This window comes from Grampus griseus (assembly GCF_964374135.1).
Source record: "Grampus griseus genome assembly, chromosome: 1".
Lineage (NCBI taxonomy): Eukaryota > Metazoa > Chordata > Mammalia > Artiodactyla > Delphinidae > Grampus > Grampus griseus.
The window spans coordinates 153,046,027-153,186,506 of NC_139017.1; the positions used below are offsets into that span (position 1 = coordinate 153,046,027).

Below are 140,480 nucleotides of genomic sequence, written 5' to 3' on the forward strand. Positions count from 1 at the left end.
GATCATCTACCTGGGAGCCAGAGGCCCTGCCTTTAACAGGATGTTCAGGGACAGATTTGGAGAAGAGGGCAGTGGTGGTAAATGTTACTGCCATGAGGAGAAATGGGCTTACCTACAAGCAGCTGGTGGTTTCTCATTGCAGGAGTCTAGTCACGAGAATCGGGTTTTTTTTTGACCCTCTGCACTCTCCTGTCCAAAAGGCTGGTGGGTTCTGGCGGCCACTGGCCTCAGCAGAAGTTGATAAGGCAGGAGGAACCTTCTATTATCGCAGTGGTTCATCTTCCTGGAAAACCAGCTGCTGAGCATGGGTTGTTCTTGACCGTCTCCGGGCCTTGCACCCATAGGAAGGTTTGCGGTAGGACCCTGGCTGTTTTCTCCACACCTTCCGAGATAGAGAGCAGCATGTGGGTCCCAAATGACCTCCCCACATGCCCGTCCTAGGCTCACTTGAGATTCGGTTCCCTGGGAGCTGAGGTGGAAAGCAGGAGCCTAGGGAAGGCCGTCGGAAGTGCCATGGTTGAAATATTGCTTCCCTCCGGCCAGCCCGGGCTGTGCTTGTGTTGGGGGTCCACCCAGGTCAGTGGCTTTTCTGCTCCAAAGATCAGGGGTGATGAAGAAACTGGGTTTGGGCTGACAGATTTTCCTAGTTGAAGTATCTGCCTTTTGAGGGTACTAGAGATTACAAGGGGGACCATCAGATCCAATCAGCTTTTGAAAACATCAAGAATGTGCTTAAAATGCTAGTGAGTGGTTGTGAAGAGTACGTTTACTCCACAGGATAGGCGGTCTCTCCTTTCCTTCTTCTTCCAGCACTCTTCCCCGCCCCTGTCCTTTCCATCAGCCTGGCCCCTAGTGTCAAGGATCTTGAAGAAGAGAGGGCGCTGGCTAAAGTGGAGCCACAAAGAGCCTTCATGGAGAGTGGTTTGCAAACCCACGAATGAACCTAGGGTGAGGCTAGGGAAGGTGTGCAGACTTCAGGTGAAATCACGCCTTTTTTCTTCCCATGGTAACCTTAATCATTTTCACCCTGTAGACTGAGACTTCCAGCTCCCACTAGCATCTCCAGTTATACTGCCCCTTTACAGAATGCTAGTCAGCCTAGGGAATCGTGGAGTTCACGGGCCTGGCAGGTGGCAGGAAACTTTGGCTGGCACCGCCAAACTGCCTTAGTGAATTTGGTCCTTCCCAGGCAGGTGGGTGAGGCATTGAGGGAAAGTGGCCCTGCCTTTCCTGGCAGTTTGGCCAACCTCGTGGGGGTATCACTAGTTTGATGACAGGAATTGGTGTCATTCATTGAATTCCACCCCTACCCCTCCGCCCTTGCAGAAGGAGATCATGGTACAAAGTCCAGGAGGGGCCTTAAGGTGTGAAGGCTTCTCTGGGCAGAAGCAAGGGACTTCTCTTCACCACCTCTGGGAGAGTCAGTAGATTGGAGAGTTTACTTTCAGGGTCAAGGCAGCGGGCTGATAGGGATAATGGGTGGGTGGGTTTTCCTGAGAGACTTTGTATAATGTGCTGAATGTGTCCAAAGGGACAAGTTTGCAGAACCTCATATTGGTATATTAAAGAAATAATAAAAAAGCACTTTACGTTATTTTATCTTTAACCCAATTGCTGCAATTTCTTTCGTGTGTGTGTGTATACACACACACACACACACACATATATACTTTCCACCAAGTTTTATTTTTTGCTCAGAAAAAAAGTTAAATTGAGGTGTGAAAAGAAAAGCACTTACCTTGGTGCAATATGTGTAGCTTGATGGTTGTTGTCCCATGTGGCCCTGGCCTGGCTGCGTTTTTCCACTCCATCAGCCCTGTGCCATGAGGCTGTCCATAGGGAAACACTATTATGCATTCTCAGCAACTGCTCAATCTATGCAAGCCTTCCCTGTGTGCCCAAGGGCGCCCCCTCAGGCTCTCTGAAGAACTGCTGCGGGTCCTGTTTTCTGCTGTTGAGGCCCTTTTTCATCACTTCTTCTTGGTCCCTTGCCATCTTTTCCCCCTTCTTCACCATTACAAAGTGATGCCTGAAAGGAAGAAACTGGTTGTTCCTAGGTAGACACCTGGCACCTTCTAGACTTTTATATTTGTAATCACGTTCATTGTCCTTAATCCTAAAGACTTCTCCAGAGTCACCGAAACCATTGATTTGTGGAACTGCAACAGTATTGCTAATGAGTTTACAATTTTCCTATACCACCAATCAGAAATATGTTTGGGGAAGGCTGTGGCAGTCGTGGGTGGGGCGGTGGGGGGCGGACAACATGAGCCATTTCCATACTGCTCCCCCTACCGCCCCTGTTGGCTCTTTAAGCAAAAGCCTCCAGCCCTCATTGAATCCAGTAAACAAAGCTGTTAATAATCTGCTTTATCAACTTTCTTCCTTTCCCCTCACTCCCCTCTCCCCCGCCCATTTTATCTTCAATTCTCAGGCTACTAAAGAACTGAGTTTTAAAATATACTTCAGCCAAAGCAGAAAGATTTCCATAGATCCAATATGCAAATGGAGCTGAGACATAGATCTGCTGTGTTCTGCTGTGACACAGATCTGTTCTGCTGTGACATAGATCTGAAATTGACCATTCCTAAATATTGGGGAGGGGAGAGGCAACAAAACTGAATCATGCATATTTCTGATTGGTAGTCAGTTTAGCCCGTTTCCTCTGGCATACGTTGGGGGCGAGGCTAGAGAAAGGGTCCCCTGTCTCTTCTCACACCCTTTGGGGAAGCTGATGATCACTGTTTGGGCATTTCTCATTGTTACTCCTGTTCAAGAGAGGGCTTCTCAGTCTGCACTGAGAAATGCAAATTAAACTGGATCTTTATGTCTATGTGTACATAGTACAAGCTTTTTTACTGGAAGCAAAGTTTAAAACCACACACTGCCCTTTTGGTGGTGTGCCTGCTGGGCCCCAAATCGGGTGATGATGTCGTGTCACTTTCTCAGCTCAACGCAGGTTCTACTTTTTCTTACTGGGAAATTTTTCATAAAACCTTTTCTTTTCACCAAAACCCAGGGGTGTTTTCTGCAATATTCTTATTATCCTTATACTGGTGCCAAGTCAGAGAGGCCTCTCTTGCCCTTTTCCCCCGTGTCCTCAGGCCTCCCCAGGGCGCTCTTTGACTCAACAGTCTACATCCTTTGTTGTGTTTTGGAGAATGTGTGGGTGGGGGGGGGGTCAGAGTTCAAGGTAGCTGTTCTCTTTCCCCGTAAACTCCTAGTCCGTTTGGGGAAGGTGGCTGGAAACAGGTTTTTGCTGACTCTCTGGCTCAGATCTTCTGGCCAGGAGAAGCAAGACCCACGAGAGCCTTCTTTTTTTTGACACACACTAGTCATTGGCCAGAGGTCTTGGTTAAATCCCAAATAGTTTTATTTGGATTATGTAAAAGCCTATCAAATTTATTTAAGTGTGAAACATGGGAACAACAGACTTCCACTGAGCGATATGAAAACGTTACAGGTTCAGTACTTCCAAAGGAAGAAACCTCCAAACCCAAAAAAGAATAAATATGAATTTGTATTTTTGAAGAATGTGAAACAATGGTGTTTGCTTAATTGCTCATTTTGTATAAACTTAATATTGTACTTTAAAATATCTGCTAAGAAGTGAAAATTTAACTTTTTGGAATTGAAAAAGCAATATTAAATACTAATGAAATCCTAATTAAATGCTTATTTAAATCTGGTAGTATCTGTGGCATTTCTTCCCAACCCTACCCATGGTTGACAATTTTCAACCACTTCACCCCCTCCCCAGCCGTCAGAGTTTTAGAGAGGGGACAGAAAGGAAAGGTCGGTCACCAGGAGAGTCTGCAGGTTTCCTTTTAATCAAGGCTCTGCTAAAAGTGTTTTGTGGGGCTAGGAGCCCCCAAAGCATGAAATGGACATGTAACACGACCTGGATCCCCCAAAGCAGGCCAAACCACTCTGGCGAGCACTGCTGGTCTGCCCAAATCTGGGTAATCAGACTGGGTATTCGTTGGCTACATTTCAGAGCTCAGCACTGCCTTCAGCCAGGATGAAGTGGGAGTGAACCCAGCTGCTAGCAGAGCTGCCACCCCGGCTGAGAGCCAAGTACCAGCCACTGCCAGTGAAGACTGGCCCCTTTATTGAAAGGGAGTTGTTCACAGTCCAGCTACCAGCCCTGGGGAGGGAGAGAAGTCAGGGCGCCCGGCTCGGGGATGGTCAGGGCTCCGTAGCTCCATCGCCGGCATCCTTTGGAAAGCCACCTCTGGCGGAGACAGCTGTCTGGGAGGGTGCTCCAGGTTTGGCTGAGACGTTCTGATTGGAACAGAAGAAAGAAAAAAAAAGTGAGGCTGGGAGGAAAGGCCTTGGATTAGGCCCGGCAAGAGATGGCCACTTGGCATCTGGATAGCACTTAACTTTTTCAAAGCCTCTCGCCCAACTGAAAGGCAGTGGGGGATAAAGCGGTGGGGACACTCTTCCACCCTCCAGGGGAAGCCAGAACTTAGCAAGTGCGGCCAGTGGGCAGTCCCCACCTCCCAGGCCCAGCCCGGGGTGGGCACTGACCCCGCCACCAGCCGGCTCCGGGCGCCGGCGGCCCAGCTGCCGCAGCATCTCCTCGCAGGCGGCGATGGTGTCCAGGAGCTGCCGCTGCCGCTGCTCCACCGCATCCAGCAGCTGCTGGGCGCGCTCATCCCGGGGCGGCTGCGGGGGTGGCCTCCCGCCGAGCCCCAGCCCCGCCTTCCCACGGTCCACGCCGGCAGCCTCCCTGCCCGGGAGAGAGCGAGACAGACGGTCAGGGCCGGCGCTTGCGCGGGGTCAGAGCCCCTTTCCCCCCGCCCCAACGGGCCCCCTCTCACCCCCGTGACCAGTCTGAGCCCGGGCCCCATTCCATCTCCGCCTGCGCGGCCCGACCACCGCCCCCCTTTCGGCCGCCCCCCCTCCCCAGCCCTGCGCTAAGGCTCCGCAAAGCTGCGCCCCGCCCCGTCCCCACCGGTCTCCTTCAATCCTCCTGGGGGTCGCGGTCCCTTTAAGTTGCCCAGCACGGTGGTGGGGTGGAGCCTCCCAGACCGGAAGATGACTGGGTGCGTCACTTCCTCCCGGAAGCAGGCCTGGGCGGATGTCTCCGGCGCGTCCGTGCACGGGGCTGAGGGCCGCGGTGGCTGCCAGCATAGGGTTGAGCGAGGGGCCGGGGGGCTCCGCCCGGAGCGGGCGCCTTCTCCGTCCGCCGAGCCCCGCTCCGGCGGCGCCGGGGGCCCGGCTGTTCCGGCTCCCGGGGAGCGGGGCCGTGCGGGCCGCAAACCCGGAGCGCGCCGGCTGGACCGAGGCGCTGCGGGCCGCCGTGGCCGAGCTGCGCGCCGGCGCCGTGGTGGCCGTCCCCACCGATACGCTGTACGGCCTGGCCTGCTCGGCGAGCTGCTCGGAGGCACTGGGCGTCGTGTACCGCGTCAAGGGCCGCAGCGAGACCAAGCCGCTGGCCGTGTGCCTGGGCCGCGTGGCCGACGTCTACAGGTGAGGACGCCCCGACCCGGCCCTGTTGGGGGCGGCACCGCGGGAGGGGTTTCCGGTGACAGGCTTGGGAGACTGAGGCGCGGAGAGCGGGAGGGGCTTGTCCAGGCTCACCCGGGAATCCGGAACTGGAAACGTGTATGGAGCGCTTAGCGTCTGCCAGGCCTTGAACGAGATCGGGGGCGCAGCGATGAACGAGGCAGGCGGGGTCCCTATTCTTCTGGCGTTTTTGTGATAATGGGCGGGGGGGGGGACGCCCACGGTTTAAGAAAAAAGAGGGGGAGCACGGTAGCTTAAGTTAGTAGAGAGTGCTTTGAAGAAAGTAAAACGTGGAGCGTGAAAGCGGTGCAGCTGTTGTAGCCTGCTGGTCCAAGCCTGGGGCGGTCCTCTGGAGCCCTGCTTTCTGCTCAAGCTCTTGGGGGTGAACAGGGAAGACAGGCGGATCCCATTGTAGACCCTCGGGTCACCTTTCCTAGATCTGCCTAGAGTCTGGAATAGGACCAGCAGTGCTTTTCATTTGGTTGGATTTGTGTCCCCTCTGTTTCCCAGGTACTGCCGTGTGAGAGTACCTGAGGGGCTCCTGAACGACCTGCTGCCAGGACCAGTGACCCTGGTGATGGAACGCTCGGAGGAGCTCAACAAGGACCTGAACCCCTTCACTCCTGTGAGTCAGATTTTCTCTTGTGTCCCCAGACTTCCGCCGTTTGGCTTTCGCTAGGATCCAGGCCAGAGCCATCTCCCACCCCTTCAACCTTTCTGAGGATCCCCTTTCTCTTCGCCTCATAGCTTGTAGGCATCCGGATTCCTGACCACGCCTTCATGCAGGACTTGGCCCAGGTGTTTGGGGGACCGCTTGCTCTCACCAGCGCCAACCTCAGCTCCCAGACCAGCTCTCTGAATGTTGAGGTGAGTTACCCAGTCCTCCCCCTGGAAATGTCACCAGGCCACAGTTTCCTCTGAACCAGAGGGGCTGATGGTTCACTGGAATTGCCTGGCAGGGGAGCTGCCCTTTTGGTCTGATGGTGGGAAGTCTGCCTAGGTGGCCGGGGTGGGGGAATACAGAATGATCTCGGAAAAGGTTTATTTTAAAGTTTGAAACGCGAGGGGGAGAATTGGTGTTGTTTTCCTATTGTCTTTTTAACAGTAAGAGACATCATAAGTACATATTTTTCTCATTCTGTCGGGATAGCAGTCGTTGGAGAATACAGTTGGGTGATAAGTCTTCACAACTTGCTGTAAAGAAAGTTAAGACTCTGAAAAGTTAAATCACTTATCCCAGGGACTCCTGGTCCTGTTCTCTTACCTCTGTCACAAGCCAGGTCAAAGAAGGGATCACCCACGGGAATTCCCTGGCCATCCAGTGGTTAGGATTCCGCGCTTTCATTGCCGAGGGCCCAGGTTCAATCCCTAGTCGGGGAACTAAGATCCTGGAAGCCGCGCAGTGTGGCCAAAAAAAAAAAAGACAGCAAGGATCGTCCTAATCCTGTCTTGGCGGAGTGGCTTAGAATGAATGAGGACGCAAAGAAGTTTGACTGAGCGTATTTCTTTTCTCCTACTGGTCTTAAATGCAGAACATAGCAAAGTGACTTTACTTTCATAGTAAAGTGTTTCCATGCCCAGACATAGAGAGTGGGTTCAGGGGCTTTGGAGAGTGAGAGCCCAGCACCCCTTCTTATTCTCAGGCTTTACTTGATCCTGGTGGCTATATCCTAGGCATTGGTGATGGGGATTCTTACCTTTTCGGCAAGCAGCTTACCTATCCAGCACAGTAACTGGTATTTATGATCCCCCATCCCAAATTCCCAGGCCTAACTGCCACTGCAGTGCCTTCATGCGGGGTGAGGGTGGAGAGTGGTGCTCTGGCTCAGTTAGCAATTCAGTCCACAGTTCTGAAGGGGAACTCCTTTCCATAGCCCAAGGATTGAGTGCCAATGGCGTGCAGTTGCAGAGTCCCCCCCATTTCTCCTGCCCTGATCCAGAGTTTAAATGAGGTTCCTTACCCTGCTTAGAGGAAGATGCCTGCTGTTTTAGTGCTGTGTGATCTCTGTCTTAGGTGCCCTGTGTGCGGTATGACATCATTGCAGATGCCAGAGGTGGTGTCCATGCTCTTCCTCTCCCTCTTCTCAGGAATTTCAGGACCTCTGGCCTCGCTTGTCCTTGGTCATTGATGGGGGACCAATTGGGGACGACCAGAGCCCTGAGTGTCGACTAGGCTCAACTGTGGTTGACTTGTCTGTGCCTGGAGAGTTTGGCATCATTCGTCCGGGTTGGTGAGTCTCTGCTGTGGCACAGGGATAGGATTTGAGGGAGGTTGGGAGATGCAAACAAAAAAAGGTTGTCACTCCTGTCTTGCCCTGAGGGGAGCGGGCAGGTTTGGAGATGTGGTGGGTGGAGTGGAACTCAGTTTGCTAGTGTTTGCTGGCTTTTTCAGGATTCAAAAGGATTCATCAAGGGTTTGATGAACAGAGCATAGTATGATCGAAGAGTTTAGAGGTCCCTGATCTCCAGAATCTGGTGGGCTCGGGGCTTTGAGAAGTCAAACCCTAACTGTCCTCCATTTCCTCCCCAGTGCCCTAGAAAGTACTTCGGCCATCCTCCAGAAGTATGGGCTGCTCCCCTTACGTGGATCCTGCTTGTGAAACTCCGGAGGAGGGAGGGCGCAAGGACTGGTGCTGGACACTATGTGTCCGACTGCTGGTGGCTGGCAAGGCCTCACTGGCAGAGGCCGCTGGGGCTACAGTGTTACTAGTCTGACCTTTTAAGGCAAAGTTTCTTTCTGAACACTACGGACCAGGCCTCAGAAGCTGCTGGTTAAGCCTCACACCTGGTTGGGGAGGTTATATTTATTTATAATTTCATATATGAGCCAAAAGCTGAATACAGGTTTTAAGAGTATTCCGAGGATGGCCTTGTTCTGATAAGTTTTTTCGATCTTTGAAAAATAAAGAACAGATTTGGAATCTAGTGAGAGCTTCTCTGGTGGGTAGTGGCACTTAAGGTCCAAATCAACTAACACATTGGTTGGTGCTTTTCAAAAGTCTCAAGTGACCAAGTGCATGAGTTTTATGCTTCTGAAGCTGGAACCAGTTTAGGACAAAAATAAAAACTGTAGAGCCATCGACCAAACACTGCTTCCTCTGAACCAGGGGGCTGGTTCTTTGCTGTAATTGCCTGGCGGAGAGTCACCATTTTGGTCTAATGGTGGGAAGTAAGCTCAGCTGGCACAGGGGTTGGGGGTGGGGTCCAAATTAAGGAATATTGGAAAATAAATCTCTACTGTCCTGTCCAGCCACTTTTTTCTTATTTATTCGTAATATAAATTATAATGAATTATACCTACAACACCTTTATTTAAATGCAGTGTCTACTCAGCAGCCTTTATCTTTATTCATGTGTATACAAGTGTTAAAAACATACTTACTACTGGGCATTTGAACTTTGTTTTTTCTTTAATAGAAAAAATGCTGTTAAACATCTTTGTGAATGTTTTATTTTCCTTCTTTTGAATTATTTCCTTGGGGTAGGATTACTGGGTCCAAGTGTGTGGCCATTATCTTGGCTCTTGATAGAGGTTAGCCTTCAAAAGAACTGAATCAAGTTGCACTGCCATCAGCAGTGTGTGAGAATTACTGCCCCTGCCCCCCCCCCCCCCCCGCTTCTGGCCATACTTTTACTATTTTTAAAAATATGCATATGTGAACTGAAGCCTCAGTGTCACTCCCTTGTAATTTATTCCAGGTCATCATCTAGCCCTTTTCACCTGTGCCTGCCTGCCTTGGTTTCCCCAACCGAGTCACAGCAAGGGGACCAGGCCTGCCACATCCGTTGGTGGGATTTAGTACCTGTTAACCTAACTGGAGCTGGGAGTCCTTGTGACCAGTAGGGCTCACTTCCTCCCCTCTCCCCTCACACCCCAGTTCTCAGAACTAGGATTCAGTCTGAGCCCATAAACTTCTCAATACGGTCGTTTCCAATGCACATATTTTCAAGTAGATCCTAAGAATTTTTCCAAGAGGGTGTCCCAGGGCTTGCTTTGAGGGTCCCTGCAATTAGCATATTCGTTTATTTGTAAATAAGCACTGGATTGTTAAATATTCCCTCTAGAAATCTTGTTGAAACTAATTTCTTAAGCAAACTCGACTCTTCGTTGTGCTAACACTGTAGCCAGCCCATCCCATGTCAATTTGTCACAGAATCTGAGGAGTTAAGAGTTCGTGGTCCTGAAGGGATCAAAAGGAAAGCTGATTTGAGAATAGGAACAACACGTCATTTTTAATACAAATCACAGTCGCACTGAAAATGGCTCTGGTGAGTGGGCCTCATTCAGTTCAGGCAGCTAAAGGGAGGGGGGTGTCCTAGTCCTCCCCCTGGAGCTAAATGTTTACCTAGGAAAACGGAGGCTCTGGAGCGCAGAGGTATTTTCTTCGAGGAAAAAGAAGAACTGAACTCCCAGCACTGGGCAAAACAGCAAAAAGGAAAAACTTGTAGCTGTGCTTAGGCACTAGCTACAAGGCCACACCAAATGAGGAAAGCTGGCTCCTGTAAGCTTCGGAAGACAGGAGCCATCCCTGGTCGAGTTTTCCCCCAGCACCTGGCACGCGGTAAGGTGCTCGCGGAGTATGTGTTGAATGAATGTGTGAGTGCTCAGGATTATTTCCTGATAATTGGGTTCGGGAATCTACTGGGAAGAGCTTAAACTGAGAATGTTCCCTTTTAGAAAGTCTTAAATGTGGTTCCCTAACTTGGGGAAGACAGATGACGTGGGAAGGAGGCCTGGAGAGGACGCAGGTTGGCAGAGAGCAGGGTGCATGCTAGCCCAGAGCCCTGACACCCTTCTAAGACCAGTGACTTGGCGACTCCAGAACACCAACCAGCTGAGCTCCAAGTTAGACGGGATTGTCTTAAAGTGTTCTCACTGAGGATGTGGAGCTGCCTTGGGCTAAGCCCAGCCACCGGCCAGCCCCTGGGGTTCCCTCTCTGGAACACCACTTAGTTTCCTGTCCCTGCAGGGCACTCTGGCACCCACCTGCCTCAGAAGCACTCAGCCGCTGACTTGGGAGCGAGTGCCGAGCCCCACGTGGTGACATCTTCCAGTGAGGCTGGGACGTCAGCACCTCCCGCCCCTGCCTGCAGGCCCCTCACATCAGCCACTGCTCCTTCTCTTTGATGAAGTGCTCTGCCCAGCGGCGCGTCAGCTCTAGGTACAGGCTGGGCTGATGAGGCAGGTAGTCCAAATACAGCCGAGTCGGTGTCTTCTTGGGAATGGCCTTCTCAATCTGGGTGCCCTCGTGCCACTCGTTGAAGGAGGTGATGGAGACGATCTCGGGCCTCACGGTCAGGGCTGCCTGCAGGGCCGTCTCATAGTACTTGCCGTTGACCCTGTTCCGCGTACTGTGGTTGTTCCAGGGCCGGATGCTGGTGTCAATGTAGCCAGGCCCCACGCTGGGAATGAACATGAGGTTGTTGGCATCGCAGAAGTTCTTCACAGCTTTCCAGTTCTGATGGGAGGAGCCGAAGGAGAAACCATTGGAGGCAAAGTAGGTGTACATGCCATCAAATCCGGCGGCCAGGATGTCATGGGTGTGGCCCTCCTCCACCAGCAGCGCTATGAAGACCCCATCGTAGGGGGTGTTGCGGATTGAGTGGGGCCCGTTCGGTGTCAGGAGGTGGGCCCAGGCCTCAGGGGATGTCAGGTAGGAGTCATAGATATAAAAGAGTGGGAGGCTCTTACCCATGCTGTTCTTATAGCGGTAAAATGCACCATGGGAGCCATACCTGAGGAGCAGGAGGAAGAAAAGGCTGAGCCAGCAGCCTAAGAGAAAAGAAGCCAGCACAGCCGGAGGGCTGGCCATGAGTGAGATCCTTCCTGATGTCCAAGCACGATTTTGAATCCACTTGGACTCCACAGTTGGACTCATCATGCCTCTAAGCAAGAACCCAGTTCCCTCCCACCCTCCCCCGAGCCTTGTCATTCCTCTATTTAAGCCTCACTTCCCTGCCCCAGGCCGAGCCACCACCATCTTCTATCTGGACTGTACCGACAGCCACCTAACTGGTCTCCAGGCTCCCACTTCCACCTCCCTATAACCCAGTCTCTTTTTAAAGCGTACATCAGATCTGACTGCTCCTTACCGGAGACCAGCAAGGCCCCACCTACTTGATCTGACCCTGCCCACCGCCATTCCTGCTATTACCCCATCTATCGCTTCACTCCGGCTACACTGGCTGCCGTCAAGCTTGTCCCATCAGACGGCCTTTGGATCTGACAGCCCCCTGCCTGGAGTTTTCTGCCTGCCCCAGATCTCTGCAGAGCTGACTCTTCCTTTAGGTGCTGGCTTACATGTCACCTCAGAGAAGCTCACTGGACCACCCATTCTAAAGTTGTTTCTTGGGCACACTGCTTTATTCTGTTATTACTTCTTCATAGTATAGATCGCCATTTGATTTGTCATCTATAACCACTGTCTGCTCACTGCACACCCGCCCGAGGATGTAAACTTTGGTAGCCCTACCCACTGCTGTACAACTGGGACTTAGGACAGTGCCTCGACACCTGAAGGCACTCAATAAATAGTTTTTGAATGAATGATATATGCAAGCCATTTGCAAGCCACTTTGCACATATATTAGCTCATGTTAACTCTCACAAGACTCAAAGGTTAAGAGGACTGCCTCTGATCACAGAATGGAGGCCGCAGAACCAGAATTCAAACCCAGGTTGCTGTCTCCAAGCCCAGTACTCTTTTACTCTTTTTAGATGCTGGGGACATGGGCATTCTGCCCTTTTGTCTCTTGACCTGCGCCTCCAAGCCTTCTAGCCCTACCCCATTTAGATCCCCACCAAAATCCAGGTCCCAGAGCAGGCTTACGTGTCAATGATATACTTGATGTTGTCATGCAGAGTGATGTCATCTCGGCCCTTGTAGGGTTGGATGTGGAAGGCCACCTGCCACAAACAGGAGATATTGGTCAGGTGAGTATCTGTCCAGAGGCCACAACCTATAAGGCTCGTGCTTCAAGTATGGGTTGGAGAAGAGGCTGAGTTCAGGAGAGACCTGGCAGTCATGGGCACAGTGTAAATAAAAGCAACCACTGCCCTCAGGGCCCGAAAAACAGGGGTGAGTTTTCCCACCTCCCACAGCAGGGCCTCTGGGAATCATTCTGATGGGCTGTTGCAGGCTGGCCAATAGGTTTCAACTTATGTGCCAGCTCCCAGTGGTTGGCACTAGCTGCCTGAAACTATGGGAAGACGTGTCCATAGGAAAACGTGCCATGATCTGTTTAATGTGCCAGTGATGGGCTCAGGAACAGGAGTGGGGCTTGTTTTCATCGTTTTTCTTCTTTTGCCACACACAGGTAAGGGCAGTGACTTACTTGATTGGTACACGTGGGGAAAGTAACTGGCCAGCTCCATCCTTCCTCTTGAAAGAGAGCCTGCCTGGTGAGAGCACGTGTTGTGCTTTACTCCTTGAGGCCCAGTACTGCCTCCCACTAGGGAGTTGAGGCTGGAGTTCAGTCTGTGGGCCTATTTGGCCCTTGCCTGCCCTCTCTCCAGGATCAGGGTCTCCAACCTAACCTCTATCACCATGATATTAATTTAGTCTCCCATTTATCCTATATTTTTCCCAAAAATTTTTTTCAGAACTCAAAAAATAAGAGTGACATAGTCACCTAGAGAAATGGTACAGATGAACCGGTTTGCAGGGCAGAAATAGAGACACAGATGTAGAGAACAAACGTATGGACACCAAGGGGGGGAAGTGGTGGGGTGGTGGTGGTGGGATGAATTGGGAGATTGGAATTGACATATATACACTAATATGTATCAAATAGATAACTGGGCTTCCCTGGTGGCGCAGTGGTTGAGAGTCCGCCTGCCGATGCAGGGGACACGGGTTCGTGCCCCGGTCTGGGAAGATGCCCACATGCCGTGGAGCGGCTGGACCCGTGAGCCATGGCCGCTGAGCCTGCATGTCTGGAGCCTGTGCTCCGCGACGGGAGAGGCCACAACAGTGAGAGGCCCGCGTACCACAAAAAAAAAAAAAAAAAAAAAGATAACTAAGAAGAACCTGCTCTATAAAAAATAAATAAAATTCAAAAAAAAATTGACATAGGCATTATTTGTTAGACCCCTACCCACAACACCACACTTACTACGTATTTGCATACCTGGGCTAACGCCAAGAACTTTGGTAGAGGCACTATCCCTGTGGGTGGAGGAGGGGACATCTCCAGAATCGGCCAGAGAGCATTTGACATCTTCTTGGAGACTCACCTGGATGTTGTACTGATGGGCAGCGTCCAGAATGGCGGGCACCAGGTCATCTGAGGGTTCCCCATTATCATCAGCCATGCCAGGTGGGTACCAGGACAGGACCAGGACGCCTGAGACACAACACAGAGGCTACTTCAGAGACACACAGTACCCCACAACAGAGAATTCCTTCCTCACAAACCATCTCCAACTGCGGAATGGTTTCTGAATGAAACCTTGAGGGAGACTCCTGCCAGGTTCTCTTCTTGCAGATCAGATCCCTGAGCTGTGAGTCCTGGAGCTGTCCACGCCTGCGGTGCTGAAGCTCAGTGACTGCAGGAACCCTAACGTGTCAGGCCTGGAAGGAGCTGGGAGCCTCGGCAGCCTCTGGCCTGCATTAGCAAGTAGTTAAACAAAGGGAAACGGGTGGACAATGACACACCCACCTGGAAGGCACAGTCCTGTCTCTGGGGGAGAGGAGCACCTCTGAGGTCCCTCAGGGAGAGGAGCCCTGAGCAGAGGTCATTTTACCCTTCCCGTGGGAAATAACATTTGTCTCAACTGTCTGCCCCTCTAGATGGTAGAATCTTGAGGGATGGCCTCTGTGCTATTTATCTGTGAATACTCCCCACCACTGTCTCTGGCATTCGATTTTCCCACCACACAGTAACCATTTCCAGAGAAATTGAAATGTACTGTAAAATCCAGCAGAATTCAGTGACAAAATCTGAAATAAGTCAGCCTCCCCACCCCAGCCTGCCTACAGGGGGGCTTCTTTTCAAGCAGAGTACTTGAAAAGCTCCCAGGCCCCTTACAGCAAATAGAGCAGGGTCCATCATACAACGTGGGCAAACTTTCCTTTCTGCAACCAGCAAACTCAGGAAAGGATGCTGCCCTACCCTGTGCCTAGTGTGAAAGCAGAGGCCATCCCAGGCACTACTGCTCTGAACCCCAGACTCCTGCGGGGCCAGGGCACCCAGGCCTCACTTAACCCAAACCGAGAAGCCCAATAGACTGCCCTCCTCTCCTCGCTCTCCCTACCTGGGACAGCCCTGGTGCAAACGCCTTCCACTGGCCCTCCCAGCAGCTCTGCTCTAGGAAAGGGCCCTGGAATGGTAGGGGGTCAGAAGGCAGAGGTGGAGTAGTCTGAAAACTAGGAGATGGGGGCGGGGTCTCCTGGTGAGCATGGGATGAGAGTTCTAGAAGAGAAGAGGTAGAAGCCAGGCTGACTGGGACCAAAGGCCCTGTGATAGGAGCAGTGGAAGTTGGGGTGTGGGAACGAAGAAAGGCGAGGCTGGGGGCCCAGCGACGGGGGAGGGGGAGCTCACCAATGGCGGCTTCCTTCAGCTGGGTCATGTGCTCCCGCAGCACGTCGGGGTCCCGGGAGCTGTAGGGCCCCAGCTCCGGGTAGAAGCTGGAGCCCAAGTCTTCGGGGGGGCTGTGGCGGCCGCGGGGGTAGCTGGCCGAGATCTTGGGGTCCCAGTGCGGCACCATGACGTGGTCCCAGTGAATGTAGTGGCCCTCGCGCCGCGGGCTCCCGTACCACGAGTAGTAGAAGGCGTGCAGGTCCGAGTAGACGCGCAGACTCTGCCCGGGGGCGGGCTCGGCCTCCGCTGGGGCCGGCCCCGGGGAGCTGCCCGGACCCGCGGTGCGGGGCGGCGGCGGCGGCGGCGGCGGCGCGGCGGGGACGGCCGGGGCCCGGGCGGCCGGCGCGGGGCCCCCCTCGGGGCGTCGCTCAAAGGGCGCCAGCTCCAGGCCGGGGCCCAGCGCCGGGAGTCCGTCCGGAGCCTTGAGCGTGCGCAGGCCCATGAGAGTGCCGAAAGCGAAGAGCAGCACCAAGAACAGCGCGATGCAGGCGCGGCGCCGCCGCCGGGCCATGGCGGCCCCCGCGCTCTCCGCGTCCCGCCCGGCTACCTCCCGGCGCGCCGCGCCATGGCTGCCCGCCCGGCTCCCGCGCGTCGCGCAGCCCGCGCGCGTCCCAGGGAGACGGCGACTCCGAGCGCCGAGCGCGGCGTGGGCGGCTCCCTGCCTCTCCCCCGCAGTGCGGGCGGGCCCGGCACACAGAGAGTGCAGGCGGCGCAGACCAACTGGTCGCGAGCCGCGGGGGGAGTGGACGGGGAGAGCTACGAGATCCCGGGCCAAAGAAGCAGGGGCCAAAGTCAAGGCGCGTGGCTCGCGGAGGGTCTGTCGCCTTTCAGCCTGGGGCAGCGGCGAAGGAGCCCGCTGGGGGAAAGGGAATGCCCTCCTCCCGCAACCCAGGAGAAGGTCCGGGCGGTGGCGCTGGAGGGCGTGGGAGCATAGGGCAGGGTGGGGAAGAAAGCAGTGTCTGTGGCTGTCCCTGTCTCCAACGACCTCCTTCCCCGCTAGGAGTCAGACACTACAGACACTGGCTAGAGTGGGAGGATGAGGGAGACCGTGACTTGCGCAAGGTCACATGGACTGGGCCTAAGTCCAAGGATCAGGACTGTCTCCTCGCCAGAGCTCTTGTCACTGTCCAGCCTGCCTGCTCTCCGGGCCAGTTGTCCCAAGCTCTCTGTCCTTGGACAACCTCCTATAGTCAGTGAGGACTAAATAAGATGGCTACCATGAAGCAGTTTTTACAGGGCCTAACAAAATTAGCACTCAACACTTGCTCGAAGTTCCTTCTGGACTCTGAGCTCCAGAGAGCCGGCGCTGGGTCACCTTTGCCTTTTTAGATTCCAAGCGCTTGGAAAACAGGATGTGACACTCAGTGCCCAGGGTTGCTTGTGGAGTGAATAACAGACTCTGATGTGATATTCTAGAGACAATGTTAAGTTTTTCACTCAACACTGATTAAGTTCCTACTCTGCGTTACTCATTATTTGACTCATTAAGAAAAAGTTTTGTTTATCGTCTGCCTCCTTCTCTGGTCCATGAAGACAACAATTCTGTTTCATCAGCCACTATATCTGCAGTGTCTAAAACAGGGCTTGGCACACTGGTAGGCGCCAGATTCTCATTTCTTAAGTAAATGAATTGTCGGAAACTCAGGAAGAGGAGGAGCAATGTGGGAAATGTGGGTAGGTTTGGAGCCCAGGAAAGTACATTCAGGAGAATTCATGGGAGTGTCGACGAAAAATTAACCAGTCGATCTAAGACAGAAATGGAAAATATTATTCGAGCCATATTTGAGGGTTATAACCTGGGAAGAGCATCTCAGAAAGCTCTGAGAGCTGTTCCGCCCATTAAAAGTCAAGGCAGAGTTATATAGGTTTTTTTGAGACAGAGGGCTGTACATTAAATGACGTATTATTGACAGTTTACATAATCCAGATCAAAGCCCCATGTGATCCCTTAGCAAGAAGGAATGTTATCCAAATGCTGGAGAAAGTGAGGAGAACCCTACTAGCACTGTTGGTGGGAATGTAAATTGGTGCAGCCACTATGGAAAACAGTATGCAGGTTCCTTAAAAAAACTGAAAATAGAACTACCATATTATCCTGCAATCCCATTCCTGGGCATATATCTGGAGAAAACTCTAATTCGAAAAGACACGTGCACCCCAATGTTCACAGCAGCACTATTTACAATAGTCAAGACATGGAAGCAACCTAAATGTCCATTGACAGATGAATGGATAAAGAAGATGTGGTGTATATAGACAACAGAATACTACCCAGCCATAAAAAAGATTGAAAAATGCCATTTGCAGCCACATGGTTGGACCTAGAGATTATCCTACTAAGTGAAGTAAGTCAGACAGAGAAAGACAAATACCATATGATATCACTTATATGTGGAATCTAAAATATGATACAAATGAACTTATTTACAAAACAGAAACAGACTCACAGACATAGAAAACAAACTTATGGTTACCAAAGGGAGTAGCAGGGGGAGGGAGAGATAAATTAGGAGTTTGGGATTAGCAGGTACAAACTACTATATATAAAATAGATAAACAACAGGTCTTAGTGTATAGCACAGGGAACTATATTCAATATCCTGAAATAAACCATAGTGGAAAAGAATTTTAAAAAATAACAATGTTATCTTTAAGGAGTTGTCTTATTGATGCTAGGAGAATGTTGCTCTTTATAGTTGAGCAGGTATTTCTGCTGATGGGGAAGATTTGGTCGATGCATGAAGCAGTTATACAATGCACAGTGTGGGGAGAGAGGAGGCCAAAGGGCACATAATTTTTTTTTTTTTTTTTTGGTACGCGAGCCTCTCACTGTTGTTGCCTCTCCCGTTGTGGAGCACAGGCTCCGGACGCGCAGGCTCAGCGGCCATGGCTCACGGGCCCAGCCGCTCTGTGGCATGTGGGATCTTCCTGGACCGGGGCACGAACCCTTGTCCCCTGCATCGGCAGGCGGACTCTCAACCACTGCGCTACCAGGGAAACCCGTGAAATTTTTTATGTTTAAATTTTTCTGGTCTTGCCATAAAATATGAATTTTATTTCACAGCATTAAGTGTGAATTAATGTTAGAGAAATGCAAATCAAAACTACAATGAGAGGGGCTTCCCTGGCGGCGTAGTGGTTGAGAGTCCGCCTGCCGATGCAGGGGGCAAGGGTTCGTGCCCCGGTCCAGGAAGATCCCACATGCTGTGGAGCAACTAAGCCCATGCGCCAAAACTACTGAGCTTGTGCGCTAGAGCCCGAGAGCCACAACTACTGAAGCCCGCGTGCCACAACTACTGAGCTCGTGCACCTAGAGCCTGTGCTCTGCAACAAGAGAAGCCACCGCAATGAGAAGCCTACGCACCACAACAAAGAGTAGCCCCCACTCGCAGCAACTAGAGAAAGCCCACGTGCAGCAACAAAGACCCAATGCAGCCAAAAATAAATAAATAAATAAATTTAGATAAATAAAATAAAATAACCTAATAAAAAAAAAAACTACAATGAGGTATCATCTCACACCAGTCAGAATGGCTGTCATTAAAAAGTCTACAAATACCAGATTCTGAAGAGAGTGCGGAGAAAAGGGAACCCTCCTACACTGTTAGTGGGAATTTAAGTTGGTGCAGCCACTGTGGAAAACAGTATGGCGTTTCCTCAGAAAACTAAAAATAGAATTACCATATGATCCAGCAATCCCATTCCTGGGCATATATCCAGACAAAACTGTAATTCAAGAAGATACATGTACCCTCTGGGACTTCCCTGGTGGCACAGTGGTTATGACTCTGTGCTCCCAATGTAGGGGGCCCGGGTTCCATCCCTGCCTAGGGAACTAGATCCCACAGGCATGCCGCAACTAAGAGTTTGAGGGCCACAACTAAGGAGCCTGTGTGCCGCAACTAAGGAGCCTTCCTGCTGCAACTAAGACCCAGCGCAAACCAAATAAATATTTTTTTAAAAAAAAGAAGATACATGTACCCCTATGTTCATAGCAGCACTATTTACAATAGCCAAGACATAGAAACCACCTAAATGTACATCAACAGATGAATGCATGAAGAAGATGTGCTACAGGGGCTTCCCTGGTGGTGCAGTGGTTGAGAATCTGCCTGCCAATGCAGGGGACATGAGTTCGAGCCCTGGTCTGGGAAGATCCCACATGCCGTGGAGCAACTAGGCCCATGTGCCACAACTACTGAGCCTGCGCATCTGGAGCTTGTGCTCTGCAACAAGAGAGGCCGCGACAGTGAGAGGCCTGCACACGGTGATGAAGAGTGGCCCCTGCTCGCCACAACTAGAGAAAGCCCACGCACAGAAACGAAGACCCAACACAGCCAAAATTAAATAAATAATTAAAAAAAAAAAGATGTGCTACATATATACAATGGAATACTACTCAGCTATAAATAAGAACAAGATAATGCCATTTTCAGCAACATGGATACAACTAGAGATTATTATACTAAGTGAAGTAAGTCAGAAAGAGAAAGACAAATACCATATGATATCACTTATATGTGGAATCTAAAATATGTTACAAAGGAACCTGTCTATGAAACAGAAACATAATCAGGGACACAGAGAATAAACTGGTGGATGTCAAGGGGGAGGGGGGTGGGAGAGGGTTGGATTGGGAGTTTGGGATTAGAAGAAACAAACTGATATATATAGAATGAATAAACAAGGCCCTACTGTATAGTACAGGGAACTATATTCAATATCCTGTGATAAACCATAATGGAAAAGAATATGAAAAAGAATGTATATATATGTATAACTGAATCACTTTGCCATACAGCAGTAATTAACACATTGTAATTCAACCATACTTCAATAAAAAATAAATTTAAATAAAAAAGAAAAAAAAAGTGTGAATTAAGTAGAATGTGTTCAGCTCCAATAGCAAACACCTGATTCAAACTGGCTTACACAATGCGGAAACATATCTCACAGCGCAGGAAATCCAATGGGAGGGCAGAGTGGGTAGATGCCCTGGTTCAACAATGTCATTAGGGACCTGGGATGCTTCCATCTCACTGCTCTGCTGTCCCCATCATTGACTTCACACCAAAACTGGCTCCACTCAAAGCACAAAATGACTGCCACAGGCAGCATGCTTCCTTTTGCCAACAAATAGACAACAGTAAAACCGATTTCTCTTTCCCAGAAGCCCTAAGAGGCATTGGTGGTACAGTGGTGAGCATAGCTGCCTTACGGAAGTCCTAAGCAAGCATGTCCTTGAATCACATTGGTCTAATATGATTTAGGCCTGTTCAACACAAACAGATTTTTGCCAAGCGGGAACGGAATGACCATGACTGGATTAGATTAAATTTTTGCATTGAGCTAAATGTTGGGGAGAAGACCATAACGTCTACCATAGAACCAGATGACTCTGGGAATGAATAAGAGAAAAAGAATAAGGATGGAACTTTCAGGAACACCAGGATTTATGGGTTGAGCAGAGGAAGAACATGTGAAGTAAACTTGAGAAAGAATCATTAAAGAGGAAGTAAGAGAATTGGGAGTGGGTAGTGTGGTCTTAGATAACTAGTGGGAAGGTTCCCCAGCTCTCAATTATTCCACTATTTCTGGGACTGCTCTGCAACACAGCGGTGGTCCCCACTGGCCATGCCTGGAGTCCTTAACACTACCACCCATCCCTAATGGTTTGACCCAGGGCTAGAACTCTGACCCAAGGTGAACTGACAATAGCGCTCTGTTTCCCATTGTACCAATCATGGACACCGACCCAAGAGTCCTCGATTACAATCATTCTTTGGGATTTTTCTCTCTGGTGCTGAGGATAGATTCAATCTTTCTATCAAAAGGCAATGCCATTAAAAGAGAAGGAAAAAGAGAAGAACTTATTGGTATGGAATTCCTGATTTGGTTTCCTCGAGGTCTGGTTTCAGTGTGAAACCCTGAAATAATCTAGTAAGTTACAATTTTATTCTAAGTGAGATGAGCTCATGGAGGAGACTTTATTGGTTGCACATGTTAACCTAAAACACTGAAACAGCCAGTTGTTTTACCAGCAAAACAGGTTTATTCAGGAGCAGCAAAGAATTGGAATTTGGGACAAACAACTATTTGGGGAACCACATGCAAGTCCTGGTTAAACAAAGGAGAGGAAACTTTATAGAGAGGGGAAAGTTGGGAGGGGCAAAAAAATCTATTGGAGGATACTGTGAGTTTGAAGTATAGTGGCTTTTCATTGGCTGAGTTGTGCCAGTCTCTTATTGGCTGAGTTGTTGCCGGGCAAGGAGAAAAATCTGTATTCTTCCAGCTGGCAATATAATTAAGTAGTGTCTATTCCTATTGGAGAAGCAAGGTACCTTCTCTTCCTGTTGGGATCTGTACTGATGCAAAGTGGTACATGCAGGAGAGCTCCACCTTCTGGTCTTCTGATTCCATTTTACTTAGGTTTCCCTTTATTAACTTGTACACCTGTCAATGTCAAGCAGAGATTGAGAAAACGACTTGGGAGCAGGGAGGTCATTTAAGAGGTAATTCTAGGAAGCAAGAGTGAGGATCTGAAAAGAATGAGACAAGAAAGAAAGAAAAGCCAAACTAATGCTGCACGGGGCTTCCCTGGCGGCGCAGTGGTTGAGAGTCCGCCTGCCGATGCAGGGGACGCGGGTTCGTGCCCCGGTCCGGGAAGATCCCACGTGCCGCGGAGCGGCTGGGCCCGTGAGCCATGGCCGCTGAGCCTGCGCGTCCGGAGCCTGTGCTCCACAACGGGAGAGGCCACAACAGTGAGAGGCCCGCGTACTGCAAAAAAACAAAAAACAAAAAAAACTAATGGTGCATGATGGGGGTTACTGCTGAAACCGAGCAGGACCCTGTGGAGCTCCTGGGCACAAAAGCCTTTCTGCGTCTCCTATTTCTTGTTTGCAGGAAATAGGCTTCATTCAGCCCCCACAACCTTCCCTGAGTTCCAAAGGGCAGGTTCAAACAGGTCCTAATCAGGGAAAGGAGGAGATGCGGAGACAAGGAAGGAACAGTCAGGAAACAATAGTGCAGGACTTCCCCGTGGCCCAGTAGCTAAGACTCCGCACTCCCAGTTCAGGGGACCGGGGTTCGATCCCTGGTCAGGGAACTAGATCCCACAGGCCCCAGTGAAGATCCCACATGCCCCAGTGAAGACCCGGTGCAGCCAAATAAATAAATAAATATTTTTAAAAAACAGGAGTGCAGCCTTGGGGCAGGGTCTTGGTTCCCCCTCAAGGGATACACATAACACTATCTTTGAGCTGTTTTGCAGAAACTGAACACCCCCATCAGGTGGGAGAAGTTAACTGTATGCTGCCCACAAACGCATAGACCCCAGATCTGTTGGAACCAGAAGGCTGATGATACTGACTCCCAATTACCTCACCACCAAGCAATCAGAAAAATGTCCATGAGCTGATCGTGCCCTCCTCTTTGAACCATTTACAATAAAACTCCTCACTACTCTCTCCAGGTCGGGATGCACAATTTTGAGGGCATTAGCCCGCTGTGGCCCCCTTTGCCTGGCAAAGCAATAAAGCTTTGCCAATAAAGCTATTTTCTTTTTCTGCTTCACCCAAAACTCTGCCTCCCAGATTCAATTCAGTGCTGGCGCACAGAGACCAGGTTTCGGCATCACTGCTGTAGATAACGGGGCATTTGTTTCACCAGGACTTCTGAGAAGTGTACGAATGCCTCCCAGAATTAAGAGGTTCAAGGAACTTCCCTGGCGGTTCAGTGGTTAAGACTCTGTGCTTCCACTGCAGGGGGTGTGGGTTCGTTCCCTGGTTGGGGAACTAAGATCCCATATGTGCTGTGCAGTGCAGCCAAAAGAAAACAATAAAACAAAATAAAATACCATTTAGAATTAAGAGGTTCAAGACTAAAGCAATTATCTGCTGGTCCCCGATCTTCTGGGTGAGTGTTTTCTCTAGGGCTGTTAACTTCCTCATACTTCTGGTCTCCTTTGTGCCAAGTAGGCTCCCTGATATCAGAGGAGGTCCTGAGGCAGGCATTAAGACAGAAAGACACATTGTATGATTGAAGTGGGATGCTGCCAGTGAGAAGTAAGTTTAGGCTTGCACAGAACTGTCTACCCTGACTGTGCTGTTATAAAAAATTGCCACAAATTTAGCAGCTTAAAACAGCACAGAAATATATTATCACACAGTTGCTGGAAGTCAAAACTCTGGGCACAAGTGTGACTCAGCTGGTTCTCTGCTTAGAGTCACACAAGACCAAAACAAAAGTGTTGGCAGGACTATGCTCCTTTGTGGAAGCGTTGGGAATGAATCCATGTCCCAGATCATTGGAAGAATCCAAGTTCTATGCAACAGTAGGACTGAAGTTCCTGTTTTCTTGTTGACCAGCAGTTGGGGATCTTTCTCACCTACAGGCTGCCTGCATGTCTTGGCTTGTGGCCCCCTTCCTCCAACTTCAAAGCCAGCAATATCAGGTCCAGCCCTTCTCACACTTAGAATCTCTCAGACCTCCTCTTCTGGCTCATCTCCCACCTCCCTCTTCCACCTTTTTTTCTTTCTTTTTGTTTTTTTTTGCGGTATGCGGGCCTCTCACTGTTGTAGACTCTCCCGTTGAGGAGCACAGGCTCCGGACGCACAGGCTCAGCGGTCATGGCTCACGGGACCAGCTGCTCTGCGGCATGTGGGATCCTCCCGGACCGGGGCACAAACCCGCGTTCCTTGCATCGGCAGGCGGACTCTAAACCACTGCGCCACCAGGGAAGCCCTCCCTCTTCTACTTTTAAGATCTCAAGGGACTTCCCTGGTGGCGCAGTGGTTAAGAATCTGCCTGCCAATGCAGGGGACATGGGTTCGATCCCTGGTCCAGGAAGATCCCACATGCTGCGGAACAACTAAGCCCATGTGCAACAACTACTGAAGCCCATGCGCCTAGAGCCCATGCTCTGCAACAAGAGAAGCCACTGCAAGGAGAAGCCCACGCACTGCAACGAAGAGTAGCCCCCGCTCGCCACAACTGGAGAAAGCCCACGCACAGCAATGAAGACCCAACACAGCCAAAATAAATAAATAAAATTAAAAAAAAATTAAGATCTCAAGTGACACATTAGGCCCAGTTGGATATTCCAGGATAATTTCCCTATTTTAAGGTTAGCTGATTAGTAACCTTAATCTCATCTTCAAAATCCCTTCACAGCACTAACTAGATTGGTGTTAGAACAGCCAGAGGACAGGGTTCGTGGGGATGGGGACATGTTTAGAATTCTGCCTGCCACAGAAGCTCCTGCTGAAATCAAAATGGGCCAAGGAGGTGTGACACATGGCTTGAAAGATGTCTGCTTCATCCACTCTATCAGTTAGAAGTGTGTTTGGCTGCAAATAAGAAGGGAAGTAGCTAAAGATGGCTTAAAGCAGTGCTTCACAAACTTTAACGAACATATCAATCTGGATTCTGGGTTCTGGATTCAGTAGGCTTAAAATACAAATGCTGATTCAGTGGGTCAAGGGTGAGGCCCGAGATTCTGCGTTTCTAACAAGATCTCAGGTGGTGCTGATTCTGATGGTCTCAGACCACATTTTGGGATTTAAAATACAGTGGGCTTGGGCTTCCCTGGTGGCGCAGTGGTTGAGAGTCTGCCTGCCGATGCAGGGGACACGGGTTCGTGCTCCGGTCTGGGAAGATCCCACGTGTCGCGGAGCGGCTAGGCCCGTGAACCATGGCCGCAGAGCCTGCGCGTCCGGAGCCTGTGCTCTGCAACGGGAGAGGCCACAACAGTGAGAGGCCCGTGTACCACAAAAAAATAAATAAATAAGTAAATAAATAAATAAAATAAAATATAGTGGGCTTATTACTCCACTTTTTTTTTTTTTTTGGCCACACAGCATGCAGGATCCTTGGTTCCCTGACCAGGGACGGAACCCGTGCGCCCTGCAGTGGAAGCCCCCTGCAGTTAACCACTGGGCTTCCAGGAAATCCCTTGAGGAGTCTTTAGGTAGGCAAGATTTAGGGATGGTTAATCTAGTGGTTCAAAGACATTGGGGCATCAGATCATCTGTCTGTGTTTTCTTTGGCTTTCTCCTCATGGTTGAAAAAGGATGGAAGCAGTTCCAGGCATCACATGACCACGTAACAATATTCAGATGCAGAGGAGGAAATGGCTGTCTTATAACCCTTTTAAAGGGTAAGAGAAACTCTTTGAGAAGCTCCCAGTCAATGTCCCATCATTTCTCATTGACCAGAATCGTGTCATAGGCTCGTGCCTAAGCCAATCCCTTGCCAGGGCCATTCAGAGAAGGAAGAACAAAATCAGGAAGAAGAGAGGAAGCCACCAACGGCTATAATGAGGGGGTAACTAAGAAAAGTGAGGGGAAACTTGGGATCTGGTAAAAAGGAAATCCAACAGAAGGAAAGCTGCGGGGAGCCCCAGAATGACAGCTGTGGAAGTCCAACAGACAGTCTGCCCCCGCGAGGAGCAGGAAGACACCCAGGACAGGTGTCTCTAGGAATGACTGAAATTGATAGATATCCTGATTTACAGCCCTCTCACAAGTTTCCACTTTCAATGCTCCCATGTGGCACTATTATTATTTTAGGTTAAATCCCTAGTGGATACGATATTTTCTATAATATTTTTCACTATTGGGCCAAGTGTGAACCATAATCACACTTCCTTTTTTGTTCAATTTTCGTTCCTCCAGGAGTTAACAATTCCTCCTTTTTTTCACCATTTTATTTGTTTTCTGTATCTTTATTGTTTGTTTTCCCTAAACTCTCCAACACAATGATATCCTTTGAATACTTCTACAGAGTTTCCATATTAGGATGTCTATCCGTCAATGAATAAAATGGAGTGGCCAGGTGATGATCAATGCTATAGAGAAAAGCAAAGCAGGGCTAGGGGAGAGGGAGTGCCAGGGTGGGGAAGGTTTGTAATTTTTAGTTCGTTGGTCAGGGAAGACCTCACTGCGAGGGTGACCTGAAGGGAGACATAAAGGAAACCATGCAGACATTTGGAGGAAGAGAGTTCCAGGCAGAGGTAATATCAAGTTCAAAGTCCTAGAGACAGGAACATGCCTGGTCTATTCTTCCTACATCTACTAGAATTTTCCTTTGCATGTTTTACAGTCACTTCCACTACCCGCTTCCCCATGAAGGGCACTCCAACCTCTCAGGCACCCCCATTCAAAGTTTAGTCACTCTTGGTACACGTTTTTATTCTCAGTGTCCAAATGGTGACGAAGTCATATTGATACTATTTGCAAAACACTTCAATTCTTTCTCTTTTTCTATATTTCCACTGTCACTCTATAAATACTATAAGATAGAAATTATAGAACATTAGGACTGAAAGAGCTCTTAAAGACCATCTAGTATAACTCTATCTTATGAGGCTCAAATTAAGCTACTTCTCTGAGAACTCTCAATCGGGTCTCTGGAGTGCCAGGCAAAGCTTGGTTACATCATACCTGAGTCTGCCCCTTGCCTGAATCCACTCCATTTTGCCTGCTGCTCACCAACAAGTGCTCCTTGCATGCTGACTTATTCCTGCCTACCCACCCTACAGTAATACTCTCTGGGTCTACCCCGGCTGGGCTTTCCTCAGCTGCCTCTCTGACGTGACCTCTTACACCTAAAAAGAACCCAACATTCAAGTTACATCAGTCGACGTTCACTATTCCTCAAACACACTATCTTCATCTCTGCCTTTAATCTGCACTTCAATTCTTCTCTTTTCTGTAATAGCCTTTCTTTTTTCTTCTTGTTCAAATTCACTTATCTTTCAAGACCTTTTCCAGACATGGTTTCTCTGTCTGATGGAATGGATCAGAAGCCATGTTTTAGGGTACTTGATTTTCCACACCCACACCCTTATCTTTGTATCAATCTTGTGTCATGAGTATTGTCTTTCCCCATTTTACAGGTGAAGAAACAAAGGCTTAGAGAGGTAGAAAGAGAGTGGGCTAGAATTTGAGCCCATGTCTGCCTGTGCCCTTAATCGTTGTGCAATACTGTCTCCTGAGCTAGTAAATGTTAGCTGAGTTGTTTATGAACTGCTTTGTATATATTAGTGACCTCATCACGCCCCAACTGACCATACCCCTAGGCTTGTAGAGCAGAGTGAGAGCAAGAAAGAACCCCGCTTACGAAGGGCCCACCTTGTGCCAGACTCAGTACCATCTTCAGTGAATGTGAGGTAATACCAGGAGATACAACCAAAAGTGTTGAAAGCAGTTGGCTCTGGGGGATGGAACTCAGAGATGGGGCGAGGGGAAAGGCAAGGACTTTCTATTTTTCTGATAAGCCTTATAGTACTATTTGACATTTAGTACTACATACAATACCACTTTGGTTAAAAATGAATTTAAACAAATTAAATGGATAAGTAGATGTAAATAACCTTTTTATAATCTTGGATGGGAAGGGAACAAGGAAATATAAGGCAAGAGCCATCTAATACATTTGTAGTAAGGATTAAACAGAGCAAGGCATTTAATACATGCTTGGCAAAGAACCAGCAGCAAGTATTATTATTATAACATGAAGCAGGACTTGGGCTCAAGGTTCAGGATGGGTTCATTTTACCAGAGAGACGTCATAAGAACAACCTATGATAATTAGAGATCACTCTGGTTTCCACCAAGACAGAAAAATGGTACATTCTCCCCCGGCCTTTCTGTTCCTACTTCTCACCCCTTCCTCCAGATTTTTATTTCAACCCAATCCACCCAATAATTATCCTCACCAACCTCTCCACACACACACTCGTACATACCTCCTCCCTTCATGCTTTCACTTCAGCCCAACCCTTAACCCTGAGAAAAGGGAGCAGTGAACTCTACAATCAGATTTTGTAGTTCAGAGGGAAAGTAATTGACTTCCCTGCGATAGTTAATTTCTAGGAAAGGGAGTTTGGAGGCAATACTGAATCATGTTATTAAAGTCCCATTCATTCATTCAATACATATTTGTTGAGTGCATGCTATGTGCCAGGCGTAGCTCTAGCTACTGAAGATACAACAACGACCAAGGCAAATGCTGCGTGCCTTCATGGGGTTTCTGTATAATGCCGCCATGACCGGAGCAGCTACCAGGGCAAGTGGAGGCTTCTGGCAAGGATAGTCACCTCCACCTGCTGCTGTCCAGTTTGATGCAATGGAATGAACTAAAAGACATGAACTGGGGTGCCTTCTCACTCACACCCTCCTGCTTAAGTGGCCACCTTTATACCATATGACCCTGTTCCCCTGACTACGGCTTTTTGGACCACAGTAACAGACATTTGACCTAAGCTAGGTAATTAGATTCTTTTTTAAAAAATTTTATTTATTTTATTTATTATTATTATTTGGCTATGTTGGGTCTTCGTTGCTGCGTGCAGGCTTTCTCTAGCTGGTGGTGAGTGGGGGCTACTCTTTGTTGTGGTGCGCGGGCTTCTCACTGCTGTGGCTTCTCTTGTTGCGGAGCACGGGCACTAGGCGCACGAGCTTCATTAATTGTGGCGCATGGGCTCAGTAGTTGTGGCTCGTGGGCTCTAGAGCTCAGGCTCAGTAGTTGTGGCGCACGGGCTTAGTTGCTCCGCGGCATGTGTGATCTTCCCGGACCAGGGCTCCAACCCTTGTCCCCTGCATTGGCAGGCGGATTCTCAACCACTGTGCCACCAGGTCAGCCCGGCAATTAGATTCTTCCCCCAAGAATTTGCCAAAATTAGCTCTGGGAAGGTAAGTTGAAAGGTCAATGCGGAGCCAGGGCCACAGCAGAAGCCAGTAGACACTATGGCAAGCCAATGTCATGGGCAGACCAGAATTGTAAGGGGCAGATACTATGAGTAGGCTGAGGTGAGCCTTCTGTCTAAAAAGAGGAAAATGCAGCAACTATGCTATAATAAGAAGGAACAAAGACCATTTGACCCCAGGAGGAAAGAGGAAAAGAGAGCAAGCAAAAGTTGTTTTGTGTTTTTTTTAAGGAGAGAGCAGTGGGAGGAGAGAAATAGGTGAGGGAGATTAAGAGGTACAAACTTCCAGTTACAAAGTAAATGAGTCATGGGTGTGAAAGGCACAGTGTGGGGAAGAGTCAATAATTATGTAATAGCTTTGGATGGTGACATGTCATAACTAGACTTATCACTGTGGTGATCATTTTGAAATGTACAGAAATATCATATCACCATGTTGTATAATGGGAACTAATGGAATGTTATAGGTCAATTATACTTCAAAAACAAACAGACAAACTCATAGAAAAAGAGATCAGATTCGTGGTTACCAGAGGCAGAGGTCAGGGGAGGGGGAATTGGATGAAGGCAGTCAAAAGTACAAACTTTTAAATATAAGATAAATGAGTACTACAACTTAATCACTAAAAGGGATGTTGTCTATAAGCTTAAATTATACCTAATGGCCCAGCTCGGGGAGCCCTGCCTCCCACGTAATGAGTGTTAAGCTAAAATACCTTTGTTTAGCTCACAGGAAACATCCTGACCAGGCCCACCTGTGAATGGCTGCAGGAAGGACGAAATGACCACATCCGCTCTGGAGTCTGGCCGGAACCAGAACTTTACACCCTACCCTTTTAGTAGAAAAGAAGCCTGAATTCTAACTCGGGGAAGATGGTTCTTTGGGGACACTAGTCCCCCATCTTCTCAATCTGCTGGCTTTCTGAATAAAGTTGCTTTGTGAATAAAGTGTGGTGAGCAGTACAAGCTTGGACTGGGTAACACTTGCAGGTAGAATGGGGCTATGTGACTGGATCTAGCCAATGATCTGTGAGCAGACATGACTTGCGTTACTTCAGAGCTGAGGTAGTTAAGAGTTTGTGTGTCTCATCCATCCCCCTCTTTCTCTGTCACATGTTCACGATGGTCAAGGTGTCAAAGCCTCTGTCAGCCTCTTTCCTTGAGGACTGTGAATAAGTAGGGTCCCTACCTTACCAGGCATGTAATGAAAGCTGGAAATAAATTTGTGGAATTAAATCACTGACATTTGGAGGTTTGTTTGTTGCAGCAGCCGGCAGCTAATTACATGGATACTCTTCGGCTGCGTTCATATCCCTGGATGTACTCTGTCTTGCACATTCATTCCTCTGTACAAATGCTCTTTTCCCTGATTCCCAGGACTCTTGGTTCGCGCCCTTTTTACTGCAGACCTGGAGGTGTGGTGTGTATGATGGGCGTTTACATGCTTAGAGGCTATTTTATCAGTTACATACAAATTTAGTATTTGTTTCTTCCTAGTTTATTGGCATTTTATTCATTATGTGGTATGTAGTGATGCTTCTTGCCTTAAAGTCTAATTTGTATTATATTAATTTAGCTTTACTGATTTTCTTTTAGTTTGTAGAGTATGTCTTTTACAACCTTTAACATACCTGTATCCTTATATTTCAGATTTTTTAAAGCAGTAATGAGTTGCTTTTTAAAAACTAATCTGGGGGGCTTCCCTGGTGGTACAGTGGTTAAGAATCTGCCTGCCAATACAGGGGACACGGGTTCGAGCCCTGGTCTGGGAAGATCCCACATGCTGTGGAGCAACTAAGCCTGTGAGCCACAACTACTGAAACCTGTGCACCTAGAGCCCGTGCTCTGCAACAAGAGCAGCCACCGCAATGAGAAGCCTGTGCACTGTAACAAAGAGTGGCCCCTGCTTGCCACAACTAGAGAGCCCGTGTGCAGCAATGAAGACCCAACACAGCCAGAAATAAATAAATTAAAACAAACAAACAAACAAACCAATCTGGGACTTCCCTTGTGGCGCAGTGGTTAAGAATCCGCCTGCCAATGCAGGGGACATGGGTTTGAGCCCAGGTCTGGGAAGATCCCACATGCCGCAGAGCAACTAAGCCAGTGCACCACAACTATTGAGCCTGTGCTCTAGAGCCCGCGAGCCTAGAGCCCGTGCTCTGCAACAAAGAGAAGCCACTGCAGTGAGAAGCCTGCACTGCAACAAAGACTAGCCCCCACTCGCCACAACTAGAGAAAGCCCGCATGCAGCAACGAAGACCCAATGCAGTGAAAAATAAATTTATTTTAAAAATAAATAAAAATAAACAATCTAACAATCTTTGTTTTTTAATAGAGGTATTTAGTCCACTTATATTTAAAAGAGGCGCTTATACTTTTGAGTTTCAAAATATCATGCTATATTTGTCTTTTATTTCTCCCACAGGTTCTATGTTCCTTTTTTCTCCTTTTAAACCTTTTTTGGATTGTTTTTATTATTCCATATTTCTCTGCATTCACTTATTTTACATATATATATAAACAAAAATAGTTTTAAATTATATATATATAATTATGTATATTTTTAAAACTGTTTTTCCATGACTGCCATGGTGATTACAGCATGCATCCTTGACTTGTTAAATTTTAATATAAATTAATTCTTTTACAACTTTCTGAACAATACAAGAATCTTAAAATATTTTAATTCCATTTATCTGCTCCCACACCATTTTTGCCATTTTTGTGGTGTGTTTTAATTCTCTATATGTCTAAAGCTCCACTAGACATTGTTGCTTTATATAGTTATTGTTCACTTATTTTTACCTATATAGTTACTCTTTCCATTGTTATTCATTCCTTCCTCATATTCATACTTCCTTTTGAGCTTATTTTCATTCTGCTTGAAAAATTCCCTCTAATATTTCTTTTAGTGTGGGTCTGTGGATGAATAACTTTTTTCAGATTTTGATTGTCTGAAAACTTATGTATTTTTCTTTCATTTTTGAATGATATTTTCACTGGGTATAGAATTTTAGATTAAATGTTATTTTCTTTCCACACTTTAAAGATAACATTCCATCATCTTCTGGATTTTAGCATTTATATTGTTGAGTCTGTTGTTAGTCTTAATGTTGCTCTTATGGAGGTAATATATCTTTCTTTCCTAATTGCCTTTAACACTTTTTCTTTGTTTTTCGTTTTCAGCAGTTTTACCATGAAGTGCTTAGGTGTGATTTTCTTTGCATTTATCCTGCTTGGGATTGAGTATATGTCTTTCATCAATCTTAGAAAATTTTTAACTACTCTATTGTCAAATATTACTTCTTTCCCATTTTCTCTCTCCTATCTTTCTAGGACTCTAATTTTTTGTATTTAGGCATTTTCATCATGTCCCATATGTCTATCCCTCTCTTCTTTATATTTTTCATTCTTTTCTTTCTCTGAATACTTCAGTATGGATATTATATACTGATCTATCTTCCAACTCCTTAATCCTAAAATGAGCTGTGTCTAATCTGATGTTAGGTCCATTTATTGTGTTAAATACATTATTGTATTTTTCAGTCCTAGGATTGCAACTGCATTCCTTTGTAGAATATCCAGGTTTGGAGATTACCTAGCACTCTACCACAATCCCAATGCAAAATCTTGTCTACACAGATCTACCTCATTCAGTTAAATGAATGAAAAAAAATCTCAGTTTTGTTCAAGCCAGTTTTAGTTGAGTTTCCAGTTACATACAACTGAAAATTCTTAGCTGAAAGTGTTGAGATATCTCTCTTCATGATGCCAAAATTGTTGCAGCAGCTCCAGATGTCAAATGCAGACATGATTTAGAGAAGAAGTGGGATGTTGCCTCATGCATCTCTTTTTATTGGGAGGGAAAACACTTTCTAGAATCCCCAATCAGAAGACCTGGGTTGTATCACATGTCCATGCCTAAGGTGACCCTGACACATTGGAATGGGATGAAAATGATTAGCCAGTAACAATCTTTGCTTATCCTTGAATTTGGTGAGAGGGCCATCTTCTCTGAGCAAAGGACTACAGTACATGAACATCCAGACAAAACTGGGGCTCCCTCAGCAATTAAAAATATGAGAGGATGGGCTTCCCTGGTGGCGCAGTGGTTGGGAGTCCGCCTGCCAATGCAGGGGACACGAGTTCGTGCCCCGGTCCGGGAAGATCCCACGTGCTGCGGAGCGGCTGGGCCTGTGAGCCATGGCCACTGGGCCTGCGCATCCGGAGCCTGTGCTCTGCAACGGGAGAGGCCACAACAGTGAGAGGCCCGCGTACTGCAAATATATATATAATATATATATATATATATATGAGAGGAGCAAGGTCTTAGGTAGATAATCAATGCTGCTTACCTCACTAACAGATACACATTTATTTTCTGTAAAAAGATGTGTGTGTGCACGTGTGTATGTGTGCGTGTGTATAGAAAATATCAGGGAGGGTACGTATCAGTGTGTTAACATGGTTTAAATTTTGAAGTGGGACTATATGGGATGGAATGAATGGATATTTTCACTTTTTACTTAAAATATTTTTATTAGTGTATGTTACTTTGGTCACTTAAATTTAAAAGGATGAAAATTCCCTGGCAGTCCAGTGGTTAGGACCTGGTGCTTTCACTGCCAGAGGCCCTGGTTTAGTCCCTGGTCAGGAAACTAAGATCCCACAAGCCATGCGGTGCAGCTAAAAATAAAGAAATAAATAAATAAATTTAAAAGGACTGCTTCAGTCTTAAAATGGGCTGCTCAGAAATGGAACTAGGATTTCAACAAAAACACAGTCAGAAGCGTATGTTGGTGGATCCCATTCCCGGGTCTGGCCCCTAGTATGGTCACTCAGGTGCCAGTAACAGGTTTATCCTCACTGGGGATTTGGAGGCACAAGGCTCTCGGAACCTGATGTCATCAAATATTTAAACCATCCAACTTCCCTTCTCTCACACTCTCAAAGCAGCCTTCACATCATAAATTGGCTTCCTGTGCACATTTTCCTACAGGGGAAGAATTTGCTGGACGTGGCAATGTGAGCATTCTGGTCCCTTTGGTAGTTGCATTTCTCATCGTATATTAATCCGCTGGTTCTTTGGCTCAGATAGCAAGCTAAGAGCTGAGTTACTATGATCTGCTTCCCAACCCCCCCACCCCACCCCCAGCATATAGGCTCTCTCTTAATGCTGTTAAGGTGAGGTTTATGAGCTTGGACCAGGATGAATTCACAAAGGTAAGTGTCACCTCTGAGGCCACTTGGCAGCCGGCTAGCCAGCTTGCCCTGATGACACTCCTGTCTCTTCAAGCACATCTCCTTCAGCCTCCTGTGCTTTCTAGCCACATTCATGTCAGCCAGCTGTCTCTTTCTTTATCCTTCATTCTGTCTTTTCCTCTATGACTGTCTCTCTAATTCTATTGCTCTCTCTTCCTACCTCACCACCCAACCTTCTTTTATCCTTTCCTTTTTTCTTTCTGTTTTTCACCTTAATTAACCATGGACTTGAATAATAAAATATACCAGAAATATGCGACAGGAACTGCACTGGGCCATACATATAAATATATTTTGACCTCACAGTAACTTTGAAAATGTTTTTATCTCTATTTTACAGAGGGGAAAGTAGAGGCTCATAAAAGCTAAGCAGATGTGTTTGATAATTTAAAGTTTTACTGCTTAATTTTCAAAGTCAATAAATTTAAATGTTTTTTGTTTTTGTTTTTTTTGTTTTTGTTTTTGTTTTTTGCGGTGTGCAGGCCTCTCACTGTTGTGGCCTCTCCCGTTGCGGAGCACAGGCTCCGGACGCGCAGGCTCAGCGGCCATGGCTCACGGGCCCAGCCGCTCCGCGGCATGTGGGATCCTCCCGGACCGGGTCAAGAACCCATGTCCCCTGCATCGGCAGGCAGACTCTCAACCACTGCGCCACCAGGGAAGCCCCAATTTAAAGTTTTATATTTGCTTTATCTTAGGCAATAAAATTTGAACATTATTTTTGCCTGTGAGTCTATTGTCCTAGAAAAAAATCACCTTAGCTCTGTTTATTTCTTTCTTAGGCTGGAGAGTGGGAGATGGAATGGAAGAGGAAAGAGACAAACTGGAGATGTTTCTTTGAGCAGCAGGGCTCCCCACTGCTTTTGGCACCCTTCCTCTCCTCTTTCTTGAGAGCAGGGCTTGGCCTTGATTCCTCTGGAGCCATCTTAGTCTTCTTCACGAAGGAGATGACCTTCTCTGTTCAGCCAGGACAAATGTACTTCCTGTATCTGTGCAAAAGGAATAGATCAAATTTTCAGCCACCAGCTATGTAACTTTCAATAACTTGGAGATGGAGGTTGCAGTGAAGTTGGATCTGCTCCCTGGAAGACCACTTCTCTATATTTGGATGTTGAACTAAACTTCTCAGCTCCAGCAGGTGTTTCCTCAGCAGGCTGGAGGTAGTGAGGTAAAAGTAGAGAGAAGCATCCCTGCCATCATTACCTCATATGGGGTTTGAGAGGAGTAGAAGAGAAAACTGGCATTTTGGGGTTTTTTTTAATGCTCAGAATTGAATTCAGTTTATTTTCTTTCATTATCAGCTTTAGAACTATTTCAAGAAATTGTGTATTATCCAAAAACATCATTTCAACATTATATCCTAATAAAGCACACCACTGCTCTCTGTGATTAACCAAAATTACCTATGACAACTTACATGGCCTAATTTTAGAGGATTCCCCAATCTCTTCTCTTCCACCTTAGTCTCATTCTGGTCAGGTACTCGTAATATAGTTTTATTATCACATTTCAATTGTGAAACAATGAAATTTCCAAACAAATATCCCACAGAACTACCATTTTTCTAATTAAAATGTTACACTACTATGGTTGCTTCTCACATCCAATATTTACCCCATATTCAAGTTTCTGATAAATCAACTGTAAGTTGAAATTCTGTTTCTGAGGCATTTCCCTGTATACTACGCAGTGCATTTGAAAAGATATTATATTTAGTCTATAATAATTATCTTTTAAGCGTCTCTATATAATTAACAACCATTCAAAAAGAAAGTGCAAATGAAGGAGAACAAAAACTGGGTTCCAGGCACCTACACTCTTATTCCAGGGAATAAGGCTGATTGTCTCCTGGAGACTCGAATATTTGGATCTTGGTTATAGGCTGGAGGGGCAGGCAGAGAATCAGCGCAGCAGCAGAGAAGTCCCAGGTCCGGTTGAAAATGGAGGCTCCAGACCCTGCTAGGTTCAGCACCACGGACAGAAACAAGACTGCCGCTGGCCCTCGGGCTCATAATTAAGCACCAAGGTCAGAACCCCCTGCAGCACCCCCCCCCCCACCACCCCCAGCCCCGCGCTTGCTATTCCAGGGAGGAATCTGACCTGGTCCCTGGTTGACTGGCCCCTAGCACGTAAAGTTCGCAGTAAACCACAGTTTAGTTTCCATCTAAATCCCTCCAGAATTTCTACACTGAGGTGTCTATTCCGCAGCCTCCTGGTGAGAGTAGAGTTGCCTTGGAGCAACTCTTATTAAGATCCGGCTGATTTGCATATATCCGCATACACTGGGGCTTCTCCGTTCTGCTTTTATTATAAATGAATTGTTCAAACGAAGAAAGAGAAGATTTATTTCACTCCTTCTTTTCCTCTTCTTTCCCTTATTCCTAGGGTCTCAATCTGGTGATTTCCCCGAGGTACCTGCAGGTAGGTGTGTGTTGTAAGAGAGGGTGGCAACCAGACCATCCTATGTGGTTTTCCCCAGATAATTTCCTTCATCTGTTTGCCTTCTGAATGATCCTTGTGAGAATCATAGGGAGTCTGCATTTTGTTTTAGCAAATGGTCAGAACCTCTGGGCTGAAGTCCCTGGAGCTCAGGGACTGAAGAAACCATGGCTGGAGCTTTAGAGACTCCAAAGAGGAAGGGACCCCGTTTTGAAGAGAGGGATGAGGGGTGGTTGAGTGAGGACTCCTTTTGAAATGAAAGGAGTCCTGGGTCTCCAAGCAGCTTCTAAAAATACCTTCTCCCAGCGCTGGGGGAAGGGGGAGGGGAAAATCGAGCGTGCGGAGAATAAAGATGGGAAGGAGGTGGGAGTGTAAGAGCCCTTCTTCAGGTAGATCTGATTTCAGAGCCTCCGCCTGCATTCAAGGGCCAGCAGGATGCCACATCTCCTTCTGCTTCCTCAGCGAGCTTCAGTCTTCTGCTGTGTCCGAGCCTCAGTCCCTCCTGATGACCTTTCTTTCTATGGGCAAAGGAGCTCAATTCCTCCCAGTCACTATTCCTATTGCTGCTGTCCAGCGACTATGTCTGTGAGCGGGCAAGTGTGCTTGTACACATACCACACACACACACACACACACACAGAAGTGACATATGAAAGTGCCTTGTAAATGACCAGTGCTCCATGACGCCAGAAATTTTCATTCGATTTGGTGCTCAGAGAGGTATGGATTGTGGTAGAGACAGTGTGATTCACCCAGGTATCCTCAGCACAGAGCATGGCACCCAGTAACTGTTGGCTGAAGAGGGGTGGAATATATATATACAAGATGCACAGACATCCAGGCCATGCAGGACTCACATTCATTCTCAAGGTTTCTCCGGCTACTATAGCCTCTAGAGGAGAGGGGTTGCGTCCCCCAAGAAAAGAGCTCTGAAAAGCCACAGGGTGGGTGGAGCTTTCTCCGCTCAAGTTCAGTCCAGATGGTGGCGCTCGACAGCCGCCTCCCTCATCCTGGAGGGCCCCAGCCCTTCCCAGCATCAATGCCTTAAACCCTCAGCTAGCACGTAAATGACCTTCACTAGATAGAGGTCGTGCTCCACGTTTCCTTTCGCTTCTTCAGCGCTGGGTGAACTCTGCGAGGATTGCTCCTCCTCTCGCTGATGCCTGGGAGTCCGGCCGCTGCGCTCCTCACCAGTCCCCTGGGGCGGGCGGAGGGGGATTATGGGGGGGGGGGGACTCCAGGCTGGGGAAAGGGGTGGTTGTGGAGAGCGCTGCCTGTGTCCTGGCAGCAGGAGCAGGAACCTGAGGAACCGGTAGTTCATGCAAAATCTATCACCGCCCGTCCTGGCGTCCACATGGTTTCCCAGCCTCGGAAGAGCTGCTGGTAGGGTGGGACTCTGTCTGCCACTTTACTCTCCTTTCTCGAGTAGCTCTCGAGGTCGGGCTTGGCCTCTTCCTCCAGCCGCTGAGTGTGTGTGTGTCTGTGTGTGTGTGTGTGTGTGTGTGTGTGTGTGTGTGTGTGAAGAGGGCGGGGAGAAAGGGGGCGGGGTGGAGATACGAGAAGCCGCAGACACTGGAAGAAACCGAGGGCTGGGAGATAGAGGAGCTTCCCAGAGCTTGGGGTCAGGATACCAGGCTTCAAAACCTCCTGCAAGTCCTAGGTACAAGGGGTCTTCCAGGTTAGCTCTGAGGCTGCAAGTGTCGTTGCCTCCCAGAGGTTCGCTCCTCCTTAAGCCACGCCCACATCGCCTACTTCTCAGGAATGAGAGGCTAAGGTTCAGCGCTCTGGGCCACCAACGTCGGCTCATCCCCCTCCCCATGAGCCCAAATGGCTCTCAGCGCTGCCCCACCCCCACGGTTTGGAGACTGGCGGGACCCCTTCCTTCCCCCGCCTCCAATTCGCTGATCCGCCCCTGGCCTCTGAAACTCCACCCCTCCACCTTCTGCTGGCGGGGATTGGTGGACTTCCCGCGGCGGTGCATAATGCTTGGTCCCCATGGATGATGGTCACCGGCGAGATCCCGCCCCCCGCCGGCGCTGGGGTCTGGGGGCACTGCTCAGCGGTGCTGGGGCTGGCGCGGCTCGAGCCGCCGCCGCACTGACAGCTCGGTTTGCGGACCATGGAGACCGGCGTCGGCCCACATCCGCTGCGCCTGTTCATCTGCCTGATGCCGCTCTGTCTCGCCTTGCTTTTGGGACCAGGGAGGCCCGGGACCGCCGAGGAAGGTGAGGAGTCTGGCGGCTGTTCTTGGAGCCTGGGATGCCAAAATACAGGAGGCTGGAGAGCTGGGGTGCTGGGAGAAGGAGTCGTATGGAGAGACTGGAGTCGGTATTGGGGTTTGAAGCAAGCGGGCAGCGGGAAGCAAAGAACTGGAGACACGGAGGGAAAGGTGGCTAAACAACGGAGAAGAGAGGAGCATTGAGGAGCTTGGGGACTGGAGACCTGGGAGGCTGGGGAAGAAAGAGACCAGGAACCGTGGGAGCCAGAGGCGGCGGTTCAGGGGCCGGTGAGACGGACAGGCTGAGCAATTGGATGTGGGAGGTGTGGGGGCAGGGAGATGCGGAGGTGAGATCAGAGTACGGGGAGACGGGATGGAGCCCGAACGGCGGGGGGCTAGGGGACCACTGCGTGGCGAACAGGAGGTAGAGCGCTGGTGCCGCGGCGGGGGCGCGGGGTCTGGAGGCGAGGGTGGCGGGGCGCGGTGGGGGCCGGGGTGTGTCTGGGTCCGGGAGCTGCCCGACGTGCTGACCAGGAAGCTGTCCGCAGTGCTGCTTTTGAAGCGTAGACTAACCAGCGCTCTCCGAGTTGCCGGGTTTGGGGCTGCCCACTGGACCAGAGCCCGCATCTTGCCTAGATTTGGGGGAACTGTACCCTCAGTTGAATCCAGAGGCGTAATATCCAGGTGCAGAATACGGAGGAGCTGGAATCTGAGGTGTTGGCCTCGGGGTTGGTCGGGGCGCTGCATCTCTGATGCTTTCCAATATGCAGTTCTGATGTGCTGTAAGTTATACCGAAATCGGGAAGCTGTCAGCGGTCCTGCCCATTGTCGCTGACGCGTCTGGGACCAACACTCTTAAATGTCTCACCTTGGAGCCCCACCCCCTTGCTTAAGCTCCAGATGAGGAATCTTCCAAGATTTGGGGATGACCTGGGCTCCTGTCTCTGAGTTGCTGCTGTGCTGTCCAAACCAGTGCTTCTTGGGACCGATGCTGAGAGCGGAATCCAGACTGCTGGTCAGATGCCTCCTGGGGGAAGAAAGTGACTTCAAGCCTCTCTGGTATAGAAGGGGCCATGGCTTTATATATTAAAGGAACCCTGACAGTCTTCCAAAAGGCAGTAGAGGTGACAGCCCCTGGGAAAGGGGCTGGCTGAGGAGATGAGAGGTTTTTATCTCTGTTGCTGCTGGCAGGGTCTCTCTACTTTGTTTTCCCCAGAGACCTTGGGAGTCAAACTAAAAAGGTTCAAGTCTTTTCCATCCCTGGTGACCCCAGACCTCAGAAGAACACCCAAGTATGAGTGAATTCAGGGATATATACAGGAATCCTTTGATATGCTCACTTTCTCCCTCTTCTCGACACTCAGTTATAATTTAGGGAACCTGGGAAGGCGGGGGGGATCACTGATCCCCCATTTAAAAGCCAGTCTTATGGTACTTGTCATGGATTCTGTGCCAGGCTGAATAATGACTCCCCAAATATTTCCATATCCTAATCCCCAGAATCTGTGTATATTATCATAAATGGCAATAGACTTTGCAGATGTGGTTAAGGATCTTGAGTTGGAGAGATTACCCTGGATTATATGGGTGGCCCAGTTGTCATCACAATGGTCTTTATAAGAGGGACACAGGGTCAGTCAGAATCAGAGGAGAAGGCAATGTGATGACAGAAGCAGAGATTGGAATGGTGTGTTTTGAAGATGGAGGAAGGGGCCACAAGCCAAGGAATCCAGGTGTGGCCACTAGAAGCTGAAGAAGGTAAGGAAATGGATTCTCCCCGTTGAGCCTCCAGTGTTGCCGACACCCTCACTTTAGACCAGTGAGACCGATTTTCAACTTCTGACACCCAGAAATGTAAGAGAATAAAATTTTGTTGTTTTAAGCCACTGTTTGTGGTAATTTGTCACAGCAGCCACAGGAAACTAATACAGGCTCCCTCCCAAATCATCGTGGCTACCTTTATTTACACTAGAGCTACCCACACTTCCTCGTGGGGAGTATGGAGTGGAAAACCCGTGTCTGTGTCCTTCACCACCTTCTCTGTTTCCTCAGTTCGCTTTTTTTTTTTTTTTTTTGGCCACGCTGCAAGGCTTAGTTGCCCCACCAGGAATTGAACCTGGACCCTCGGCAGTGAAAACACAGAGTCCTAACCACTGGACCGCCAGGGAATTCCCTCCGTTAGCAAATTTAAAGTGAACTCGCCAAAGAATCTCGTACTCTTGAACTTCTGGCTTTCTGACACTTCTATTCTCCCCTCTCTCTAGTCACCCTCCTGGATTCCAAAGCCTCCCAGGCTGATCTGGGCTGGACTGCACTGCCGAGTAATGGGGTAAGTGTAAACCTTTCCTTCCCTGTCCCAAGGAGCCTCTGGTGGTCCAGGATTCAGTCCCTTTATCTCCCCATGGTTACATCAGATCGAAATGGTCCTCAGAGCATGTGGTCTCCAGCAGCCCTGGCTTCAAGCCAGAGTGACCTATTAGAAAACGTTGAGTCTTCAGTCAGACAGAAAAAGCAAGAAGACAACTGACTGTGTCTAGGAACAGAAACGTGGCATCTGGATGGAGCCAGTGCTGGATGGTGCCTTGCACCCAATAGATCCAGCAAACAGTGCTGTTGATCGATAGATTGACAGAACAAGCAAGACTTGGAATCCTAAAAGAGGCTTGCGGTAGTGGTGGGGAGATGTGGCAGTGTGACAGCAGTTTGGTGTTGTGGAAAGGCACTGGTGGAGAGCCAGGAGACTCCTTTCCTAGCTCTGCTACTAACCCGACGTGTATATCCACTCAAGTCACCATTCTCTGGAGCCTCAGTTTCCCCGTCAGTTGGACTCAGTTGTCTCCAACGTTTCTCCCAGCTCTGCGTCTTATAATTTTAGGGTTGTGTATAGAGAAGGAGGGGAGAAGAGAATGCAAAATGATGGGGAAAGGGGGTTTCAGCCCGAGTCACCGCCAGGGCTCGACCTCTTGGGGGCGCCTTGGCTCTGAGCTGCCCACATCTTTGTTCTCCTCCCCAGTGGGAGGAGATCAGCGGCGTGGACGAGCACGACCGTCCCATTCGCACCTACCAGGTGTGCAACGTGCTGGAGCCCAACCAGGACAACTGGTTGCAGACTGGCTGGATCAGCCGCGGGCGCGGGCAGCGCATCTTCGTGGAGCTGCAGTTCACACTGCGCGACTGCAGCAGCATCCCTGGAGCCGCCGGCACTTGCAAGGAGACTTTCAACGTCTACTATCTGGAAACCGAGGCCGATCTGGGCCGTGGGCATCCCCGCCCAGGCGGCAGCCGGCCCCGCAAGATCGACACGATCGCGGCGGACGAGAGCTTCACGCAGGGCGACCTGGGCGAGCGCAAGATGAAGCTGAACACAGAGGTGCGAGAGATCGGTCCGCTGAGCCGGCGGGGTTTCCACCTAGCCTTCCAGGACGTGGGCGCATGCGTGGCGCTGGTCTCTGTGCGCGTCTACTACAAGCAGTGCCGCGCTACAGTGCGGGGTCTGGCGGCGTTCCCAGCCACCGCAGCCGAGAGCGCCTTCTCCACGCTGGTGGAGGTGACCGGAACGTGCGTGGCGCACTCAGAAGGGGAGCCCGGCAGCCCCCCGCGCATGCACTGCGGCGCCGATGGTGAGTGGCTTGTGCCCGTGGGCCGCTGCAGCTGCAGTGCGGGATTCCAGGAACGTGGTGACATCTGTGAAGGTATCCAGCGCACTGGGGGGTGTGGTGTGGGAGTGTAGCGCGCAGGTGGCAGTTGGGAGAGAGAGTGTCCTAGATGAAAGAGGCAGGGTGGGGAGTGCGGAAGCCACGGGATGTGGAGCCGGGAGTCCAGACATTTTGCGGTGCTTCCAGTGGGTCCAGCCAGAATCGGTGAGTGAAGTTAATGGGAGGTGAATTTGACTCCATATAAGGGGGCATCAGGACCTATATTTTAGGCACCATGATAAGCACCTCACACGGGCCTTCTCCTTTATTCACAGCAATAAAGTCATCATTATTCCTATTTTGCAGATGAGGAAACAGAGGCTCAGAGAGATTAACACCTCACTTGCAGTTAGGAAGTGGGGAACTGGGATTTGAATCCAGATTTGCCCAACTCTCAAGTTCTTTCTACTACACCATGCTGACTCCCCTGTGCATAAGGGAGAATGTTACAGTTGGCCAACTGTATTAGCTAGGGGCTAGTGGAGTTGGTTGCATTATACGGAGTGAGCTCCCTGTCACCGACAATATGCAAGTCAGAGGCTGGCAGGGGGATTCTTTTTTAATTTTCTTTAAATTAATTAATTAATTTATTTATTTATTTTTGGCTGCATTGGGTCTTTGTTGCTGCGCTCGGGCTTTCTTTAGTTGCAGTGAGCAGGCGCTACTCTTCGTTGTGGTGCACGGGCCTCTCACTGCGGTGGCCTCTCCCACTGCGGAGCATGGGCTCCAGACTCGCGGGCTTCAGTAGTTGTGGCTCATGGGCTCCAGAGCGCAGGCCCAGCAGTCGTGGTGCACGGGCCTAGTTGCTCTGTGGCATGTGGCATCTTCCCAGACCAGGGCTCAAACTCGTGTCCTCTGCACTGGCAGGCAGACTCGTAACCACTGCACCACCAGGGAAGCCCAAGCAGGGGGATTCTTGAGTTGGAGAGAGAGACTGGGAGGTTGCACTGGATGACTACTAAGATCCCACCCAACTCTCTGAACTAGAATCACTGCACCCCCTGGGGCAGAGCCTCCATGTTGGGGGTTCTTTTGGACTCTCTGGTTTGTGGGGCACCAGGAACAGATCTCTCCTTCTCTCTCCTATCTGCATCTGGAGGACTGAACGGACTGGGGTAGAGAACATAGGACGTGGATGGACATATCAAATTGACGGTGTCCATGGTACGTTCAAGTGGAGGTAGCTAGAAAGTGGGTCTGGAGCTCAACAACAGAGAGATAGATGCGACTTGAAGATACAGGTGTGGTTGGGACAGACCAGGGAGAATGTGTGGGGTATGAAGCAAGAGGGCCAATGATGAACTCTCACAGAACAGCACTATAGGAGGGGAAGTGGAAGAAATGGAGGCCGTAAAAAAGACTGCAAGGCAGTGATCAGAGGCTGGGGGAGAGTGTGATTTCATGGCAGCCAAGGGTGATGGAGGTACCCAGGAACGAATGGCCTGCAGTGTTGGCGAGCAGTCAGATAAGGCGAGGATTGGCCAGTGTCTGCCTGGTGGCCCTGGTAAGAGCAGTGTCAGCTGAGTGATGGAGAGAGCAACCAGCTGCAGTGGACTGAAGGACGAAGGCAGCTGAGGAGCTAGAGTCGGGGACCGTAAACACTCTCTGGAGGCTGGGTTTGAAAGGGCAGGAGAGGGCCTGGTGTCTTGAGGAGGACATTCGGTGGAGAGAGAATTTTTACTGTAGATGTGAGCCTTCTTTACACATGAGGGAAGAGCCAGTGGGGTACCAAGTAGGGGGTGGTGGGAGCAGTAGGCCTCGGGGGAAGAAGTATTTTATTACTGATGTGGATCAGAATTGCTGACACATGCTGCTAACAAAAAGCAGACCACGTTTTAGTCAGTTTCATTGTTTTTAAATACTCCACAGACAGTGCCCTACTGCCCACACCCTAAACGGACCGCTTTTATGGCTCCGCTCCCTGTACGGTAACCGGGAAGAGCTAGTAGAGAAGGGAATGACCAGCTGATGGCCTCTCTTCCCGCTGTGAGGTAGGAGAAGGGCATCTGTACCAGTGTACAGTAGAATCCTGGTCTGCCTTATTCACTGCTGTAGCTTCAGAGCCTAGAACAGCACCTGGCTCATATTCGATGCTAAAACATTGTTGAATGACTGGATCAGGTGTTGGAGGAGGGGGTTTGGATACACAGTCTGGGCAATGAGAGGGACACACACACACACACACACACACACACACACACACACACCCGGGAACCCAATCCCACTTCTGACTTTGGCTGAGACCAGACAAAGGCCATTTGTAATGGCATCAACTCTGCCTTGGGGAGTATGGAGGTGGGGAGGATGCCAGGGAAAGCTTCACAAGGGAGGTGTTATTTTGAACTAGGATTTGGAGGAACATAGCAGTTCACCAGAAGAGAAGGGGTGTAAGATTACAGGACAAGATCCAGAGGTGTGAAAGGAAAAGTTCAGTACGGATGGGTGGGGTGGCTGGCATTGGGGAGCTGTGGGAGGGTTTCAAGAAGGGAAAGAAACGGGCTTCCCTGGTGGCGCAGTGGTTGAGAGTCCGCCTGCCGATGCAGGGGACACGGGTTCGTGCCTCGGTCCAGGAAGATCGGGGAGCGGCTGGGCCCGTGAGCCATGGCCGCTGAGCCTGCGCGTCCGGAGCCTGTGCTCCGCAACGGGAGAGGCCACAGCAGTGAAAGGCCCGTGTACCGCAAAAAAAAAAAAAAAAAAAAAGGGAAGGAAGACCCTGCAAGTGCCTTCTGCAGCTATTATAGAGCCCTCTCTAAAGGCAGATGGATGTGGAGGCTTCTCTTTTTTTTTTTTTTTTTGCGGTACGCGGGCCTCTCACGGTTGTGGCCTCTCCCGTTGCGGAACACAGGCTCCGGATGCGCAGGCTCAGCGGCCATGGCTCACGGGCCCAGCCGCTCCGCGGCATGTGGGATCTTCCCGGACCGGGGCACGAACCCGTGTCCCCTGCATCGGCAGGCGGACTCTCAACCACTGCGCCACCAGGGAAGCCCGGAGGCTTCTCTTTTTAGTGACCGTGACTCTTGTTCCTTCTCTCCCAGCCACTAGAGGAATTACTGAAAGACTTGGGGTTTCCCTTGGGGAAAAAATCAGAGTGTATGACTCATGTCTTCAGATCTCTGTAGGACTGCCCTGGAGCAGAGGGACCCAAGCAGACATGCTAAGCTCTACAGGGCACATCAATCCTCTGCAATGAGGTGGCATGAGGGGGGTTACAGGCAGGGAGGCTGCTTTGGACTCAACATAAGGGAAGCACTTTCTAACTGCCAGCATTGTTCAGCAGAGGCGGCCTCAGAGGGAGGTTGGCTCCGCATTACCAAGTATCTGAGCAAAGACTCTGGCTACTGCTAGGAAAGTTGCTGGAGGGTGGGCCAGTGGGAGCTGAACTAGATGACCCCTGAAATTCTGACTCCGAAGGAGGCAGGGGCCGGGAGTCAGGAGTCACTTCCTGAGTCTGCCCCTCAATACAACCTCTTTTAAGCAGAGCCTCTCCAAGTAGAAATAAGCAATGCTGTCTCTGATGGGACCACCCACCTCTAGGACCCCAGATACCCACATACACACGGAGAAAAGGAGCCTCCCACATTCTTTCCCTCCTGCGGTGAGGACCCCACCCCCCACCCCGCTCCTGCTCCCGCAAACAGATCCCTCTCTTATTTCACAATGGAGGTGGGCAGGCCATGCTTATTGTTCTCATTTGACTGATGGTTTCTCAAGGCCAGAGAGGCACAGGAAGTGGCCGAGCTAACACCGGAACCCAGGTCTCCTGAGTCCCAGCCCGGGTGGCTGTTGCCCACTGGACCACGATGTTAGCTAGCTCTGTGCTTCATTCTGAAGGCAGACTTCCAAAGCCTCCTGGGCTTTGGAGACCCTGCCCAAAGCTGCCCAAAACCCAGGACTCTAGGCAACACGGACGCCCCTCCCCCCCAAACCTAAGCCTTCCAGATAATGGGAACCCTCAGCCCTCTGCCCTCTCCTCCCAGACAGGGAAAGTTCTGAAAGTTCTTCCCAAGTGCTATAGTCTGCGTCCCTTCTTCTGTACTATGTCTTCTTGGGGCTGGAGAGCAGCCAGCCTTCCACAAGCAGCTAAAGCAGAGGAGAGGGATAGAGAAGTCCTGGCAGGGGCAGGGAACCAGGTGAGGACCACCCAAGCTCTGAGAGGAGGGCCAAGAGCCATTGCTTCCCTCCCTGGCCCAGCTGGTGAGGAATTTTTTAAAGTGGGTGCTTAGCTGTTTCCACTTCAGGCCTGAGTTGGAGGAAGAGTGATTACTACCATTATTGTATAACTGTTGTCTGTACTGGGCTAAGCAGTTTGCATGTTTTATCTCAATCTTCCAAGCACCTTTTTGAGGTAGGTGTTCTATACAAGGCTCAGAGAGGTCACCAACTTGCCCAAGGCCACACAGCAAATAAGTGGTGCGACTCAGCTGCAAATCTAGGTTGTTTAGATATAAAAGCCTTTGCTCTTAACCATTGACTTCTGGGGGAGGTGAGAGAAGCAAAGTAACTGAGGAGGTGCCAAGGCTAGAACCAGGGAACTTTCACTGTTCTTCTCCTCTCTCCACCTGGCTGGCTCCACTTTCAAATGGGAACCAAGTGCGTCAGTAGATTTATGATGCATTAGCCCCCAAATAGTGGAGGTGGGAGGAAGCTCTGACAAGTGTGTGTGTTTGTGTGCGTCAGAGTTTTTGTCTCTGTAACTGGGAGTGTGTGGGTGTCTGTCCTTGGGTAACTGTGGGACACCCCTTCGAGGCCTCTCTCTTCTGTCCTCACATCAAAACCGGAAAGTTTGGTTCCTTTTCTCCCAGTGGGCGTTAGGGCAGTGTGGTGTGGTCTCTCAAACCAGTCGGCTTTGGCTGGAATCCCTCCATTCACTGGCTGTGGGACATGGGGCAAGTTACTTAGCCTCTCTGAGCCTTAGCTCCCTCATTTAAAAAATGAGGATAAAGCAACATACCTCACAGGTTGTTATGAGCATTTAATGAATTACTAAAAGAGAAACACTGCAGTGTTTGCACGTTAAGCGCTTACTAAGGGTTAAGTAATACTGCATTGTTCAGTCACGAGCTGCCACCCCCGGGGCGGTGCTGGAGTAGCTGAGACCCCCGCCCCCCACTTCCCCATCACAATTCGAGGAGATAAGGCCCACCACAGTGGGGGCAGTCAGGAAAGCGGGGGGGGGGGGGAGCCAGAAGCTGTGGCGGAGCCCCCTCCTCACGCAGTTCCTCCCCGCAGCCTGTCCCCCAGGGTTTTACAAGGTGTCCCCGCGGCGGCCCCTCTGCTCGCCGTGCCCGGAGCACAGCCGGGCCCTGGAAAACGCGTCCACGTTCTGCGTGTGCCAGGAAAGCTACGCGCGCTCGCCCAGCGACCCGCCCTCGGCGTCCTGCACCCGTGAGTCCCCCTCCTGAATGCCTTCCGGATGGTGGGTGGGGCGGTCCATAAGGGCGTAATCGAGGCGTTGTGAGGGCAGGGGTTCCACACTCGGGGGCGCCAGGGCGCACATGGGGGCCAGCGATCCAGACGGCAGAGTGGAGGGAGGGGAGCCTGGGGCGGTGATGGGGCCCGGGGCCCGGGGTTGGAAGAAGCAGGACAACAGAGACAGTCCAGACGGAGGGATGAGGTTAGGCTTGTTGGGGGATCACCGTGTGCGCCGCCTACAACCATCCCCGCCCTCACCTCTCCCAACTTTCCAGCCAGGCGGGGGACTCCCGCCCCTCACACTCTGCATCCCCAACCTCATCCCCTCACTGACATCCTCCCACCCCATCACTGACCGCGCCCCACTCCCACATCCCGCCCCTCACTGCTCCACGCCCCCGTCCCTCCCCCTCACTGCCCCCGCCCCCATCCCGCCCTTCCTCTCCCCGCCCCTGACGGCGCCCGCCTCTGTGCCCCCAGGGCCGCCGTCGGCGCCGCGGGACTTGCAGTACAGCTTGAGCCGCTCGCCGCTGGCGCTGCGGCTGCGCTGGCTGCCTCCGGCCGACTCGGGCGGCCGCTCGGACGTCACCTACTCGCTGCTGTGCCTGCGCTGCGGCCGCGAGGACCCGGCGGGCGCGTGCGAACCGTGCGGGCCGCGCGTGGCCTTCGTGCCGCGCCAGGCGGGGCTGCGGGAGCGCGCCGCCACACTGCTGCACCTGCGGCCCGGCGCGCGCTACACCGTGCGCGTAGCCGCGCTCAACGGAGTGTCTGGCCCGGAGGCCGCCGCGGGAGCCACCTACGCGCAGGTCACCGTCTCCACCGGTGCCGGGGGTAAGGCCTTCCGCACCCCGCGCGCCCGCCCGTCCGGCCCACCGCGAGCATCCCCACAGCCCGCAGCCACCCCGGATAAACTGCGATCGCTGGTCTTAAACAAAAATCCCCGACCCTGGCGACCCCCCATCGAGGTCAACCCCCTTCCCGAAGGCCATGGAGGAGAGATTGAGGATACAGGTGACTCTGTGCCTCTGGGCCAAAGAGGTTATGAGTGTTAGTGATTCTGCGGGAGCCAGTGCGTGCTCCTTCTTCTGACCTCGCGGAAAGCCTATGTCCCACATCCAACTCTGCAGTTGCCTTGCCTCTCGTTTCCCGGCAAAAGGGGTGGAAGGTTCCTCAATCTTTTTGCCCTCCCTTCTCAAAAATTTCAGTGGGAACCAGAATCATACCTCCTTTTTTCCTGTCTTAGAAAGAGGGACCCTGTGTGTATCCCTCTGACTTCGTCCCTCGGTCTCTGCAAGGGTGTTGCTGCATTGTCACCCTCTTTCATAGTCCTGGAAAAGAGCAAGGAAGCACGGAGGGTCAGACTGTCAGGGGCGATAGAATTCACTGGTCAACACATAACAGTCACATTTCGGAGTCTGGAATTGAGATGAATAAATGAAGACCTACAATCCTTTTATACTACATCTTCCTCATTCTTGACATTTACTTTTGATTTGTCTCACTCAGCTTCAAGTAATCCTTCAAGTATCCTTTGCAAGAAAGATAAGTGAGTGAGTGGTATGGTCTTTTCATATCTGAGAAGATATGTTCCGTTTGTGACTCTGCTTCCCCGTCTGATGGCAGTTGTATTGCAGAAGAGTCTGAGGCGAGGGTAATCGTCATTGTTTTGTAGGTGACTTGAATACGAATGTGTACACGCATGGATGTTTGTATAATTCTTAGGCTACTGGTGAAAATAAACTTTAACCAATATTGACCTCTTTTCATTGAGTTTGGCTAGAACATAGTAAAACTTTGGATCTGCATACCTTTTTTTATTCCTGGAAAATTTTTTTTCAGTTTTTATTTCCAGTTATTACTTTGACTAGAACTTCTAATAACTCTGATCTCTCTCTTAAGACTCTTTCTAAACCTTGAGTTGTACGTCCATTTTCTGATTCTCAAATCTTGTCGCTTCCTTTATCATTTTCAGCTCTTAATCCATTTCCTCTGCCTTTTGGGAGAGATTTCCCAACTTGCCTGATTTTCTGGGACAATACTTTTTTTTTTTTTTTTTACTATCTCTATTATGATTTAACATTTGCTATTGCATTTATATTTTAAAAAATTCAGAATAGAAAAAGAAAATGAGCACCCATAATCCTATTATCCAGAGATATACAACTACTAATATCTTGGAGTATATCCTTCCACATTTTTTTCTATTTCTATATCCATACCTAGAACTATCTACTGTAAAACCCCTTTTGTATAATATACGTAACACAAATTTTTATCTGGTATTTCCTGATAATAATCCTGTTTTGATATAGATGGATTTAAAAATCATGTTAAGGAAATACTCTTCTGTTTCCATTTTGTTAATAAAAATACTTTCACTGATTGAGTGCTGCTCTGTGTTTGGCACTGTGCAATATGATTTTCTACATTAATTCATTTAAATCAAATGATAATCATCTTTCAGATGGTGAAACTGAAGTCTGAGAGGCCAAGTGAATTATCCAAAGTCAGCCAGCTAGTAGTCGAGACCCATCTTTGAACTCAGGTCTGTCTAATACCAAAGCCCTGCTTTTAGCCCCTTGGCCATATAATGCTTTCACTTTTTACTGAACTTTTCAGAAAAATCAGCAATGGATGTTAATTTTACAAAATGCTTCTTGAGCATCTTTCAAGATGACCACGTTTTTTTGTCTTTGACCTTTCGATACGATGAATTCTACTAATGGATTTTTTCAATGTGAGTTCTTTTTGCCTTCCTAGATTATACCCTACTGCAGATGAGTGTGTTATTCTTTTAATATTTGCTGAATTAATTTGCTTATATTTTAATATTTTTTCCATCTACATTTATAAGAGAGAGTAGTTTTTTTTTTAAAATTTATTTATTTATGGCTGTGTTGGGTCTTCGTTTCTGTGCGAGGGCTTTCTCTAGTTGTGGTAAGCGGGGTCCACTCCTCACAGCGGTGCGCGAGCCCCTCACTATCGCGGCCTCTCCCGTTGCGGAGCACAGGCTCCAGATGCGCAGGCTTAGCAACTGTGGCTCACGGGCCCAGCCGCTCCGCGGCATGCGGGATCCCCCCAGACCAGGTCCCGAACCCGTGTCCCCTGCACCGGCAGGCAGACTCTCAACCACTGCGCCACCAGGGAAGCCCCCGAGAGTAGATTTTTTTAAAATTATTGTGTTCTTTGTCAAGTTTTAGCATTTTGGGCTGGCTTTGAAAAAGGCATCAGGAATAATCTCTTCTTTTTCTCTGTTCTGGAACAGTTTAAATAGCATAATTATCATTCTTTGAAGGCATGCAAAACTGCCTGGGAAACTGTACCTTGCTGATGTTCGCAATCTTTTCTATAACTTCTTCTTGAATCAGTTTTGTTAATCTGTACTTTCATAGAAAATCTTTTGATGATCTTTTTCTAATTTATTAGCCCAGAAATGCTTATTTAAAAACTTTCCATAGTATCTGGAGTTAACGCTTACTTTCTCTTTCTTCATATTGTGTCCTGTGATGTCTTTTTAAAAATTATTCTGGTCAGAAGTTTATTTTATTGGTTATGACACATAACCAGCTCTTGAACTTATCAATTCCACTGCTCTTTACTTTTGTCACTTATTTTATGATTTTATCTTTATTACTACCATCCTCCTGATTTCCTGAAGTCTTTTTCTAGGTGGCTTCAGTGCTTAGTTGTTTTTTTTTAATATTTATTTATGTGTTTGCCTGTGCCAGGTCTTAGTTGCAGCACGTGGGATCTTTGTTGCTGCAGGCAGGATCTTCATTGCAGCATGCGGGCTTAGTTGCAGCATGCGGGATCTTTAGTTGTGGCATGCATGTGGGATCTAGTTCCCTGACCAGGGATCGAACCCCGCATTGGGAGCACGGAGTCTTAACTGCTGGACCACCAGCGAAGTCCCAGTGCTTAGTTTTTATATTATAGTTTTAATATTTTAAGCCTATGAAATTTCCTCTAAGAATAGCTTTGGTCACATCCAGTATGTTTTTATACATAATATATCACATTGTTCGTATTGTCATTTTCTTTGTAGATATAATTCACATACCATAAAATTTCACTTACCTTTTAAAGTGTACAATTCAGTCATTTTTCCTAGCAGCTATCACAAACTCTCTAATTCCAGAACATTTTCATCATCCCCCAAAGAAACCCATTAACAGTCACTTCCCATTCCTCCCACCCCCTCCAGCCCCTAATAACTACTAATCTACTCTCTGTTTCTATGGATTTGCCTATTCTGGGCATTTTATATACAGGGAATTATACAGTATGTGGACTTTTATGTCTGTCTTTTTTCACTTAGCATAATGTTTTCACGGTTTGTCCATGTTGTAATATGTATCAGTATGCCATTCTGTTTATGGCTGACTAATGTTCCATTGTATGGATATACCACAATTTTGTGTATTCATTCATCAGTTTATGGACTTTGGACTGTTTCTGCTTTTTGGCTATTAGAGTAATGGTGCTATGAACATTCATGTACAAGTTTTTGTGGAAACAGGTTTTCAGTCCTCTTGGGTATATACTTAGGAGTGGAATTGCTAGGTCATATGATGTCATAGACTGAATTGTCTCTCCCAGGTTCATATGTTGAAGCCTTAACCCCCAGTGTGACTGTATTTGGAGATAGGGCCTTTAAGGAAATAATTAAGGTTAATGAGATCCTAAGGACGAGGCCCTAATCCCAAGGACTAGTGTCCTTACGAGAAGAGGAACAGACACCAGAGCTCATTTGCTCTCTTTGTGCATACACAGAGGAAAAGACAGGTGAGGACACAACAAGAAGGTGGCTGTCTGCAAGTCAGGAAGAGAGCCCTCACTAGAATACAAACATGAGTCTGCAAGCATCATCTGGGATTTCTAGCCTTTAGAACTATGAGAAAATACATTTTTGTTGTTTAAGCCACCCAGTCTACAGTATCTTGTTATGGCAGCCTGAGCTGACCAATACATATGGAAACTTTTTTATCTTTTTGAGGAGCTGCTGAACTTTTTGAGGAATTGCCAGACTGTCTCCCAAAGCAACTCTACCCTTTTCCATTCCCACCAGCAAATGTACAAGGCTTCCAGTTTCTCCACCTCCTCACCAACACTTGTTTGTCTTCCTGATTTTAGCCATCCTAGTGGATATGAAATGGTATCTCATTGCAGTTTCAGTTTACATTTCCATAATGACTAATGATGTTGAACCTCTTTTCATGTACTGGGTTTTCTTTTTGTCATTGAGTTATAAGAGGTTTTTTGTCTAATCTGTATATTCTGTATACCTTTGTATTACTTTCCTAGGGCTGCTCTAACAAAGTACCAAAAATTAGATGGCTTAAAACAAAAGAAATTTCTTGTCTCACATTTCTGGAAGCTAGAAGTTTGAAATCAAGGTGTCAGCTGGGCCATGCTTTCTCTGCTCTAAGTGAGAATCCTTCCTTCCTTCTAGCCTCTGGGGTTTGCTGGCAGTCCTTGGCCTTCCATGGTTTGTAGATGCATCGCTCCAGTCACATGGCCCTCTTTTCCCTGTGTGTCTCCACATCATCTTCTCTCTATGAGAGACCCTCTCTGTGTCTAAATTTCCCCCCATTCAGAAGAACACCAGTCACATTGGATTAGGGCCCACCCAGATGACTTCATGTTGACTTGATTACCTCTGTGAAGACCATATTTCCAAATAAAGTCACATTCTAGAGGTACTGGGGGTTAGGACCTCAAAATATCTTTTTGGAGGGACACAGTTCAACACATAATGACCATTATGATACATGGTTTGCTAATATTTTCTCCTACTCTGTGGGTTGCCACTCACCTTTTTTTTCCAAAGGAGATGTAATTGACATATAACATGATATTAATTTCAGGTATACAACTTAATGATTTGATATTTGTATATATTGTAAAATGATCACACAATAAGTCTAGATCATCCACAGCCACACATAGTTATAAGAACTCTTTAAGATCTACTCTCTTAGCAATTGTTTTTTTTTTTGGCCACACTGCACGGTTTGTGGGATCTTAGTTCCCTGACCAGGGATTGAACCCAGGTCTTTGGCAGTGAATATGTGGAGTCCTAACCACTGGACCGTCAGGGAAGTCCCAGCAATTTTCAAATATACAATATAGTATTATTAACTATAGTCACCACGCTGTACATTACATCTCCAGGACTTATTTATTTTATAACAGGAAGTTTATACCTTTTGACCACCTTCACCCATTTTTGTTTTTTTCCTTTCCTTTTTGCGGCACGCGGGCCTCTCACTGCTGTGGCCTATCCCGTTGCGGAGCACAGGCTCCGGACGCGCAGGCTCAGCGGCCATGGCTCACGGGCCCAGCCGCTCCGCGGCATGTGGGATCTTCCCGGACCGGGGCACGAACCCATGTCCCCTGCATCGGCAGGTGGACACCCAACCACTGCGCCACCAGGGAAGCCCCATGACTCTTTTTGAATTATGGTTTTCTCAGGGTATATGCCTCGTAGTGGTATTGCTGGGTCATATGGTAGTTCTATTTTTAGTTTTGTTTTTTTTTTTTAATTAATTAATTTATTTTTGGCTGTGTTGGGTCTTCGTTTCTGTGCCAGGGCTTTCTCTAGTTGCGGCAGGCGGGGGCCACTCTTCATCGCGGTGCGCGGGCCTCTCACTATCGCGGCCTCTCTTGTTGCGGAGCACAGGCTTCAGATACGCAGGCTCAGTAGTTGTGGCTCACTGGCTTAGTTGCTCCACGGCATGTGAGATCTTCCCAGACCAGGGCTCGAACCCATGTCCCCTGCATTGGCAGGCAGATTCTCAACCACTGCGCCACCAGGGAAGCCCTATTTTTAGTTTTTTAAGGAACCTCCATACTGTTCTCCATAGTGGCTGTATCAATTTACATTCCCAACAACAGTGCAAGAGGGTTTCCTTTTCTCCACACCCTCTCCAGCATTTATTGTTTGTAGATTTTTTGATGACGGCCATTCTGACTGGTGTGAGGTGATACCTCATTGTAGTTTTGAGTTGCATTTCTCTAATGATTAACCTTCACCCATTTTGCCCACCTCTCACCTCCACCTATGGCAGCCACCTGTCTTTCACTTTCTTAGTAGTGTCCTTTGAAGCTCAGAGTTTTAAATTTTGATCAAGTCCAGTTTATTTTTCTTTAGTTGCTTGTGTTTTTGGTTTCATATCTAAGAAACCATTGCCTAAATCAAGGTCATGAAGACTTACACCTGTGTTTTCTTCTAGTATTGTAGTTTCGACTAAAATTATTTTATTTAATTTATTTATTTTTAAATTTATTTTTGGCTGCGTTGGGTCTTTGTTACTGCGCACGGGCTTTCTCTAGTTGCGGCGAGCGGGGGCTACTCTTTGTTGCAGTGCGTGGCCTTCTCCTTGCAGTGGCTTCTCTTGTTGCAGAGCACAGGCTCTAGGCATGCAGGCTTCAGTAGTTGTGGCACACAGGCTCAGTAGTTGTGGCTCGCGGGCTCTAGAGCGCAGGCTCAGTAGTTGTGGTGCAGGGGCTTAGTTGCTCCGCGGCATGTGGGATCTTCCCGGACCAGGGCTCGAACCCATGTCACCTGCGTTGGCAGGCGGATTCTTAACCATTGCGCCACCAGGGAAGTCCCCAATGTTTACTTTTTAAAGTAACTATTGTGGTTTTCTTTGAGGGCTAAGGTATGGTAAACATTTTAACTATTCTATGGCTACCTTGAAGCAATGCGTATTATTTTCATACTGCAGTGTTCTCTCTCTCCCCCTCCATCTCCATATATATTAAGTACATTATTTAATCCTTCTATTTCCTTCTTATTGTCTACTTGATGTTCCAAGGACTAAGAGGTTTAACTTTCCCATTCTGCTTGTAATTTTGTTAAATTCCTTATATTTGTAATGACTTTTAAATATTTTGATTTTGCTAATGCATTTTTAGTTTCCCTACACGCCTTTCTCACTTTCTCCACTTTTATCTCATCTCATCCTGTTTCTTTTTCTTCTCCATCTGTTTTCTCTTCGTGGCCTTCTGCTCCTATTTCAGAAGGCTGTGTTTTCTTTCATCTTCTTCAAGATGCCAAACAGCCTCCTTACTTGTTCTTCTAACTGTCATATTAATCGCTCTTAAAGATCTGCTCCTCCTGAGTCTTCATTTTTTAAAAAAATGTATTTATTTATTTTTGGCTGCTTTGGGTCTTCGTTGCTGTGTGTGGGCTTTCTCTAGTATGGCAAGTGGGGGCTAGTCTTCATTGCAGTGCGCGGGCTTCTCATTGCGGTGGCTTCTCTTTGCTGTGGAGCATGGGATCTAGGTGTGTGGGCTTCAGTAGTTGCGGCGTGCAAGCTCAGTAGTTGTGGCTCGCGGACTCTAGAGTGCAGGCTCAGTAGTTGTGGCGCACGGGCTTAGTTGCTCCGTGGCATGTGGGATCTTCCCGGACCAGGGCTTGAACCTGTGTCCCCTGCATTGGCAGGCAGATTCTTAACCACTGCGCCACCAGGGAAGTCCCCTCCTGAGTCTTTAGAGTAATACTTTTTTTTGCTTATTCAGAAATATTTTTTCATATGCCCAATTTCTTAGTGTTTTCTGTTTACTTGTTCTCGAACAAGGAACTAGCTGATGTTTGCCAAAAAACCCAAAAACCAAAACAAGATATATGAATTGTCCTTTTTACCAGTTTGTGAGGCTTTCAGCTGCAAGTAACAATACGTCTCAGTGCAAATGACATTTGACTGAAATGACTTATTAGCTTACCTAAGAAGAGGGGAATTAGAGCTTGGTTAATTCAGCAGCTCAACAGTGCCCTCAAGGACCCAGGTTCTTTCTTTCCCTCCACTCTGCCATCCTTATAACATAGGCTGGCTCCCTTATGGTGGCAAGTTGGATGCAGCTGCTCCAGACATCATCATATCCTTACCATCCAGGGCAGAAAAAGAACTGTTTCTTCCTCGTTGGTACTTTTTTTATTTTAAGTTGTGACTCTATTCCTTTATTTCTTTTTTCTTAATAGATCTTTATTGGAGTATAATTGCTTCACAATACTGTGTTAGTTTCTGTTGCACAACAAAGCGAATCAGTCATATGCATACACATGTCCGCATATCCCCTTCCTCTTGAGCCTCCCTCCCATCCTCCCTATCCCACCCCTCTAGGTCATCGCAAAGTACCGAGCCCATCTCCTTGTGCTATGCTGATGCTTCCCACCAGCCAGCTATTTTACATTCGGTAGTGTATATATGTCAATGCTACTCTCACTTTGCCCCAGCTTCGCCCTCCCACCCCATGTCCTCAGTTGCAGGGCAGGAATAAAGATGTAGACATAGAAAATGTTGGTATCTCTTTAAAAGCCAGAAACCTTTCCCATAATCCCTCCTCCCCTTAGGTGACTTCTCCTTTTGTTGGCCAGAACTGGATTATGAACTCAACCCTAACCCAATCATTGGCAAAGGGAATGAGTGCACACAGATGTTTTAGAACAATCAGAATTAACCTGAGTCATCTCAGGGCAGACAGTAGACCCTGAATCAAAAACTGGGCTCAGTCAGCGGGGAAGGGGGACATGGCCGTTGGATAGGTTTCCAGTAGTGTCTGCTGTACTCTCAGCCCCACTTTGGTGCTGACTGATCTCATTACCAATCTATAGTGGGAGAGCAGGTGCTTGGGCTCAGTTTTTAGCTCCATTGTCAGGATTTATCAGGCTTTCATCTAACATAGCTCTGCGGGGCTGAAATTCAACCTTCTTCTACCTGTATCCTGGCCATCTGATAACTTTCAACAAATGTAGTTTTTAAAAGTGACATTCCTGGCTCTTTCCTGTCTCTGCCCTCCATCTGTATCTACAAGGGATTGTGCCCCTTCCTAGGATGTTTCATCACTCTTCTTCCCTTTGTGCCTACATCTTTTCTGGGAGCTGCCATCTCCAAGTGTATCTAGGCTGAGAGGCACTCTCCGGAGACAGGGAAGAACACTTTTCCTCCAAAGCAACTATGCAGTAGAGTGATGGCTGTGCATTCGTTGTCCAGTTGAAAAAGACCTTGCTTTTTTTTTTTATTTTAAGGGTCAGGCAGTGGGAGGAAGGATGAAGTATCTTCCAAGTTATTTTCAGGACGGGAGGCAGCGTCACTCTGTGAGTAGCATAGCCGGGGGGTGCACTACAATTGTATTTTTCAGTCCAGTACTACTGGCTTTAGCGTAGGTGGAAATATGCCGCTCTACTCCCCATCACCCCATTCTGGCAGTCAGCTGTCAAGATTAGTTTACGGTGACATTCTGTGTTTTCAACTCTTTCTGTATCTTTGGGTCTTAATTAGAATTTGGGGGAGACTGGAGGTGGAGCCTGTTAGATGGTTACCATTTAAAACTGGAAGCCATGTTTATACGCTTTTCTAAGAGTGATCTCCTTATGCCCTTCTCTCCACTTCCTCGGCCCGTTGCCACCTGCCGTCCACTTCCCCTCTATCCCCTGAAGTCACCAGGAACCTCCACATTGTTAAAGCCAGTGGGCACTTTGAATCATCTTGCCCCGTCTCTGCTCAGCATATGACACTGCCAACCAGTGGTTCCTCTTGCTGGTAAACTTGGTATTGAATGCTTGTTCTGTGTCAGGTGTTGTGCTAAGCTCTCCAGATGCATTAATTCATAAAATTCTCACAGCAGGCCTAAGGAGGTCATTCTTGTTTCCAGTCTACATATAAGGAAACCGAGGCTCTTGCTTGTGGCCCAGTAGCTGATAACTGGAAGAGTCAGGAAGGAACCTTCCTAAATGTCCTCTTCCCTGGGCTTCTGTAGCCTCCTTTGCTCCTGGCTTTTCCTCCTACCTCTGTGGCTTCTCCTTTCTAAGCTCCTCTTCCTTTGCCTGCCTTTTCTTGGGCTTGTTTCCTGAAAGCTTTGCCTTCTCTCTCTCTGTGCATTGCCCTGGGCAGTTTCATCGAATCACCTCCTGATGACTCTCGGATCTCTATCACCCTCCCAGGTCCCTTTTGGGAGCCTTGGAACCCCTTATCCAGCTGCCTTTCTGGCATCTTCTCTTGGGAACCCCTCTGCTCAACACACTTAAAGTGAAGTCATGATCTTTCCTCCCAGTAACCTGGTGGTACCTTATTCTGGCATGATTACACTTCTGTTTGTTTCTTTTTGTTTGCTACTGTCTGTCCCCCCCCAACATTATCTAGACTAGGTTCTCAAATCTGTCTGTACACTGGAATCATTGAGAAGCTTTTAAAAAAGATGCTAATGCCTGAGTCCCACCCCACAGAAATTATGATTTAATTGCTTTGGGTTTATGACCTGGGCATCAATACTTTTTCTAATTGTGGTAAAAAATGTATAATTTACCAAATTAACCATTTTTAAGTGTACAGTACAGTAGTGTTAACTATATGCAATTATTGTACAACAGACCTCTAGAACGTTTTCATCTTGCAAAATGCAAACTCTGTACCCTTTGAACAACTCCGCTTGCGCCTTCCCCCAGACCCTGGCAACCACCATTCTACTTTCTAAGAGTTCGATTACTTTAGATACTTCATAGAAGTGGAGTCGTGCAGAATCTGTCTTTTCGCTACTGGCTTATTTCACTCAGCATAATGTCCTCAAAGTTCATCCATGTTGTTGCATGTGATGGGATTTCATTTTGTAGGCTGAATAGTATTCCATTGTATGTCTACATCACATTATTTTTTCCCCCAGCTTTATTGAGATATAATTGAATTACACCTTTATGTAAGTCTAAGGTGTACAATGTGATGGTTTGGTGTATGTGTGTATTGTGAAATGATTGCCATGGGAAGGTTAGTTAACACATCCATCACCTCACATAAGTATGTTTTATGAGTCTGGTGAAAACATTCAAGATCTCTCTTAGCAGTTTTCAACTACACCATGCCATACATTAGATCCCCAGATGTAATTCATCTTATAATTGGAAGTTCGTACCTTTGACCAACATCTCCCCATTTCCCCCACCCCCTAGCTCTTGTCAAAAACCAATCTACTCTCTGTTTCTATGAGTTTGGCATTTTTATTTTTTTTAATTATATATTTATTTATGGCTGCATTGGGTCTTCTTTGCTGCGCACGGGCTTTCTCTAGTTGTGGCGAGTGGGGGCTACTCTTCGTTGTGGTACGCGGGCTTCTGATTGCGGTGGCTTCTCTTGTTGTGGAGCACGGTCTCTAGGTGCGCAGGCTTCAGTAGTTGTGGCACGTGGGCTTCAGTAGTTGTGGCTCGCGGGCTCTAGAGCGCAGGCTCAGTAGTTGTGGCTCACGGGCTTAGTTGCTCCGTGGCATGTGGGATCTTCCCAGACCAGGGCTCGAACCCGCGTCCCCTGCATTGACAGGTGGATTCTTAACCACTGCGCCACCAGGGAAGTCCCGAGTTTGGCATTTTTAGATTCTACATATAAGTGAGATCATGCAGTATTTGTCTCTCTTCGTCTTATTTCACTTAGTATAATGCCTTCAAGGTTCATCTGTGGTTTTGCTAGTGGCAGGATATCTTTTTTTTAATCACTGAATAACATATCATTAAATATATACGTATATAATTTTCTTGTCTTTATCCGTTCATCTGTCAACAGACACTTATGTTGTTTCCATATCTTGGCTATTGTGAATAATGCTGCAGTGAACATGGAAGTGCAGAAATTTCTTCAAAATTGTGATTTCATTTCCTTGGGCTATATACTCAGAAGAGGGTTTGCTACATCACATGGTAGTTCTATTTTTATTTTATTGTATTTTTTTATCGATTTTTTAATTGAAGTATAGTTGATTTACAATGTTGTGTTAATTTCTGCTGTACAAAGTGATTCAGTTATATGCATATATACATTTTTAAATATTTTTTCCATTATAGTTTATCATAGGATACTGAATATAGTTCTCTGTGCTATTCAGTAGGACCTTGTTTTTTATCCATTCTATGTATAAAAGCTTACATCTGCTAAACCCAACCTCCCACTTCACCCCTCCCCCTTGGCAACCACCAGTCTGTTCTCTATGTCTTTGATTCTGTTTATTTTTCATAGATAGGTTCATTTGTGTTATATTTTAGATTCCACATATTAAGTGATATCATATGGTATTTGTCTTTCTCTTTCTGACTTCACTTAGTATGATAATCTCTAGTCCCATCCTATTTTTATTTTTTTAAGGAACCTCCATACTGTTTTCCATAGTGGCTGTACCAATTTACATTCCCAGCAACAGTGCACAGGGTTCCAATTTCTCCATAGCCTCGTCAACACTTGTTATTTTCTGTTTGTTTGTTTTGTTTTGTTTGCTGTTGTTGTTTGTTTGTTTTTGATCCTAACGGGTATGAGGTGATATCTCATTGTGGTTTTGACTTCCATTTCCCTGATGATTAGTGATATTGAGTATCTTTTCATGTGCTTATTGCCCATTTGCACATCTTCTTTGGAGAAATGTTTATTCAAGTCCTCTGCCCATTGGGTTATTTGTGGGTTTTTCTTGTTATTGTTGAGTTGTAGGAGTTCTTTTAATATCCTGGATATTAAGCCTTTATCAGATATGTGGTTAGTAAATATATTCCCCCATTCCATAGGTTGCTTTTTCACTCTGTTGATTGTTTCCTTTACTGTACAGATGTTTTTAGTTTGATGTAGTGCCATTTGTCTATTTTCGCTTTTGTTGCCTGTGTTTTGGTGTCATATTCAAGAAGTCATTGCCAAATCCAATGTCATGAAGCTTTTCCTCTATATTTTCTTCTAGGAGTTTTATAGTTTCAGGTCTTACATTTATGCCTGTAATTCATTTTGAGTTAATTTTTGTATGTGGTGAAGGTAAGGGCCCAAATTCATTCTTTTGCATGTGGATATTCAAATTCCCCAGCACTGGGGACTTCCCTCGTGGTCCAGTGGTTAAGACTCTGCGCTTCCAATGCAGGAGGCGTGGGTTCAATCCCTGGTTGGGGAACTAAGATCCACATGCTGCACAGCGTGGCCAAAAAACAAAACAAAACAAAAATCAAATTCTCCAGCATCATTTGTTGAAGATACTTTCCTTTTCCCATTGTGTGGCCCTGACATCCTTGTAGAGGAGCATTTGACCATATATGTGAGGGTTTACTTTTGGGCTGTCTGTTCTGTTCCATTGGTCTATAGTTCTGTTTTTATGCCAAGTACCATACTGTTTTGTTTACTGTAGGTTTGTAACATTTTGAAGTAAAAAAGTGTGAGGCTTCCAGGTTTGCTTTTCTTTCTCAAGATCATTTTGACTGTTCATGGTCCTTTGAGATTCCATGTGGATTTTAGAATTTTTTTCTATTTTTGCAAAATATGCTATTGGGATTTTGATAGGAATTGCACTGAATTTTTTTAGGTCACTTTCGGTAGTATGGACATTTTGACAATATTAAATCTACACTCCATAAATATGGATGTCTTTTTTTTTTAAACACACATTTTATTTATTTATTTATTTATGGCTGTGTTGGGTCTTAGCTGTGGCACGTGGGAACTTTTGTTGCAGTACACGGGCTTTTCATTGCGGTGTGCTGCGGGCTTCTCTCTAGTTGTGGCACATGGACTTCTCTCTAGCTGTGACGTGCAGACCCTGTAGTTGTGGCACGTGGGCTCCAGAGCATGTGGGCTCTGTAGTTGTGGCATGTGGGCTCAGTGGTTGCGGCGCGCAGGTTTAGTTGCCCCGCGGCATTTGTGATCTTATTTCTCCGAACAGGGATCGAACCCACGTCCCCTGCATTGCAAGGAAGATTCTTAACCACTGGACCACCAGGGAAGTCCCAATAAATATGGATGTCTTTCTGTTTATTTGTGTCTTCTTCAGTTTCTTTCAGCAGTGTCTTGTAGTTTTCTGTGTGCAAGTCTTTTGCTTTTCTGGTTAAGTTTATTCCTAAATATTTTATCTTTTTTGATGCTATGGTAAGTGGGATTGTTTACTTAATTTCTGTTTCATATTGTTCATTGTTAGTGTGTAGAAATGCAAGTGATTTTGTGATTTGATTTTGTATCCAGCAACTTTGCTATATTTGTTCTAACAGTGTTTTCTGTGGAATCTGTGGGGTTTTCTACATATAAGATTATGTCATCTGTGGAGAGAGATCATTTTACTTCCTCCTTTCCAATCTGGATGCCTTTTATTTCTTTTTCTTGCCTAATTGATCTGTCTAGGGCTCCCAGTACTGTGTTGAATAGAAGTGGCAAGAGTGGGCATCCTTGTCTTGTTCCTGATCTTCAAGGGAAAACTTTCAGTTTTTCACCATTGAGTATGATGTTAGCTGTGGGCTTTTCATATATGGCCTTTATTATGTTGAGGTAGTTTCTTTCTATCCCTAGTTGGTTGAGTATATTACCTCTTGCCCAGACTATTAGAATAGTTGAGTAGCTTGTCTTCCTGCCTTCTGTGCTCCCTAATGTCTCCAAACTGCAGAGAGTGTAGAAAGAGCCTGGGGGATTAGAACCAGCCACCATGAGGGAAGCTGGAGTATAGGGTGTGGGCAAGCAGCACGTGACCTGATGCTTTCCCCCTAGGAGCCAGGGGAGCAGAGAGCTGTGGGGTGAGAGGGGCCTCCCTTCCCTCTAGTCCCGCAAAGTCGCTATCCCTCAAGCCCCGTGCCTCAGGAGCATCCTGTCCCCCACAGACCCTTTGGTCATGCTTCTGTGGCTCCAGTAGCCCCGCCCCTAATCCCCTCTTGTCCAGACTTTCCAGCCCCTGTCCCTGCCCCACAGTCAGATCTGGGTCCAGAACCTTGCATTACTTACTTTCAGCACCATGGGAGGAGGATGAGATCCGCAGGGACCGAGTGGAGCCCCAGAGTGTGTCCCTGTCATGGCGGGAGCCCATCCCAGCTGGAGCCCCTGGGGCCAACGGCACGGAGTATGAGATCAGATACTATGAGAAGGTGAGTCGGGGTCTGGGAGGGACCTGGGGCTGCATTCCTGGCTGTGATCTGCCCCACTCACCCGCTGGCTTCCTTCTCTTCATAAGCACCTCCCAGCAGAAGTCCTTCTTACTTTCTTTCAAAACATTTCCACAGGCCCCCTCAGGGGCCTCCCCAGCCGGGGTTTCTTCCTGTCCTCTCCTCACCATGGACCCCACTGCTCTCCCTCTTTCCCCACGTCTCCATTCATCACTGGTCATCAAGTCCATTTTCACCACTTCTGCCTAGTGTGAACAGTTGACAAGAAGCCTTCTCTGGGGGCTGATCCAGATTTTGTGTGGTGGAATCATGTACCTACAATTTGCAATCCTTTTAAGAAAAAGAATGCAGAAATACATTGTTTCAAATTTTACAGAAAGGTACCACGGTGGGAGCACACTAGGTCATGGGACCCCCGTGTTGGTAAACGTTTAGCAGCCAGCTCTGCAGAACAATGAACGTGTGCAATATTATTATAATTTTGCTGATGTGAGGAATGTGTAACCCATCATTTACAAATAAGAATAGAAAATATACAGCGATCCTTATTGTGAACTCCATATCGCCAATTGGTTCTCATAGGATACTTCTTGCTGATTTTTGCTGACCTCTTGTATCTGTTGTCATCTGTGGTTGCAGCTCAACCATGGTTTGACGAGTGGAGTTACATCCGGATCCACTGTCTCTTTTCCGCCTAAGTTAATAAACTTATGAATTTAAATTCAAACTGTTTGAATTTGACATGTAATCTGCCGTTAAACTGTTTCTCACCTTGGTGCCAATTGCGAAACCTCGCTTTCAACTTAGCACTACATGTGTCAGGACTTCACTCCCTCCTCAGTGACTCCAGGGAGTTCTTTGCTGAATCAGTCAAAGATTTTGAGTACGAGAAGTCTGGAGAGCTGTGAGTTGAGAGAGAGAGACAGAGAGAGAAAGACAGAGAGAGAAAGAGAGTTGGGGGCTTTCAGCATAGAGATAGTAGCTGAAGCCAAGGGAGCAGAAGGGATGACCAAGGGAGCGGGGCATGAATGAGAAGAGAAGTCAGGGCAGAGCTCTGGGGATCCCTGATGTCTAGGAGACCGCGGCGAAGGTCACTGGGAAGGAGCTAGGCACGCAGCAGTTGCTTAGAAAGGGCTCCTTGAACTGACACTTGGGGATCACAGCATAGATACAGTCCCAGCACTGAGCTGGGTGGATGCTTCCAGGCCCTTAGGGAGTTTGAAGTTGCTGGGAACAAAAACCCTTGAGAAGAGGAGCCAGTACCAAAGGGGCTGTGTTTGAAAGCCTTCAGGAACGTCTCACGGAGCCCGATGGCCAGAAGTGTGGCTGGTGTCACGAGCTCCTCACGCTGACTTCTCTCTGTGCACCAGCTCCACCTCCTCTGCAGGGGCCTTGCTCCTAGCACCTGGCAGCTGCGAGGCTGGCAGCCTTGCCCCTTTCCCCCTCCCCACCCCGAGCCTGTCCCGTCTCATAGGTCATGCAGTCATTGCACTGTCTTTCGGTGGTTTGTTCAAATGCCCGGAAGGGAGATTCTGATTGGCCCAGCTTGGGTCAGAGTCTTCCCTGATTCCTGAATACCATGGCCCTAGAGCTGGGGCCACAGGTATAGGGGAGGTGCACCTCTGGGGGCTGTGAGTGTGGCAGGGGCTCTAATAAGGGGGTGTGGGCAGAGACAAAATAATGGTGGCATGTCCAGCAGGTACCATTATCAGATGTGTTGGGGGCAGGACGAGGTAGAGCACAGAGCACGGGACCTGAGGGAATCGAGAAGGTGTCACCCCAACCCTTCTTTGATGTGAGCCTCACCTGTTAAAGGAGATAGGAATGCTGCTGTGAGGACTGTAGGAAGTTGGCTCCTATAGGGTCTAGCCCAGCAGCGGGCAGTGAGTGGACCGTTGCTGGGGGCCGTGGGAGAGCCTCTCTACCCCTCTGAGCCCGATTCCTTATCTGTGAATCCATGCCTTGCAGGACATTGTGAAAGTCCGATGCCAAGGGGAAGGAAAAGCTGTGTGATCCGACAAGGGCCGAGCAGGTGTCAGGCCCTTGTCTTCTTCTTTCCTCTGAGGGGTCAGGTGCAGCTCACCCTCTGGACTGCCAGGCCCTGATGCCCTTCATTCTAGCATCCCTTTGAAGGCCAGCATCTTCTCTAAAGTTTCTCTTACTTGGAGGTGGGGCTGTTCTCAGCTACAAGTACCACCGAGTATGGGTGGGAGCTCGTGGTGGAGAAAGGGGCTGGTGATCCTATGGAAGAAAGCTGTGGGATCTCCCCAAGACAAGTGGAGTTATTCCACCAGCCCAGGTTCCTCCCTACTTCTTGCCCCCGACATTCTCCCAGGAGCGTGGGGCCAGCCCTGGGTCTGGGCCTCACTTCTCGGTCCCTCCCCAGGGTCAGAGTGAGCAGACTTACTCCACGGTGAAGACAGGGGAGCCTGCGGTCACCGTCACCAACCTCAAGCCGGCTACCCGCTACGTCTTTCAGATCCGGGCGGCTTCCCCGGGGCCCTCCTGGGAGACCCAGAGCTTCAACCCCAGCATTGAAGTGCAGACCCCGGGGGAGGGTAAGTGATGTGTCAAGTGAAGAGAAAACCCAGCCCGGGGCTGGAGCAGGGAGGCAAATTGGGGCGGGGCGGGGGGGGGCCGTTATCTGTGCAATTAAGGGAACCTGCAGAACAGTTCAGTCACAACCTAATTAATGGATGAATTCGGTTGGACTTCCCTGGCGGTTCAGTGGTTAAGACTTTGCGATTCTACTGCAGGGCGCACGGTGGAACTGGTGGGAGAACTAAGATCCTATGTGCTGCTCAGTGTGGCCAAAAAAAAAAAAAAAAGCATGAATTTGGAATCCAACAACTAGTGGCTTACATTGGGTACCTGTCCTGGAGGAACTCACAGGGGAGGGGCCCATGAACAACTATAACCCAGGTCTCAGCTGGTGTCTCCCTGCCTCCCAGAACCTCCCATGTCTCGTGGAAACATCCTGTGCCCTCTCCAAGATTCTTCTCTTTGGTTGGGAGAAATTTTTGTCTCCTGGTCACTCCTTGCCATTGACTGCTAAGTTCTTGTTCCCATCCTGCTGCTTTGTCGCTGCCACGATACAGACTCAAACGTGGGCCCCCGTCCCTCTTCCCACTAGGCCTTACAGTGTGAAGCAGAGGGGTGAGGCCCAGCTCACCCTCACCATCCTAGCATCCAACCTTCCCTGAGGGTTGGGGCACGCGAAGGGAGTTGCACCTGCAGCGGTAAACAAAACAAAACCCCGGGAGAAGTGGTTAGGATTGGCACGTTCATTGCCAGGGCCTGGGTTCAATCTCTGGTCAGGGAACTAAGACCTCATGAGCTGCGTAGTGCGGCCCAAAACAAACAGAAAAACACCAGGAGAATCGTACGCTTTCAATGGGTGAATTGTACGGTATGAGAATAATTTCTCAATAACGCTCTTATCAAAACAGAAGCTGAACATCAGATATGCCCAATTCTAACGCAGCTCCAGCTCCTCGGCATGGTGTGGCGCTACCCCCTCTTCCCTTGGCTTCCCTCCCCTGGTTCCTCTTCTCCCCACCCACCCCCAGTCCCCCTCCTGATGCGTGCAGAGCGTTTAGCGCTCTCTTTTGTTGTTCTCCTGCTGCTACCCCAGCCCTCAGGATCTCACCTCTATCTACCGGAGCAGCTCACGAAAGTATTTTCCCGGACAAAGGCAGTTCCCCCTAAGAGGCATCCTGGCACCAGCTGTCTAGATAATAATTCTTTCCAACCTGCTACATGAGTCTAATCCAAGATAGGAAGAGTTCTGAGCCCAAAGGGAGGTGGAGATAAAATGTGGAGGGAGTTTGAGTTCTGGGAAAGGAAAACAGCACTTCTTGCTCGAACGCCTGTGTCTCTGCCAGACCTCGGCCAGGTGCTGGCAAGAGATTAGAGCCGTGTCTTGAAGGCTGGGGAACGTCTGAGTGTGTGGAGGTGGGCAGGGAAGGCATTTTGGATAGAGGAAGCCATCAGAACAAAGGCTCGCGGGTTTGGCTGGAGTGGGTGTGGCTGGAGTGGGTGTGGCTGGAGTGGGTGTGGCAGAGGGCGGGAGCTGGGAGTCGGTAGCTGAAGAGGGCTGATGCCTTCCCTTAATTTGGTGCTTCTTAGTTGGTAGATACGCTGCTCAGCTTCCGGGCAGCCTCCTTTGCTGTGGCCCTGGCTGTGGGGAGTGGTTCCCCAATCTGCAGAGTACTTTTTCCAGTGAGCTGTGACCCCAAATCAGGATCACGAGGAAGGACCGTGCTTCACCCGCTGTATTAGTTACCCGTTGCTGTGTAGCAAATTACCCCCAAAACTCAGCGGCCAAAAACAACAGATGTTTATTATCTCATGGTTTCCTTGGGTCAGGAATATGGGCAAGGCTTAGCTGGGCGCCACCTGTCTCAGGTCTCTCAAAGGATGCAAGCAAGGTGTCCTCTGGGGCTGCGGTCATCTCCAGGCTTACCTGGGGCGGAGTGGGGAGCGGGTGTCTGCCCCCCTGCTTGGGCTCTTGCTGGCTGTCTGTGGGAGGCAGGCATATGCCTCCTGGGCTTCTCCAAGGGCTATTTATAACCCAGCAACTAGATTCTTCCAGAGACTGAGAGAGAGAGAGAGAGAGAGAGAGAGAGCGCAAGAAGGCACCCGAGACAGAAGCCAGTCTCTTGTAACCTAATCATGGAGGTGACATCCCATCACTTTTGTTGTATTCTGTTCATGAGAAGCAAGTGACTATGTTCCGCCCACACTCAAGGGGAGGGAACACCAGGAGGTGGCGAACCCAGGAGGGCCATCTCAGAGGCTGCGGACCACAACCACTTTTAGCTCCATCCTCAGTTTCCGCGTCCACATGGATACTTCATTTCAAACAGTCCTTGGCAACTCCACTGCCTGCTGCCACCAGCTGGACCCTGGACCCAGTTCCCCATCTCTGAAAATGTGGGCTCTGAAATCTGCTCTTTGACCCTGGCCTCTAACTCTTCCTTCCTCTTCTATCCCTCTTCCTCACTTGCTCTGTGACATCCTAATAGCAGCTCTTGGGATCTGACCTCATCTCCCAGGCTCTCAGCCCCTCCTGTCCCCACAATCATCTCTCCCCAGTGAGCACAGATTCTCCCGGCAGAAACATGCCCCACCTCTGCCGGCCCTCATTCCCCGGACATCGTGCTGCACCTGCCCCGCTGGTCCCCAGGCTTGGCTGTCCTCCTCTGTCCCTCGCCAAGGCTGCCTGCAGAGTTGTATTTTTCTAATCTCAGTTTAGTCTTCAGGGCTGCATAGCATTTTCCCCGTTCTTGTCACGTCTCTCAAACACCTCCCCTCTCTCCCCGCTCCCGAGCCAGCAGATCCCCTCACTCCTCTCCCTGTGGGCAGGAACTCTGTCTATCGCTTGAGCTCCCTGTTACCCTCGGGATATCCTGGCTCATACTGGCCTAGCATTCAAGGACCTTCCGGTTCTGTCTCCTCCCCCAGCTCCCTTCACCCTCCTGCCCTCCAGCTTCATACCTTCACATCTTGCATCTGCATCTCTGCCTCCAGGCAGTCTGTTTTCCAGCCACATGGGATGACTTGCCGTTTTCCAGACCCAGCAGGTGCATCTAAGCATCATCAACAACCCTTTCAATCTTCCAGGTCCAGTGCAGATGACGCCTTTTCTACAAACCTTCCTCGCTGGCTTTAGGAAGAAATTATCATGCCTCTGCTCAGCTCTGCTCATTCATGTCTCTGTTTTTTTTCATTCTACAGTTAAGATTTTTCATTTCTGTCTCCCGCACTGGTCGGTACACCCCTCCAGAGCTGGGATTTTGGCTCATCCATTGCTATCTCCCCAGAACTAGTGCCAGCCTGGCGCACATGTTGGATGGATGGATGGATGGGGCTGAGAGCCTGGCTCTTCCCCTGGGGAAATAGTTCAAAGCAGAGGCTTTAGGAATCAGGTTCGAATCTTAGGTTCACTGTTTGTTAGCTGTGTGACCTTGGGCAAATTACACAACTTTTCTCAGTGTCAGTTTCCTCAGCTATAAAATGGAAACAGTAACACCTTACTGGCTTGGACCACTTAGTCTTGAATGGAGCAAGTGTGCATTAAATGTTAATTCATCATTATTGCTGGTGACAGTTCTGGATGGGGGCTGGGGAGCTTGGATGAGAGGCCATCCCCCTGCAGAGCTACCTTCCTTGTGCATCAGAAAGGCAAAAAGGGAGGCCTGGGCCTGCCTATCTGGATGCCTGCTCCTCTCTCTCAGAGCTGGGCTGCAGTGGAAGTGCCTTGCCCTGGGAAAGGAGGAAGCTCCACGTGCCACTGTGGCTGGTGGGGCTGCCTTGGTCCCTTGCCGCCGGGAGGCCGGGCCGAGTGCGGAGGTGCTGTGGGAATCCTGCTGTGGGGTGAGGACAGGAGTCTGTCCTGGAGCTTCCCCGGGAGCCTGGTCCTCTGCCTCTCTCAACCTCGTGGTTTCCCTCCCAGCTGCCTCGGGGTCCAAGGACCAGAGCCCCGCAGTCGTCGTCACCATTGTGACCATCTCAGCCCTCCTCGTCCTGGGCTCTGTGATGAGCGTGCTGGCCATTTGGAGGAGGTAGGTGGCTGGTCCCAGCCTGGATGATGCCTGGTGGGCCGTGTCCCTGCGCACATTCACATGTGCTCACAGGCACTCATGTCTGTATCTGCATTTGCACCTGTGCGGATGTGCACGGGCGAGCACACCCCTGTGTAGATACAGGCGTGGCTGGTGTGGTCCTGGCCTTCCTCCCACCGTCCTGACCCCCTGCTCCTGCAGTCGGCAGCGTGGCAGCCAGCACGGCAGCTAGCTCAGCCGCTCTGGGATGAAGGGATTTAGCTCCTTAACTCATTAAATGTCAGAAGGCATCGCTGAGGATGGAATCAAGCTCCAGCTGCCCCGGTGTGATTAGGGTCCTCCTGAGGCACTCAGAGGCCCCCAGCCCCTGCCCGAAAGGGATCTGGAGGCCCTTCAACACAGGCAAAAGGAAGAAAGGCAGAAATTGTGTGTGCGTGTGTGCGTGCGCCCGCGCCTGCGTGCAGGGAGAACAGGGAGGGGAACTCATAAACCAGAAACCCCCAACCCCCAGCAGAAGAAGCTGGCAGAGTGGGCAGAGGAAGGGGATGGGAGGAGGGGCAAAGATGTGGAGTTTGGGTCCGGCCCTTTGGCATGCAGCAGAAATCTCATGGCATATATATCGCCCTGCTCCCCAGGGCCACAGTCTGCCACATACAGAGGCACCCGGGTGGGTTCCAGGCTGGGGCTGAGGTCAGCAGACTGGAGGGGCTGGAAAGTCTGCATGTGACAGGCTGGAGTGGGGGGAGCACAGGAGAGGAATGGGCTGGCCCGGGAGCCACACATCAGCATCCTGGAACCGCCTGCGGGCTGGAGGGACCGTGAGCTTTCACTTGGCTCGGAGGGGACTGTTTGCTTGGTCTGGAATAAGGTGCTGAAAGTGACTGAGGAGGAGTGAGTCTGGGAGCCAGCTCTGCCCGGGCCAGGTGAGTCAGGAAGGCAGGACAGGAGTGGAATCTCCTTTCTCACAGAGCTTAAAAGTCCTTATATGAGACCTGTTGGAAAAGCGGGAATGGACAGGAGCTGAGAGCATCTTGTCCTGGCTGTGAGCTCACGGTCTCTGGGAGGCAGAAGGAGGAAAGGGGAGAGAGGTGAGCAAGGAGGGCCTCTTCAGGCAGACCCTACAGAACAGGGGCAGCTGCCCAGCAGCTCCTCGGAGACAGATGCACCAGAGCAGGCAGAGTAAGCCAGGGGTGGATTTCAAAATGTGCTCAGAATCAAACGGCACCAAAATGAGAACCTGCCTGGTCTAGCGCTGACGTGCAGAGAGGCACTCATCTCCAGCACGTGTGTCCCAGCTTTGCAGACGGGAACACCTCCCTCAGCCGTCTCCTCCTCTCGCAGTCTCTGCGGTATCCGCTCTGTGCGGCGGGCTCCTTACCTCCGCTTTCCCTCCCCAGTCCATCTTGCGTCACCCAGTGGGAGCTTCTCATTTTCTCTGCCACCACTCCTCCAGCCACTCAGCCTTGCCCCCTTCATCCCTCGTTACCTCTCCCAGGTGTTCCCCTCATTCATGGAAGTCCTGTTCCCGTGCTGGATGACTTCAGTAGCCATTGGAGGACCTGCCCCACCCCTCGGCCTCTGGGTTCTTTCACTCCCTTGTTTCCGCGGACCTTCTCTCCTGTTCCATCTCAGCTGCCCTCTCCCATCTCCTGACGTGGACCTGGCCATCACCCCAAACACTGACACCAGTTGTGCTTTTGCCCTGCAGACTCCCCGTCCTTGCAGCTCGCTCCCTCAGCCATGTCTGCTGCACCCGCCCTTTAACAGCAACTTTAACCCCTCAACTTCTCGCCCCCAAGTCTACACACCTGCCTATCTCTGCATCCATCCTCCTCCTCCTTTTGCTCTAGAGGAGGTGCCATTCTCCCGGCCAGGATCTTCTACCTGTGACCATACTTCCTACCATCTCAGGAACCCATTACTATTGATAATGTCCACTTCTTCCCCACGATAGCTAACATTTATTTAGTGCTTAGTAAGCTCTTGGCACCAGTGTGATCAGGCACGGATGTCTTTATCCTGATTTTATTAAAGAGAAATCCCAGCCACCTGGTCCCACAGAGAGTGGACCACCTAGGGAGCCGGTCGTCAGATTCCAGAGCCCATGCTGGCGACCGCCATCATGACCACTGCAGACTATAGGACAGCCTCCTCTTTCCCACTGGTATCGAAACGTGGTCATCTCTCTCCAGTCTCCCCTAACCCCTCCTCCTAGAGCCTTCACGTGACCTCGTTCCTCTGCTCCACTTTTTCTTTCCTTGCTTCCTGTGATATCGCCCGCCACCTCCCCCCACCCCCGCCCCCGATTTCCCTTCTGTTTCCCTCCAGTTTCTCTGGTGGTTCTTTCATGATCTCCTCCATGGCATCCTTCTCCTCTACCCAATTTTTAAATGGTGGGGGTCCTCAGACTTGTTCCCTGTCCCACTTCTCAGGCTCCCTCCTCTCCCTGGGCAATACCCCCAGCTCCAGAACTTGTATCTCCAGAGCACACCTCTGCCAAACTCCAGACACACACATAGCTAACTCCCTGCTCATTGATTGTCCCTGCTTTTACCAGAGGCCCTGCAAACTCAAATGTCTAAATGAGAACTCCCGATCTCAGGAACTGGTATACCCCACACCCTGCTGGGCAAGCTGGAACCCGAGTTGTTCCAACCTTCCCCCTCTCCCTTTCTGCCTTCCAGCTATCTCCAAGCCCTGTGGCCCTGTCACCTAAATGTGACTTGAGTCCTCTTACTTTTCTCCGAGTCCATGGTCACCACATAGCCTGAGCCACTGCCATCTCCTGCGGGGACACAGCAGCAGCTGGGGTGATCTTCCTAAAATGCAAATTGAACCTTGGCTCAAAACCCCCCAGGGGGTTCTGGGGCCTCTCCTGTGCCCCCAGAATGAAACCAAAGTCTTTATCTGGGCCTGCAAGGCCCTGCCTCAGGGGGCCCCAGATGCCAGCCTGTGGCTCTGTTGATCATGATGCAGTCCTTTGGTCCATGGCTGCCTCTGTCTCAGGAAGCCATCCTTGACGGTCCCGGCCACGTCAGATCCATCTGTGAGGTGCTCCCGACGGCGCACCACCCTTCTTTGCTTGGACCTGTGAGTGGGCTTGTGGTTCCTTCTCAGTGTTTGTTTTCTTGACTGGACACAAGCTCTGCCTGTTTTGTTCAGCTGTAGGCAGGGGAGAAGCTTGGGCTTGAAGTCAGGGCATGGATTTGGGTGCCTCTGGAGTTGCAAGAAAACACTGTGACTCAAAGTGAAAATAACTAGGAATGCGGAGGCGGGTGAGGGGTTAGGTCTGGGGCTAGGATTGTGTGTGTGATGTGGGCAGAAGCTTTCAGACCAGCAGGACAAGAAGGCCCCTCCCCTGGGGCACAGACCTTATCCTTTTGGAGGAACAGAGAGGTGCCGCCCTGGGTGCTGGTGAGATGGGAAGGGCTGGGACAGCCTGGCTCAAAGAATGACTACGGACCCCCCGACCCCCAACGCCCTACCCCAGGACCTGCAGCTATGGCAAAGGAGGTCGGGATGCCCATGATGAGGAGGAGCTGTATTTCCACTGTGAGTTGTCTGGGCCTGACGCGGGGCGGGGCGGGGCGGGCACCCCCCTACCTTACCCCTCAATCCTCTTCCTTGCTGCCATTGCATAACCCCCACTCCTCCAGTCGTGGAGGCCCCTTATCCCACCCCCCTCTCTTTCCCTGCGTTCCCAGTCAAAGTCCCAACTCGCCGCACATTCGTGGATCCCCAGAGCTGTGGGGACCCGCTGCTGGCTGTTCATCTGTTTGCCAAGGAGCTGGATGCGAAAAGCGTCACGCTGGAGAGGAGCCTTGGAACAGGCAAGCTAGGCACCCCGGAAACCTTGTCCGTTGGGAAGCCCCGCCTCCGCCCCCTCCCAGCCGTCTCTAGAAGCCCCTCCTCCATCCCACCCCGTCTCTATCCTGTAAGCCTGCCTCCACCCCAAGTCCCGCCCCCATTTCTGGAGGCCCCGCCTCTACCCAGTCCTCACCCTGAGCCTCCGCACCCCCGCGCCCTCTCTAGAAGCCTGTCCTCCACCCTACCCCGCCTCTATCCTGTAAGCCCCGCCTCCGCCCCTCCCTCTAGAAGCCCCTCCTTCATCCCACCCGTCTCTATCCTGTAAGCCCGCCTCCACCCCAAGTCCCGCCCCCATTTCTGGAGGCCCCGCCTCTACCCAGTCCCCACCCTGTCCAGGAAGCGCCCCCTCCACATCAAGCTGGACCTCCGTCCACCAGGATCCAGGGAAGGAGGTGGCAGAGGAGTCTGTGGCCCTGCCTTCCTACCCTTTGCCTGTCCCCAAGGTCAGAATTCTCTCCATTCAGGCCCTTTCAGAGCTGGCTCTGCAGACTGCCCCTGGCAGAAGTTTGGTCCCAGGCCTTCAAGGGACGATGGGGAGGGGCCTTTGCAAGCTTGGGGACCAGGCATACCTGAGTTCTAGTCCTGGCTCTACCACTGACCAGCTGTGTGACCAGGGGTACGTCACTTTTCCGCTTTGAGCCTCAGTTTCTCATCTGTTAAATGGGCATGATATTTGCCTCAGACAGAGCTGATGTGGGGGCTTTCCAGCACTCAGCCCAGGGCCGGGTTCACAGTGGGTGCGTGCTCTCTAACGGTCAGTCCCCTCGCTTCCTTTTTTCCTGTCTGCAAACCCTCAGCCCCTGCACTAAGGGAGTGCTTTCACCAGGAGCCTGACACTCTTCCCTGGCACTGTCAGCAGACTCGCTGGGTAGAGACCAGAAAGGGGCAACGTGGCAGAATAGGTGTCATCGTTACCCTTCCTGGGTCACCCTGCGCCTCTGGTGTGCTGGCATGTGCAGCGTCCTCTCTTTGAGGCTTTGGAATTTCCCGCCGAAGCAGGCAGGGAGGACTCCCCGTTTCACAGAGGAGAAAACTGGGGCCAAAAGAGGGAAAGAGCAGAAGCCCATGTCACACGGCTGGTACTCAGTTTACCAGGATTTGAAATCAGGAGACCCGAGTCCCATGATCCAGAAGCGGCTTTCTCCTCGGCTCACCCTGCCCAGGTTGGCCGAGGGAGCGGCCTCCGGGGGGTGTCTGAGGTGCCTTTTCCCCCCAGGGCGGTTTGGGGAGCTGTGCTTCGGCTGCCTGCAGCTTCCGGGCCGCCAGGAGCTCCCCGTGGCCGTGCACACGCTGAGGGAGGGCTGCTCCGACTTGCAGAGGCTCAGCTTCCTGGCCGAGGCCCTCACCTTGGGCCAGTTCGACCACAGCCATGTGGTGCGGCTGGAGGGCGTCGTCACCCGAGGTAGGGCCCATGCTCCACCCGTGTGGGAGGAGATGATGGGGTGGGAGGTGGAGGTGTGCCGTGCCCCCAGGCCCTCTGCTCAGTCACGAGAGGGAGCCCTGACGCTGCCCACCATGGAGAGAAGGGCTCAGCCCTCCTTCACTGACTCTGGGTGGCCTCTCGGACCCTGCGTGATCTTTGGGCGTGTGGTGACACTCGGTGGGGTTGGCTCACTTGGACCTTCAGAGTGATCGCCCTCAGCTAACTTGGTGCAGATCCTCACCTTGGCCTTTGTTCCCCTCAGACGACACCTCTTTTGTTCTTCAGCACAGAGGGTCCTGGGCTGGGCAGGAGGGTGGCAAGACTCAGGGAGCTTGGCCTTGGTTCTGGCCTTCTTGGAGGGGTCTGGGGCCCAGGTGGGGGAGCACATGTGCTCACAGAGGGCAGCAGGCACCTTAGCGTGTGTTCCCCTCCGTGGGTACAGGAAGCACCTTGATGATCGTTACTGAGTACATGAGCCATGGGGCCCTGGACGGCTTCCTCAGGGTGAGTGGCCTGGGCCCTGCGGGGTACTGATGACCATGATATTCTTGGTCCCTCACTTTTCCCTTTGGTGGGCCTTGGGGTTGGCCTCATTCCCTATAAAGATGACCACTGGCCAGGCTGACCTGGCAGGTCACGTGGCAAACTGAAGCCCAGAGAGGGCCAGTTGACTTCCCCGGGGTCACCCAGCAACAGGGGACGCGAGAGTGCAGCCTGGCCTCGCTCTCCTCCTCTCACAGCGGCACGAGGGCCAGCTGGTGGCTGTGCAGCTGATGGGGATGCTGCCCGGCCTGGCGTCGGCCATGAAGTATCTGTCGGAAATGGGCTACGTCCACCGGGGCCTGGCAGCCCGCCGGGTGCTGGTCAGCAGCGACCTCATCTGCAAGATCTCCGGCTTTGGGCGGGGACCTCGGGACCGAGCAGAGGCTGTCTACACCACCATGGTGAGGAGCCCTTCCCTCGGCAAGCCGCCCTGGAGTCCCCGTCTCCCCACATCCCCCTTCCTGGCTGTGTCAGGGCCACTCCTGCCCCTCCATCCAGCTGTCCATTGCCAGTGTGGGCCTCCCCTAGATGAGCAGCCGGGGAGACGGCAGGGGGGGCTGGATCTGTGGCTCTGCGGGTGGGGAACCCTGGCTGTGTGACCTGGTCCCCTCCTGCCCCTGACCTGCCTGCCTGCCCGCAGAGCGGCCGGAGCCCGGCACTGTGGGCCGCCCCCGAGACGCTTCAGTTTGGCCACTTCAGCTCTGCCAGTGATGTTTGGAGCTTCGGTGTCGTCATGTGGGAGGTGATGGCCTTTGGGGAGCGGCCCTACTGGGACATGTCTGGCCAAGACGTGAGTGACACCCGTGGCTTCTGCTCCTTGCCTTCTGATCTCGTTGCTCCCTGACCTCTGCCCATTAACCCTTGACCTGTTAGCCCCAGGCCCCTCTTCACTGTCTACTTGCTTCCAGTCCTGCCTGGTCACCACTTGAGCCTTCCTTGGGATGGGGTGAGTGTGTGTATTGGGGGACCTAAAACCTCCTGTCTGCCCGCCACCCCCATGGCCTAGGTGATCAAAGCCGTGGAGGATGGCTTCCGGCTGCCACCCCCCAGGCACTGCCCCTACCCCCTGCACCGACTGATGCTTGACTGCTGGCAGAAGGACCCAGGTGAGCGGCCCAGGTTCTGCCAGATCCATGGCCTCCTGAGCAAGATGGTGCAGGATCCAGAGCCCCCGACGTGTGCCGACACTACCTGTGCCAGGTACAGCTGTCACCTCGCGTGTCCCAGGTACCTTCCCAGGTATCTCCAACCATACCAGGTGTAGCAGAACTCTCACCTGTCCACGAACGCCCCCCCCCCCGCCACCATGTACAAGTACAGCTGCCCCACCTGTCCTCCCCCACCAGTCCAGGTACGACTACTCACTCAGGTACCCCAGATAGATCTAATACTCCCACCTGCCTTAGGCACGTATAACTTTTCATCTTAGTCACTTCTGCTTGTCCTGGGTTTTGCCCCACGTATCCCAGGTACAGTGACCACATACATAAATGTGGTAATAGTCCTAACATATCTGTAGTTCCAATAACTAAGTGAAATTAGTATTAGTTGTCCCCAATACCAGTCACTTCCCAAGTTCTCCTAGGGACATCCTACCCAAGACTGTCGCAGACACTCCCTTTACCTGGCTCCTATGCAGCTCACTCTCTGCCAGCCAGAGCATCGTGAACCCGCACCTGCTCTGAGGTTACCTAGAACCCTGTGTGAGCCAGGCCTGTCGGAGGCTCGGCCATCTTCCCCTTCTGGCCGTTCTCAGATGGCCTCTCCTCAGGAGAGTGACCGGGTCTGGGCCCCAGGTCCCTGCTGTCGACTGACCACTGCTCCTCTGCTCCCCAGGCCTCCTACGCCCCTGGCGGACCGTGCCTTCTCCACCTTCCCCTCCTTTGGCTCCGTGGGCGCGTGGCTGGAGGCCCTGGACCTGGGCCGCTACAAGGACAGCTTCGCTGCCGCCGGCTATGGGAGCCTGGAGGCTGTGGCCGCCATGACTGCCCAGTGAGTCTAAAGGGCCCGGGGGCCCTGCCCCTGCCGGCATGGGAGGCCCAGCCGGTCCTGATTCCGGTTCCCTGGCTGGGCAGGGGATGGGAGGGACAGCAGAAGGTGGGAAAGAGCCAGCTGGGTCTGACCCGCCCTTCTTCTTCGCAGGGACCTGGTGAGCCTGGGCATCTCATCAGTGGAACACCGGGAGGACCTCCTCAGCGGGATCAGTGCCCTGCGGGCCCGGGTGCTCCAGCTGCAGGGCCGGGGGGTGCAGGTGTGAGCGGCCCCACTTTTCCAGGCCAGGACCCCAGGGGGCTCCAGCCCCCAGCCTTGCCCAGGACCCCCGCCAGCTGCACTCCACCCGTGCGGAAGTGAGCTCCCAGAGCTTGTGTGGAGCCCTGGTTTCCTCCATTTCCCTGCCTTCTCCCCCCATTTCCCCCAGTCTGAGCACCTTGGCTGACTCAGTTCCCCTGGAAAAAAGGTTCAAAACCTGGGGAGGATCCCTGAGATAACAGTGGGAGGAAATGCAGGGTCTCAGAGACTAAGGTGGGCAGGGGCAGGGAGGAAGACATAGCTTTAAATGGCCCGCTTCATGCCCTTCTGTCTTCCATACCCACTGGGGTCTGGGGCCTACTCCAAAGGGTGCCCCACTTTCCCACAGACCATTGGCCAGCAGGCAGCACAGGTCGCTGATGGATGGGCTCCTGTCAGTGACCACAGCTGCCTGGCCGCCAATCCTGATGGGCCATGGGGCCTCAGTTCCCCGTATTCCAGCTGGGCCCTGTCTGGACACTGGTCCCAAGGCCCAGGCAGGCAAAGGTGGTGCTGAGATCAGGGGCTGGACCCCGAGGGCCCCGGACTTAGAAGTTGATTTCTGCTTCCCCCACCCTTGAGCTGACCATTCAGGGTGAGGGTGAGGGTCCTGGTGTTCCCCTGAGGCCCCACTAGGTGCCCCCCACCCTCTTTGCTTTCCTTTTATAAACTCACCGGCCAGGACATCTGGGAAGAGCATGAGGAGAGAAGTTTTCTCCCCGGGGCCCCAGGAGCTTTGCTCCCCAGACTTGGGGGATGATGAAGACATGACTCTCAGAGACGGAGCTACTCTCTCTAACAGGCCGGTCCAACCCTTACCGTACAGGTGGGGAAAACAAGACCTAGTGAGGAGTCAGGGCCAGAGCTGGGGTTGAACCCATGTGCCCAACTCCCGATCCAGAGCCGAGGTTGGCTCTGGAGAGAGTCATGGGTCCTGCCCTGTGTCACCAACACTCTTTCCTGAGGCAGCCCAGGGGTACTCTGAGGTGACCCCCTCTTGCAGGCTCCATCCCCTGCACCCAGCCTCCCGTGGAGTACCTCCTCCCTCTGGCCCCTCTTCTGCGGGGCTTTGGCAGAAGTAGTTGCCCTGAGCTGAGTCCAGAGTTCCTTATCCAGGAAGGCTTCCCAGAGGCGGGGGTGATCGTGAGGCCAGGGCTTTCGTGGCACAGAATGAAGGCAACTGGGTCTGGATAGGGTCACCCCTGACCTATGCCTGCTGTGGTTTGGCTGCGTGTGGGTCGGGTGGGATGGGGTGGGAAGGAGACAAGGGCTACAGGAAGGGGTGAAGGAGACACAGCCGGCCCTTGGAGGGCCCAGACGAGGCGGGGAGTGAACTCAGGCTCCAGGAACTACTACACGTCCCCCACGGGAGACCGTAGGGCCTGTGGGCCGGACACTCCTGGTGTGTGTATATGGAGGGGCGTCTGGAAAGGTTCCTTGACTGAGAGTCTGATGCATCCATTGAACAGGGCCTTGGAGGAGCGGGGGCAGGACTCTTTCCTTAGGGTTGGTGGAGTTTTCCGCAGGCCAAGACGGAGGGCCTAGGACAAGAGGAATCCAAGCAGAGGGGCCAGCGTGAGAAGGAGCCTGGAGGGTGGGAGATGCAGCACATCTTTGGGGAGTGCTCCGTGGTGGGGGACGGTGCCTCTCAGCAGTGCCTTTGGCTTCATTCTGCCAGCAGGGCAGGCGTCCCCCCACCCCCACTGTCCATCTCCTGAGCACCTGCCCCAGCTCAGTGTCCTGGGGGGTGCTAGGGGAGGCCGAGATATTTCTTCTACCTTTGACAGAGCTGGAGGGTCCCTTGCCGGTGCCCTCCAGGCCCTGCCCCGTGGGAAGTCTGGAAAGGACATACCAGCATCCTGTGGAGGGAGCCTCATTCCCATCTCCAGCCTCATCAGTCATGCCCTGAAGGTCAGAGTCCCCTCCTCCTCCCCGCGCTGTTCTGCAGAGTCCCCTGGCTGTGTTGGCAGGACTTCGGTGTCTAGGGTAGACCTCCCTTCCACTGAGGAGTGAGGTCCCAGCAACCTGATGGGTCCCAGGCCTCAGCCCTGCACAGGTGCCGGCAAGATGCAGGCTGATGGCTCCCTGGGAACCCTCTACAGATCTATTTTTATATGGACCTTATTCACTGGATAGAGAGGTGGCCTGCAACCCCCCAGCACCCATATCTGAGCCCATCCAGGGAGGGAAGGGGCTGGTTGGTGGTGGGGGAGGAGTGGTTCCTTTGACTAATTCTGGAGGTGTTTTTATAGTTCTTGGGTTCTATATGCAGGACAAAGTAATAAAAGCTTGTCTGTGGTATGGTGCCTCTGTCAGTGACAGTTGCTTAACTGTTAAGTAACTTGTGTGGGAGGGTTTCGCCCCCCCCCCGCCCCCCGCCCCACCACAGGGGTCTCCAAAGTGTGTGTCTGAGATCTCTGGGCAAGAGCCACATTTAGGAAATAGATGACAGGACGGTGTGATCAGGGTTTACCCTAGGGGCGAGCAGTGGGTGGCTTCCCCGAGGGGGCAACACTCCGTGGCGGTGCCATTGCCGGAGATGGACCACGTAAGGGGCGGGGGGGAGCAGGTTAAGCAGCGATGTGGGAAATGACGAGCTCGGTTTGGGACCGGGCTGCAATGTGTCTGACGCTGTGAATAAACGATGCTTAGGTGATGTCCTAGCACAGCCTCCGCGAGAACTAGCTCTTCATGTGGCTGATTGAACCTAACTGTTCGTAAGGCAGCACGTTTGGACTTCTTTCAACAGGACGTCCCAAGTAGGGCTTTTGGAACGATCGGGGGGCCTGTAGGGCAAAGAATGAAACTACTGTTCATTGGAAACGCCCCTGGTGCGGGGAGGGTCTCATCCTCCCTTCATCCAGGCCTCATCCTCCCCTCAGCTCAGAGCAGCTCTGCTTTTATTCGCTTTATACACACAGCAGAGGCTACAAAGTAAACTGCCCACAGGGATGAGGTAAGAATTCCTTTGAATGGGAAGAGGCCTCTGAGGGCCAAGGAAAAGTGCTACACAGCTCCTCTTGACTGTGGCCCGTGTTGCTAGATATTTGTTGGTGGCTAGTGACTATTTTTGTGAAATCTCATGATTTTTAAATTGTTAGCAATTCATTTGAAAAGACAAAATCCAAACGGTGAAAAGCGTTTGCGGCCCTTTTTGGTCTATGGGCTGGCGGTAAGGTTTGAATTTTCTTTGCCGCATGCCAGCCCTGTGATAGTTCAGCCCATGCCTTAAATCCTGGGATGGGGAGCTCATTACCGTCTCCAAGCCAGCTCTTGTATGGAATGAAGGACTGCTCCATCTTTGTCGTGTGACTGGTATTTACTGCACATTCCCTGCAACTGGGTCCAGGCAGTAGTGCAGCTGGAGCCAAACTAGGGTGAGGGTGGCTTTGAGTAAAGAATGTTGGATCCTAAGTGTTTTCTTGACGCCAGGCTCTACGTAACAACAGTGTACCAGACAATGAAGGAAAAGGTAGAAGCCTCAGCTTTGGTGACTTAATCGCTTGAAATGAGTAACCTCTACTCTAAATGCTGTCACTGACTGAAGGGCCTTCTCCCTAAACTGTCAACACCGATGACCTGCTGAACGTGACCCCAGTCTGTCTTCTCTTCCGCCGTGAGCCCCACGTCGATCATTTCGGCGAAGAGCGAATTCCAGGAAGGCAGATCTGCCAGAGCCTGGAGCTTGGGAAGTGAGAAGCACGATCACTGAATCACCTGGGCCCCTGCTTTGTCCCTGGCCAACGAGACTTGCTACACAAGTAAACTATAGGTACCCTAGATACTGTGCCCCCATGATGTAAATTTCTAGCTCATGGAAGGAAGATGTTGGGGAAAGGCTTCTTGGGCTAGGTTACCCGTGACCTGGATCTTGGGGAGAGGGCCCCCTCTTCAGGTATCAGAGAGGTTCTGCCTGAAGTAAAGGGTTTTGCATCTTCTGAGGAAAGTAGCTGCTTGCAGACCCTCACTCCAGTAGCTTCAGCTCCAAAACTGTCTCTGGTCCAGGTAGCACAGCTTGGAGATGACAGGCAGGGCGGAATATCAATTAAAAACAAATCCACGATTTATTGAAAACAGGTACCTTTCAGTAGCTCTGATTAGAATAAATCAGCTTACAGATACCATGACTCAGGAAAACAGTATGTACAAAAGTCTCAGGAAAGGGAGAATAAAACAACTTGAAAAGAACACATCTTGAACAGGACTGGACTAGAATGGTCATGTAGGAAAATAATAGAGTACAACAAAGAGCCATACACAGAACACTGTGCTCTCGGGCTTGGGGTGGGGACTCTCAGCTCCCACGTTCTCAAACCACATCTAATGATTCTTTGGGGCACAGGTGCTGGCTGGAGCGCAGGGATCTCAGTGCCCATGTGACAGCCCACGCCAGGGCAGAGGCCAAACGTGAGGAATGAGGCCACCAGGCAAGCTACGCCCACTCCCCCATGAACCTCAGAAGACAGAAGTGCTCTCTGCAAAGGCTACAGGCCTGGTGGGGACCACAGGGCCACGGACAGCTTAGAGTCCCTCTGCGGCCAGTCGTGTAAAATCCCCCGATGAACCTAAACCCTACAGCTCCCTTATCCAGATTCCCACTAACTGGACTAACCAGAGAGGTAGAGGAGTAAGACATGGAAACTGCCCACAAACCAAGTTTTGGTCTTTGGTAAACAGGGATAATACAAAATACTAGTCTACAAGTCAGCTTGAAACCAAACTACTGGGCATGGCAGGTGTTAAGATTGCAGAGCCCTGTCAGTACCCACCACAGGAGGGAGGGGATGTGCGCAGGAGGGGAGGTGTTTCCTCCTGTGGTCACTGCTGTGACAGGTCCTGGCCCCATCTGCACAGTCCCTCCCAGCTCCTGGAGCCGCCCTCTCACGGAGCTCACTTCTCTGAGCCTAGCTCCCAGCCTCAAGCACGCACAGGGCGGGAACGCCAGCTGGAGCGGGCTCTCCGGTGAGGGCGAGTTGGCAGTCTTCCCGAGAACATGAGGCTCCCCTGTGCAGCCTCGGCTGGAGTTAGGGCAGGGCGAGGAGGACGTGGAGCTACGGCAGGCAGAGGCGGCAGCTGAGAGCAGGAAGGAGAATTCAGCTGGGAGAATGGCAGGAGGTTTGGGCTCTATGGACACAGAGGCAGTGTCTGTCACCTGGGTTGGGAGGTGCCAATAGCAACGCTTCCTGAATTCTCCAAGAGGAACGCTTCTCCCTGCTCTGGAACTTCACGTTCAAACAGACAATAAGCCGAAGGGAAGAGGTATCTTCAGGGTCCCAGAAGTGCCCACTGAAGGTCCATCCTGTGAAATCGGGCTTCTTGGAATAGCAGCCTCATTTGTGAGTCCGTATGCTGCTGCAGATTTGAGCAAGACGGCTCTGAAAGGACAAGGAGAGAGGCCCTTTAGAGAGGACGAAGCTGGGAGGCTTGCCCACTTAGCACATAGTCTGCTCAGGTAGCACTGGCTTTGGGGCCAGGCTGGTCTGAGTGAATCACAGCCCTCCATCCTCTATTGGTAACATAAACAAACTAACCTTTCTGGAAGGCAGCTATGCTCTCCTCTATACCACCAACGCAGACCGAACTAACCTTTCTGAATCTCCATTTCTCATCTGAACAAAGGAGCAAAATACCATCTCAAATGAGACAGTGAAGGTATAATTTGGGAACAGCAATGCTGTAGGTCCAGCTAGATGATGGATGTCACCAGATCCGGGGGGCTGGGTATGTGCCTGATCTCAGCACCGGCCTCTGTTCTGTACAACATGTTTGGGAAAGTCGCTCCGCCCATCCCCTTACTTGGATGTACCCTTCACAGACCTCCCCCCAGGAGGGGGGACCTACAGCAGTCATATTTGCACTAGGTGTTCCCATCCACCAGCCAAAATCAAAGCGGAAGGGACCGGGGAGGCCCGTCTGACCAAAGCTGAGCTAATTCAATTCTTCCTCTTGAGAATTTAAATAAGACTGAAACTGGACTGTCTGCGTTGGGCAATGGAGCAATAGAGTCAGAGCTGGGAGTGTGGCTACCCAGAGCCACATATTGACTCAAGGTAAGGGAGAACAGAACCAAGAGCCTCGTGGAGAAGGTTACCCACTGAGTGAGGGAAGGACGAGGTGCAAGAGAGGTGAGGGCACGGGCCCCAAAGACAGAGTTGCTAAAGGAGCTGGTGCACCAGAGCAGAGCCCCATCAACTGCTGGCACTGGTGGTTCCACCACTCAGAGGGCCTGCCTGTTCAGTGCTTTCTTTGATTCTGTGGGGTTCCTGGTAGCAAGCTCCTCACCCTGTTCCCGAACTGTTGTGAGGAAGTTTCAGTCCCCGGGGGGTCAATTGTGCCCTAACGTACAGGCACCAACTGCCCGAATGAGGCAGGATTTGATTCTCTTGTGGAACTTCTGTGGCAGGCACTCTGGTTGGACCAAAACTCAGCATCAATTTAAGGACAGAATTGCTGCTCAGTAAGCAGGATAACAGTCAAAATCCCTTGGGGGAAAGAGGCCACACAGTTGTAAGTGTAAAGCAGCAAGCCAGACCCAAAAGGCAATCCTACGTACGGCTAAACCCAGAAGGCTACTGGAGGCCTCCTGTGTGTGGAGAGGAACCCGAGACTTACAGAGAGCTTCTTAATGTTTCCCAAGGCCTCTGGATCCAGCTGTGCGATATCAATCCTCTGCAAGTCACTGGCCAATAACCGCATGCTCTGTGTGGAGGGGAGAGGGTTAACGTGGCACGTCCCTCAGGGCAGGAACCTCCACCCAGCAGCCCAGTGTGCTCCGGGGTCCCTCGATGTCCTGCACTTGTGGAGGGGGATGGCAAGGCAGGCAGGAGGGGAGTTAACCCGAAAGAGACAATGCCGTCGGTGTTTATCACTGGGCCGATAGCTGGATCAGCTGAGTAGAAGGGGTGCACGTTAGCTTAGAAACGCCCTGCAGACCTCATCTGAGATAAACCATCCCCTCCGTCCCAGGAGCCGAGGTCAGCAACTTGCTGTGCCTGCTTCAGACCCCTCGAAGCTACACAAAGTGGAAGACACAGCTCGAGCTCCCCTTTCCAGACTAAGCACGCACGCACCCCGATAGTGCCCTCCTCTGCACGCCCTTTAATATCTCCCTTACTGCACACATCACATGTTACAGTTAATTGGGAGCCTAGCTTGACTACTGAACTGCTTCTCAAGGGCAGGAATGTCTTCTACATCTTGAACCTGCTACAAGACAGATGGGCAAATGTTAGTGGATGAACAAATGAACCCCAGAGCTGGGCAAGGATCTTCCCAGTCTGGAGCTCTAACCTGGGAGAGGAAATGGTTCTGAGTCCTACAGAAATGTGGATATCAGAAGCCATGCAACCAAAGGGACTTTGGGTTTTGGGAGAGAAGTGGGTGATGGACAAGAGAAAGAAATGCTGAGTAAGCAGCATGCCATGGCCTGATCGCCCTCTGGAACACTTACCTCTCCGCCTCCCACTGGCACGGTGAGGAATATCTCTTTGCTGTCAGCAAGAGGACTGCCATTTACAGAGACATTGTAAATCCGCTCTCTGGCTGCTGGAGTGCGCAGGCCTGGGGTCTTGAAGACCCTATAAAGTGGGAAAGTCTCTGTAAAGATGGCTTGGCAGACTGAATGACACCTTGACCCCATCTGGCCTCAAGCTGCAGTTTTCAAATCACACATTTCTAAGAAGGCGCATTCTAAATTTAGGGTTAAAAAGCAGTATTGACTAAACACAGCTGGAGGAAGGAGGTTGTAATTATCAAACATACATCTAGCGAAAGTTAATTCTTATCCATGTAAATTTTAGGTCCAAAGCTCCATATGGATACCAGCCATCCATCCATCCATCCATCCATCCATCCACAAAGTCAGAAATAAACTGTGTTAATATACTTCCAAGAGTGGCTAAGCGCTTCCATCAGGAGGACTTTTCCAGGGTCAAAGTTGGATGATTCAGAGATTACATCATTATATTAATTCCCAAAGTGACTTTCTCAAGACCTTTAAAATGCTGCCATCTATTTTTCCCTAAATGTCTTTTGCTATGTACTCATGTAAAAAAAAAACAATAAGCAGTTAAGGAAGAGAATTAGAAGTAGAAGGTAAGTCTTCCTCACTCTCCCCACTCCAGATAACCACTCTCAGTTCCTTACGCGTCCTTCCAGAAACTTTCTATCAAATGGGGTCATCTAGGACACGCTGCCCTGCCACCTGCTTTGGAGATGCTTGTGATCATGAAGCTCTTCCCCATCAGCACATGCGGATGTACTTATTTAATGGCTATACCCCATGTCCTATCTACTTGACCAGCACTATGGAAGGGATTAATTTATGCTATAAGAACATCCTTGTTTATACTGGTCTCCCAAAAGGTGGTGTCCATTTTCACTCCTACCAAGAGTATGGGAGAGTACCTACCAATTTAAAATAAACTTGATCAGAATCGGAAAAGACCAAAACAGTCACTAGAGGCCTCCTAGTCATCAGGGACAGGTAAAGAATCATTTTGTCACCAAAAACACGCAGATCCACACTCAGGGGAGAGGCAAACATTAGGAAACCCAGGCAGTTACCCTCCTCTGTTAGGGGCTTCCCACTATTTTCTTAAACACCCTTCTTTTCTGGCAAACATCAAATGTTGGGCTCCCACAAAAATCCAAGTGCTGCTGTCAATACTTACCTTGAGTCAAACCTGGGTGTCGGGCCCGGAGTTGGTTTCACCATAGACAACTCCAGTCGGCCCACAGCTGGGGTAACAGTGGCACAATGGTTTGACCTACAGGTGAGACATGACCATTAGGTACGCCAACTCTCAGGTCCAGGGACGGCAGCCGCAGAGGCAGGTAACACTGACCATGTCAGAGCCTATCCTGGGCACGTTACACACATTAGCTCGTGCAGCCCTCCTAACCACCCTCTGAGAAGCACTGAGAAGCAGTGCTCAGTGCAAATGAGAAGCAAATGATCCTCATTTCCGGATGCAGAAACTCAGGCATATTGAGTTAAATAACTTGCCCAAGATCATACAGCCAATTAGGGCAGAGCCAGAACTCCGAACCCAGGCCGCCTGCCTCCAGAATCTGACTTACCAATCAAGCTAACGAATGAGGGGAAGGAGCCAGCCCCTCAGCACCCTGCAGGCCCCCTAGCTGGAGCTCCTGTCCTCCTGCCAGACAGCTCCCACTGCCCAGGGAGAAATGGGAGGAGCCCACCGCTTCACAGACACACGCCCCAGTGACTACTTTCCTGAGCCTGTTAAGAGGCAGCCCCTCCCCCCAACTCCCAGCATAAACAGTTCCAAGTCTACGGTGACTCATTATTTAGCAAGAACAGGAGGAATCTTTTTTTTTTTTTTTTTTGCAGTACGCGGGCCTCTCACCGTTGTGGCCTCTCCCGTTACGGAGCACAGGCTCTGGACGCGCAGGCTCAGCGGCCATGGCTCACGGGCCCAGCCGCTCCGCGGCATGTGGGATCTTCCTGACCGGGGCACGAACCCGTGTCCCCTGCATCGGCAGGCGGACTCTCAACCACTGCGCCACCAGGGAAGCCCGAGGAGGAATCTTTTAAGAAACTAACTACAGGTAGGTGACAGCCACTTTGTGACCGACTGTGGATAGCTCTATACGTGGACTGTCAGGTAACTGAACAAAATATGCAGTGCTTACTCTGTGTTTCTGAGTCTTAATCTCCTTGTTTGCATTAAAAAAAAAGGGGGGGGGGAGATAGAGAACGTGGGCAGAAGAACCAGAGAAGGTGTTGGGTCAGACGGTTTCTAGAGGCCCCTCCAGCTCGGATACTGGAGGATTCGATGATGTGAAGCTCAACTTGAACACAAGTCACAAAAGCCCTTTACCACCTATTTCTGCCATGATGAATGTGGTTCTCCAATAAAACCAAAACCACATCTAAATCTGGAAAACCTGTTACCTTTTACTTTTGCCTTTTCCTTGTATGGACTGGGTTCTCTTCTTGGATGGAGGACACCTTTTAACCTGAAGTCACAGGCAAATGAAACTGAGGTTACAAAAGGCCCTGCAAAGGGGAAAGGTGAGGGAAAGGGGTACCAGCTCTGGAAAAGAAAACTAATACCGAACATCAGAAGGTCTATCTCACAGAATTCACAGTGACTTAAATAATTCTGAACATAATTGATCAACTAAGAATCTATACTGCCTGAGTCTTCAGAATAGAGGCCTTTGACTGAGAGTGAAGGTAAGTGTCTTCTGGACTGAGTACAGCCTGGTTGGTCTCCCCACCCCACTCCCACCCCCTCACAAAGTGCTGCTGTGATGGTCACTAAGGGCACCCCGGTGCCCAATCCAAGGAACCCTCAGCAGTCCTCACCCTTGCTGAGTCCTCGGAGGTACCTGACAGGAATCACTCTTTACCTGCTGACATCCTCCCTTGTTTCTAAGATCCACCCACCTCCCCACTTCTCTGGCTGGCCCTCTGCAGGCTGCCTCACGAGCTCCTCTTTCTACCTTCCCTCCTAGGGTCCATCCTCAGCCTCCCCTCCACGTTCTCCCTGTACAACCTCATCGACTCCCTCGCTGGGACAACCACCTAAAGATCTGGGAGTCGTTGTCTCTCAGTCTCTTACTTCTGCCTGAGCTCCAGGCTGAGATTTCTGTCAGGGCGAGCTGTCCTGGAGAAGTACTGAACACTCAGCAGGCCAAACAACTGACACAGGGACTGCTCCCCTTAGCCCTAACCCAGCACTCCTCCTCCTCCTGTGCCCCACATGCCACCGGATGGCAGTTCCCTAGACTAGAAACCACCTAGTCATCTCTGGTCCCTCCTTCCCTCTACCAGTCTTGCCTACTCTCCATTATAAAACTTATCGCAGAACCATCCCTTCTCTTTTTACAGGGTCAGTGCCTCAGTTCAAGAATTACAGCAGCCTCTGCATGTAAATCAATGAAGTTAGAACACACCCTCACACATGCACAAAAATAAACTCAAAATGCCTTAAAGACTTAAACATGAGACATGGCACCACAAAAGTCCTAGAAGAGAGCACGGGCAAAACATTCTCTAACATAAATTGTACCAGTGTTTTCTTAGGTCAGTCTCCCAAGGCAATAGAAGTAAAAGCAAAACTAAACAAATGGGACCTAATCAAACTTACAAGCTTTTTGCACAGCAAAGGAAACCATAAAAAAAAAGGAAAAAGCCTACGGAATGGGAGACTATATTTGCAAATGATGGGACAGACAAGGGCTTAATCTCCAAAATATACAAACAGCTCATACAAATCAACAACAAAAAAACAAACAACCCAATCGAAAAATGGGCAAAAGACCTTAATAGACATCTCTCTAAAGACGACATACAGATGGCCAGTAGGCACATGAAAAGATGCTCAACATCATTAATTATTAGAGAAATGCAAATCAAATCCACCTCACACCGGTCAGAACGGCCATCATTAAAAAGTCTACAAATAAATGCTGGAGAGGGTGTGGAGAAAAGGGAACCCTCCTACCCTATTGGTGGGAATGTAAGCTGGTACAGCAACTATGGAAAACAGTGTGGAGGTTCCTCAGAAAACTAAAAGACAGAATTACCATATGATCCAGCAATCCCACTCCCGGGCATATACCCGGACAAAACTGTAATTCAAAAAGATACATGCACCCCTATGTTCAGAGCAGCACTATTCACAATAGCCAAGACATGGAAGCAACCTAAATGTCTGTCGACAGAGAAATGGATAAAGAAGATGTGGTACATATATACAATGGAATACTACTCAGCCATAAAAAAGAACAAAATAATGCCATTTGCAGCAACATGGATGCAACTAGAGATTATCATACTAAGTGAACTAAGAGTCAGAAAGAGAAAGGCAGATACCATATGAGATCACTTATATGTGGAATCTAAAATATGGCACAAATGAAACTATCTACAAAACAGAAACAGACTCACAACATAGAGATCAGACTTGTGGTTGCCAAGAGGGAGGGGGATGAGGGAGGGAAGGACTGGGAGTTTGGGATTAGTATATGTAAACTATTACATATAGGATGGATAAACAACAAGGTCCTACTATATAGCACAGGGAACTATACTTAATATCCTGTGATAAACTGTAATGGAAAATATACAAAAAAGAATGTCTCTACGTGTATAACTGAGTCACTTTGCTGTACAGCAGAGATTGGCACTACACTGTAAATCAACTAAACTTCAATTAAAAAAAAAATTAAAAAAAAAAAAGAATTACAGTAGCCTCCTGACTGGTTCCCTTGTCTCTAGTTTTTCCTCTCTCCCGTTTATCCCGAATCCTATTCTGAAATACCTATCTGGTCATGTCATTTACCAAGACCTACCTCATGAAACTGCAACTTCCAAGTTTGGCACACAAGGCCATTCATTTTCTGGCCCCTGCTCTCCCCAGATCACCTCACAGTTTACTCCCCAGCCATACCAAACTGCTTCCTGTTCCTTAAAGGGCACTTTCATTCCTCTTCCTGGAATTCCCTTCCCTTTCTTCTCCAGCTAGTGAAATCTCACTCATTTTAAAGGCTGTGCCCAAGGGTGCTGGGGGAGCATACTTTAAGTATTTCCTTTTTCTCCTGACAGGCTCCAGCCCTGAATCAGAGTGCCTACTTACTCTTGCAGTTTGAGGATTCTTATTTTTATTTTCTTCCTCTTCTTCTTCCATTATCATGTCATCCACTTGCATCACCTTTCGTGCTATAAGAAAGTTTTAACAGAGTGATATTTCTCATGGGAATAAACTTTCATGCATTCACATTTCTTATAGGAAATAAAACTTATGCACTCTTAGGCTGTAATCAAGAAATAGATCCAATATAAAGATGACTTTAAAAAAAAAAAGAGGGTGTAGACAAAAAAGAGGGTCTCAAGAGTGGTTAAGAAACCCCATATAATGCTTTGTACGGCAGCCCAGCATTCTGAATAAGATTGCAGACCCTGGAGTCAGATAGCCTTGAGCTTGAGGCCTGGCCCTGCCTCTGACTAGGTCACATGGCTTTCATGGTGATCATCTAAAAGGGAGGAGCCACTTCATAGGGATATGATGAGACCTGGAATGTGTGCCCCACAAAAACACGGTCTTTGTTATTCATCCCAAACCCTAGAATTGCGCCTACTGTGTAAGTGCTTATTAAATATTTGTGGGACAAATGAATGTAAAGTCCCTTGGATGGTATTGAACACATTATAAGTATTACTATTTATTATAATAAAATACTATTTATAAATAATAAATTATTACAACTATCATCTTAGAAGGAAAAAGGATACGAGGGATGTTTAAGATGGATGATAACTGAGGAAATAATACCAATTTTTAAATATTTAAGGGGTTGTCATATGGAAGACAGCTCTATGGGACCTCAAAGAGCAGAACCAGTATCAATATGTAGATACCACAGGAAACTCTGGTTCAAAATTAGAAAAAACGTTCTAACCATTACAGCTGTCTATCGATGACAGGTAGTCTCACTGTTAAATACGTACAACCATGGGCTAGAAAATCCCAAGCAGGGATTCCATAGAGAAATTTAATTATAGGAGGAGAGATCAGACTTAATGACTTTTAAGCTTTTTTTTTCTCCCTGACACAAATAAGAATCTAAGTATATTTACCTTAAAAAAAAATAGCTTAAAAAAAAAAAAAAAAAGCTTACAATGTAGTTGAAGTCCAGTGGTCGAGAGGACACAAAACCAATTTCTACTGTTGTTTGACCTGGGTCCCAGTGTGTTCAGTTCCCAGTGGTGAAATCGGAAGACCAGCCCCCCACACCCCACACACCAAATAAGGAAAAAAAAAAAGTGGAATTCAAAAGAGAAATTGGACATTACCTAAATGTAGAAATAACCCAAAGCGACCTAACAGATTGCAGATTTGCAGCTAAGGAACTAACTCTAGGAACACCCAAGTCCAATTACGTCACAACCTTGCTGGGGCAGGCCTGGAACATGACACTAGGAAAGTGAAAATCCCATCATGCCGTCTTCATGCTACAGGACAGCTCTGATGGAAGGCAAGCTGGAACAAGAACTGGACGGTGTTTCTGGCTTGGCCCAGTGGAGAAGGTGCCCGCTTGGTGGGCAGCCCCAAACTCCAGGTCTTGGGTCAGGTTCATCCTCACTGGAGTTGGATGCATTGAGCTACTGGAGCTTAATGACAGTGAAATCACGTCCATAACAGAACTCCCCCTGGCCTGAGTCTATGCTCACTAATTACAACCCAGCTTCCCCCAAACTTACCCTTTAAGATAGTGTTTCTCAGAGTGTTGGACGTGTATGTGAGAGAATTTTCCACAGATGGGTCAGTGAATTGAGCAACATGGAATGACATGCTTAGACAGTTGGTCCTTTCGCAATGCTCTTTGAACCCTTCTGATCACATCAGGGAGAGTCTTGGCCGGCACTAACGTGTCTTGTAGCACCTCTCCAAACCTTGCTCACCTCTCTAACTCAGGGAAGCAAGCAGGCAACACTGTTTGGTTTCCAGCACAGCTTTTGTTTTTCTTCTTTAACCTTCACTTTAGCTCACACATTGGTCTAAAGAGTTCGGTTAGTTATCAGTCCTGCATATCATTAACTGAATGCAGAGGCTAAAATCAAATTTTTGGATTTGCAAGACTGAGGACCAGGCATTAGAGGGAAGAGGTTCCTCCAGTGAGGTCTCCTCAAGCAGCCAGCCAACCACACTAGGCCTTCATTCTCTCCGTTCAACAAGGGGTTTTGGAAAGTACTCACTTCTGGCAGATTTCAGGGGTGTCTGAACAGCTTCTGCTGTTAGTTTGTTTATTTCTGTGATATCCAGGTCAGCCTGTAATGAACACAGCCAGAAAACAAAAGGTATATTCCATCAAATATGAGGAACAATATTTTAAGATTAAAAACATTAATTAAAAAACATATTCTTGGGACTTCCCTGGTGGCGCAGTGGATAGGACTCCGTGCTCCCAATGCAGGGGGCCCGGGTTCGATCCCTGGTCAGGGAACTAGATTCCACATGCATGCCACAACTAAGAGTTCACATGCCACAACTAAGGAGCCCATCTCCCGCAACTAAGGAGGCCACGAGCTGCAACTAAGGAGCCTGCCTGCCGCAACTAAGACCCCACACAACCAAATAAATAAGTAAAATATTAAAAACAAAAAAACCCAAAACATATTCTTTGATACATACAAAAGATTGTTATGTTAGTTATACTACAAAATATTGAACTTCCATAAACCCACCATACTAACGAAGGCCTAAAACATTGCCAATTACTTGCTTCTAGGCTATGTATTTTTCCCTGTTCTATTTCCTTGCCTCTCCTCGAAAGGTGACCAGTCTCCTAATTCTGTCATTCCTTAGAGATAACCACTATCATCATTCCATTTGCTTGAAAGAAAGTGTGTGTGTGTGTTTCTCCACAAATGTGTATGTGCTTAAACAATATTTTGTTTGCTTTTGTTTTTGATCACTATTTGTGGTTGTAGATAATTTGTTTTCACTGCTATGTAATATCTATCACGATGGATTTGTCCAATCTCCTCTCAACAGTATTTTGCTATTACAAACACTGTTACTTTCAACTGTCTTATACATGTGTCTGATGCACACCTGTCCAAGTTTTCTCTTGGCTATATACTTAGGGATGGGGCATTACAGGGTTGTAGGGTACACAAGTGTTCAGCCTTAATATTATGCAAAATTGTTTTCCAAAGTGATTGTACTTGTTTACATGCCAGGAGCAAACAAGTTCCTAATGACCCATATTCTCTACCACACTTGATGCTATGTCAGCCTTCTCATTTTTTTCCCTCCAGCTTTATTGAGGTATAATTGACAAATAAAATTCTAACATATTTAAAGTGTACACATGAGGATTTGTGATACATACACATTGTGAAATGATTACCACAATCAAGTTAATTAACACATTCAGCACCTCACATAGTTACTGTAAAAAAATTTTTTTTATTTTTTAAAGTCTAGAGGGCCAAAAGTTTTTCTACTCTGCCCCTGGGGCCTTCAAAAAGGCTTCCAGTCGCCATTCTAATTAAATTTGTTCCCCGTGGTAACTATATGTGTGGGAATAGGCAAAAGCAGGCATGATTCACAGGCCTTTTCTTGCAGGGCACGTGTAAATATCAGAGTAGTCGTTACAGACTAGGAATGACACAGGTTTCATCTCTGGGCTGGCAGAGACTGCATGGAGTACTCAGACGGGGATTCTGAAGCTGTCAAGGCTTAGCTTAGAAAGTGCTGTGCTAGACAGACGAGTGCTGTCTGAAACGGATGATGGAATGGAAAGTGGCTACTGAACATTTGAAATGTGGCTGGTGTGTCTGAGGAACTGAATATTTTATTAATTTTAATTAATTTAAAGAGCTACACGTAGTTCGTGGCTACTGTAACAGACAGTGCAGATCTAAACTCTTTATTCTGCCTCGTCTAGCAGGCCAGGTCACCGTGTAATGATGCGGGGGCTTAAAGGAACTTGGACTTTAAGCTTTCTTCTTCCCCTGCAAAGGTCCGGGCAAAGAGCTGCAAGGAACCTGCCAAGAAAAGAACTACCTCTCTTTATAAACCTTGAAATTATCTGGGCTTCATGTACTCAGCATTTGACAACTATAATTTTTTTGTTGACACAGATACTTCCCCTCTGGAACCTCTTCCACAGTCAGCACCCACTGGTTGAATTTTGTGAACAGACTAAACTTAAAACTAACCAACAGTTCAAAAATAGGAGAAGTCACTCACTGTTGCTGCTTCCTCCAGCGCCCGCTTGTTTCCTCCAAGGGCTTTGAAAAGAACGTTTTGTTTAGTTACTATCAGATTCTAATAATTTAAATAATAAACCATCCTCCCTAATATGACCACTTACTTTTCTTACACTTGACAGATTAAGCCCTTGATCCAACACTCAGGAGCCTTTACAACCTAGTTTAACCTCTCTCCAAGCTTGACTGTTCCCCTCATGGCTTATTCTAGGTTCCACCACACCAAAGTGCCTGTTATTTCCCAAATGTGCCACTGTCTCTCATGACTCAGTGCCCTGGTACTTATTTCCTCTGCCCGAAATATTCCTCTGCACCCAAAAAATTTCTAATTCATACTTCAAAACTCAGCTCAAACGCAAACTCTGCTTATTTTTCTCTCTCAGCAGATCGCTGCAATGTGCTGAGTTAGTTGCTCACTATCGTCACATCCAACAACTACTCAAAACTGTAAAAGTGCCCTGCCTTGAACTGAACTCTTTGAGGACAGAGATAATACCCATAGCTTCTGGCAAAAATATGTCACACAGGGCTGCCCTGGTGGCGCAGTGGTTGAGACTCCTCCTGCCGATGCAGGGGACACGGGTTCGTGCCTGGTCCGGGAAGATCCCACATGCCGCGGAGCGGCTGGGCCCGTGAGCCATGGCCGCTGAGCCTGCGCGTCCGGAGCCTGTGCTCCGCAACGGGAGAGGCCACAACAGTGAGAGGCCCGCGTACCACACACACACACACACAAAAATGTCACACAGTAAGTAGGGAGTAAATGTGTACTGAATGAAGAGGCCTTTGCAGATTTAGATGTAGAATAAAAACTTAGGTTAGGTCCTCTGGCTGGAAAAACTGGTAGTATCCCCTATGATAGTTAAGAACTCAGGCTTTGGAACCAGAATGCCTGGTTCAAGTAGACTCTGTCACTAACTAGCTTATGAGACTTTGAGCAAAGTAAACAATCTCTGTGCTTTAATCTTGTCTATAAAACAGGGATAATATTAACAATTAATATGGTTGTGATGAGGATGAAATCAGTTAATATATGGAAAACACTTGGTACAGTGCCTGTCTGCCATAGAAAGCACTATATACATGTGCTCATTGACCACTACTCAATTCTCCGTAGTAGTACTCATAATTTTAAATATATAATCATGTCCAAATTTTAAAAATGATCCTTCTCTACTAACTTGTAAGTTCCTGGAGGCAAGGACAACGCCTGTTTTATTTCCCAATGCATCTTCAGCACCTAGCATTGTGCCTAACACATGCTCAATGAATATTTGCAGAGATGCACAAATAGGTTAATAAATAAAAGGGGAAGTCAAAAGCATCACTGAACGTCTACTATGTGAACAGAACATGCATTTCTATCCAGGAAGGAGGCTATATACTGGGTAAAGAACAATAAGGAAAATAGTAAAAGTAAGGGTAACCCAGCAAAAGGACAGCCTTTTGCATTTCCTTGGACATTTAGCAAGGGGGTGGGGAACAGGCTGGGATTTTTCTCTGGCCAGGAAAACTCTTGAGTCCTGCACTTCACAATTTGATATGCCCATTTTTAAATTGGCATTTTCCCTAAGCTGCAGGAAGAGCTGCTTGGGATTATCCTTCCAACTGAGGTCTGGTAATAAACCAAGCCACTCATTCATTTTCAAATGGTTGGATAAAATATCCCCCCCCCCCAAAAAAGAGTATTTCATGACACGTGACATCTATGTCAAATTCACATTTCAGTGTGTCCATAAGTAAGTTTTTATTGTAAAACAGCTATGCCCATTCATTGCAGCTGTTTTGGAACTATAACAGCAAAGTTGAGTAGTTTCGACAGCGAACCCTCTGGCCTACAAAGCCTAAAATATTTCTTATCTGGTCCTTTAGAGAAAACGTTTGCTTGCCTGCAGAGGTAGATGAGGGCAAGAGCTAAGGAGAAAAGTAAAGCCGGGAGGTGAGACAGGGAGTGGGGGGAAGGAGTAGGGCTGCAGTTTCCTACAGTGATCTTGGAAGACCTCACTAAGAAGACGAAGGCTGCCATGGTAACCACAGAAGGGCTCCAGGCCGAGGCCTGGGGAAAGACTAGCAGCTCTTACCGAAGTAGTCGAGCCAGTTCATCTCGCGCAGCGCCTTGGGGAGTCGCAGGATCTCGATGTTGTACAAGTTATCCATCTCCTTGAGGAGGTTCTGCCTGTCTGACTGAATCTGCTTGGATCGTATTTGCACTGCGAGAGGGCAGAGCGGACGGGACACGGGTCACCCGGCGGGCGAATGCGGCCTGGAATCCGTGCTGCCAGCGCCCCAATCCGCCAGCACCCCGCGACCGCCCCAGGTGCTAGCGACCACCCGGGCTCCGCCCCTTACCTTCACGGTCGAAGTCCTTAAGAAAAGAGGCGAGCTTTCGGCTCCGTACCGAGCTGGTCTTGGTCACCCGACTGCCGCCCTTCCTAGCCGGAGCCATGGCGCTTCGATGGAGGCTGCGGGGAGAGGGGGCCGAGCCACAAGGCGTCAGCGGCGGAGACGGGGAGGGACAAGGGGCCGCAGGGGTGAGGGAGAGGGCGGAGGGCACCCCAGGGGCTTTGGAGGGGGACCCCTGCCCTTCGGGGCCTGGGCATAAAAGATCTGCGAGGCACCCACCTGTGGGTCCCGAAACAGGGGCTGAGAAAAACCTGGCTGCTTCAGCTGAGAGAGAGCGGCTCCGGGGCTAACCGGACGTGCGACCGCCGCCACCAAATTCAAACTGCCACAGGCTGACCAGTGAGAAGCCGCCGTCTTAGGAGGAGCCCACAATAACCAATCACAGGGAAGCTCTGCGATCGGACAGCCAGTCCACATGTAGGACTACAGTACCCAGAAGGCATTGACGGCATATTTTCGCGACTCGGTAGCCATGTTGGGGCATGCGTAGAGAGACTCGGAGGCAGGCTGGGGCCCTTGGAAGGTTCTTAAACTTTGATTGCTTTAGCTTTAAGTTTTCCCGCTGGTTTAGGGAAAGCGACCCGCAGCCTCAAGGAGAGGAGACAAGCTTCTGGCTCCGGACGCACGGATAGGCCCGGGGAACCCGTAGTCTAAAACAGGAAACTGCCCGAACCCGGACGAGCCTCCTCCGAGCGATAGTCAGGAAACGCTTCCCGCGGTGGGAAACAAGGGTCCTGCCTTCCGAGAGCCCCTCTAAAGGTAAGACAACGCCTCGCGTTAGAAACTCCTGTCGGGAGGGGTAGACGGCCCTACCTGAGGAAACGCTGTTCTCACCTGCGAACGGAAATAACTCCCACCCATGACCCGGTCCTTCCCCTATCGATTTGGAACCCTAATGCTTTTTTTGTTTTTTTTTTTTTCCTTCCCCCAACGGAAGATGACTCAAGACCAGCCTTTGCTCGCGGTGCAGGAGGCCCTGAGGAAGTGCTTTCCCGTGGTGGAGGAGCAGCAGGGCCTGTGGCAGAGCGCTCTCAGGGACTGCCCGCCCCTCCTGGCATCCCTCAGCAACCTGGCAGAGCAGCTGCAGGCCGCACAGAACCTGCGATTTGAGGATGTGCCGTCACTTCGGGCCTTCCCAGACTTACAGGAGCGGCTGAGGCGCAAGCAGCTGGCGGCTGGTGACACCCTCCTGGACAGGCTAGGGGAGAGGCTGTAAGAGGCTCAGTGGCGCTCGCTCTTGGCGGAAAGATTTTAAAACTGCGTGTTTAATAAGCTAGGATCAGTCGGAAGGGTGTTTTTCTTCTTACTTGAGAGCGTGGTATTTAGGGGTATGTCAGCCTTTGCTCCTTTCCGTTTGTTGCAATGGGATCTCTGTCAAGAAGGCATTTTCTGGCACCTCCCTTGTCAGACTAGGCGTGACAGTGGTGGACTTAGTAAAAGTTATCAAAGCAGAACAGAAGAGCAATGGGGATCGCTTATTGGCCCTCCTCTATAGTCTTTCTTAGGTAAAAAGCAGTGAGGAGCTATACTGTAAACTTATTAGGTGCCAGAGCTAAGGGTTTTACATACATTATCTCATAAAATCTTTCAACACCTCTTTGACTTAACCTCACTTAATTAATTTTTCCGGTGAGGAAACTGAGGCTCAAGCAGATTGCCTGTGGTTGTGCAGTTAGTAAATAGTAAAACTGGGATTCTAACCCAAGTATGCCTGACACCAGGGCCACTTGTTCAGCTGTTCATTGGTGTCTGCGTGCCCGGAGTAGCACGTCTCTAAGCTCTTACTATGCCTAATGTTAGACCCTCTACCTTAGAGTTACAGGTAATTGAGGATAGAGAAGAGACAGGGCACGTATGGCCTTTCCTTGACCAGGACAAGAGAAGGTTCTAGTGTGTAGAGTCTGTGCCATAGACTAATAGGAAACTGTCAAAGATGGGGCCTTCTTTGTATTCATTTGTACAAAAACCATTTTATTAAGCCCCTATGGGATGCCAAGCACAGGTGCTAGGAATACAACAATGAAGCAGACTTAGTTCCTAAGCTGAGTGAAAGAGAGAGACAAGACAATCAATTAAATTAGGTCACGGTACGTTCTAAGATTGTGAACTTTTATTTCAATCGATTACGTGTTTGTGTGTGAGTGTCGGGCTGTTACTTTTAAGTCTATTTTTTAATTGTGAGTCACAGTCAAACATTTTTGAAAGCTGCAATTCTAGGCTAGGGACTGCCTTGCCCTTTGGGAAGTTGTAGCCTTCGTCTTGGTGGCTGGGCCCCTTGGAGTCACCAATGGAATAATAACAAAATTTACCATAAGCTAGGCACTTCGCAAAGCACTTAATATACATTGTTGCATTTACTCTTCACAGCAATCCTTTTCATTCATTGGACAATTGTTTGTTGTTCTGTCTGCCGGTCTCGATGTTTTAGGTACTTAGGATGCACAGTGAACAAAAGAGACTGTTTCTATTCGTGATTGAGAATAAGTAACTTTCCTAAGATCCACAGTAGTCTGGGTGTGTCAAGAGCCCAAATCTTACCTATTCAAGAATTCACTAGTATGGGGCACGAGGTAGCCTGAGAACACTGCTGGTTTGTTGCTTCAGTTTCCTCTTGCTTATTCCTTTCACGTACATTGCATTGGACTGTGTGTGAGCATTTGCTGTCCTGTATGGCAGCCCCAGAAGGGCCGCTTGGTCTTTACTTTCTTTGGCAGCTGGGAATAACATCATCACACAGCTTTGAGAGCCATGTAACTTCAGCCTCTCCATCTTTAAGTCAGTTCTGAATTCTTGAGCCACCCCTGCCTCCATGCACCATCATCAATCTCCGTAGACGAACGGATCTCATTTGGAGCAGTTTTCCCCACTGGGATGTGTGGCAGTAAATATCTGGAGACGTTATTGATTGTCACACCTTGGGAACGGTGGAGGCATGGTGTGTTCTTGTCGTCTAGTAGGTAGAGGTCAGGGATGCTTCTGAACATCCTGCAATGCACAGGGCAGCCCTCCACCACAAAGAATCATCTGGTCCAAGATGTCCTTAGTGCTGAGGTTAAGGAACCTGGCCTTAGGCCTTTCTCATGATGTTGCCTGATATCAGACTCTTCCCCCAGAGCCGCCCTCCTCAAGGTGCGCGATGTAGTCAGCAGCCACGTGGAACACGTGCTTCAGATCTATGAGCAGCATGCAGACATGATCAGCCTCGATGCTGTCCTGCAGGCTTCAGCTGCAAGCCCCTCTGTGGCTGAAATGTTGGAGTGGTTACAGGATATCGAGAGACATTATCGAAGTTTGTATCCTTTGCACACATTTCAGGTAGTTCCAGAACTGTTCCAGGAAGTCTTTTTAATTTCAGTTTTCACAAGATTGCCCAAAAATATACAGTATGGGTCAGTTCTCTTTGGTTCTTGAACTTGGATTCTTTCTGCATTCCTTTGTACAGTCATTCCTTAAATCACTTATTGAGTAACTGCTCCCTGCCAGGCGTTGCTCTAGGTGCTAGAAGATAGGCATTAAAAAAAGGAAATTATATAGAGTGTCAGATGGTGATAAGTGCCTTGGAGAAAAATAGAGCAGGGAATGAGGAAAGCAAGGGGTGAGGGTGGGCTTGTGGTTTTAAATAGGGTGGTCTGGGAAGGCCTCACTGAGAAAGTGGTATTTGAGAAAAGACCTGAAGAGGGTAAGGGAGAGAACCATGGGGGTATTTGGGGGAAGAGTGTTCCAGGTAGAAGAAACAGCAAGCGTAAAGGCCCTGAGGTGACAGCGAGCCTGGTATGTTCAGGAAGTAGCAAGGCGGCCAGTGGGGCTCGAGCCGAGTGAAAGGGGGGTGGACTAACAGGAGATGTGGTCAGAGAGGCAGAGCTAGGCCTGGTGGGGCCTCCAAGGTCTTTGAAAGGATTTTGGCTTTTACTCTGAGTGAGATGGAAAGCTATAGAAGGTTTTGAGTAGAGGAGTAACCTGATCAGACCTATGTTTTCAACAGTATCACCCAGCTATGTTCTGAGGAAGGACTTGGGTGGAAGCAGAAAGACCTGTTAGTTGGAGTTCTCTCACCTTTTTCCTCTCAATTCTTGCCTGTTAGTCGCATCTACCCTCTGGCTGGAGTTTCTACCTTCATTTGAATCACTCCCAAGCCAACCTTTATTCTTGCCTCTAGTTTTGATTTTCAGTTTCCTGCAGATGCCTCCCACTGGAATCTCGCGGAACTGCAAGCTGAAATGGAGAATTGAAATCCTCCGTCCAGCACTCCTGTTCAGCTCCTGTTTCCTTAAGTTGTAGCATCAAACCTGTCTGATCGCTTAGTCTGGAAACTTAAGCAGCATTTTCCCCCCTTCCTGCTGTTTTCTGCTTGCAGCGTAGCAGCATCGGCCACAGTGGTGGAAGCAGCAGCGTGGGCAGTGGGAGCAGTAGCTGGGGCCACCCTCACTGAGCGCTTATGGTGTGCCAGCTGCCGTTGTAAGAATGTTAGCGCTCAGCTGTTAAGTCCTTCCATTCTGTTTCCTTGGTGCTTCTTGTAGTTTCCTTCTCTATCCCCACTGACTCTACCATTGTTTCTCACTTGGACCCTTAGTCACATGCAGTCTCTAGACAGGTTTCTCTGACCCTGGCTTCTTTCCCTCTAAGCCACCCCCGGGTAGTGGCCTCACTCCGCAGATCTATCTTCCGGAAGTCTTGTTTTGATCCTGTTGCTTGTGTAGGAGTTTTCAGTAGCTTCTGGTGCTCTGAGGACGAGAACCCCCGTGCTGGTCTTTGTGTTCTGACTCCACCTGCCCTCTCAGCCACCTTTCCTGCTACTCTGCACATCGTTCCATGCCAGCCGCACTGGAAATGTCCTGCCCCTGAATCCATTATGTGCTGGAATCCTCCTCCTGTCCTCTAAAGGCGATGAACTCATCCTCTGAACTTCCACTGAGTTTTATCTTTCCTGTCATTTAGAGTCTTTTCAGTTTCTGTTTTTTTCTCACCACGGTGAGATCCCAGATTGCAGGAACAGTGTTTCTGTCCTTTTCCCTGTAGCCCAGAGCCATGTGTGTAAAGAAGGGCTCGGTAAAGACGTGTAGCAGAGGCGAGCCCTGCCCACCTGGTAGATGCAGCAGTGGCTGCGCCTTCACTTTTCTCGCTCCCAGGAGCTCTCTCCGGGCTATTTTCTTCCTTCAGCACATTTCATTTTCTTTTTGAGCACCTTCCTTAACTCCCAGGAAGGTACCTGAAGAGGAAGTACCTTCTGTCCTCAATCCAGTGGGGAGACTTGGGAAACATCCAAGCTTTGCCCAAAGCCTGGGACCGAATTTCGGAAGACGAACACCCAGACCTTGTACGAGGTACTGGTTTTCATTTAGTCCTTCGTGTCTCCTCCCCTCCTTTCTTTCTGTGTCTCACCTCTTTGAAAGCATGTAGAGATGCCCTCATGGTGCCTTTGTAGCTTTTACAAATCTGATGTTTTGTGTTTTCTGGAGAGGTGGTATGCCATGTATTCTCTCTCTTCCTGTTCCAGATATCCTGTTGAATGTTTCCTTCTTCCTGGAAGAGTGAAGAAGCCGTGTGTTTATCGGGAGACTAGGGGGACGCAGTTGAAGACCGACCTTACTGCGCTCTGATATTTCTAAAGAAATGTCAGCATTGCAACTGGACTTATTGGAAATGTCAGTGCCTAGAGCCTGAGGATTGTACTGGATGTTGGGTCTTCTTCATGCCAGGTCCTGGGTGAGGGCACATGGTCACACCTTGCCCTTTCCTAAGGCTCAGGGGAGTGGACAGAGACAGGGAGGATGCAGGAAAGGCCGTGCAGAAGAACACTGGGGGCAGAAGCAACAGCCACAGAAGTGGTAAGGAAGGAAAGGACAGGGGTAGAGAGTGCCGCTGCCCTCAGCATCATCCAGAGCTCTGAGCCTCGTTGACACCAGGTCCTGGTTTCGTGTATTTGTGTCAGTATCCAACTCCTTGATGAAAAAAGGTGGCTTTGATGATTTAAAGAAGGAAGGGGTGGGACTTCCCTGGTGGTCCAGTGCTTAAGAATCCTCCTTCCAATGCAGGGAACACAGGTTTGAACCCTGGTCAGGGAACTAAGATCCCACATGCCGAGGGGCAACTAAGCCTGCGTGCTGCAACGAAAGATCCCATGTGCCGCAACTGAGACCTGACACAGCCAAATAAATAAATAGATATTTTAGAAAAATAAAGAAGTAGAGGTGATATTGGTGGAAAACAGTTACTGTTTTCGAATTGCAGTAGCTCCTTATCATCAAAACAATTTTAGTTTCCAGAGCCTACCACCAGGGGGAGGTGGAGCATCATGAATTATTCTGAATGCTTTGTGTTTGGAGGGGTTCTCTTGCTCTTACTATCTGAGAGTAAGTAACTGGGGATAGTGGGACTCCTCAAATAACAGTTTTTTGTTTTTTGTTTTTTTTAAACCAAAGCTGGTGACTGACTTGCTACAGTTCTCTGATCTTGGGGTGGCTGCGTAGATGGGAGAACACCAGCTCACAGTCAGGTGTTCAGGGTTGGGTTTCTGAGGCCCAGTGCCTTCATCAGTGAAATGGTCGTGGTACTTCCCGACCTGTCAACTTCCTGGGCTGGTGTAAAAATCTGGGTCATTGGATGTAAAGAGGCTTAATAAAGAATATAGATATTTTTCAAAATGAAAACGACTTTTTTCGTATTACAAAAGTGTTATATGCTTTTTAAAAAACAGTAGAGGGCTTCCCTGGTGGCGCAGTGGTTGAGAGTCCGCCTGCCGATGCAGGGGACGTGGGTTCGTGTCCCGGTCCGGGAAGATCCCACATGCCGCGGAGCGGCTGGGCCCGTGAGCCATGGCCGCTGAGCCTGCGCGTCCGGAGCCTGTTGCTCCGCAACGGGAGAGGCCACAACAGTGAGAGGCCCGCGTACGGCCAAAAAAAAAAAAAAAAAAAAACAGAAAAATTGTAGAAAACATTTAAAATGCAGAAAAGTATAAAACAAGCTCCACCAGAGATATTTTGTTAAGTATCTTTTTAGTGTCCGTATTCACAAGTTTTTTTAACAAAACAATTAGGGTGTTATTGATAAATATTGTTGTTTAAATTATCTTTTAAAAAAATCTTAATATAGTTTGGCCAGTTTTTCATATCTGTGAATATAGCTCAACACAATTATATACCATTTTATGAATGTATTATAATGTTATATTTTACATGTATTTTTTTAAGTCATCATGTTTTTCTACCTGTAAGGATAATACATTCTGGCTGTGAAAGATTGAAGTATTACAGAAAGTGAAAAATGCACAATGTCCACCTACCAGATACGAAATCATTTTTAATAATGTGGTGTATATTCTTCCAGGAATTTTTTTTTCTTCCAGAAATTTTAAAAAATCTATTCTGTCACATATGTAATAATTGTAAATAACTTAACTCAAGACATTTGGGTATCAGGCCTTATGATGTGCTGTGGGTACAGAGGTGAAGGAGAGCCCTAAAAAGATTTATAGTTCAACCAGGGAAAGATTTAAACCAGTGTTTCTCAAGTTTGAAAATGTATGTAAATCACTAAAATTTAGATTCCCATTCTGTAGGTCCTGGGGTGGGGCCCTGGACTCTGCATTTCTAACGAGGTCCCAGGTGATGCTGATGGTCCAAGGACCAGCCTTTAAGTGAAGAGATTTAAACTGTAATATAATAATGCTGTATTTGAGATCAAAACAGAATTCCATGAGAGAATAGAGGTGACAGCCAACTGCTTGTGAGACTACTTCGTGGTGACTGTGACATCTGAGTCAGGCCTTGAGGCTCAGAAAGGAGTGCAGGGTGCTGCACGTACAGGCAGTATGTGAGAAAGAATGGAAGCTGATACCTCCTGGAGGCGTGTGGGCACCGTGCTGTGGCTTGTACCCCCTAGAACTGGAAGCATTAACAGTTGACTGTAGCAAGTCACTGGAGTTCACGGGGGGACGGAAGAGTGGCAGGAAATGGGTCTGTAAAGGTGAACTGGAATGAATTTGTGAATGCCATGATCAGGAGTATGTATTTTGCAAATGAGAGTTGCTTGCTTGTTTGTGTGTGTGTGTGTGTATAAAAATGAGCTTTTTAAACCTCCCTCATTGAAGCAAGTAATCATGACTGAATAGACACAAGTATGTTTAAGGTGCTAAGTAATAACTATGTATTATTTAAGTATAATTTTTCCTTAGCTTTTTTCTTCTGCTGTTAAATTGCTACCCTAATTTTCCATTTTATTTATTTTCCTTATTTTTTTGGTTGCGTTGGGTCTTAGTTGCGGTACTCGGAGTCTTTGTTGAGGTATACAGGATCTTTTCGTTGTGGCTTGGGCTCTTCACTGCAGCGCATGGGCTTCTCTCTCTAGCTGTGCGTGGGTTCCAGAGCACGTGCTCTCTGTAGTTTGTGGCTCATGAGCTCTCGTTGAGGTGCACGAGCTCAGTAGTTGCAGCATGCAAGCTTAGGTGCCCCGCGGCATGTAGGTTCCCCGACCAGGGATCGAACCTGCGTCCCCTGCAGTGGAAGGTGGATTCTTTACCACTGGACTACCAGGGGAGTCCCTCTAATCGTCCTTTTTAAATTTACAATTAATTTGGTTTATTTTTTGAGTAAGTGATACTTTCACATTGTACAAAATTCATAGGGTGCAAGTGCATATTCAGTGAAAAGTTCCCCGTTACTCAGTCCCCCTCCCTGGAGGCAGCCAATGTTAAATGTTTCCAGTGTGTCCTTCCAAAAATATTCTTTGCCTCTATGAGTGCAGGGGTGGTTACCCTCCAAGATAGCCCCGTAGATCCCAATGATCCATGCCCTTGTATACTCCCCTCCCCTTCAGTGTGGGCTGACCTGACAGATTCGCTTCTGATGAATAGAAGACAGTGGTAGTGGTGGTCATTTCTGGAACTAGGTTATGAGGAGAGACTGGCTTCCATGGTGGGTGCTGTCCCTTGCTCTCCTGGGGAAGTCGTCTGTGAGGCAGCCCTGTGGAGAGCTCACGTGAGAGCCTGATGCCTGCCAGCAACCCCGAGTGAACTTGGGAGCAGACCCTCTTCCCGAGCTGAGCCTTCAGATGAGACCACAGCCCCAGCTAACAGCTTGACTACAACCTCATGAGGACCTAAGCCAAAGGCAACCTAGCTCAGCCGGCCCGGATTCCTGACCCATGGAAACAGATAATAAATGTTTGTCTTAAGTCATTAAGTTTTGGGGTAATTTGTTATACAGTGATAGGTGACTAATGCAAGAAGCAAGTATTTTTGTATTCTCTGTAACTTCATACAAATAGTAACATGCTGTATATCCAGTTTTGCACCTCGTTTTTTCCACCTACTGTATCTTAGAGATCATTCCATATGAATACGTAAAGAGCTTCCTTAATTTTTTCTAAAAACAGTTGTATAGTTTTCTGTTGTGTGGGTATAACATAATTTATTTAGCCCCTTACTGATGGCCATTAGGTTGTTTCCAAAGTCTTGACACTTGTTAGGTTTTGGTAGCCCTCCCTCTCACTGCCACCCCTGCTCATGGTTTTTTCCTTGGAATTTTCAGTTAGTTAATACCACCTCACGCACTCACCCCCAATAAAAAAAGAATTCTGTTGGTATTTTTACTGGAATCGTATTAAATTTATAAACTAATTTAGGGAGAATCATCATAGTGGGAATCCTTCTGGCTCTCCTTTAAGCATGCCACTGGCTCATGGGTTGAGATATTAAATGTGAGTTCTTTTCTCTGTTTCCCTCAGGTGGGGAAATAGACTCTTGGTGCTCAGAACCCTCTTCCCTGTCCGTGAGACAATCTGTTGGGACGGAATGAAGAATTTGTGTTTCTTTCCTGTCTCTACCCCATCCACGTTTAGAATGGACCTCAGAATTCTTCTCTCAGGCAGAGTAGAGGGTTTTCAAAGCCAGTGGGACCCTAGGCTCTGAAGAAAAGAACTTCTCCCTGCCTAGGGAGAATCCAGGCTGTGTGGTCTGACTTTACTCAGGATGATGGAGGCCGGGGACCATCTCCAGCTTGTTCAAGCATTGGGTTGTTTGTAATTCTTTCTCCCTGTGGGGAGAGTGCACATTTGGAGGAGCAGATTCAGGGATATGGGGAAGGAGCTAGTGTGTTGATAGCCAACTCTGGGGAAACCTTGCTGAATTCAAGTGACCCAGACCTGGGTCCAAGTCTCAGGTCAGCCTCTTACTAGACAGGTGATCTTGGGCGAGTTGTTTTCCTTCCTCTAAGTTTCAGCTTCTTCATCTCTACAATGAAATAATGACGTTTGTCCTTACAGAGTTGTAAGGCTCAAGTGGGAGGAGACGTGTGAGGGCTTTTGGTAAATTTATAAACATTGAAGGAGCTGAAATTCACTTGAGGTTGATTAGTCACCTACTGAGTGCATAGCTCTGGGCTGTGCCCATTAACATGTTCCTCAACCCTTAACAAGCCGTGGAATAAGTATGCTTTGAGAAAGTTTTCTACGTGGCCACAGCTTACCAGTGGCATTGCCGGGATTCGTACCAGGGTTTTCTTGGTTCTGGTGAAAGGAGTCTTTTCCTTACACCACTGTTTCCTCTCTGCCACAGAAGGCAGAAGCTCCCTCACACCTCCTCAGCTGTGACAGGAGTTGGTTTCCCGAATACCCAGCCATGCCTGGGACATGAGTCCTCCAAATGCAGCGGTGAGTGCAGCGCTGCCCCGGTCTGGCTTGGCAGGGGCCCGTGAGGCGTCCAAGGCTCAGGGCACTACAACCTTGCCAGTTACCCTCCTTTCTGATCCCATAGCCAGGAGGGTTGGAGTGCGTCCTGGGGCCGTCTGCCAGAGTCTTACACTTGTGCCCTTTATGCCAGGCGCTGGGAGGAGAAAGCCAGTCCTTCCAGGCACTCTCCCTCCTCCACATCGTTCCTGGAAGGCTCCTTCTTGGTTTCTGCCGAGTGCAAAGGAAAGTCACTTTTTCTGAGACTGGTGCCTGGTACAGCGTATGAGAGTCCCAGCCCCAGAGATTCTGATCCAGTATGTGTGGGCAGGGGTGAGGTAGCTGTATGCTTAGCAAGTACCCCCCCCCCATTCTCTTGCAGGGTCATTCTTGAAGAAATAGCCTTAGTCCTGAGAAAAAGCAGCAGCACAGAGAGAGAGAGCTGGGTAGGATAGCCACAAAGATTGTGCTTCTCTGGGGAAGAAACCAGACTTAATAACTTTCTCATTGCACCTCTTCTTCCCTTTTTGTGGCTTCCCAGCACCTAGCTGGTCCTCAATTCCAACGGACACCTCGGCTCTGTTCCCCCAACCCCTCTGTGCTGTTTGGAGCGGGGTAGTAGTGGCTTACGTACACGGCACCTGACAGTCTGCCACCTCCATATTCATTCATTCGGAGGCCTCCCTGTGTGCCCGGCACAGGACAAATTGCCGGTGACACAGAGATAAATAGGGGGAAGTACACAGTTGGTAGGTCCGGCAGATGCGTAAGCCCATCGTGAGATGTGCTGTCATAAAGATGTGCTGGTGATGCAGTGGATGGAGAGAGACGGATCCTTTCTCTGGGCGGTTGTGGGAGGCAAGAAAAGGGAACGTAAGAGTAGGTGTCCAGCAACTTAAATTCAGCCAGAATCTTCCCTCCGGTCTCTAACGGACTGAGAGATGGGGGAGGGGGTCAGCCCGGCCCGTTTGCCCTCATGTGAGCAGGGAGCATCATCTCCCCGATTCAGACGTGCGCAGTAGTTCTTAATTTGCACAGAAAGCCCAGACTAATAAATCCACTACTCAGCTGCAGTCCCCACAGCGCGTTTATAGGCAGCAGCTGACTTTTATCAGCTCGTTTGTTCTTTCACATAAGCAGAGTTTTATGAGGGTCTCCTGAGCTGGCTCATAACGCGATGAAACGTCTGCAAAACTCAACCATAAATCCCCGGCACCTGCCAAGCAGAGGATGCTGTTTTCCAGGCACATTTTGTCCAGCTGGCGGCTCTGTCCCCTTGCCCAGTTTGCATTTCTGCACTTGTCTCTTTAAACTTGGATTTGTTTTTCAGCTCTCTGCGGCCTCTTTAAAGGCAACTGAAAAATGAGGGGTAGGAAAAAGGAACTAGAAAGTTATGTCTGTGCTAAAAATTACGTCTGGCTTATGTTGCCCTGAAAGCTGGTTTTGATCCCACTGCTGAAACAGAGATCAGGCTTCCCAGCCACACGAACCCCAGGGCCAGGGACTGAAGGACAGTGCCAACTGAGTCCGCTGTTAATACTTTGATTCTTTTCTGGGCCATCACCCTTTGTACTTGCCAAAGACCCGAATCCTCAGTTGTCAGTTCCGTAAATTAAAGGAGCAGCTCCAGAGGCCTTTTCCCCAGATGGTCTCCAAGCATGACATCTTTTCCCAGCATTTCGAGAGCTCCCCCAACACAGAGAGGAAATTTAAATGCCCTCCCTCCTCCAAGTAAGGCAAGACCTGGCCTCTCTGAGGATGCTGGCTGGCAGAGGCGGACTGGTTCCTTGGGAAGGCTACAGACGCCTCAGCAGAGCAGGTTGTCTGTCTAGGAAATGCTATGTGGCCCAAGGCTGTGCTCTCAGAATCATTCACCTCTCTGTTTGCAGGGTCTCTTGGTTTTGGTCAGGCGACCACTAGGCCCGAAGAAGACCCCTGGGGCTGCCCTTCACGTGGCCTCATCTCTTGCTCACTTTCCCTAGACCCCACTTCAGGGCAGCTTCCTGGGCGTGTGACCCGTGCTTATAAGGGTCCCCCAGCTCAGCCTAAGGCTCTGCTGTCACCCTCTTGAAATTTTTAATAGTTTTTGAACAAAAGGCTGGATTTTCATTTTGCATGGGGCCGTGCAAATTACGTTGCCAGCCCTGGCCCACTTCCCTCTGGTCCTGCTGTAAGGAGCTGCCCCAGGTCTGTGGACAGACCCTCTCTCTCCTCCCAAGTCCAAGTCCGAGACTGTGGAGAGCAGGTTCCTCGCCTGTCCAGGAGGAATCTGGCCTTTCCCCCTCCCCAGGGCTCCCGTTATCCAGTCTTCCGGTTTCAGCCACTTCCTATCACGTGACAGCATCTCGAAAAGCCCTGAAGAGGCCTCTTCCAATCCTAACTCATTGAGTGTCGTCACCTGCTCCTGGCCCTTCATCACCTTCACCTTCACCAGAAAAGACTTCGGTTAATGCTAGGAGGAAGCTGCCTGCTCTGATGGAGGGACTGAAGCCTCTGCTAGAAAAAAACAGCTGCTAATCCCCATCCCCGCCCCAAAGGCAAGACACAGTTCCCTGCACGGGAGGGGGAACCCACCTTCTTTCTCCAAGCCCAGCTGGGACACCATCTACTCTGTGATGTCTTCTCTTATTCCCCTACTAAGAACAACCCTTCCTTTTCCAGCATGTTCCTTGTATCTCTATCACTTCATTTTTTGTATCCATCCTTACACCCCTACTGGCCCAGCAAGGTGCTCAGCACCTCTGGGGACTGAACCGAGTGGCAGAAATGCTGCAGAGATTTTGCAGCTGCCCGGCTCGGAGAAGGTGGACTTGCCCCACCTGGTGGGGTTGTGCGGGGTTGGGGGGCTGGTCCTTGGCAGAGCTGACCGGCCACCGGTGGCCGTGGCCTCCCCTAAAGCCATGGTGTCCTGGAAAGATCACGGGCTTCGACAGAATCCTGGCTGTACCACCTAGGACTGTAGGGCCTTGGCTTTACCTCTCTTCCTGTGAAATGAGGACAGTACCTGACTCACCGGACTATTAGGAAAATTAAGTGAGCTAATTTATTCAAAGCATAGAGGATAAGGCCCAGCGCACAGTAGGTTCTTAGTAACTGTTTTATGCTGCCCTCCTCCACCCTCTGGAGGACTTAAAGCTGAGGCCTTTCCTCCTTTGTCAGGTATCAGCTGGGCTGAGGGTATTGTCCCTGGCTACCTGTGTCTGGGAGCTGGGCTGGTGACAGAAGTGAAACAAGGCAGGAGCGGACCCCCCACCCCAATGACGAAGAGCCTCAGGCCAGGCAAGGCAAAACCTCCTCCCTTCCGCAGCCCTGCCTGGCTTGGCTTCCCAGATCCACCCGGCTTTGCCACACCAGCGGAAACGGTGGTTGCCTTATGATGGTTGCTGTCCCAGCCAAACCCCAGGACTCTGGCGACAGCCCTGAATGGGCCTGGCCACCACATCAAGGACAGAGCTCCACCCTCTTTCCTGCACCCCCTCCCACCTCGGGCTTCCCAGCCTCTTTCCTCCCCAGAGGACCCAGGGTGGAACCTCTCCCTGGGGCCGGGGTCGGCCACAGGCCCCTGTGGCAGCTGCTGCCGTGAGGTGGAGAAGGTTCTGGACGGGGAATCAGGACATCCGCCACTCGCCCCTGTGGGACCTGAGCAGGTGACCCGACCTCTCTGGACCCCGGTGTCTTCATCAAAAAAGCAAAAACAAAGCAGGAGAGTAAACAAAAAGTTTCAACTTCACAAGAATTCTGCTGCAAGAATTAAATGGGCTAATAAATGTAAAAGAGCTTCAAATCATATACACACAGAAGTAATGTTCCTCTGAGAAGCAGCAGGGTGTGAGGGAAAGAAGGAGGATTTGGGAGTCCCATGAGAATTATACCACAATCACTCTTTACTGAGCAGTTTCTCTGCTTCAGGCTTACGTCTAGTGCCTTTAGATCCATTACAACCGCCCTGTGGGGTAGATTTATTCCCCCGGTTTACAGATGAGTCTGGTTTAGGAGGCTCAGGTGACTTGGCTCTCCAAGGTCACATAGCTGGTCTGGGATTTAATCTTTGAGGAGCTCCAGCGTTCCTATCTACTACATAGGCATCCAAGGCAGCCCTGGCCAGTGTCCTCAGCCAGTCAACAAGACTCCTCTGTGCCTTGGTTCCCTCCCCTGTGCGGTGGAGGAGAGGAAGTGAGCCCAGGAGCGGAGTGTGGCTGGCACAGTGCAGGGCGGGTGGGATGGTGGCTGACTCTACCCACAGCAGTGGTTCCCAGCAAGGCCTGCGATCCGCCCATCACAGGCAGGGCTTCTGGGGACCACTCAGTGAGGGAAGCCTGGCTCAGGTAGGAGCATAAGGCTGTGTCATTTCCTGGCTACGCTTGGCAACTCCTCAGAGGCAAGGCTGGCGGATGTGAGACACCCCGCTGCCCAGGGCAATCTGGGACCTGCCTCATTTCTGTCTGCATCCACTGAAATCTCCATCATGCCCCACGAGTCACCCAAGCAGCAGAATTCCACACCACTGTGTGGGGGAAAGTGCACCCAGTGAGCCAGCCTCGTAGACCAGTTTGTGGGAATAACCAGCACCTCCTGTGCAAGCCGTGGACCCCAGCACACTGATCCAAGGCCCGGGGTCTGAGGAGGGCACTTATTTCTGGCTGAGGATCCCAGCCTAGTAGCATCCTCTATCCAGTCCCCCTCGCCCTGGCTGCCTGGCCCAGCAGGAGACAGGCAAGATGTGGAGCGGCCATCATTTAGACCCTGTGTAACTCTGAACAAACAAGGAATAAACGGTCTCTCCCTTGGTGAGGACTGAAGGATTGAGACCAGTGGTTCTTATTCTTGGCTGCAATGGGAGTCACTGGGGGAGCTTTGTAAAGCACCAATGCCTGTGTCCACCCCCAGATTCTGGTTTAATTGGCTGGGATGCAGGCATTTTGAAAGCACCCCCTCCCTGTGACTTTGATATGCAGCAAAGGTAGAGAACAACTGCGTTGATACAACTCATTCATTGAAGAACCTTGCTTTTGAATGTCACCATGTGGCTCTGCTAGGCTCCAAGGTGAGCAAGAGTCTGGGCCTCTGCCCTCACGGGGCCTGTATTCTAGTGGGGAGACAAAATAAGCAGCAAGGAAGTGGGTACTTGCAGATGGTAATAAATGCTGTAAGGGACATGGAGCAGTAATGCAGTGAAAGAGATGGGTATTAGCTGCGGCTGCAGTTCTCAAAGTGTCGTCTGGGGACTCTGAGGCCCTTCAGGGGATCTACAAGGTGGAAACGTTTTATAACATAGTGGTCCCTTGGTATCCGTGGGGGATTGTTTCCGGAACCCACGAGGATACCAGAATCCACAGGTACTCAAGTCCCTTATATAAAACGGCATAGTTTTTGCATATAACCTACACACATCCTCACGTATGTACACTTTAAATCATCTCTAGATTACTTATAATACCTAATACAACGTAAATGCTATGTAAGTAGTTGCCAGCATGGCAAATTCAAGTTTTGCTTTTTGGAACCTTCTGGCTTTTTTTTCCCAAATATTTTTGATCCTTGGTTGGTTGAGTTTGCAGATGCAGAACCGTGGATACGGAGGGCTAACTGTACTAAGACACTGTTTGCCTCTTCTATTCTCATTCTCTCACAAGTGTACAGGGGAGTTTTCAGGTGCCCTGTGTTGTGTAATGACATCCTTACTCTGACAGCTAACGAGGCGTGTGCTTGTGTGTTCCAGTGTTTTAAAACATTCTCAGATTTAATGTCTATTTTGGCAAATGTTGATAGATACAAGCCATATGAACCCCAGCAGAAGCTCTCTGTGGTCCTCAATTTTTAAGAATGTAATAGAGTCATGAGACCAAAAAGTTTGAAAACTGCTGATCCAGGGGAAAAGACTTCCAGAGGGTCCTGAGGTATGGGAACCAGCTTGGTGTGTCCAGGAAACAGTAGGAAGGCAAGGAGATTAGAGTGAAGAGAGAAAGGGGTTGGTGGCACATGAGGTCAGAGGGGAAGGTAGAGACCAGGCATGCAGGAATCTGGAGGGAGGACTACTGCAGGCAGAGGAGGATTGAGACGCTGTCCGGGTGTGAAATAAAAGATTGAACCAGGATGACAGCCGTGCAGACGGAGAGAAGTCGATTCCAGAGATATCTGGAAGGTGGAGTCACCGGGACCTGGTGATAAATGAAATGTAGAATGGAGGAGGATGGCTCCAGCTTGCTGGCCATTCGTCAAGGCAGGGGACACAGGAACTGGAAGAGTTTTAGGGTGGGTGGTGGAGGACAGAATGTGAGAGGTGTCAGGGGTGGGGGATGTCCAGCTGGCTTCTGGAGAGGTGGGTTTGCATGTCACTGGAGGAGTCAGGGCTGCAGTGATCAAGTTTTGGGAGAATGTGTGCAGAAAGGAGGAACTTTGCTGGGGAACCCCAACCTGCAGGATGTGGCACAGGTTGATGTCAGAGGGGGTCGGGGGAGAACCAGAAGGTCCTGGGGGCCAGAAGCCAAAGAAGGAGACTGTTTCAAGAATGAAGGAAGGTCTGGGCTGGTAAGAGTGCAGAGGGGTCATGTTGGATGAGGATGGCTGTGACCTCTGTAAGAAGTTTCTTGGGTTGCAGGAACGCTAGTTTGCAGCGGGTTGAGGGGTGAAAAGAGATGAGGACATGGAAGTGATGTGTGCGGAAAGACTTCCAGGAAGGGAAGGAAGAAAATAGCTTGAAGGAGGTGCAGAGGGGGTCTTTTGGGATGGAGGAGGTAGGAAATGTTGTGTAAGCTGAGGGGATGGTTGGTGGCACAAAGTCCCGGAACTGGTGGAGAGGCTGGCTCAGGGCCGGGGGAAGGAAGAGCAGAAACAGTTACAGTGAGTTTGGGTGGAAGGTGGATAGTGGAGGGAGGGCCATCTGAGTGGCAGGTAGCAGGCAAGGTGGTTTGTAGAAGGGGCGATCAGGCAGGTGGAGGCTTGGAGAGGGAGGGGAAGGTTTGGACCGCCACTAAGGATGCTGGGTGAGGAAGCTCCTGGGCTCAGCGGCAAGGCTGGGCTTGAGACTTCTCTGCCCCTCACCCAGAGTGGATCCAGAGGGCTCAGAAAACACCAGATAGACTGCCTTTAAGCAGTGATTCCCCTCAAAGAGCTCCTCATACTTTTCCCCAGATGTTTCCCGATTATTTTCACCATATTGAGAGGAAATGCATAGAAGAGGAGTAGGGATTAACATGCTGACTTAACGTGAGGAAAGAGCAGAGAAACTCTCAAAACACTTCTGAAAGCAGTCAGGATCATAATATGGAAAGCCTGGTTCCCTGAACCGGACCACTGGGCAGCAGTGCTTTGATGGTCCTCTTCCTCCTTCCCTCCATGGCCACCTTCCTCCCACCATCCCTCCAGGCTTATCAGCCTTGACACCTCCCTCTCTTCTGCGTTTTGGTCCCCGTACCCCTGCCCCAGCTCCAGCATATCAGTCCCCAAGATGGTGGCACTGTCCACGCCTCTCAGGAGTCTGTCCTTTCCCCTCCTTTCTCAGTGCCAGGACTACTGCTGGCCTCAGCCTCCAGTCTGTCCTTCCAGTCCACCCTCTGCCAAGAGGATTGTTCTAGACTATACGTAAATCTAACCATGTATCCTCTTACTCCTGAAGTCTTTCAAAGATTCCCAGGGTGTCTAGGTAGAGACCCAAACTCTTTTTTAAAAAAAATTAATTAATTTTTTGCTGTGTTGGATCTTCGTTGATGCATGTGGGCTTTCTCTAGTTGTGGCGAGCAGGGGCTACTCTTCATTGTGGTGCGTGAGCTTCTCATTGCGGTAGCTTCATTTGTTGCAGAGCACAGGCTCTAGGCACGTGGGCTTCAGTAGTTATGGCGCACGGGCTCAGTCGTTGTGGCTCACGGGCTCTAGAGCGCAGGCTCAGTAGTTGTGGCGCACGGGCTTAGTTGTTCCGCGGCATGTGGGATCTTCCTGGACCAGGGCTTGAACCCGTGTCCCCTGCATTGGCAGGCGGATTCTTAACCACTGCGCCACCAGGGAAGTCCCCCAAACTCTTTTTTTCTTTATTTAATTTTTTTTTTGGCCACGCCACATGGCATGTGGTATCTTAGTTCCCCGAGCAGGGATCGAACCTACGTCCCCTGCATTGGAAGCACGGAGTCTTAACCACTGGACCGTCAGGGAAGTCCCAAGACCCAAACTCTTCAGCGTGGTGTTCAAGGCCCCTCATTGGCCCACCAACCCCACTTCATCTCCCAGCACTCCTCAGGTCTCCTCTGCCCCCATGCCTTTGTTCATGGGGGTTCTCCTGCCAGGGAAACCCTACTCCCCTTATCCATCTGCGGGGCTGGGGGAATTCTATTCACCTTTCAGGGCTCAGTTGAAATGTCACCTCCTTCGTAAAGTTGGCCTTGACCACCCACGCTGAGTCACCTCCCTCATCTAAGTCCCCACAGTACCCTGTACTCCAGTAGAATAGCCCATCCCACTTTGTGATAACCGGCTATTTATACATACACCTCCTTTCCCTGGGCTGTGAGCTCCTCCAGGGCAGGGGCCAGGGCTGATCCTCTGCTACGTCCCAGCAAGGACCAGTTTGGAGGCTCGTGGGTGCTGAAATGTATGAATGAGTCAGTATTCTCATGGATCTTGCGTCATCAGTGTGGGAACCACTACTATAGTTATATGGATTTTTTAAAAAATGCGTTATCCAGTATTATACAACCCAGAAATGCATAGGGATTCAAAGACCCAAGGAAGTGGGCTTTGCAGAGCCCACAGAAGAGGAATCTCGGGAGCCTGCACAGAGGACAACTGGCACCTGGCTTCCCCGTGCCCCGGCAGAAGTTCCCCACGAAGCCACTAGGCAGGACCCCTGGGAGTCCCATCCCGCCAGCTGGGCCTCTGGACAGCCCAGGACCGAGAAGCACTGATGGCTGGGAAGCCCTAAAGAGATAGTCATCACTCATCAGCTCAGTCTGGCACCAGCCTGCCCTGCCCAGAGGCGGGGGGCTGCATGAAATGAATCCTGCTCTAAGAGGCCCTGGCTCCCTGAGCCTGCGTGACAGCCCAGACAGTTAAAATGGTTGTGCATAGTCACATCTGCAGGTAATTTCTGCATCCATCTGCACTGGAACAGATCTCATTCAATCAATTAGAACAACAGCCTCTGTCCCAGCGCCATCTCTCAGGCAGGAGGGGCCCCAGTGTCCCCCGGACAGCACGTTGCTCAGGCTCTTGTCGGAACCCGCTGTCTCCTAGTGGGCTCCAATTGCATCAGGAGTAACCATGAGGTCAGTGGGCATGCTTGTTATGGGCAGCCTGGCCTCCAGCCGCCTGGGTGCGTGCGCAAGGAGCTCCGAGGCCGTGCTGCCTGACATTTGCAATCGTTTAATGGGAATAAGTTCCATCTTTGAGCTCTGCTCAGCCTTTCATTCAGCAGCCAAAATGTCCACCCTGGACAGGACATAAATCCCATTGGCGAGTCACTGGGCCAGCTCTCCTCCTGGAGCCGCTTCTTCCCCGTAGCTCACCAGGGGCAGCTGTTTGCCCCCCAGTTCAGGAAAGACCTCAGGAAACTGATGGGGTGCAGGGGAGAGAGAGCACTGCATTGGGAGTCAAATTCCAGAGGAGTAGTCCAGGTTGGGTGAGTTACTTAACTCTCTGAGCTTTGGTTTTCTCATTTGTCGAAACAGGATGATACCTACTTCTCTTAATTATCCTAAGAATTAAGGCCCCAACTATGCCTGACACCCTGTAGATACACAGAAAGTGCTTCTTTCCACCTGTGTACTAGCTGTGTGACCTTGGGTGACATACATAACTTCTCTGGGATTCGATTTCCTCATGTAAAATGAGACCACGAGAGAACCCGTCTCATATGACAGTTGTGAGGACTAAATGAGGTTAACACAGGCAAAGTGGTTAGAAGGGTGCCTGGCACGTGATAAGCACTTGATACACATTAGTCGTCATTGTTTTTACTCCTTTGTAGGTCACAGTTACAGGAGAAAGCCCTAGTCAATGTATTATTTGGGATGCTTTGGAGGTTAATCCTCTCCTTGGTGGGGTTCCGAGTTGAGACAAGTTGCAGTTTGGGAGGAGAAAGAGGACGAGTGGGAGGGCTGAGTTCCAGACTGACCAAATGTTCATTTCACGAATGTTTATTGAGGTACTACTGTGTGCCAAGCACTGGGCTAAAAATGTAGCGTTGATAGGAACGCCTATCTGGATTACTGTCATTCGTGTGATCTGGTGATTTTATTTTTCTCTTCGCTGGGCTATTCATGTTTTAAAAAAATCACCAGTGAAAGGAAAGAGGTTCCTTGACACCACCGCAGCGGAGCTTCTGGGGTATCTCCTGGGGCTCAGGTCCTGGGTGACATGTTTCTAGGACCTTCCTCTGTTTATGCCTTCCCTCTTTTTCTAGTCTCAGCTGAGACTCCTCAGCTAAGGTCAGGTGGCCTGTCCTTAGCTCCTGATTCTTTGTCTGTCACTAACAATGCGTATCTTGAAGTTGCCGGTACTTTGTCCATGACCTAGGATGAGCAGGCGCCATGTCTCTTGTTTTCTGCTCTTCTGCAGAACCTAGCGGATGCCTGGCATGGAATAGATACTCGACAGATATTTGTCAAACAAAGGGGTGAGGCACGGACTTTGGGCCTGTGGTCAGGTGTAGGACTGGGGCCTCTGAGAGGTAACCTACCTCCACCTTGGACAGCCCCTCGGACCTGCCCCCATGCCCAGCCCCTGTGGAATGTCTCCAGGGCCAACGATTTCACTGTCTTCCTCTGGCTCCCATTCCAGCCGCTAAGCCCCTGTCGGTCAGGAAGTTCTTCCCGATGTCTGCCTATATCTCCAGGAATAACTTTAGCCTGCTGTCCCAGAGCCAGGCAGCACAGAGGCAGACGGGCATCCTCCCTGAATGCCTCTCCCTGCTCCCCCAAGGAAAAGACTGCACGAGGGACCAGAACAGGAAAGTGCCTGGGGGTGGGGGTGGGTTGGAAATGGGACTGACAAAGGTCAAGCACACGTCCCCGAGGAAACAGAATGTAGTTGTGGCGAGTGGGGCTTGGAGACTCGGGCCTGCATCTGACCGGAATCTTAAGAGCTTTCCTGGTGGAGAGGCACTGGCAACCAAGAGGGGTGAGCTCTCACCAGCTGGGTGCCCGGTGTGGGGCATCAGGAATCCTGGAATGCCTACCGGGCAGAGTCCGAGTGGGAGTCTCCAGAAACCCAGCCTTCCCAGGCTGGGCTGGGGTTGAAAGGAGAAAGTCAGCCTGGCCTGGACCAGGACAACTTGCCACCCAGCAGGCCAGCGAGCAGGAGCCTCAGGCAGGGACCACTACAAGAAGGAAGGGCCCCATCGTCAGTCTGGGTCAACCCCAAAGCCCCCCAGCTAGACTACAGCTGGGCCACTGCGTCCTCTCCGCCCTCACCCCGGTGTTCACTGTCTCCTCTGCCGCGCAGGCCTTCTGCGGCCTGGAGGGATGAAGCAAAGTACTCAAAGGGCCCGGGGAACACCAGCCCACACACTCCTTCCTGCCTCCTCGCGCCCTAAAGAGCTGTTTTCCATCTGTCTCTGGTTTATCCCAAAGTCACGTTGGTTACTCCAGCAGAGGATGGAGGGACAGCTCGGGGCCAGGAGGCGGGTGGCTTGCTTTATGTGACCTTGGACAAGTCTCTTCTCTCTGAGTCCTGAGTTATTTCCCTGCACAGAGTGGGCAAGGACAAGGATATTTACATGCTTTTTGTTTTTTACAGTAACAGACACTTCAGTATTTTGGAGAAAAATCTGAGTTGGAATGTCGATGTTTAAAACAAAGAAAAGCAGAGCTGCTCTGGTTGGAGTGGGGGAAGGGTCTGGGACCCCACCTGCTCAGCCTCCCCCAAACCCACGGCTGAAAGTCACAGGACCTCATGACCTTTAAGAGACTTGCTGCCCTCAAGTTCAACGGGGCTCCTAAGTGGGTTAGCACTGGGAGGTCCAAGGGCAGTGCTATCAGCTGGAAAATTGTTGACAACTAGTTCAACAGCAGGATGGGGGAGGCTAGGCTCATTGTACCTTGATCATGAAATAGAACTAGCTTCCTGCAGATGGTCCCAGCTCCCGCTGAAGGAGTAAGAAGAACCGCCACCCTCCTGAAGCAGCGCACACAGAGGGAGACGGGTCCCTGGGCTTTGCCCTCGAGGGGCTGAGGACACACTGCCTAGAGGCAGGAGATCGATTTGATGGCCTCCCCGGGCCCCGACACCTTGGGTGGGGATGGCAGGTGTGGAGGAAAGCTTGGAGCACGAACGCCCCTACCGAGAAGAGACTCGAGTCCTCAGACCAGCCTTGCCCCCCTCCAGGGGGAGTGACTTTGAGACACCCGACCAGACCCTGTCTCCAGCCTCCTCTCCGGAAACCCCCTCATTCCACGGTGTCTGCTTAATCCCTGTTCACAGCAGGCTGACCTCCCGCCTCCGTGGCCTCACACTGAGCCTTCTCCAGATCCTCTCAGGCCTCCTTCGAAAAATAAATAAATACTTTCTCTATTATCCCATTAGCAGCTTCACAGGTTTTTCTGCTATTAGTTCCCAACTCCAGTGAAAGTGGAAACACGTGTCCTGAAGAGCCTCCCTTGCCCATCAGCCTCTATTGGGCTGGTGCTAAACTCCAGGTGGGAGCTGTGCCCATCCACCTGCAGCCACCCCCTGGCGAGAGGTGGGGTCAGAACCAGCTCAGCTCCCCCCGAGTTCTGCCAAGCTCAGCCTATACCAGCCCCCCACCCCAAACACACCAGACAAGGATCTGGGAGAGGCAGCTTTTGCACACTTCTCCTCACAGGCTGTGCATCTTCAGGCAAAGCTCTTTACCTCTCTGGGCCTCAGATTCTTTTTTTTTAAATGGAGTTTATAATCCCTGGCTTGAAGGATTGGAGGACCAAAATGATCTGAGAGAACCAGGGAAGGTCTTAAGAGGCACACAGTGCTTTGCCAGTGGGGTAGGGTTTTTGGGAAATATTTTGCTTTTCTGACCTTTGCTCCTACAGATTTAGGAGAGGAAGCAGCCAGGCCTTCCCTATAGCCGAAGAGGGGAACTTTGGCAGCTCAGACTCTCTGGCATTGGCTCATCGGCCTTCCCTTCTATGCCTACCACACTCTACTTCCCATGGCCATAGCTCTCTGAGAAGATTCTAGGATGCCAGATCGTCAGCTCCTCGAGGTCGGGCAGGGAGCTGCCCGGTGGCCTCATCTAACACCCGCACAATGCCCCGGGCAGGCCCTGGCACAGAGCAGAGTCAGGCTGGGAGCTGGGGATGTGTTTGTCTCTTCATTCTATCTCTTGGCCCCTTTTTCCCTTCCTCTGCCTGTGGCCCCAGGCAAGAGGGCCCAGAAAAGGCAAGGCCAGCCCTTCGGCCCAGGTGTGCAGGAGTGTGGGCTGTTTCTGGCTGCCTCCAGGCACCAGGCAGCTCTATTAGTCTGGGAAGAGCCTGTCGGCAGTGCCTGTGAGGTCACTGCTCTGCCTTCCAGTTTCTAATGAAATAGGACTAAGTCCCGGCTCAAGCCGTCTCTGAAACCTTTTGTCCCTTGGCTCCCACCCTAGTGCCCCTCCTTACCCCTCCCAACACCCCAGCCCCACTTTACTTCTTCTCTTGTCCGTGAGCTTCTTGAGACAGAAAGGGTATCTCATGATCCCTGGGTAAGCAGTGCTGCCCGGGCCCTGCAGTCAGCCATGCTCCATCCAGTGCCATTCAGTGCCAAGCCTGAATTGTGACTCTCTTCTTTTTTTTTTAAATAAATTTATTTATTTTTGGCTGCATTGGATCTTCGTTGCTGCACGCGGGCTCTCTCTAGTTGCGGCGAGCGGGGGCTACTCTTCGTTGCGGTGCACGGGCTTCTCATTGTCGTGGCTTCTCTTGTTGCAGAGCATGGGCTCTAAGCGCACGGGCTTCAGTAGTTGTGGTGCGTGGGCTCAGTAGTTGTGGCGCATGGGCTGTGTGGGATCTTCCTGCATCAGGGCTCAAACCTGTGTCCTGTGCATTGGCAGGCAGATTCTTAACCACTGCGCCACCAGGGAAGCCCTGTGACTCTCTTCTTAATGGGCTGTGTAGCCTTAGACAAGGGCCCCAACTTCTCCTTACCTCTAATTCACTCATCTTTAAAGTGCAAATAGCACGTTGCCATGAAGATCTAGTGAGATAATGCATCTGCACTTTGCAAGCCCTCTGAGGGATAAGCTGCTATTGTTACTTTGCCCCTAGCCCTGCAACACAGCAGCAGGCCTGGCGAATATCCAGTCCCAGATTCAGTCCCAGGCCCCAGGCCCCAGCTCCCCAGCCCCTCTTTCCGGCTCCTGGCCAGGTGAGAGATGCTGTCAGCTCTGCCAGCTCTGTCAGCTCTCTGTGGCTTCCCGGCCTGGGAAAGGCTGTCCAGACGACTGGGAGCAGCAGGGTGACTATACCCAGGCAGCCTCAGGGCCCACAGCCTCCCCGGGCGGACAGGACCCTGGAGCACATTCGTGGGTGGGGAGCTGGATGTGCCCACCTGCACCACTGAACTTGGCCTCAACGTTGTCTGATGAGCTGGAGCGTCTTACCAACCCGCTGCTCCGCCCCTCGCTGTGGGTCTGTGTCAGATGCGCAGCAGGACCTGGCCTTCCTTTCCCTGACTCTCAGAAGTGAGAAGTCCCTTCTCACCCATCAACCAGCCACTCTCAGCACCTTGGTTCCCCCAAAAGTTGCAGGGGATCAGACGAGGGCATTCTTCCACCTCTGAGCTGCTAATGCCCTCTCCAGGTCACCCCTGGAGGGGGAGGTGAGGCTGGGGCTGGCTGCGAGACATCTGTAACCCGCTCTCTCTTGTCTGATGCTGGTCCTCAAGGGAGCAGGGGAAGGGCTCAGTCTTCTCCCTCCCGGGATCCTGGGCTCTCTGGCCAGGGGCTGGGGCCTTTGGGGAGGGTCTCAGGGACAGCTGAATACTTTGACATCAGGTTCCATGCAGGCCAGGATGGGAGTGGACAGGCCTAGCCCCCTCTTGCCAGACATTGCTGGGGGGCTGGGCATGGCCTTGTGGGGAGCTGGCCTGGACGCGGCAGAAGGCAGGAGGCTGGACCGCCTGACCTCCTGTGAGCCCAGAGGCTGCAATTCCTGAGTGATTCTCCCCTCTGAGCAGCTCTCCTGGGAAAGCTGGCAGGTCTGGGTCAAGGGGAGGGAGTCTGGTATGGACCATATTCAGGGGCGGATTAGCTGGGGGAACTGCTCCCACCAGCAGGGAGGGGAGAGATAAAGCCTGGGAGCTGGAGAAGGGGGGCCCAGCATGGAGACATTCCCTCCCCTGACCCCAGGCCCGTGCAGAGCCGTGTCTGTGGTGGGGGAGGGGCTGCCCCCTTTCCCAGGGTACTGGCCGGCCCTGGAGCCCAGCACTTTCTCAGGCCCTTTATTAAATTTCTCAGGAGCAAGAAGGGAGGTTATCCCTCCCCCTCTTCCCCAGGCTCCCCTCCTTTTGTCTCCCTCCCCAGGAGGGTCGGAAAGGAGCTTTTCTCATTATTGTGGTTATTAAAAAATAAATGAGCCAGGGACAGAGACACACACACACAGAGACAGAGAGACTGAGAGACAGAGGCAAGCAAAGAGAGACAAAGAAAAGACAGACTGATTGAAGAGGGAGCTGGGAAGACGGAGACAGAAGGAGGTTCGCATAGAGACTTCTAGAGCCCACGAGAAATAGATGGAGAGATCCGAGGCCACTTGGTGTAGGGAGAAAGGAGGTTTGGGAACTTTTGGCGGCATTTCAAGTCACAGCTCCTTGGGCCTCACTTACCTCATCTGCAAAATGGAAATAATCATTCTTATTTTGTAGCATCACCTTGTCACGTAGAAATAATGTCTGTACAATACTGAGTGCAAAGCCTGGAGCTTAATGTTGCTCAGAACATGGCCTTATATATATTATATGTTCTGAGTGTATGTATGGGCCGGGGGAACAATGGCAGCGAGAACTCAGTGATGCCTGGGGAAGTGCCCAGGTACGGCCCACGGGACAGGACTGGGAGTGTCAGAATGCCTCACCCAGGGAATAACTGTTCTCAGTTATTCCCTGGGTGAGGCATTCTGGAACAATCCCCCTTCCCTGTTCCTCACCTCACTTCTCTGAGCCAGTTCTTGGTTCCTGAAGGAAACTGGAGTCAGAGATCATCCATCTCAGGTTGTTTGTTTTTTCTTTTCTCTCCCAAATGAAAGGCTTTGGAAGCACACAGCCCTGGCACTGAATTCCAGAAATTTACTATGAATTTTTTTAAGGGCAAAGGGCTAATAATGTTTATCTCATAGGTTTAAAAAAAAATCTTGTTATAAAATTCCCTTGTAAAACCCAGCCATTTTAAGTGTACAGTTCAATGATCTTTAGTAAATGTATGGAGTTGTGCAACAGTCCAGTTTTAGAGCATTTCTATCACCCCCCAAATATCCCTCATGCCCGTGTAAGTCACGCTGAACCCCAAGCACCTACTAATCTATTTTCTCTTTCTACTGATTTGCCTTTTCTGGACATTTCCTATAAATGGAATCATATAGTGTGTGGTCTTTGGTGTCTGACTTCTCTCACTTAGTATCGTATTTTGAGATGCATCTGTGTTGTAGCAGGTAGCACGCCTTTACCCCCTTTTACTGTTGAGTAGTCTTCCATTTATGGGTGTACCCCATGTTGTCCATCCATTCACCATTTGATAGACACGGGTTGTTCAAAGGGTATTTTAAGAGTTAAATATGGGACTTCCCTGGTGACCCAGTGGTTAAGAATCTGCCTACCAATGCAGGGGACACGGGTTTGAGCCCTGGTCCAGGAAGGTCCCACACAGCCCATGCGCCACAACTGCTGAGCCCACGCACCACAACTACTGAAGCCCGGGCGCCTAGAGGCCGTGCTCCGCAACAAGAGAAGCCACCACAATGAGAAGTTCGTGCATCGCAACAAAGAGTAGACCCCGCTAACCGCAACTAGAGAAAGCCTGCATGCAGCAACGAAGACCCAACGCAGCCCAAAATAAATAAATAGATAGATAAAATTTTTTAGAAAAAGAGTTAAATATGATACTGTGTGTAAAGTGATTAGATCAGTCAATATCAGATAATTTTAAATAGATTAAGGAGAGAGAGAGAGAAATTTCCTTGCAGGCTTACCAAGGCAGTCAGAGTTGGGAGCCCTTTGTAGTAATTTGCTTCTCATATCACCACCCTGGGGTAGGTCATTCTACTATCCTGTCTGCTTTAGGGAGAAGAAAACCACAGCTTGGAGGAGAGACTGGCTTGTCTGTGATCACACCCAGTAAGTGTGGAGCTGGGACTGTGTGAGCCTGTGCAGTTGGCCCCAGCACTGCAGCAGCTACTCGGCTGTCCAGGACCTGCACTCGGCCCCCAAGAGAGCATCAGGGACAGAGCTGGAACTCCCACCAGCCCCTCGCTCTCAGCACCCAGCACTTACCTCCACCCACAGGGCCTGCTGCAATTAGCTACAAATCCACCCCACCCACACCCCATGTCTCCTCTCTCCTCTCCGTCCCTGCGGAGTCTCCAAGCATAGAGCACCATCGGGCTACTGTGTCGGGCACGGCTTCACAGGCGTGGCATTCACAATCTACTTTAGTCTTCAGCAACCCCTGAGTGTTGGTGCAAAGGCTCAGAGAGGTTCGGAAACTTGCCCAGGATCACACAGTTTGTGTGCAAGTGGTGAAGCCCAAATTCCAGTGTCTACATCTGTTTGATTCCGAAGCCCGTTCTCTCTCTCCCTCTGCTCCCCTCCCTCGCAGAGGCTGGAGCTCTACATCTGGCTCCCAAATGACCCCCCAGGAGGGAAGGCAAAGGCCTGGGGACCACGCTGCAGGGGGAGGGGAGGGGGCTGGAGCGGGTGGGCCGAAGGACCGCCTGGCCTTCTTCCCTCCAGCTCGGCTCCGAGGCCCTCCCTAAGGTGGCAGCGTGATGAGCTGCCCTCTCCTGTCCTCCCAGCTTCTTCTGGGAGGCAATGTGCTTCTTATCAGGCTGGTGTTGGGTTTGCAAACCACACCGTCTAATTGCGAATGGTTGGGGGAGTAAGGGCGCATCTCCCGTGAGAAGAGCAGTCAGGCCTCTCCCACCTCCCTGGGGGTGGGAGGGGACTCCCAGCACGGTGGACACAGCTGTGCCCATGCCTTCACCTAGCGCCAGCCCAGAGGGGCAGGGAACGGGCTTCCCAAGAGAAGTCGTTTAGAACCAGGCCACACTGCCTTCACCTGCACCCATTGGGGGCTGGAAGAGGCATCGGCTCTAGGCTCCTCTAGTTACCTCGCCTCTGATTAGGGCTCCCTGAGGGCAGGGCTGGGCCCCTCGGGACAGTCTTCCAGGACCTGGGCCCCCTCCTCAACCTTTCCCCACTCCCAGCAGGAGGACATGCACCCCATGCCGTTCCACAGTGCTGGGTTCACAGTGGAGAAGCTGTGTAACGAGGGCTCCGAAGGCTCCGGTTTCCTCCCCACCCAGCGGGTCTGTCGGGGTGACTGTGAGGCAGCCGGGATGCCTCCTTCTCGAACGTTCTGAAATCTCTGTGAGTCTGAGCTAGGCCCTCCCACCTCCTCCGCCACCGCCCCGACGGGGCAGGGTGTAACTGTTGAGCTGCCGGAGCTCCCATCACTTCCCAGGGCACACACACCTCTGTCACAGCTGCAGAGGTACACGGAGACCCACACGGGACCCTCACTCCCAGTTCCTGACATGTGCACGCGCACACCTGCCCTCACAGATGCGCTCCCCCCAGACACACAGATGTCTGCACTTCCTGACACACAAACACAATGCTGTGTGCTAACACACACGGACACACACGCAGCCACTCCATGTAGGCACTGAGAGTCACACACTAACACACTTCTGGAGCATACACTGAGGCACACACATGTCAATAGGCACACCTGCAGATACACACACGGACATGCATTGCAGACGCATGCAGGAGTGTCCTCGTCCTCAGGGCAGGATTACATGCAAGGAACCCTAGGTTTCAAGCGCGGGAAGGGACTTTGAAAATGCACTTGCCCAGCCCCCTCCTGGCAGGCCCTCGCCAGCTCTGCCCAGCGGCTGCAGTAGCACCCACAGAGAGACCCAGCTCTCGGTCCAGGCTCCAAGGTCAAGGAGTTCTCACGACATCTGAATTTTGCCAGATGGACCCTGTTGATCTGGTCCTTTGGAAATCGCCTCCGGTGACTCAAAACCTCAGGTACTAGAGTCCGGGGCTGGCTCTCAAAAGAAGGGGCTCTGGGGGGAGGTGGGCGGGGAGGAGGATTCACAGGGGGCCTTGCCAAAGAGAAGCGCTGGTTTGGATTAGGGAGGACACCTTGTCCCATCCCAGCTGAGAATATTGGGCTTATCTGGTTGCTTAGACAAAAGGAGGAGGAGCAAGTGGCCCAGGCTCCTGTTCCCATGATGCTGCCAGCAGACAGGGAAAATGTGGAGTGGGGACCAAGGCAAGGGCAGGTCAGCAAACCTGCGCAGGACGGCTGGTGTAGGCCCCCCAGTCTGGGCAGCACGGCTTGGAGGGGAGAGGCAGGGTCCGGGGCTTTGAGGGAGCAGGGAGGGAAGGGACCAGCGTTGTGTAAAGGAAGAGAGGCCCCACTCGTCCGAGGCCAGAGGGTCCAGAGCGAGCACCGTGAGCATGATCTCGAATAAGACTTGCTTCTATTGGGGCCCAAGGCCTGAGCTCCAAGTCACCTGGGCTTCTTTAATTACTCCCCCACCCCGATTCATTCCTCCGGCTCCCGGACTGCAAAGTGTCTCTCTGTATTGTAAACAATGACCTGCCTCCCTCACTAGAGGGTGACCTTATTTTATGTCATTCATTCGTTCAGTCAGTCATTTGTTACGAGCTGTGTAACCTGGGGCCATTCATTCTCTTCTCTAAAAGATGGATAATGATAGCACCCTCCTCAGGATTGTTAAGATCAAATGAGTTATTATAGACGTAAAGCTCACAGAACATCACCTGACACAGAGTAAGTGCTGTGTAAATGCTAGCTTAAAAAATGTACAAATGCACACCAGACACGGAAGGCTGGGGACACACGAGTGAGTAAGGTGGACACAAAGCTCAAAGCCTTGGGGGCCTGGGCATGGGATGGGGTGTCATCCTGATGCAGTAGTCACAGTAATGCGTGATGGCTGTTGTAATGGGTGAAGGCAGGATTTTAGGGGAGCACAAGTCATGGGGTCCCAACCTGGGCAGAGGGCTGGAGAGGGGCCTCCTAAGGCAGGGATGTTCAAGGTAGGACCTGGAGGGTGAGTCGGAATAGTCAGGTAAAGAGCCAGAAGCAGAGTGTTCCAGGCAGAGGGAACAGTGCGTGTAAAGGCCTGGAGGCAGGATGTCTAGATCACTGTTATGAGCTCCAGGCTTTAGCCAGAGCCTGGCCCAGGGTAAGTCTTCAGTCGTTATTTATTGACCAAGCACTGATTTTTTCTAGCTCCTGCAGTGGACACACACTTCATCCCACGGAATCTCTGTAGCAACCTTGTGAGATGGGGCTAACGTATCCCATTTCACAGAGAGACACTGAGGCCCTGGCATCGGTGGCCAAGGGCACACAGCTAGCGGTGACTCAGTGGTCGATTCAGGATAGTCTATCCCTCAGCTGGCTTTGGAGGGTCATGGGAATGTTTCTTTGCTGCTACCGCAGAGGAGCCCTGAACAAAGACCAGGCATGACCCGGCAGGCTGGGGACAGGCCCACAAGGCCCTTTCCTTTGAGATGTAGCCCCTGGGATCTGAGATCAAAATGCCTGGAGCCCAAATTTCTGGGCCACCATTGTCCATCCTGAGCCTGTGGTCTGACCTCCTCCCATACTCAGCCTCTCGATGGCCTAGGCTGGAGACCCAAGCTCAGAGGGTCTCACCCCTTCCCACCTCTCCTTCCCTGCAATTCCTGGGGGCTGCATCTGGCTCCTGTCAGAATGAGGCCTCTGGGCCTCTGTTCCCTGGGCCGTGCTCAGGACCGTGTGTCTGCAGCTGTGGCAGCTGTGGGCCTGGGATGAAGCCATCATGAGGGGTGAGGGTGAGGCCTGCCAGGACACCCCATGGCCAGTACCCCTCTCCAAGCCCCTGTCTGCCTCCTCCGGCCCAGCTGTAATTTTCTTATCAGATGCTTCAAAGTGACACATCTGGGCACAGAAACGACAGTGTGTCTCCCTTTGGAGAGCTGAAGTCCAGGAGGAGGCCTCGTGTGCCTTGTGGGGGAGCACAGAGTCCAGGGCCAAGGAGCTCAGGGCCAGGGGGCCAGGGTACCAGCATGTCTGACGGTTGCTCAGGCCTGGCTGATGGCCCTCAGCCCCATGTCTGGCCAACTGTCAGCCTGTTTCCAAATTACAAATGCTTATTCCTTAGGGTGCCAGGTCTCTGACCCCAGAACAAACACCAAGCCCAGTACACAGGTAGGAAAACTGAGGCCTGTGTCTGCTAGGAGGGGCCAGGTGCAGTTCTCTCTTTCCATCTTCCTGGGACAGGGGAAGGGAGGCTGGTCTGTCTGTTCTTCCACCCACCCATCTTCAAGCCACTTTCAACCCCCAGCCCCCCTAAATGCTCCCTGGAGCTGGTCCCCAGCGACCCCCTTCCAGGGAATGTGATGAAAGCCCTATTTATTATACTTCAGCTCGGACAGTTGTTTCAGATGTTTCCAATTCGTTAGCCTGCTCACACATCTGTTCCTGGTTGAAGTCAGAGACTAAAAAGCAAAAAGGAAAACTCGATGTGTTTCACACACCCTACTCAAATGCACATGGACTGGCACACACCCCCCTCCCTCCCAGAGACCCCCACAATCCACCCCCACATCCTCGCCACACTCACATCCCACTTAGTTTCACTCCACATGCTCATGCTTGCTCAGCTTCCACAGATGTGCTCACACCCAACACACCCAGTTGACACACACACCCTAGCGTGCGCGCTCATGCCCACGCGCCCCCTGCACCTGTCCCCTCGTAGCTCCCCGCCGCGGGTCCTCCGCTATCTGAACACCTGACAGGTTGCGGTGAGCCTCACAGCCCCCCGGTGGGGTGGAGGGTGGCCCGGAGCAAGTCTTGGCTTCTGGTTTAGACGCTGACCCTCTGAGCCCAGGGACCATGCCCGTCCTCTGAGCCTCAGTTCCCTTGTTTACAGAAGGATGTCGTCTCCTTCCTTTCTCAGGGGGCTATCATGCTGGTTCAAATCTTGCACGTGAGCACCTGGCCTGATGCCTGGCAGCGAGCTGGTGCTCCCGGGCTAGAACGCAGGTCATGGTTACCGCTGCTGCTTCCACCTTCCCCTACGCACACGCGCACCCCCCACACACATCTGCTCCTATGCTGAATACACGGGCACGGGGTGGAATTGAAAGAGCTCTAGGGTCCCTGAGAACCTTGAGGTCCTGCAATTCTTGACACCTGCCCCGCAAATGTATACAGCTGGACGTGGCTGCGTGCTCAGCAACCCAGGCCAACACACACACACGTGCAGGCGTAAACAAAGGCACGTGCACTCAGGAGCAAAGCCTTCCCATACACAATCCTTAACACACCCACACTTCCTTACACATTCACACGCACCCCCGCCACCGCCGCGGCGCACACTTGCACTCCCTTCTCAGCTGGTTCACACACTCACACCCAGCTACACACGGAATGCCTGGGGGCGGGGCTGGGGATCAGCCGGGTAGGGGTGGTCTGGGTTCCTAGGGCCTAGGGCTGGACATCTGGCTTGGGGCTGAAGGAGAAAGTCACCTCTTCTGCTACTAGGCAGGCTGGGAGCACTATTGAAGGGGGGAGGGGAGGACAGCCCCACTCAACTCTGGGGGCCCGGAGCGGGGAGGGCAGGGCGATGATACGCGCCTCTTTAATGCCTGGCAGTGCTCACCCGGGTCACCCCACCTCTGGAAGAACTCTCAAGCAGCTCCAGGGAAAAGGGAGGCTGGGAGGGGGGCACAGATCAGTAGGGTGAAAGGTCAGGGTGATGACTTCTCTGCCCAGATGGTCCACTGATTGGCACCTCCTGTTCACCAACGCCAGCCCCCAGGTCTGGGCCATGAACTTGGAAACAAGAGCCCCTCTCTCTCTCTGCCCTCCCATCTACCCCTGTTCCCGCCAACCACAGGTGGCTTCCATCACGGCTCAGCCAGACCAGCCCAGGGCCGCTCCGGCCTGGGGTGCTCCAGGCAGGCTTAGCCCATCCCTCCGTCAGCTCCCCTGAGCCCCGGGTAGGGTGGGCCTGGCCGTGGACTGCTGTGGGGCAGAGGAGCTCTGACCACCAGAGAGCAAGCAGAGGGGGTCTCCGAGGCCCACCATGCCTCGCTCCACTTCCCTCAAGCTGACCCTCCAGCTGTCTGTGAGTCACGGCCCTTTTGCTCCTTCAACCCAGACCCCAAAGCAGGTGGGAGGGGGGGTTTTCCTTGTTAGACCCCGATGAGCTCAGAGCAGCCAGCTCAGCACATGTGTGTGTTGGGGGGTCTGAGTCACAGCCCATCTGCCAGGGGCCCCCCAGCTCCCCTCCCTTCCCTGCCCAAGCTTTAGGGCCACCTCCTTCTTCTCTCCTCTGTTCTTGGAATCATAACAGACCCGAGTTCAGATCCTCTCAGCCGCTGACTTGCGCCGTGATTGGGGACAAAACATTTAACTTCCCCAAGCTTTGCTTTGCTCCCCAGCAAAATGGGCAAACGATAGTCTTTGTGGTGAGGACCCATTGAGATCATGGCCACCAAAGGGCCTGGCCCTCAGTAGGTGCTCAGTGAGAGCTTGCAGACTCCATCCTGAAGCCAGGTGACCTGTCCCGACGCTGCGCCCTTGGGAACTTCTTCTTTCAGCAGACACTCCCATTGGGGCCTCCACTTCAGTAGGAGGGGGTCTGCCTGGATGAGGAAGGGCAGCATCTCTCCCAAAGAGCCTTCCCTGGCTCCCCCAGTTTTCCTGTCAGTCCCCCGAATCTGAAGGACCATAGGCCCTTGGGGAAGCAGGGGTGCTGCTGGTGCTTGGAGCTGCCCAGTGCCCTCTGAAACGGATCTCTCCTCCCAGCCACAGGGAGGGCAGTCAGGACATAGCCCTCCTTCCCCTCCCCATCCCAAGGCCAAGGGCAGCACATGCTACCGCTATGATTTTAACTATTGCACATCTGCAGGGTTTGCATCTGTGCGTCCTCCCTGTTCCTACCCTTGAAGAAGGCTTCTGCAGGTACTTGAGCTGGAGTCAAAAACTGCAGAGGGAGGAGAGTGGGCCGGTAGAGGGGCTTCTGCCGTGCTCCTCACCCGGGAACTAACATCAGGTGGGAGGAGAGCGTAAGAAGTCAATATTTATTGAGAACATACTGTGTGCCAGGCCTTGTCCCAGAGCAATGTGCCTGTTAGTCTGCATGTACCAGAATGTAATTCCATGAGGGCAGAGACTTTTCTGTTTTGTTCAGTGTTATAACCCCAGTGTCTAGCACGGTGCCTGGTAAGTGGTAGGCACTCAATAAATATACAGTGAATGAACAAGTTTGTACCTGTCATTCTCTCATAACTCTATGAGGGAGGTGCAGTTATTATCTCCATGTTACATTGTGTTTACCGGAGGCTCAGAGAGGGTAAGTGACTTGCTCAAGGTCACACAGCCAGGTAAATAGAAGAACTGGCCTGTCTGGCTGTCAAAGCCCTTGCTCTGTCCACTTCACTCATGAGCAGGCCCAGATGACCACAGTTGCTCTGTGTGCATAGGTGCCCCTGCATGGGGCGCATTGCCCCTACAGTCTCATAAACATACATAGATGTTCTTGTGTGTTCTGGTGCCTCAGGGTACCTGCGAGGGTTCCCATGTTTGCTCTGCACTCAGAAACCGGCCCCTCCACCAGCCCCAGCATCCGTGTTCCTGGACACCCACTGAATATGGACTGGACACGGGATGCAAGATGTAAGACACAGGACAGGGCACCCAGGCCTCTCTGGGGCACACTGGACCTAGCTGGCTTCTCCTGTCTCTCTTGCACCAGTGCCCAGAGGATGTGATTGCATGTGCATATTATCAGTTGTGCATGGTGTGTGTGCACACACTTCCGTGCATGTGTGTGTTGGGTGTGCACGTGTATGCATGTGAACCTGAGTTGCTTCTGCCTCAGAGATCCTGGCCTGCCCTACCTCAGGGTCCAACTCTTCACAGACAAAATGGGGTCCTGGGAAGGCTGACAGAGAAGCTGGAAGAAGTCAGCTCTCGGCCTGGTGCCGCCTGGGTGGGAGCGCATCACAGAGCGGGCAGTGGGATGGGCACAGGCTCAGGGAGCCAGGGGGCAGGGAGTAATGCTTGGGATGGGGGTTAGCAAATCCCCACCCTCCTCCTTCCATCCCCAAAAAGGAGGGGTACATCAGAGCTAGGGTCAAGTGAGAGCACATACACATATGTACAGACACACACACACACACACACACACACATACACACACACACACTGATGCAAGTACACACCCATAACCACTGATTCCCACAAAGACAAACACAGATGGGTTCATGTGTGCAAATGTGCCTGGACACATGCACTGACATGGACTCCTATGCACACAGAAACACGCACACGCACACACATGCACACACGCACACACACACACACACCCCTGATGAGCACGCAGATCCACAGACACACACATCACAATGAACAGATCCAATCTCATCATATGAGCCCCTGCCTGACTCATCTACCTGCCCCATCCACCCTCTCCCTCCACCAATACCCTGCTTTCCCCTGAGCTTGCTTGGGCCATACTGAACTGAAGGTTTACTCTGCAGGATGAGTGAGGGCTCTCCATTGCCCATCCCCTCCCCACAGAGTCCAGGGACCGGAGCACCTGAACCTCATTGGCTGTCCAGCTTGGTCTGTGTAAGTCCTGCAGGGACTTAGGGAGCATCATCTCTCATTACGCCAACCCCACAGTGCACACTCGGCCATGTCCTACTTCCTCTGGGTCTCTGACGATGACTTACCTTCAGCCTCCGGGACTTCCCACGAGCTCTCGCTCTCAATACGAACCTTTCCCTCCCGCTCTTGGCCTAACCAACTTGTGCTCTCTGGTCCCAGCTGAGAGTCATTTTCTCCGGGAATTTTTATGGCTTGTCCACCTCTGCTTGGGAGTCCCACTGCCCCCAATTCATCCCAAAGGGTGCACCTTTCCTCTGAAATGTAATTGCTGCATGACTTGTTCCTCTCCTCATCTGTGCTGCCCTCAAGGAGAGGGGCCAAGTCTGTCTTATCTGTCATTGTTTTCTAGGTTTTTTTTTTTGTTTTAGTTTAGAACTTGATGTATAGTAAGCACCTCATAAATACTAATTGAATACATGAAATGAGTGAATGAATGAATGAGAGCTTCAGCCCAATCTCCTTCTAGACACTCTGGTTTTGCTTGGAGGGGCTGGGTGATAGAAGATGCGCTCTTCAGCTGGGAATCGGGACACCTGGCTTCTAATCTCTAAGTGGCAGAGTGACCTAGGGCAATTCACCTCCCTTCACTGGGCCTGGTCCCCTCCTCCATGAGGTACAGGAGAGCTGATGGCCAGGTGCTTCCTGACGTCCTTCCAGCTCTGCCACCAATCGTGGGCCCTGCAGTCTGGGCAGTGCTGGCCCTTGTTTTCATGGAGGGGCAGGGACATGAGTGGAGAATCTGAGTATCCTTGACAGGATAAAGTCTGACCCTGGTTTGGCATTCAAGACCTTCCACCATCCAGTCTCAGCCCCAACTCCTTCTTTATTTCATTCCTTCCCCTCAGCCCATGCAACACACACACACACACACACACACACACACACACACTCATGGACACCATGCAAAACAACAGGCCCACAAGAAAAAGGGGCTTCAGGGCTGTACCAGCTGCTGGTCACTGAACCGCCATCAGCATCTCGGTGGGACGGAGTCAGACGATTTGAGTTCAGATCCAGGCTTGGCCGCTCGTGGGTAGGGCACTTAGCCTCTCTGTGCCTCAGTGTCCTCATCAGAAAGATGTAAATGCTAATACCTTCCCTGTGGGGACGCCTTTGATCAAAGGAAGCAAGTGTCTGCAAAGCACACTGAATGTCGTGTGACCCTGAAGAATGATTCATCAGAAACCCGCTCTGTGCTCAGGCCCCTGACAAGGAGCTGAGAGATTTGGGAAAGTTGCTGCCTACTCTTGGGGACTCATGATCTAACCAAGAGAATGGATGCAAACCCAGGAGCCCCGTGGGAAAAAAATGTCATCTGAGGGAAGGGGCAAAGGACAGGCTGGGGGAAATAGCTGCAATGAATATGACAAGCAAATAATGAATATTCTTGCCACCTAACAATCTTATACAACTTAAGGGGCAAACACCCCACAAAGACTTCCATAGATTAATGGGCACACGATACGGATACAAAATTCACAGGAGAGAATATAATACTGCAGATCAACTATACCTCAATAAAATTTTTTTTAATTCACAAGAGAGAAATTATAAATGTTTAGTGGCAGATGTTTGTAAAATATATTCCATCTTATCAGTCATCAAAGAAAAGCAAATTAAAGCAATGGTAACACTTCTGCCTGTCAAATTAGCAAAGTTTTTTTTCTTTAAAGAGAATACCCAGTGGAGGTAAAATCATGATGAGAACAACCTCAAACACAGCCACCTTTTCCATTCATCATTCTATATTTATTATTATTATTATTTAAAAATTTATTTGTTTTACTTATTTATTTTTGGCTGTGTTGGGTCTTTGTTGCTGCGCGAAGGCTTTCTCTAGTTGCTGCAAGCGGAGGCTACTCTTCGTTGCAGTGCGTGGCTTGTCTTGTTGTGGAGCACGGGCTCTAGGCACGCGGGCTTCAGTAGTTGTGGCACACGGGCTCAGTTGTTGTGGCTCACAGGTTCTAGAGCGCAGGCTCAGTAGCTGTGGAGCATGGGCTTAGTTGCTCTGCGGCATGTGGGATCTTCCTGTACCAGGGCTCGAACCTGTGTCCCCTGCATTGGCAGGAGGATTCTTAACCACTGCGCCACCAGGGAAGCCCATCATTCAATATTTCTCAGACACATATGACGCACCAGGCACCGTTCTGTGTGCTGGGAAGCGGGTTGGCGAAGTGGACAAGGAACTTTCCAAGCACGCACAGCAGCAGTGCAGTTAGAAGTCGTGTCTGCGGCGCTGATTGACATGGTTGAGTCGGGTGATGGTTCACAGAGACGTGGATGCAAACCTGGGTGTGTCATTAGTGGCTGTGGCACCTGAGGGGAGCTGCCCGGGTGGTCACGCCCTGTTTCCTTGTCTGTACAATGAGGATGATCATATCCAGCCCACAGCGTTGTTGAGCACTAAGCAAGCCAACAGGTATATGACGCCAGGCCTCAAGCGACTGCCCCGTCAGTAGCAGAGCCTATGAACACGTGACGTCCATTGCGCATTGTTTATCATGGGGGATTTCCCCACCCAAGTGTCTAACAATGGAAGAGTGGCAAATATATGTTGTTACATTGATGACATCACGTATAGAAGCCACTCAGAATGTTACTTCAGGGGGCTTTCCTGGTGGAGCAGTGGTTGAGAGTCCGCCTGCTGATGCAGGGGACACGGGTTCGTGCCCCGGTCCGGGAAGATCCCACATGCCGCGGAGCGGCTGGGACCATGAGCCATGGCCACTGAACCTGCGCGTCTGGAGCCTGTGCTCTGCAACAGGAGAGGCCACAACCGTGAGAGGCCCGCGTACCACACACACAAAAAAATCTGTCATTGAGAATATACCTATATGCCTGCTTTACACGCATCTTATCAGTTCTCCCAACAACCCTGTAAGCGGCGAGCTATAATTACTGTCATTTTTACACATGAGGAAACAGAACTTGTCAAGTTCAAGAGACTTGCCAAGGTCTCAAAATAAACAGGCAGAGCTGAGATTTGAACCCAGCTTTAGCCTGGCTCCAAAGCGCTGGGCTTTGCCACTTTGCCCTGCCACGCTGTGGGAGAACAAACACTCACTAACTCTCTGGTGCTGGAGACAAGAGATGGAGAGATGACTAACCATGGGGGCTGGGGAGAGGATAGGAAAGTACGGACTCCTTCCGAAGCCCTGAGACCGGTGACGAGAGACGTGGGAGATTTGGAGCTGGGCTGCCTGGAAGAGGTCAGCTGGGTCCGAGACAGGAAGACTAGGGAGCTGGGCTCGTTTCTAGGGAAGGAGTAATCTGACTTTTTCTAGGTTGAATTTGGAGAGATGGCTGGCAGCTTGAAGTATTGACAGGTGTGAAGATAGGCGAACCAAGCTGGAGATGGGTATACGAAGGAGACAGAGGGCTCTGGACTAAGAAGATGGCAGGGCAGTTGGAGAAGGGAGAGTGTTCGTTGAGGATGTACTACGTGCCAGAACGTGCTAAGTACTCTGTTGTATGGCAGCTGTGTCTTGGAGTGTCTGCCCAGTCACACCCCGTTCTTTGGACTTGTCCTCTATCCACAATCCCTCCTGGAAGGAAATTTTTTTTTGGTCATGCCTCGCTGCTTGCGGGATCTTAGTTCCCTGCACAGGGATTGCACCCGGGTCCCGGCAGTGGAAGTGCCGGGTCCTAACCACTGGACCACCAGGGAATTCCCCACAATCCCTCCTGAAGGCACGTGCCCAGGCAGCCACATGAACGCTCTCTCCCTGGAATGGGCTGGGACCCTGGGAGACAGAAGTAGATCCTGGGCAGCCACGCTGTTAGGTCACAGAGAGCTGAGGCCGGGTTGGGACGGAAGTAGCCTTGTAGAAGCTGGTCTTCAGAGAGAAGGCACAGCTGCACAGACAGAAGTGGTGATAGGGGACCATGTGACCCCACAGAGGGACAGATGGAGAGCGATGACTGTCACCTTTCTGGTTCCCGGGAGGCAGCCCGTCTCTCCGGCGTTTCGATTCTTCTCCTTGGATACTCACCAGATTATCAGTTGTAGCGTTCTGGTAAACCTCATCTTCCTTGAGCTGGCTTAAGAGGGTTTCTGTTCTTTGCCACCAAATGACATTGAATTGACACATGAACATTCTGTCTTAAGTGTAAAGTGCCTAGTGTAGTGCTTGGCTCATTACTGGCAACGACAAAAATGGTAGCTATTATTATCTCATTTACTCCTCAAAGTAACCTGATAAGACAGAAGGTATTATCATACCCATTGGAAAGATGGGGAAATTGAGGCTCACTGATGCATTCCACAAATACTAGTTGAGTTCCAGTGCTGGGGATACCGGAGAGAAAAGAGCCTGGCTTTGAAGATGCCTGTATTCCCATGGCAGAGACAGACACCAAACAAACAAATAATAAACAAGAAAACACCAGGCAGAAATAAAGTGCTGTGAAGAAAATCATACAGAACGGCCTGTTAGAGCTACTTTAGGCCGGAGAAATCCTCTCTGAGGAGGTGACACTTGAGCTGAGACGTAAATGACAAGAAGGGCAGGCCATGTACGGACCTGGGAAAAGAACATTCAACGCAGAGGGAAAAGCAAAAAAAGACTGTCCGGCAGGATTGAGTCTGGGGCTCTCAGGGGAAAGCAAGAGGTCACAATGGCAGAGTCGGAGAGCAGGGGCAGGCCACCAAGGGTTTTGTGAATCAGGGGAAGTGTTCGGCCTTAATTCTAAGTGCACTGGGAAGATTTAAGAGTGCCATGGTAGACAGCCCCCCAGAGATTCCTACATGCATCCCCAAAACCTGTGAATGTGTTACCTGACCTGGAAAAAGGGATTTCACAGCTTGACTAAGTTAAGGCTCTCGAGATGGAGAGATTATCTTAAATCATCCAGGTGGGCCCGGTATAATCACAGGGGTCCTTATAAAAGGGAGGCAGGAGCCTCAGAGTCAGAGAACAAGATGTGATGACAGTGCCAGCAGTCAAAGCGATGCAAGGAAGGGGCCACGAGCCACGGAATGTGGGTGGCCTCTAGAAGGTGGAAAAGGCAAGGAAACAGAGTCTTCCCCAGAGCCTCCAGGGGTAACGCAGCCCTACATTGGGCTTCTGACCTCTCGAAGAGTAAAGATAATAAATTTGTGTTATTTTAAGCCACTGAGGTTGTGGTAATTTGTCACAGCAGCAATAGGAAACTCATACAAGTGCTATGATTTGATTTATATTTTAAAAAAAAAATCACCCTGGCTGCTATGGATTGTGGGGACAAAAGGAAGCCAGGAGACCAGCATCACCAGGCAGGCAATGACAGTGCCTGGACCAGGGTGATGGGAGAGGAGATGGAGCCCAGTGCATGGGTTCAGACACCCTCTGGAGGCAGAAGTGCAACAGCCTGGGGAGTAAGGAGATGGCAATCCAGAATGCCTCTGGGTTTTACCTTCAGCAATTGGATTTATTGGTATGGGAAAGACTGTGGGAGAAACAGGTTTAGAAGTGTCAAGGGACTCAGAAAAGGTCACCCAGCCAGAAAGTGGCAAACCCAGGACTAGAACTCTCAGCCCCAACGCGTTTGAATCTGTGAGGATGATCTCACAGAGGAAAAGACTTCAGGAGATTTTTAGTTAACATTTAGTTAGCACTCTATTAGTGGGGCTCTCCAAAGAAGGAGAACCGATGTGTTTTGTGTGTGTGTAGTATAAGGAATTGACTCACACAATTGTGGATGCTTGGCAAGTCCAAAATCTGCAGGATAGGCTGAAGGTGGAAACCCAAGGAAGAGCTGGTGTTGCAGTTCAAGTCCAAAGACCATCTACCGACAGAATTCCTTCTTGCTCAGTGGATGTCAATTTTTATTCTATCAAGGCCTTCAACTGATCAGACGAGACCCACCTACATTATGGAGGGTAATCTGCTTTCCTCAAAGTCTTAAATGTTCATCTCATCTTAAGAGTACCTTCACAGAAACATCTAGAATAATGTTTGCACCATGGCCTGCCCAAGTAGACACACAAAATTAACCATCACACTTACTTTTCTTACTATCAGACATTGTGTTTTTTATCTATTTTAGTTCATGGTCAAAGAGTAGCACAGAGGGCCAAGAAAAACCCTTAAGGGCTGGGAGAAGAGGTTGGCAAAGGACAGAGAACAGGAGCCAGGACCGTGGAGAGAAGCCTTCCAAGAAGGAGGGGGTATCAAGAGCTGCAGAGAGGGTCTTCCCTGACATTTCAGTGGTTGGGACTCTGAGATCCCACTGCAGGGAGCACAGGTTCGATCCCTGGGAACTAAGATTCCCCGCATGCCGCGGGGTGCGGCCAAAAGAAAAAAAAAAGTTGCAGAGAGATAGAAAAGGAAGACAAAGGAGTTACAGAACGTGGCGATTAGGAGGTTGCTGGTGACCTTAGCAACGGACCACGCAGGGACTATGAAAGGAAGAAGGGCTCTTCACATGCAAGCAA

The 140,480-nt window shown here is 50.2% G+C and overlaps 7 protein-coding genes across 11 annotated transcripts in view; 4 read left to right on the top strand and 3 right to left on the bottom strand.

Annotated features, from left to right (window-relative positions):
• The window catches only part of MTF1 (metal regulatory transcription factor 1), a 40,945-nt gene extending 39,456 nt beyond the window's left edge, over positions 1–1,489 (top strand). For both annotated transcript variants that reach the window (XM_082654035.1, XM_082654036.1), the window contains exon 11: positions 1–1,489. This exon is cut by the window's left edge and continues 2,109 nt beyond it. The gene's annotated coding sequence lies outside the window, so the exon portion shown is untranslated.
• Positions 1,490–3,811: 2,322 nt separating this feature from the next.
• LOC309822329 (uncharacterized protein C1orf122) lies at positions 3,812–5,026 on the bottom strand. Of its 2 annotated transcripts, none has more exons than XM_082654043.1 (3): positions 4,961–5,026; positions 4,534–4,735; positions 3,812–4,284 (listed from the first exon to the last, which is right to left on the bottom strand). In XM_082654043.1, exons 2-3 carry the CDS (start codon positions 4,579–4,581, stop codon positions 4,189–4,191), a joined length of 144 nt encoding a protein of 47 aa, XP_082510169.1. In that variant the 5' UTR covers positions 4,582–4,735; positions 4,961–5,026; the 3' UTR covers positions 3,812–4,188. The 2 variants fall into 2 exon arrangements, with proteins under 2 accessions (XP_082510169.1, XP_082510168.1); XM_082654042.1 differs by lacking the exon at positions 4,961–5,026 and adding an exon at positions 4,827–4,927.
• Positions 5,027–5,086: 60 nt separating this feature from the next.
• Positions 5,087–9,015, top strand: YRDC (yrdC N6-threonylcarbamoyltransferase domain containing; the record flags this gene model as incomplete). The annotated part of the gene is made up of 5 exons (XM_082666250.1): positions 5,087–5,478; positions 6,025–6,139; positions 6,262–6,381; positions 7,603–7,745; positions 8,045–9,015. The coding sequence occupies 5 exons, from the start codon at positions 5,087–5,089 to the stop codon at positions 8,112–8,114; spliced, it is 840 nt and encodes a 279-aa protein (XP_082522376.1). The 3' UTR covers positions 8,115–9,015.
• A 1,191-nt stretch (positions 9,016–10,206) lies between these two features.
• On the bottom strand, positions 10,207–15,607 carry MANEAL (mannosidase endo-alpha like; the record flags this gene model as incomplete). Its single annotated transcript, XM_082666236.1, has 4 exons — positions 10,207–11,250; positions 12,345–12,421; positions 13,751–13,860; positions 15,058–15,607. The coding sequence occupies 4 exons, from the start codon at positions 15,605–15,607 to the stop codon at positions 10,614–10,616; spliced, it is 1,374 nt and encodes a 457-aa protein (XP_082522362.1). The 3' UTR covers positions 10,207–10,613.
• A 23,017-nt stretch (positions 15,608–38,624) lies between these two features.
• EPHA10 (EPH receptor A10) lies at positions 38,625–78,357 on the top strand (the record flags this gene model as incomplete). The annotated part of the gene is made up of 17 exons (XM_082678916.1): positions 38,625–38,730; positions 40,988–41,052; positions 41,737–42,415; positions 47,648–47,803; positions 48,311–48,661; positions 63,550–63,683; positions 66,088–66,259; positions 70,159–70,267; positions 73,758–73,819; positions 73,972–74,097; positions 75,351–75,536; positions 76,000–76,061; positions 76,298–76,501; positions 76,741–76,890; positions 77,107–77,300; positions 77,937–78,092; positions 78,243–78,357. 17 exons carry the CDS (start codon positions 38,625–38,627, stop codon positions 78,355–78,357), a joined length of 3,027 nt encoding a protein of 1,008 aa, XP_082535042.1.
• Positions 78,358–83,719: 5,362 nt separating this feature from the next.
• On the bottom strand, positions 83,720–97,585 carry CDCA8 (cell division cycle associated 8; the record flags this gene model as incomplete). Its single annotated transcript, XM_082679433.1, has 10 exons — positions 83,720–83,764; positions 85,002–85,088; positions 85,840–85,966; positions 87,062–87,157; positions 88,309–88,373; positions 91,001–91,083; positions 93,121–93,193; positions 95,123–95,163; positions 97,221–97,349; positions 97,489–97,585. 10 exons carry the CDS (start codon positions 97,583–97,585, stop codon positions 83,720–83,722), a joined length of 843 nt encoding a protein of 280 aa, XP_082535559.1.
• Positions 97,586–98,053: 468 nt separating this feature from the next.
• Positions 98,054–104,580, top strand: AIRIM (AFG2 interacting ribosome maturation factor). 3 transcript variants are annotated; one of them, XM_082657310.1, is made up of 5 exons: positions 98,054–98,301; positions 98,480–98,754; positions 100,656–100,835; positions 102,745–102,863; positions 103,037–104,580. In XM_082657310.1, exons 2-5 carry the CDS (start codon positions 98,480–98,482, stop codon positions 103,072–103,074), a joined length of 612 nt encoding a protein of 203 aa, XP_082513436.1. In that variant the 5' UTR covers positions 98,054–98,301; the 3' UTR covers positions 103,075–104,580. The 3 variants fall into 3 exon arrangements, with proteins under 3 accessions (XP_082513436.1, XP_082513437.1, XP_082513435.1); XM_082657311.1 differs by lacking the exon at positions 98,054–98,301 and having other exon boundaries at positions 98,413–98,754; positions 102,741–102,863; XM_082657309.1 differs by lacking the exon at positions 98,054–98,301 and having other exon boundaries at positions 98,413–98,754.
• The last annotated feature ends 35,900 nt before the right edge of the window (positions 104,581–140,480 follow it).

What these genes read in the sequence shown, in the direction of transcription:
- LOC309822329 (XM_082654042.1), bottom strand. Translation starts at nt 4,861, where the DNA reads ATGGAATGGGGCCCGGGCTCAGACTGGTCACGGGG. An exon ending in GGCTCAGACTGGTCACGGGG is followed by an intron (nt 4,736 to 4,826) that starts GTGAGAGGGGGC and finishes TCTCCCGGGCAG; the next exon opens with GGAGGCTGCCGGCGTGGACC. An exon ending in CGGAGCCGGCTGGTGGCGGG is followed by an intron (nt 4,285 to 4,533) that starts GTCAGTGCCCAC and finishes TGTTCCAATCAG; the next exon opens with AACGTCTCAGCCAAACCTGG.
- AIRIM (XM_082657311.1), top strand. Translation starts at nt 98,438, where the DNA reads ATGCTTTTTTTGTTTTTTTTTTTTTCCTTCCCCCAACGGAAGATGACT. An exon ending in GAGAGACATTATCGAAGTTT is followed by an intron (nt 100,836 to 102,740) that starts GTATCCTTTGCA and finishes CTTAACTCCCAG; the next exon opens with GAAGGTACCTGAAGAGGAAG. An exon ending in ACACCCAGACCTTGTACGAG is followed by an intron (nt 102,864 to 103,036) that starts GTACTGGTTTTC and finishes TTCCTGTTCCAG; the next exon opens with ATATCCTGTTGAATGTTTCC.